Source organism: Alosa pseudoharengus, unplaced genomic scaffold, assembly GCF_046254945.1.
Source record: "Alosa pseudoharengus isolate Yale_2024_CS ecotype anadromous, Long Island Sound unplaced genomic scaffold, YU_APseudo_1.1 YU_APseudo_1.1_scf_10, whole genome shotgun sequence".
Classification (NCBI taxonomy): Eukaryota; Metazoa; Chordata; class Actinopteri; order Clupeiformes; family Clupeidae; genus Alosa; species Alosa pseudoharengus.
In genome coordinates, this window is record NW_027468565.1 from 17,824,220 (window position 1) to 17,945,364 (window position 121,145).

Genomic DNA, 121,145 nt, shown 5'->3' on the forward strand with positions numbered 1-121,145 from the left:
AAACGACGTAATGGTGGACATGGAGGTTTACCTCGAAATACGTAACAAACTTAAAATCTGGGAGAACCCTATATTTCAAGCAAACATTTATACACAAAATAAAGGATTGTAGCATATAATGAACAAAGCAGAAAATGCGCATGGATTCTGACGATTGATCAGACCACTCAAAAATCACAGAATATTTTGCAAATCAGACATGAATTGTCTTTGTCATGTGTTTTGTTTTGGCCGAGACTAAAGCGCTAATACCCTGATTTCACAAAAGAATGCATATTAAATTCGATATTTTTTGGAGATTAGTTAGACAGATTTAGTATCAACTCAATCCCTTATAGGCCTATAAGCTGGATATGGCTCATCCCATATCTTATTGTATATTATTTTCTCAATAACAAGAAGGAATCTGTCTTACATGGCCCCACGCCGCCGGACTCCGTGCAGACATTGATCTTAACGAAGGATAACATATTATAGGTTACTTAAAGGCCCTTGGACATAGCCTAGAAAAGAAAATTAATAATCGAATGCTTGCCATGATTCAGTGTCTTGCAAAATGTTTGTTTTCGCAAAGGCGCTGACACATTGAAAAAAAAGTTCAATAGAACGAACTAATGAATTAGGTAATAATGACAACGAATCTTTTGATTTTTGTTAGAGGATTGTGAAACATACTTTGATATTCTTGACTTCTGTTAATGGGTAGCCTAATCGATTATAATTTTTCTAGATCAGATAACCCACCGCAAATTGATAAGACCACCAACACGTAATAATGCATGATTTGGAGGACACTAGTTAGGCCTACTTGTTAGGGAGAATCCCAAACTGAACAGCATAAAAGAGAAAATATAAAGGTTAGGCTATACTGTGGACGTCCATGGTCACCTGATTCTGGCATAATTTGCATACTAGACTATGTAATCTGATGACCCAAATTTATGATCCAGAATCAGTTGGTCTAATCTGTGTCTCAGTGTGGTCAGACAAAAGCCTTATAACCGCGAAGGAGTTTTAAGAGCTTCTTTAAGATGCTCTGATGGACACCTCGCAAACTAATGTTCTCTAAAGATGACCTCCCCAACCATCGGGAAAGCGGTCATCAGGGATTAAGGGGATATTGTTTTTTAATTACTGGCTCTTGACCTATAGCTTTGGCCTATGGCCTGATACTCCCTTTCGGTTGTTTATAGCTCTTTGACCATCTGTTAAGAGAATGACCTCTCCTCCGTGATCCTCATGATCAGTCCTCCGTCATCATAGGAATTTGGATCAATTTATCTATTATCATATAGCCTATTTATTTGAATATACAGAAATTATTAGCCTATTATTCTTATTACTATTATGGTATTATAGCCTATTGTTGTATCTGTTGTTGCCAACATCCAACATCACAGTACCCAGTATACAGTGGGCATGTACCTTTTGATGTACTGAGAAATACATTGAAGGCCATTTTATAAAAAAAAAAAGGATTTTTTCAGTGTAGACCATTGGTATAATTGCTCTCTCTCTCTCCTTCTCTATTTTTTTTGCATACATCTCTATGCATATTCTGATTTCAAATGTGTTCTGTGTGGCATGGACAGAGGCCAAGTAACCCAATGTTAATGAACTTGGCTAACCAATCATAATCTTGTCATGAACAGACTCCTTTGGACCACCAAAGAATTGAATACCTTGACCTTCTGAACTCAATAGGGTTGTGACCATGATAGCCTAAACAAATGTGTTGCCTAATCCATTCGGTTATTCATTGAAAATCTTTTTTTTTTTTGCTCTTTGATTTTAAATCCAAGAAAAATGTCAACCTTCTGTGTTACAAACAAATAATTAGTCAATTTGTTATTATACTGTGATGCAGTTTATTTAATCTGGATTTTAACATCAACTCCCATTTAATCACTGACTAGAGTTTATTGGGCAATAAAGAAAAACTTTAATTTACAGTATATTACTTTTATTAGTTTGTGTCACATAAAGTAATAAAGTACATTTGTGTCACATAAAGTAATAACTACAACAGTTGTGAAATTTGCATTAAAATAACACATTCATACAACTGCATATGCAAGGACAGTAAACTGTCTCAAATTGAACTTATTCATAAAAGATAACATAAAACATGCTCAAATTATACAGTAACATAGAATTGTGTAATTGTATTGTATAGACGACAAACAACTGCTGGTTATTCGACAAAATACAGTTTCCTGATCCTTCACTGTAATTGTGGTGGCTGAGAGGGCAGCTGAGAACAGTCTTTGGTCTCATCTTGTCTGTTCACACACACACACACACACTCCTGTCATATCCATCTTTTCCATCATATCACAGGGCCAGCAAGTCACGTCCATCTTCAAAAGTCATGTCCATCAATCTAATGGAAAACACCTAAGGAAAAAAAATAGTGTAATGTAAGCATACCACAAATTGGTTTATTCTTTTTATTGATTAACAGTAGCACATTGTACAAAAAGGGTAGATGCAAATTGCGCAGATGGCTTTAGTCTTCGACCATTTTTTCTTGATCGTAAGGCTTTAAAAGTAAAATCAATCAATCTTTTCCTCCTGACATAGAGCCTGACAAACAAATGTGTCAGCTCTCTCAAAGTCTTTAAATTTACACTCAGTGGACAATATTGGCCTTTCTCTCTCTAGGGGAGCAGTTGTAAACTCATTGAATTTCCATCCAGTTCCACACGCAAAGTTTCCTTTTCTCCCTTTCAGGGAGCACAAAGCACATTTGTCTCTCCCACTTTGTTGTTCTCTGATATCTTTAGACTGCATGCAGCTTATGCAAATAGGCAGCCTTTTATTACACACACACACACAGAAAGAAAGAGAGGGAGGGAGAACTTTCTCTCTCTCTTTCACACACACACACACACACACACACACAAGTGAAAGAGAGAGGGAGAAAGAGAGAGAGAGAGAGAGCGAGAACATGCCAATTCATAACACCTATAAGTGACTTGTATATTATTTAATATCTAATTACGGCTGGTGCAAATGGGTGTGTGGGGCAGCTCTGCTGTCTGGCACTGGTCCACGAGGCTGTTCTCATGGAGAGAGTGCTGCTCGCAGGGCTGCAGAAGCCCATTAGCATCTCACAGCAGAACTTCTCTAAAAGGTGAGGTGCTTGCTGCTGTACACGCCTTTGTGTGGCCTGGATGAGTTTGGGATGGGAACTGTGTGGAGGTGGTGAGGGGTGCTATACGCCAGCATGAGGAGCGGCCAGACAGGCTCTCTGAGGGGGGATGGGGGTGAGGGTGGGGGTGGTGGTGGCGGCTAGACTGTGGGTGGGAATGAGAATGGAGTTTGCTGAGTCTAAAGTGCTCCCCCTGAGCTGAGGTTCCCACCAGCGGCGGGGGGCTGACGGTCCCTCCACACAACTCTGACAGCGCTGCCTTTTTACCCGCACATTACTGAGCCGGCTGGCCTCGCCAGCCTAGCAACCTCCTTGGGGGTCAAAGTTCAACACACCCTCTAAAGCGTCTGACAGCAGAAACTTCAGCAATGACAGACCCTGTCTAGACATGTCCACAGACATGAACTTGAACTTGACTGGAAATGTTGAAGTCCGAGCATTTCGACTGCATCCTGAAAGCACGACACATTGCAATACATCATTGAATCCCAAGTTCCTTGTTGGGATTCTTCTCCATTGCACAGCTTTGTCTTGCTCAATGCATGTTAACTTTGTGTGCATTCCAACTGCCCAAAATCAAACCACATTACATTTCACTCTCTCTCATGCTTTCCCACACATCATTTAGAGGTGCAATAGAATTTTCTCCTGCGTTCACACTATTTACTTCATGATTTCATCATGACACCATTCAGATTCAACGGTATTGGAACTTAACAGAGCAGAATAATATCTGCTTATTTATAAGTACAAATAATATTGAACACAGCACAGGTTGAAACAATGCATTGAATGTTGAGTGTATTGAGTGTTCATTCTGGAGCTGGTTTTAAGACAGAGATACTAAACCTCGCAGTTTAGTAAAATGAAGGCATTATATTCAACCCTTAGTGTGGGAAATCTGAAACAATACTACAGTAGGTACATGGATGGATCACACGACACTGAATTAGCTTAGGAATGGCCCCACTGAAATCTCCATGCAGCCCAGACACACATTATGAACGCAGGAGACTAATTAGCATGATCAGGTGGCACTCCGCATCGCTTATCCGTGTACATGCGCACACAAAGGGGCCCCTCGCACCCAACAGTCTCTTTGGCATGCGCGCGCGTCTGCTCGGCCTGGGTTTCCCACCCTGCCCCCTTAGCGCTGCGCCAGCGCTAGCGCTCACAATGGTGGGAACACAGAGCCCTGAGTGTGTGAGTGAGTGAGTGTGTGAGTGAGTGAGTGTGTGCATGGGGAGTGGGGTGGGGTGGGGTGGGGTGGGGGGGGGGGGGTACTATTGATGGGGAGCCGGCGCGAGTGGGGCAGAATAATAATGTGACACTGGGGCTCTGTTCATGGCAGCGCAGGGTGCAGCTGCACATGGCGTGCCTGAGTGCAGGCAGCCAGCCACTCACACGCTCGCTTTCAGAGGGGAGCTCGCGAGGAGACTGCCCGCCCGCCCGCCCACCTGGGGCACAGAGCACCCTTTCAGCCACGCCAGACCTCCGTCAGACACCAGCGACAGCACTGTCTACAAAACCCACCCCATCTCATCCCAGATGAGGTTAACAGGCTCGGATTTGGATTTTCATCTGTACATTCGTTACATTCACACGATTGGCATATGGTGGATGCACGTACATCCCTATCCACTTTGTGACTGCAGTCAAGCAGTATCTGATAATAGCCAAACGTTGTTGTATCACAGAGCTGGGTGCAGTTCACCCACTTATTTAAGATCATAACATTACAATACAGTGGTCTGACTGAAAATTAGCAGTTAATTTCCCTAATATCACATGCCGTAGAGTAAGGGCTGCAGGCAGCAGGTGTACTGGCCACCTTAAGAACAGAGGACTGGCCGCAGTGATAGCCACACAAGATTACCAGACATCCTGACACCCAGAATGAGAAACTTCCCACAAGCAAAAGGTGACCATGACCTGTCAGTGCAGTATGAATGTTTTTTAAAGGTGGTTTTGAAACAATTACAACACACACATCTTCAGAAATATAAAAACCCTGTGTCAATTAGATAGATAGATAGATAGATAGATAGATAGATAGATAGATAGATAGATAGATAGATACTTCATTGATTCCTAGGGGAAGTGCATATGTGAACAATGCTGTGTTCAATAAGGACAAACTACTGGTAATATGCTTATTTTTAGAAACTGTAATGAAAGAATAATATCTTCCTCAAACAATTGGTTTTGCACCAGTAACAAAAAACAGATTTCAAATTATTTATCTGAACGAAAGATATACACAACATATATTTTTCACTATGCTGTGCTTGCTGAACCTTTTGTATCTTCCTTCCACATGGATATATGTTGCCATTTTTTGATTGAGTCTGATTAGCTTACAAAAAACATGTTGATTATGAGCATGATATTACTGGATCTCTTATAGGCAAACACATCTCTTCCGGCCTTCCAATACGGCATTCTTGGTAAAATAAATGAAAAACAAAAAACAATGCAAATATGACTTTACATGCATATCTCTCTACTACTTAGTATCTGGAAGTAGTGACATCTTTGATCTTCACATGGAAGTCATACAAAGAGTACAGAGAGAGATATTTTTGAGCAGAACATAAATTAAAGGAACTATTGATATGTTTAACAGAGTGTATATACAGTTGAGAGTCCTTGTAAGTAATGCAATGTGATTTCTGTATGAAGCCAACCAAATAACAGTAAAGGACGCATAGACAAAGACAGGTATGACCCTGGAATAGACATCACTCTGACAATAATTGGAAGCTTTCATCACAACAAAAAGAAGTTGCATCATATTTACAATGCTTTTCATGTGGTCAATGTGCCAAATCATGTTGCATTAAGGAACTCTTTCAACTCTTATTTCTCTCAGAAGTGGTATGTGTCTATATTGAAATTCAGCACCAGTGAAAAGCTACCATGATCCTAACTGCTGCCACTAGCAGAGGATTTATTCTGCAAACAGAATTCTGGAATATTATTACATTCTAGAATATATCTGATTCTAAAGGGTAGCATTCCCTCTAGATCATGCCCGGCCAGCCAAACAAACAAAGATGGCTTCCTGTCTTCACTGTGATCTGAGCTCTTTCTATTACTTCTCGCTTCCGCAATGCCCTAACGGAGGACTCCTGAGATAATTAGCACCATGAGATAGGGAGGTAATTAAAACGACATATAATGTACTGTCGATTAAACTGACATCAGGAACAACCCCCAACAAACACACACACACACACACACACTTAGCGGAAAAGACTATGAAGCAACGCACCTCGGATGCCAGCTCAGCCATCTTAGACACTGCAGAGACGTTCCCAGATAAGATGGCCTCCTTGCCCGCACCCCTATGCCCGCAGACCGGGGGCTCCCACTGTGGCATTGCCATAGCTTCTCTCTTCTCAGATGGCACCCATGGTTTTGTGGGTAAGGAGCTGAGAGCCGAGGACAGACATGTGCTCCCTTCTATCTCTCCCAGCACAGCCAGGCTCTTCCTACGGTTAGCAGAGCTGTGAGACAGGGGAGAAGAAGCCAAAACATAACAAATACAGACATATCTTCATGTCATGACAACCTCTGTGATTGCTAAGTAGGTGCAAGTTAACACAGTATATTTATTGTAGCCTACTCTAGTCAGCTGACTGAATTACGTATAAGCATGGTGTAAACAAAGAAATGCAATGCTAAAATGGGTGCAAAAAGGTACACTCTTCAACCATATAGAGATAAATAAAATAACTGTTCTACACAACCAAAAATAAAAAAATATTCGACATTCTTCAACACATCAGTACAACATTTTATTTTATGGTGATGGAATCAACTCATATAGAAATATAAAGAAGTTTACATCAAAGACACAAGACATGTCTATTCTGATATGTTGTTATCAATGCCCACAAGAAATATTTGACTTTTATGCACCTAGACTACAGGTGCTGAATGACTTCTTTATGGTCTCAAATCCACAGTGGGCTCCCAGTTAATTCAGATAATTTCAACCATACCCTACATTAAACAATTATTTGAATACTTAGAAATGTAATGTGAGGTTTGTGGCATTGTAACCTGTAAATATGTGTTATTATGACCATTTGCAAATCCTATATTGCCACGTCATTCGCAAGTGATTTTTGATTGCCAAAAGAAATCTCTTCTTGCGTTGTATTTTTGCCATTTTTGCATTCGTTTCAACAACTGGAATGGTTTGGTCAGTTATGCTAAAGCTATCTTAAATGACTGATACAATGCTTTCTGGTTTGTTTGGCTTTGTTAGTTCAGGTGGTAGGCCTTTCGACAAAATTGTTCTGGATTTGTGAGATGGTTATTCTAATATATGTATATATCAAGGTAAAGATTCTAATGACTGAAACAACATCACTGGCCCATGTGAACAACGTGTTGCTGGGTCATGTAGTTATGCATCGAACATCTCTGGGATTTTTTGACCGACTTGGGTATAATAGACTCTGTATTTGATGAGAATTTGCATCATAAAATATCAATTTAGCCTACAGACGCAATGCATTTTAAAAGAACACTGCATAATATTTACGAGAATATATCTCTATATGCCTAAGTAATGATTTAGTTCCTAGGCCTCATGTTATAACAAGCATTCGGCCATAAAAAAAAGAACCATGAAGTATAGCCTAACATGATTCACAAAGCCTGTATCCGTTTAAAAAATGGTTTCGTCATTAAAGGCCGACTGACATTTGAAAGCCACCGTACCTTGGATGAGCCTTGAGCGCAGAAGATTTTCGTCAGCTGCATTTCCAGTAAAATAAAGCGACTATGAGAATCATTCCTACTTTCGGTTATCTAGCTTTATGAAAGGTTCTGTACACTCATACAGCTAGAAAACCAAAGATAGAAACCACTCTCTCGGTGCTCTGTGGTGCTGAGAGACAGACAAAGCTCTTGGCCATCTGAAAGAACAACATGAAGGCATTAATGAATGCAAAAAATGGGAACGTAAAGCCTTACTAATTCTTAAATATTATAAAGATATTGCACGGAGGAAAGGTCCCGTATAAACATGCCACCCTCGTTAACAATTAAAATTTGAACACCTTTTTTCGCACCTTTTTACGCACAATAACGCACTTTAAAGTTAACTCTCAAGTCGCTTCATGGCCAGATATCAAAATAGCATAACAGGCCTGCATAGTCCCATGGCTTTTAAGCCTAAATCTCGAAAATTCAGCAGCATTACCATTTATGTAAGAGAAGTATATGGGTCTTGCCTAGCTCTTGGTGACCACTGCCCAATTGACTTGACTATACCTATCACAGACTTCTGCTACAACAAATATCACCATTACTACTACTAGGCCTACTACTAATAATGATAATAATCATCATAGTAGGATAAAAATTCGATTTCGCTCCAGCTTGTCTATTGTAATAAGATAAAGTTGATTAGGATAGTTTCACTTCAAGCAGACTGCACTGAAGCTGGCTGTTTTTATGGCTGCAACTTTTGCAAATTATGTTTTGTTGTATGGCATACGAGAGGATCCGTTTTCAGTGGGATTTCATCATACTGTAGTCTACTATGATCCATAAGTATACATTTCCTAAAAACCACTATCACTATCAAATAGCCGACATGCATTCATTATTTTCTACGTCAATTTAGGCCTTCATTTAGATGTAGCAAAGTTTATTCTAGGCTACAAATAACTGTCTAAAACAATTACGAAACACAAAACGCACAGGCCCTTACTCACAGATTTGGGTAGGCTATATTAATTTTAGTTAAGCAATAAGGGAGATGAACCTGAAAGCTTTAGAAATGACAAAGCAGCACTGGGCAGATCCAACATTTCTCTTACATTCACATACTTTGTAATGTTATAAATACAATTTGGAAAATAACTGTATTCATAAGCCTATGTTTGCACTCGTGAGCTCCGATCAACCACCCGTGACTCGCTGTATAGGGTTAACATACATTGCCCATAGTAGCATATTCACATTTCCAGACTATATTTCTCCAAATTATATTTCCCATATTTTAATTTTAACGGCCATAAATGGACCTTCACTGCCCTTCAAACATGAATTATATGAAAGAACATTGTTTTGTGAGTGAGCTAGATGCTACAGAACATTTTCCATAATCTGATTAAATAAAACCTTCTGTAAAACGTACCAACTGTGCAGAAGGTTGTACATTCCTTGCAGTTATCCAGACAATAATGAAAATTGTCCGGTAACAGATGCGCTACTAGAATCCATTCGCGCCCAGCAGAATTGGTGTGTCTTCGGCAGCAGCACGTGGACCTGTCTTGTGAGGTGCAGTCCATCCTCTGTACCCAGGGTGCGTCTCTCCTTGTGGGATTAATGATTTCTATTTGTAATCTTTTCTGAAGAAAGGGAACGTATCCCCATTACAGGCATACACTTGCAACAGGTCTGGAGACACAGGCAGCACCCTCGCAGACCCTCTCCAGGGTCCTGTCACTCCACGTTCGTTTGCGTCTCTGCCTTTAGAGCTGCATGCTCATGGGCTCTTCTGCGAGCGACTCTAAAGCCTCCTCCTCTGATAGTTCTAGCCTGTAGTGACGTAATTTTAGTACAGAGGTTCTTTTTGGCCAATCAGAGTCGACAGAAATTCAAAGATTCTCAATTTAATATCATAGCCTACTCCACTAATGGTAGCCTACGAGTATAATTGTCAATGAGAAAATATCATATGGTTCACTAGTAGGTTTCTTCAATTTTATCAAACCAATCAAAGCCATCTGCTCTTCGTTTTAGTCTATGTATTATTTAGCTATTGCACACATAAAATCACAAGCGCTCAAAACCCATCCATTTCACGTAGCCTGGTCATAGCTTAAAGTTATGGGTGTGTGTAAGCTTACAACAAGCTGCTACAGTAGGCCTATCCTGCGCTTCTATGAGTCATTTAGAATTCCTGTCACATTATTTCTAAAAGCAACACAGACTGCTGTAAAAACAGACCGTTTTTACAGAGGTTGCTCGATATAAAACAGCCTTCTATCCAACTTGTTTCATATTTTAAAATAGCCCAATAACTTGTTTCTGTTCAGTAGGTCTAAGCAGGATGACTGTGCATAAAGACTTAGTCGATTATCCCCAAACAAAGAATATAAATTGAATTAATAGACTATTAGCATGTGTAGGCTTTAGCAGTTTTCTTCCATGTCTGATGCAGTGAGAATTCCTCAAAAACAGGCAAGCAAATGAGAAAGAAAGAAAGAAAAAAAGACATCTTTAATTATATTTTGAGAGATTATCTTAACCTTCTAACACTCTTCCGGTCAAAAATGACCGATTTACACATTCCCTGTACCATAAATATGGCATTTTTCATCAGATTGTGTCAAGATCTTATGATATCCTTTACAAAAGGCTTTTGAACACATATCATTTATTGTGACTACTTTCTTTGAATTTTGAGTGATTTATTCAACTTAGAAACACTTTTTTTGTTCACAGTCAAAAATGACCGCCATAGGATATAATTGGGAAGGAGTATAATTTTTATCCAGGAGATAAAAGACATCTTCTTACACACACTCCTGCAACTTACCACCAATGTTCCCACACACATGCATGCATGCATACACAGAAGCACACACACACTCAGTACATGTTGTCAGTTCATGTGGTCATGTTGCCATTTGTGTGTGTGAACCACCAATTTCGCACACATATGCATTCACGCACATACAGAAACACACCCACCCACACACACACAAACAGACACACACACACACACACACACACACACAAACACGTGTACACCCACTCACGCACACACACACATACACACACACACATACACACACACACACATACATACACACACACACACACACACACACACACACACACACACACACACACACACACAGTTCAGGTTTGTCAGTTCATGTTGCCACTTGTGCATGTGAATCACCAATGTTCACACACACATGCATGCACACACACACAGAAACACACCCACACACACACAAACAGACACATACACAAACATACACACACACACACACACACACACACACACACACACACACACACACACATACATACACAGTTCATGATGTCAGTTCATGTTGTCATGTTGCCACATGTGCATGTGAACCATCAATGTTTGCACACAAATGCATGTAGCCTACGCACACACAGAAACACTCACACCCACAGAAACACACACACAGACACACACACACACACACACACACACACACACACATACATACATACACAGTTCATGTTGTCAGTTCATGTTGTCATGTTGCCACATGTGCATGTGAACCATCAATGTTTGCACACAAATGCATGTAGCCTACGCACACACAGAAACACTCACACCCACAGAAACACACACACAGACACACACACACACACACACACACACACACACACACACACACACACACACACACACACACACACATTTACACCCTCTCTCTCCCTCTCTCTCACACACACACACACACACACACACACACAGTTCATATTGTCATGTTGCCACTTGTACATGTGAACCACCAGTGAGTGTTCGCACACATTCACGCACATACAGAAACATGTTGTAGATGGGCAATTCCATGGAAAATGGACTTTTTGTCACATCCATAATGCCAGTGAAATGCCTTGGCATTTGTATGATGTGAATGATAACATTAATTTTTTGTGCATTTTTTCTCATGTACATTCTTCAGCCAAAAATAGCAAATGCTCAAATTTCATGTAATCATCATACCATCACTTATTGGCCTTATGGATGTTACAAAAAACATAACTTTCCATGGAATTGCCCAGATGTTAATGTTCTAATAAGGTTCTGTTTACAATAAATGTTCTATTAAATAATATTTTTTGTCATGGTATTGGTATTTAAGAGCAGTTAAAACTGTCCGGTCAAACAGTAAATTAAGGGGGGTAGCAACGAATAGTGTTTAAAGGTTAAACTGGCTTGTAAGGCCCCTCATCAAATCTCTTACGTGCCAAGAAGATACAGCTTCCATAAATCGTAATGTTTTTGTTAATTGTGGTGTCTGATAAAGAAGTAGGCCTAGGCTATGCTTAGGCACATTCTACACGTGTGCGTGTAATTATGCTTATACTTTTGCCTTAACATTATGTGCAATCTGATGGTAAAGTAGGCTAAAACAGTTTCAAATCGTTTGTGACTACTCATAATGGATCTGGACTTTTGTGTCAGAAGATGTAGCCTAGGCTAACTGTAGCAACTGAGTCCATACCATCTTAGGCTACATATAAAATAGCATAAATAGAAAAAGAGAGGAAATAGCTTGCGCTCACGTTCACGTTTTTCAATAACTGGATGAAATCCACCGCAATACAAGACAATACCACCCCCTAGCGACGGACAACACAATTAAGGGCAATTAACTGTTTTCTCAAATGTTATTAATATAGCCTACCTGTGCGTGTAAGTTCCATTTTGCAGAATCAAAATCCATCTAAATAAAACTAATATTTTATAAAAGTTAACATTCTCAGAAATGCTATTCACTGCCTAGGCCTACTCCCAATTATGGAGATCTTTGTGGACCGGTTTCAGGTCCAAACAACCGTCATAAGGAACTTGGAGGACAAGCAAACGCATGAAAGAAAGACTCAAGGTGCTTGAAAATTGTTAACTTTTGGCAGAGAAAAGCAGACAAAATTTCCCCTGTGCGGTACAGGAGATATCTCATTTTTTTGTGATGTGTCAGTTCAAAGCTAAAAATGTTTAAAACGCCAATACAGGCCTAGGTATTAGACTATAGCCTACATTTGCATTATGAAGCGAGGTTATGCCACAAATGTTATCTTCATGCTCAAGAGGAAAAACTGAAATCATGTAGGATAAATAAAATAGTGACGTTAACATAGTGTTTTATCATATTCCTCAGCATATCATTTGAATAAGAGACTTATGATCCATGAGATGCTAACGTTATTTCACGCAAATGAGAGGCCTAAAATGCAGGGTAGCCTAAAGTTACAATTTACACTCCAATCATGTCAGTCATCAAGCAGGAAAACATACTAAGTTTATGTAGGCCTGTGTAATATAGGCCTACATAACATTACTCATAACACAGTTCTTTAACTTTACCAAAGATCCTTTATCAACCGTCTCTGACGTTACTTTTCGGCTATTATATTTGTCGAAGGCTCACTGCTTCAGTTCTGAAAGCAATTTACGTAATAACCAATAGGGGGCAATACGGTAATTGGTTTTTTAAAAATGCCGTAGGCTAGGCCTACTTGTTCAGATTTCAGATGGATTTACCTGGGGTTGTAGCCGAGACGAGTAGTTGTCATGCATACGTCTTGTAGGTTATGCAAACACCTAGCCTAGAAATCTACAAGACGATGTAGGCTATCTTGCGAATATAACTGGCGCCCGTATATGTAGGCAGATTGTAGGCCTACTTTCTTTCTCCTAGGCAGATTATTCCGTGGTCATCATTGGCACTCTACACAATGTTTCCCAGCAACACCTGCACAAATAGTTATGGTAAAATACTCGACCGCGGCAGGACTCGAACCTGCAATCTTCTGATCCGAAGTCAGACGCCTTATCCATTAGGCCACGCGGCCCAATGCACAGCATCCAAATCACACTTTTTTATTCATTAGTAAATATAATGTAGACTAATCCGTGACAAATGTGTGGATATTTAAAATTCACATTGGATTCGACTCCAAATATACCTCTGGATTAAGGTGAATATTCTACCCGGAAGACAATTGAACATGTTACAGTGTAAATAAAAAAAAAAAAAACATGTTACAGTGTAACAATTCTCTGAGACATCCGCGCCACAAGGTGTCACTATGCTACTTAAGGTTAGATCTACTCTGGATTCAGCGCGTTTGTTGACATAATGTCCAACGTGTTTGAGGAGTGGTAAACCTGTCTCTGCCCTGTCCTAGGTTGTTTTTGTGATAAACGTTATTCGAACGTGTCTACAGTTGGACACGATGGGGTCTTTTTGCGGATGAAATTCTGAAATTCACGTGCATCAGACAAAACTGATGTTGCGATTATTGTTACTCCGGTGTCGACCACGATGGTACCCTGCGCTGGAGCTGAGGAGGTGGCAAAGTTCCTCGACAGAGCCTCACCTGGAACAAGCGCACAACTGTCCTCAGAGGAGAGTGAACCCACTCAACATTCAGATGCTATCTACAAACCTACACGAACAGATATTCCGCGGAACGGAGCCAGTGTACGTGCAGGAGAACGTGGAGCGGAGTGTCAGGCACCTGCAGGAGCATCAACTTTGGGGCAAAGAAGCTGCGCTTCTTCCCGACGTTGAGCTGAAGTTGCCTCAGATGTATGGCAGCAATATTGACGAACACTTCCGGATTTTGGCTCAGAAGCAGAGTTTGCCTTACCTGGAGGCGGCTAGTTTGCTTCAGCTCACGCAGTTGCCCCCAATGCCTTGTACCTGGGTATGGGAAGTAGGATGGAGTCGCTATGGACCGGACGGGGAGTGCAGAAAAGTGGATTTTCCTGACGAGAAGGCCCTTGTTTTTGACGTGGAGGTGTGCATGGCAGAGGGTCACTGTCCCACACTTGCCGTAGCTGTGTCTCCCTGTGCTTGGTTGGTAACATTCGACTAGTTATCTGTCGTCGACAGTGTGCCTGTTTGTGATTGAACTACAATATATTTACAGCTATTAGACTAGTCATTTGTAACGGTTCTTTCTTTGTTCATCAGGTACTCATGGTGCAGTAAAAGGCTCGTTGAGGACAGGTACACTTGGTCTAATCAGCTCACACTAGCTGACCTTATTCCTTTGGAGACCACCGTCAACTCCAGCCGACCTCCAAGGGGTATGTGGCAGGAACGACTGGTAGTGGGTCACAATGTCAGCTTTGACCGTGCTCACATTAAGGAGCAGTACCTGTTAAAGGTAAGTCTGATTTTTGTGATCCCTGGTCACTCATACATGCCTACTAACCATTTTACCAACTTCCATGTGAAGTTCAGTGTGTTTTATCCCTGACTCATCCCCTGATTCAAGTGCATGAAAGATTTTGTTCAGATATTTTAAGGAACAACATTTTTAACTAATTCAGGGCTCCAAAGTCCGATTCTTGGACACCATGAGTCTCCACATGGCCATCTCTGGACTGACTGGGTTCCAGCGCTCCCTCTGGATGGCCAGCAAATATGGCAAGCGCAAAGGCCTGCAGGAAGTCAAGGAACATATGAAGAAAATAGGGAGGCGGACTGAGGGGCCAAAGGTTTATCCCCATGCATTTTGTTTTTTAATTACATACACACGGCACTTTGGACATCCTCTTCTCCTCCATTAACCCTTTGACAATTAGATCAATTTCTGTCTCATCTGCTTTCTATCTACAGCTCTTGAAATGCAGTTTGAATTAGAGTTATGTGCTTGTTCATACCTGCTTGCACTACATATAGTGCCATGCACGTACAGTCCAATCAAATACAGTATATCGCACAAATGCTGTAACAGAAAAGACAGCTCATTATGGTCTGTATGGATGGCTTTACCTTGTTCCTGTAGATTGGCTCCTGGGATTGGGTGGAGATCAGCAGTATCAATAATTTAGCTGATGTCCATGCTCTGTATGTCGGTGGGGAGCCCTTAAAGAAGGAGGCCCGGGAGATTTTTGTGAAGGGCAGCATGATTGACGTGCGGGAGAACTTTCAGGTAGGTGTTTACATACACATCTTAAAATGGCGAATCCCAGATATACAAAAAGAAGGTGCTCAGCTTAGACAGTTGATTTTTGTCCTCGGCAGGAGCTCATGCAGTACTGTGCCCTGGATGTGCTGGCGACACATGAGGTGTTCACCCAGCAGCTGCCCCTCTTCATGGAGAGGTCAGGCCATTTAAACAATACCCATATTCTTTGTCTATGGCATGTTCTCGCATCCTTGGGGTAGTATCCTTCCATGATTCTCATATTTGTATTAAATTATGTAAATACTACATAACTTCCCATTGAATCCCTTACTTCCTCTCTCTGCTCTCAGATGCCCTCATCCGGTCACATTCGCCGGGATGCTAGAGATGGGGGTGAGTTACTTGCCTGTCAATCAGAACTGGCAACGTTATTTAGAGGATGCCCAGGACACGTATGAGGAACTGCAGCTCGAGATGAAAAAGTCCCTGATGCGGCTGGCAGATGATGCATGTCAGCTTCTAGAAGGCCAGAGGTGAAAGCTGTTTGTTTTGCTCATGGAAAGTCTTTGAAACTTACTCATACTTATACTCATACTTGTACTTATTGCAGTTCTCCATAACATCCTGCTATTCCCTTGTTGAGTATGAGAAGTTACTATTTGATAACGTCTTATTCTTGCTAATCTGATATTCATGGTAGTACTTAATGTTCCTCGAAAAAACCTCATGGGTCTCTTTCATTTGATCCCATAAGATACAAAGACGACCCCTGGCTGTGGGACTTGGACTGGGAGGTTCAGGAATTTAAAAAGAAGAAGGTGCCTCAGAAAAAGAAAAAGGCAAATAAAGCAGAAGAGACAAAAGCACCTACCATTTCAGCAGTTGACTGGGACATGGGTAAGACATAGAAACAGAAAGAGAATAACATCAAATGCATTGTAGTGGTAACAGCTTCAGCTTTTTGTATATTGAGAACACACGTTACTACTCAGGATGCTAACTATTATTTTCTAAATGACACATACTGACACCTCATTTTCTTCAGGAGACATCTTGTGAGGGAGAGTGAAAATGTTCTTGTTTCTGTACTGGCAGACCCTGGCCCCCCGTCTGAGGAGGAGTTGAATGGTGTGGACCCCAGTAAAGAACTGCTGGACAAACTGAAGCAAACAGTGAGCTGTTTACCAAAGAGGAGACAACATCTGCCTGGTCATCCTAGGTGTGTCCTTACTATACACTATACACTATATAGTGCAAATGTCAATAGGAAAAGTAGAAGAAAAGATTTTCATTGATTTCCAATGAATAGATTTATTCTTAGCAGATATCCATATCTGGTGTCCCTAGTCTTCAATTCATAGGTAAACAATGAGATATTCACCTAGTGTCAACTGTCCTCTTCTCTTCACATAACTTAGCTGGTATCGTAAGCTGTGTGTAAAGCTGTCGGAGAGTGAGGACTGGTCACCGGGAGCAAGTCTGATCAGTCTGCAGATGCGGGTGACCCCCAAGCTGATGGGGATGACCTGGGATGGCTTCCCTCTGCACTACACGGACCAGCATGGCTGGGGCTACCTGGTGCCAGGCCGCAGGGACAACCTGGACTTGGACGAGGAGGAAGTTGGCCCAGTGTGTCCCCACAGGTGAACCATGGGGAAACATCATGATCTTCTCCACTGTGAGGATATGGCAGGGATGGTGGCCTTGGCATTTGGTAGCGTTGTGATTTTGACCTTGAAAATACATGCTTACTTACAGGGCCATCGAAAGCATCTACAGAGAGTACTGTGAGCAGAGGGGGGATGAGCAGCCGCAGTGTCTGGACACACCTCTGCCTGATGCCCTCATGCTGAGTGACAGCGCTGTGTGGCAGACTGTAAGCAATTTTGGACATAGAAACTGTCGTCTCTCTGTCAACTGTGAAATGGTTAAAAATACAATGTGTGTGTGTGTGTGTGTGTGTGTGTGTGTTTGAGCAGGCTGAGGAGTTGAGCCGTCTGGAGGATGTGGCTGAGGATGAGTTTGTAGTCAAGAGCAAGTCAAGGGTCAAGAAGGTCAAGGTACTTTAGCAGTCTAACATGACCTGTATTTAAATTAGGGATGGTAACGGTAGGCAACGGTACACTGTTCCCACGGTTCGTATGTATCATAGGATAAAAAAATCCTATCCATTAAACTTCCCAGTTTCCCTTTAAATACATTTGAAAGACGTGTCTTGGCAGCGAACAACGTTTATTTTGTATATTTTAATCGCAAATTGTTGTTGATAAGCGACAGTGAGAGAAACAGATTCTCGTTGCAGGCTACTAGCAACGAATCCGGCTGAGCGATAGTCTACATCACGTTAAACTTAAAAGCGCCTGCTCCGGTTACCTGCATTAGCAAAGCTTGTGGGCTGTAGGCCTAGCATGCTTTATTGGTTTAAACTTTACGGTCTTCAGTTTGTACTGAAATTCTAAATATTCCCTTATAGTGGATGACAGACGGCGGCACCTTTGCAAAATTAGTGTCTCTGTCTCTCGCTAAGCTCAGTCCATTCACGTTGGAGCAGTCAGCTGTTGTTTGTTGAACTAATTTGCATACAGAGTGCATCAACCTATCTGTGTTTTTCTACATGAGCAGGGTTCTCTGGAGGTGTTTTGTGAATGTCTAACTTTCGTGTAGTTTGCAGCACAATGATAAATGTTTGCAAATCATTAATGACAGATCCACCGATTCACGCGGTTCACGTCTGCCACCGAACCGTGGGGGCATATCGTTCGGTGCGATAATATACCGTATACCATTGCATCCCTAATTTAAATTATCTTTTTGTGTCTTTTCCATTCAGAAGCTTTTCATATTGTGTTTTAGGAATCCAGATTACCCGATGGTCCTCCAGAGGAAAGCCAGTGTCCTTATCACCATGGAAATGGTCCATATAATGATGTCAATATCCCAGGGTGCTGGTTTTTCAAACTTCCTCATAAGGTATATTGTTGATGAACTGTACTGGTACTGAGGAAGACTAAGTACACAATTCCTTTACTTAAGTTAAAGTATAGATACACATGTCAAATATTACTCCACAACAAGTGAAAACTGCTAAGTCACATTTTTACTAATGTATTGAAATGTAATGTTGTATACATCCTTTGGTCGGTCATAGGACTTCAAGAGACCTTTAGTTCCTTACATCCAACAAAAACATTTCACCTATTTTCATAACTTTGCAACTGTTCAAATGGATGCAATAATATAACTTAAATCATTATTCATTCTCTGTTCACAAATCTAAAACATTTTCACCCCCGAATACAAAACCAGAAAACTCAATAATGAATAGATTATTTATCGTTTAATAATGTAGCTCTGTGATGTCGATCTAGTAATGTGGTGAATGTCAGATGATTGTCTAATTTCATTCCAATTTCGCAATGATCGGAGGATAGCCTGGTTAACACCAGACCACTTTTCAAATCTCAATTCCTAACAGGTTCGTCTGGGTTCTCCCAGGCTACATGGAGGATGTTCTGATGAAGAATCTGTTGTCATTACCACAGTCAATTCAGCCAACTTCAAATTGAACTATTGAAAAAAATAACTTTAAGATGGTCTATCGCATTATTACATTTATAGAATCAAATGTGGTTAAAAGTATTTGTCTTTTGGAGTCAAAAGTATTTGTCTTTCAAATTTAGTTAAGTAAAAGTCACAAGTTTCCAAAAATATTAATACTCAAGTAAAGTACAGATACTCAAAAATCATACTTAATTACAGTAATCAAGTAAATGTACTTAGTTACTGTCCACCTCTGCTGGTGTGTACAATGACCCGGTACCAACAATGGTGTTCTAAGTAATATGCTCTCATTGTTTTACCTGTAACAGGATGGGAATGAGAACAATGTTGGCAGTCCTTTCTCCAAGGATTTCTTAAGTAAGATGGAGGATGGGACTCTTCAGGCAGGCAGAGGGGGCACAAATGCCACACGGGCCCTCGAGATTAATAAGATGATCTCATTCTGGAGAAATGCCCAGAACCGTATCAGGTACCGACCCGTCAGACGTTAGCCGCCCTCTTAAATAGATCCTGAGCACTTCATGGAAGAGGAAATTTAGACACTAATGCTCATGAATTTGTCTTAAATGATGTGATGGACATGAGACAGCCATCTTTTTTGTGTTAAATCGATGTCCTATCTCACTCTTGTAGTTCCCAGAAGGTGGTTTGGCTGCGGAAGGGAGATTTTCCTCTCACCGTGAGGAGGTCTGTCAGTAATATCCATCAGGACTTGGCAGTAACACAAGTTTAATGAAATAATGGTGTGCTGTTCTTCAACTCCGTGAATAATCCCACCCCAACCACCCCCTCCACAGACATAAAGAGTATGATGATGAAGGCCAGTATGGTGCCATCCTGCCACAGGTTGTCACTGCAGGAACGGTGACCCGTAGAGCTGTGGAACCAACATGGCTGACGGCTAGCAATGCTCGGGTAATGTCCAGAGCACTGCTGTAACATATAAATAATGCAGAGAACCATTACTTTTACATTTTCAATCAAAACCACCTTGACAATCTCTCCTACAATAGCCCCAGTTCTAATCCTACCCCATAACCTTACATTTAAGTATGATCATTAACTCATCTATTGTTATATCACTAGACATTTCATAGAGCAGCTACATTATAACAAGGGCTATGTAATATAAACGGTCACCATCAAAACTCTGAAGGCCATGTACAACCCAATAATGTAACTCCCAGATAAAGTGATAACTCCCAATAATGTAATACAAATCTCCTCTTAACTTCATCAAAAATGTAATAAGATCTGATAATGTAATAACTTCCCAATAATATAATAACATGTCTTTATATGTGCTGGCATCACATTTCTATAGCAACTATGCCCTACTAGGCAGTGTGGCCACCCCATCGCTGCTTGCATTCGTTAGGCACTAACATTTTAAACCTTTTAGTGAATTCCAAAATGGTGGTGCTGGAGCCCTCAAGGTGTACACATGATACTTGAACCGTTTTCAGACATGTCCTCTGCACTATATGCGGATCTTTGTCAAACGAATGTCTGACCCTTGGGGTGATTCAGATATGATGCTTATTGCTTACATGCGGACATTATGTGTGAATGACACCGACGCACATTAACAGAATTTCTATGTGGTTGAACGTGCACATGAACAGAATCTCCGCATGTTCTTCGCTTCAGACACAAGCTCATTTACATAGCTCGCTTACATACTGCCCGTCCGAAATACTAGGAAGGGAGTAGTGTAAGAGTCGGCTAAATTTGGAGTTCCAAATGTCCGGTTATGTTGTTCAGATATAAGGGCCAACCGCTTGATATCTGCAGAGCATGCGGACTTACATCTATGTCTAAAGCAGCTTTGGTGAAACTTAAGTACTATTTACCATACGTTTCTAGAGCCTGCCATAAAATCCGAAAAGGTGGCAACTTCTCTGCTTGACCCTCATGAATAAGGTAGACAAACAATGGATGGCCCCTAAATATTGATGGCATGCTACCAACACATTGACCAAGTTATTACAATTATCACATTGTTTTCTAAAACCAACATTTTAATACATTATTGGGAAATTATTATATGATCAGGTTTTATTACATGTTTGATGGAGTTCAGAGGAGATTTTTAGTACATTATTGGGAGTTATTACATTATTGGGAAATTGTTACAGTATTGGGTTCTACTGGCCATATCAAGGTACTGACTGGTAGCGTTTGGTGTCTTATGTTTGCCCATCAGCGTGACCGAGTGGGCAGCGAGCTGAAGGCCATGGTGCAGGTACCCCCAGGATATCACCTGGTGGGGGCTGACGTGGACTCCCAGGAGCTTTGGATCGCGGCAGTTTTAGGAGAGGCTCACTTTGCCACTATGCATGGTGAGATGCCGGAAGTGGACAGCACGTCATCTCCACAGATTACAGTCTGGCTTAGTTTGCCTTCATTAGTGTAAGTGAAATTAAACTGATTTTGCTCGCGTGCTTCCAGGCTGCACGGCATTCGGCTGGATGACCCTCCAGGGCAAGAAGAGCCAGGGCACAGACCTGCACAGCCGCACCGCCGATGCTGTGGGCATCAGCCGTGAGCACGCCAAGGTTTTCAACTACGGCCGAATCTATGGTGCCGGACGGCCTTTTGCAGAGCGCCTGCTCATGCAGTTCAACCACCGGCTCAGTCAGCCCGACGCCGCTGACAAGGCCAAGCACATGTATGCGCTGACCAAAGGATTACGCAGGTAGGATTTTACCTTGTTGTCTCAAGGTCCTAAAATGGGCCAATAAACTGTAACAAACCAATCTACAAAGGCTTAGATACTAGAAGAGCCATTTTTGTTATCTTGGGATAGTAAGCCAAATGATCGTCTTGAAATGGGGGGGGGGGGGGAATAATAGTTTGGCCCTTTCAGCCTTCCACTGTTTTCATAGATTGTTGACCCATTTCTGGGTCATGTCATAATAAATATAATAAGATCGTCTTATGTGCTTCATACATTCCTGGATGACCCTGTGCTCAGGTGCCATCTGAATGAGGAGGGGGAGTGGCTACTGCAGGAGCTGGGCGTGGATGTGCAGAAAGCCGAGGACGGGAGCGTCTCCATGCAGGACGTGCACAGGATCCAACGGACAGCAGCGCAGAGGTGAGCGGCCCAAATAGGACAAGATACTTGAGAGTCTGGTCTGGTCTTGACCCGACTGATGATTAGCAGGTGGTGCTCCCATGAGAATGATGGGCAGTTTTTCTTTGCTCTGCAGTTCCCGCAGGCGTAAGTGGGATATAGTTGGTAAGCGTGTTTGGGGAGGAGGCACGGAGTCCGAGATGTTCAACAAGCTGGAGAGCATCGCCCACTCCCCTCAGCCGTCCACCCCTGTGCTGGGGTGCCGCATCTCACGAGCCCTGGAGCCTTCCGCGGTGGGGGACGAGGTGAGATCAGTAACAATACCAACAAATTCCTCATTCTTTAATCTACAAGGCCTCTCTTCTATAATAGCTACCACCAGCAACAAAGCAAATATCCTACCAACTCACTTCTGTTCAACTCACTGTTTGTTCAACTGAACAAAAAACATTGCAGTCTTTCAGTGGCTGTAAGTACACTTTACTTACGGAAGATTAACAGGGTGCAAGCATGTTGCGTTCTCAGAGGCACCACCTTATGATTGAGTAAACATTGATAACAAAGCAATTTGCAGATGAGCAGTACACAGTCTTTCGTACCAAAGGCACACACAAAAGAGGAGGAAGGCACTGAGAGAGCATATATTTAGAATTGTCTAGATTGGTCCAGAATTTAATATTTTCGCAGTTTGATGCATCTTGACTTAATTGAGGTATTTGAGACTAAGGGCCCTATTTTAATGGTCTAAAACGGAAGTGTCTGCGCAAAACGCAATTCACTTTGTGGGCGGATCTCGGGCGCTGATGCTATTTTACCGGTGGGATATTTGACTGTTGCGCCCGACGCAAATCTAAAATGGGGTTGTCTGAAGTAGCTACATTAATCATGGGTGTGGTTTGGGCGTAACGTGCAATAAACCAATCAGAGCGTCATCTCACATTCCCTTTAACAACAGGCACGCTTGTTCCATAGCTGATTGCTATTATGGTGGCGTATTTGCCAGGCGCAGCCAGGAGCGTTCACAGCGCTATAATCACTGTTCAGTTGGGAGCAGTTAGCTATTGATTTTTCATCTTGACAAAATGTAATACAGAATTGTCACAAAGACATACTTTCCGATGTTTTGGGATCATTCTCACTGAATCACGAGGTTATGAATGCATGGTGATATATTTGCAATGTACAATGTAATCTAACATTACCTCTCTATAGACAATGCATATCTTCTGTCAGTTAATCTCTTCTCTCCCGTGCTGCCGCTGAGGCATTAGGGTTAAATGGCATCGGCATGCAGTTCAACATCACGTCTCCTTAAGTCCTCTAACATTTCCTAATTTATGTCATCAACACATCAGTGATTCGTGAAAATGTGTAGGCTACGCTAGATTTATGCCTATTTTTTCACATGGACACCACACTGATTTCCCTCGAGTGGTAATATTTTTCTTTGAAATTATGTATGATTTACAGAAATGGGAACTACACGTATAGATGAGAGGAGCTAAGTGTGCGTTGCGCAGAACAGGCGGCCAAGCAAGGGCTTCGTTTAAGTTGACCTAACTTTCAACTTTGCACAGTATCCCATTAACTGCGTGACAGTAGACTATTTACAATATTTTCTGTAAAGCAGAGTTTGTAAACACGTTATCATCAACTTAATTCACGCACAACATTTATGAGCAGGAGAGAGAATAACAATGAATGGATGCAGCAACTACAGAAATTGTACAGAAATTGTAACCATACTTGCTGCTTTCTTGTACTATCTGTTGCTGGTTAACAGCACATGAAAAGCTGATTTAAGCTAATTCACTAACTCAAGACTTCAAGGCCATCATGGATATAAAACGTTTTTTGAAAATAACGAAAGGATGGAGGGAACATAGCAAAGCTTGGAGTTATTTCAGATGGGCTAGAACAAGGTAGGCAAAATGATGGTGCTTAAAACCTTACACAACGGTAAATTGGAACAAAACTAAAAGTAACTTTAGCCTTTATAGGGCTGTAAAGTTGTCCAGATTAATAGGTCATAATTAGGCGTTGTTGTAAAGATATTGCATGTAGATGTTGTACTATATAGGCTACTAAATATTTAGGTCACCAATGCACGAACAAAACCGGGAAATGGACAAATATTATCAAGGCTTTGAATGTTTCCGTCTGTGCACGGGGGTGTCTGTAGATTGGTGTGCAACGCATTCATTCATGCATGCCTGTGGTCATGCATGCGCCCTTAAAATAGCATCTGCATTTTCGCCACAGACTTTAGACCAGGGAGTTCCTGGTCTGTGGCGGAATTGTTTTCTGAAACTGCTAAATATCAACAGTGAACGTTTGCGCCGGAACACGCCCCGTCTTTTCACTGAACCGCCCCCATGGGCGCAATCGAATTCCCAAATTTACAGGCATGTACCTGTGGAGGGAAAATTCCAATATGCGCTGACTGCAAAATAGGAAAGACAAACGCGCGAGTATACAAAGTCAATTGCGCCGGGACGGAAGATAGAGCCCTAAGTCTCAATGGCAACATTTGGCCCTTAGCATGGTAGACATTTACAAATCAATGGGTAAGACAAAAAGCACTCCAGGACATGTGGGGTTTTCTTGAATTTCCCCTTGGGGATCAATAAAGTATCTATCTATCTATATAAACCTGGCATGGTATGAGACATTACCACAGACAAGCTCATAATTTTGAGTTTTGTGTTTGACTTTATATAGAGTAGCATGGAAGTGAATAGTGAAAACTGATTTATTATGGATGAAATTGAAAATCTGAAAATGTCTAAAGAATGTTTAGCACATGACAAAAAAGATATGAATAATATAATGGGGGAAAAAACCCAGTTTTCGCTGCTTGGACCCCTAATGAATACATCATGTGTAAATAATGCCATTCCTTACACAGGTAAACTGTAGTCCAGTAAGTACAGAGTAGCCAAAGGTATGGCAGTAGTGTTATGAAAACTGCTTTTGTGCCATCAGTTCATTACCAGTCGAGTGAACTGGGTGGTCCAGAGCTCAGCCGTGGATTACCTGCACCTGATGCTGGTTGCCATGCGCTGGCTACTAGAGGAGTACGACATCGACGGCCGTTTCTGCATCAGCATCCACGATGAGGTGCGCTACCTGGTGTGTAGCGAGGACCGCTATCGAGCAGCCTTAGCCCTGCAGATCACCAACCTGCTGACCAGGTCAGAACCTGACCACTTAAAATATGCTCACAAGCCTTGTCCCACATGCGGGAGGAATGATTGACATTGTTGGACCATGTCTCACCACCATGTGAAGTGGATTTGTTCAGCCAGTGTTTCGATAATGTCATCCTTAAGCACTTTCTGAGAATTGCTGAGATTTGCTTGAGTTTCATCATCCTAAACTCAACCCACTCAAACCATAACCATCACCCCACTGTATTTTGTTCTGCCATAACCTCTTCATCAATCAAGTACTGAAGTCTGTGGTATCCCTTTTTGTAGATGCATGTTTGCCTATAAGCTGGACCTGCAGGACCTTCCCCAGTCTGTGGCCTTCTTCAGTGCTGTAGATGTGGACCAGTGTCTGCGGAAGGAGGTGACCATGGACTGCGTCACTCCATCCAACCCCACGGGCCTGGAGCGCAGATACGGCTTTGCCCAAGGTGAGCAGTATAGAGCACCCTACCCCGATCCCAAGTCCACTTCTAATGGAAAACACATGCATTTCTAGTTGATGAAAGCATAAGCTTGGGGAATTAACTCAGTCTCAGTAGGTTTTATTTTAACAATAACACCAAATAAGTCCTGCACACCAAATTCTTAAGAACTAGGATGTTTTTAATTAAGTTAAAAATGAAAATACATGAGAATTTTTTTTTTAATGACAATAAAATATTTTAAATGTTCTACAATGAAGATTTTTTAAAGTCAACAATCCATGAATGAAACACACAGACAAAACAATTAATATTGTGGTGCAAACTCTGCAGGTGAAGCCTTGGATATTTACCAGATCATGGAGATCACCAAGGGCTCACTGGAGAAGGCCAGATAGGAGGAGGAGCCGGGACCAGATCCTCCTGTAACTGAGGTGTAGTGCGGCGGATGGGTAAAGACGACGACATGAGCGTCCTCACACCTTCCTCTTCTTCTTCCTGGGCTGCTGACTCACTTCAGGGCTCTGGGTGACCGGTGTCTGGAGGAAGAGGTGCGTTAGTAAGGCAGCCGTCAAACCGCCTCTTCACATTCGTCATGAGGAAGAGGCCAAGGGAGGAAGCGGTTGTGAGGTCAGACCTGTGCACTTACCTGCTGACTGTCAGCTTCCTGCTGCTCCTGCAACATGGTGTCCAGGGCTGCTGCGTTGATGCGGAAGTCTCTGGAAGTACTCAGTTTCATATACTGCATCAGATTTACCTGCCGAAAAAGAACACCTCTGATGTGTACTTCTGACTCATATGCACACTGATGTTTAAATTAAGTGTGAGTGTCCTTTTATTGGGGAGACAATGTGTGATATTTTCTGTGTTTCAAGTTCACTGTTAAATACTGTAGACATGTGGTGAATTGAAAGGTGCCTGCCTACCTTTGACTTCTTGGAGAGGAGAATAAGGAACTTCTCGTACTGCTCGATGCTGAAGATGAGGTTGGGAATGGCTTTGGTCTGACGCAGGACCTTCACCTGAGAAGGGAGGGAAACAGACACAGCCAGAGAGGATGCAGAGAGAGACACACATTACAACCACTACTGGAGCAAGTTAGGACAGCCCTAATGAAAACAGAGAAGTGGAGATGGGATCCTTACAGAAGCTGCCATCATAGCATCCTCTTCTTTTTTCTTCTTTTTCTTCTCTCCTCCTCCATTCCCCTCACCGCTCTGGAAGAGACATTTATCATGCACATTTAAGTCAAAACCAATCTGTTGCATTTAAAGAAAAACAAAAAAACAAAAGTTTAAAGTTGCAGAAATTAAAGAACTATATATATTTTGACCTCTCCATTTTGGATGTCAGTATTTTGAGGAGTAGTATAGCACTTAAAATGTGCATATTTTCATGGTGTAAGAAAGCAAGTTAAAATATATTTTATTTATTCTTACATTTTGGCTGATGCATTAATCCAAAGGTGCAGGTGTCAATTCTTACCTGCACATAGGTGATGAAGGAGTAACACTGGGGAGTCAGATGAGACCCTGACAGTTTGACCTGTAGAAGAACACACACGCAGGTTCATTACACATCGTGGCTACCACAGGAAATGTACTTTCATTTCAGTTTCAGATGGGGGAGGGCTCCTTTTCCCAAATTCATGAACTGAACTCATGTATATCCATCAAACTTCACTCTCAATAGGGAAAAATAGGGTGGGCAAAATTGTGCATCATACCAGTTTCTCCAGGCGTGATGGAACCTGGCACAGCTGGATGTACTGCAAGAAAAGAAGCATAATCACGTGATGTGTGTAGACCACAGACCTATAACATTTCATCATAGATCAGTGAAAACCATATTTATTTGATAATGATCAGTAGGGACCGTTTTTACAGTTTTCTGACCATCTGTATTTAGTCTTATGTAAACTATGTTGTTCAGAGTTAAATGAAATGAATGGAACTGGATATTTTTCTTGAGATGATCCCCACATGTCTGAAGCCAGACTACCGGAATATAGGTTAAGAAATTTCAAATTAAGTACACACCAACTGTGCCACAACCATGGTTGTCTCAGTTTATGGATTTTACAGACATACACTGGACAGCATATTGGACATATTTGACCATGCATTACAGCTGGCAGCCTGAGGAGAAGACAGGTGTGTTACAGAGCTCTATAGACAGAGGAGGTGACTGACGTATTTGAGCAGGGCGGTGAGGAGGCCGTAGGTGCGGCTCAGGTCGCGCAGCAGTGTGTCGCTGCAGACACCAGGGGGCAGCGCTGTCTGCAGCAGCTCGTGCAGGGCGGTCAGCATCGTGCCCAGCTGTAGCGTCACCGCCTTCAGCACACGATCCTGCTGCCCCGGCGCCTGAGAGAGGTCTGTCACACACATACACACACAGAATAAAAATCCTACATACACACCTGTATCCAACTGTGAAATGAGTATGCATTTGCACACCTTTGCAATAAACTAAACTTTTCAGTGGGTGATACTAAATATTTTAGTATGATATTCACTATGTAGAAGAAAACCTCAATTAACGTTATTAACATCAGCACCCTGCCAAAAAACATCAGATTACATCCTTGCTCATATCACTCTGACAGAATAGAAAATATTTCCCTAAGCAAAGAGCTGTAAGATAGTCAGACTCACCTGCATTGCTCTTGTCCACAGCTGCCTGGCTTTTCTTCAGTGCAATGAGCCAGTCCACCTCATCCAGCAAACGGCCCACCTGCGCCAACACGAGCAGCTGCAAAAGAGCCATCACACAACGCCAATCAGAAATGGAAGAGATGGAGAGAGAGAGATTGAGTGTGTGTATCCAGAGATACTCATGCAGCAGTAATTCATGAGGCTATTCATCTAACTTAACACACATGAAAGTACATGTGTCGAGTATAAAGAACAAGGCCTCAGGTAATCCTGATTATGTAGAAGTGTGTGCTCACTGTTGTTGGGGCAGCAGTCTTCATGCAGACAATATTAAAATGAGACTGTTTCTCCAGCTCAACATCCTGGAAGACAAAAGACCACAATCAGTCCCAGTTACTGTGCAAAATAATCCATCCTCCTCATGTTTGCAACACACAGCGTGAACTGAAAACCACAGGTGCTAAGACTATCTCATGTAAAGTGTATGCGATCAGTGGAGCAAGTGGAACAGCCTACATCAATATCCAGACTAGAGTTCATGAAAGCATGTGACAGAGCGGTGAGGACGTGCAATAGTGTCTGTAATGTGTCCAACATGTGTCCAGTGAGTGGGCGGGAGAGCGGTCGCTCACCTGGTCGATGTCTCCCAGTTGGCTGTGGATGTCCTGGCAGAGTTCCCAGAGCTCCGCCACAGGGCTCCTCTGCAGCGCCAGCAGAGAGAAGAGCAGTGACAGCAGGCCCTTGGTCAGAGCCACGTCCTCTAAGGATGGAGCACAGCTTAAGTCTGTGCCGCTAACCCCAACTCTCAACAAGTTATACACAATGATAAGATCATTAAAGGTGCTCTAAGCGATGCTGGGTAACATCACTTCTGTTGACCTTCAAACAAAACAGAGAGCTAGGTCGCTACTTCCTCCCCCTCCCTCCCATTCTGCTCCCGTGCAATTGAAACTCTCCTAAACGCGCATCTTGTCTGTGATTTGCTGGAACAGTTTGTTAAGTTTTTATGGGCTAAGTTTACCCAGGTTATTTTTGTTGCCGTTTTTGGAGCCTGGGCTATCCACAGAGATTGCGATTTTGTTTGCTTTTTTGTTTACAGTGTATTCAGGACACAGACAGCTAACGGATGGTTAGGTGATGTTTGCAGTAAGCAGTGGCGATTCTAGACATTTTTAACAAGGGTAGCACTGGTGAGGCACTGATTAATTCAAGGGTGGCATGAGGCAAAACATCCAGATAAACAGAAACAGGCTCAAGATGTGAAATTAGCACAAAATACATTAGGGAAACCAGACACAAACACCATACTCATAAATTGAAAGGAAAAAAAAAAACACAAATACCTTACTCTCACATAAAATTTCTTTGTATTTGAAGAAAATAATACAAACATATTAAAGTTAAATATCTAAGTTGTCTGTTCCTGGGCTATGCTGTGCTAAAACAAATTCCATCATGGGGACATTAAAATATAATCCATTTTATTCTATTCTATTAAATGAAGATATACAAATATACTCATCCAAGACATTTTCCCCCATATTAACATATCTATGCGCATCTATTTTTGTAGCTGTTAAAATAATTTGACCTGCTTTTTTGTCTATTTGTTTATTTTTTTTTAAGTTCTTGAGGGTGGTATGAAGGAGTGTATTGTGTATGTGAGCAATTTCATCTTCCTAAATCTCAATATTATGATCACAACAATTGTGGGCAAATTATTAATTACATTTTCACGTGGGGTAACTTGTTGCAGGGCAACCACATAATAGGTTCCATGTCTAATGATCAGTTTTCAAGAAACTTGAGGTTGGTATGAGGGAGTGTATTGTGTGTGTGAGCAACCTACATGTTACTTATCTGCCTGAACCTCAATATTCTGATCACAACAACTCTGGGCAAATTACTTTTACCAGTGCTGCATTCATTGTTTTGCACTTTTATAAATCACATCACCAAAAGTAGGTTATTGGTTTTACCAAAAGTATTTGGCAGTATTTTTAAACTACAAACCTATAAAGTATTTTGATACAAAATATAATGTCATTTTTTTCCAACTAAATAAAATACAAATTTGTATTTTAAATACATGTATCAGACATGCCTATCCCTGGCTGTTGGCTGCAGCAACTCAAACTAGGTAGTACTGATTGTTTTGTGTTTGTTTTGTGTTTATGTTATGTTTTGATCCAATTTGACAGCTTTGCCATGTTGCCCACTCAAAATTTCTACAAGCCCACCCAAATATAGTAGCCTAGCTTAGGTTAGAACCAGCCCTGCCCTGCATGGAGACATATTTTACGATAATAATGGAGAAAATGTTGGCAAAACTTAAGGTTTTTGTTAACTAAATCTCCCTCCCTCATTCATCTACAGTATTTGTGCAACAGCTCACATTCTGCGTTCAATCCAGCGAGACAAGTGAAATAAATGTTATTATTACGATATTTAGGCTACCTCTGTTAGGCCTACAAAAAGTTGCGAATTAAGGAGTATTTCCTGATCGGGGAAACCTTTCGGTCCGCGGTTCTATAATATCATTCAATTGTGCCGCAAATAGGGATGTGACGCTCAAAGCTGACGTTTCGAAACAGTGTCGAGCTTCCGAAACGAAAGTGTTTCGAAGTGTAGTTCAAAACGCCCATGTCACGTGACCATGGCTAAGTGAGGCTTCGTGGTGTTTCAATTTGGTTTGGACAGATGGCACACTTACCGCACGAGCCAATTACCCGAGTAAACACCTGTTTGATCTAAATTACAAAGTCCCAGAATGCTTAAAAGTCATTCAAACACATCCTATCTTTGTGGGTTTTTTGTGAGGAGATTGAGAGATATAGCGACATATAGCAATTGATAGTGCATTCTTGTGATTGATAGGTTAGTGATATAGATTAATTGACAGGCTAGAGACCGACAGTGAGCGATAGTTTAGATAGATATAGTCTAGTGACCCTTTGAAATACTGGCAGGAGAGGAGAGTGGTTTATCCAAACCTAAGTATGATGGCAAATGCCAAGACGGCAGAACAATTGTTATTCCTAAATAAAAATGTATGTTGACATAAATCATTCATGTATCCTTTATTTCCCTACAACATGTTCCCAAAAAAAACCCTGGGCCATAAGCATAGCCTACATTTTAAAACCATTGTAGCATTTTCCTCTCCAGCATATTCCAAAGGATAATGTAGGCCTACTATGAAACTGAAATAACAAAACATCTGTAACTGGCAGATATAAAAATTTTCTAGTTACTGAAGGCATATACTAGTCTGAATTTTTTAAGCACCAGCAGGGAGTCGAACACCGGCCTCTCCGGCCGAATGCAAGTGTGTTAACCACTGAACCACGTGGTTGTGGACGTAATCTTGCGTTCCATGTTGGCTATTTATATTCTTCGTCTGAAGCAGTTGTGCTTCACGGACAAAATGTGATGTTAGCAAAACTGGCCCCTAGATGTCACCATGGAGTTACGTGTGTCGGATTGTTTCGAAGCCTCGACACAATTCCGGCGCAATTGCTTCGAACGTTTCGTTGTTTCACAAAGCCTCGTTCTGCCCATCGCTAGCCACAAATAACAGACAGAAGTGGGGCGTAATTTAAATTCATGGCTCCGTAGACCAGCAATCTACTTGTCGAGGAGGCTCATAATTTGAGAAACGCTGCAGATCATAGACAGAAAAAGCTCTGGGAACAGAACGCAGGCATATGATTTTGTTGTCACGCGCTACTATGGAAAATTAACTTTATAAAGACCGACTCGGCCAAAAAAAGAAAAAAGTAAGCCAGATGGCCAGTCCAGCCCTGCTTTCAGGAATTATTTAAGCAAAAGTGGAACGTGCGCAATGTTTCATTTATCCCTCCTGATTGGGACGAATAAAACAGGCATGGGGGACGAAAGAAACATACAGTTTAGCCTAAGCTATGTAAACTTCCCATAATTTCAATATTTTACAACAAATGCTTGACTGGTTGAATGGTCATACATGTCATCAGAATATCGCTACCTGTAGCCTAGATGCGACGAGTGTTTAGTGAGTAGGCCTAAGCTTGATGAACCATAAATTAAAAGTTTTCTTAACATTACATTAGGACATTATTGCCATTAAACACTTTTACAAAAGTATAGGCCTAGCCTACAGTTAACACTTAATGACCTATCAAATGGCGGCGACTTAAGTGTGTGATTAGATAAATAGGCACTGGCAGATGCAATAGGTAAATAGATATCTTTGCGTGTTCGCACAAGCAGTAGCCTGTAGGCCAATAAAGGCAAGCGTGTTTGCCGCTTACATTTCTGACGTCTGATACTTCAAACTGCTGCAAGTGCATCATGAAAGGTCCTGCCTTAGACCTTGTTAATGGCCAATCGTAGACTAAGATTTGGGGGTGGCCAATCGAATCTCAAGGGTGGCCTGTGCCACCCGGAGCCACCCCTCTGGCTCCGCCCCTGGCAGTAAGTGACAAAATGTTTTAGCCTAAAAAACGCGTGGCATCTCTTAGAGTACCTTTAAGCATACATAAGACGTTTTTTGTCATTTGATTTTAAATTATTTTAAATAACGTCAGCCAATTCTGGTTAAGGTTGGTGAGAAATTACCAAAGCTGGTCTCCTTGCAGATTTTAAGTGTCCAGGTAATCATCTGGTCCAACTGAGAACAAAAAACACATTAGGAGACCCATCTTCAGCATTCAGAAGAGTTGTGATGGTTAGAATATGTTGGTTAAGAACATTTTTGGAATGGGGCATGGCTGTAGCAATCAGCAGACCTGCCCACAGCATTTGAAAGTAGAGTATACCGGCCATTTATTTCATGATTCTGAAACCTAATTCAATACTTGGCAATGTTTTTATTAATTTGTCTGGATGGTTAATGACCCTTTTCTGTGATGTGAGTGACTCAGAAAGACATTTATTTTTAGTTTACAGGGTCTTTAACATCATATTTGTAAGGAGATGAGGTGACTGGGTCAAATAAGAGATGACTGTGATCTATGATGAGACTTTTAATAGGTTAACTGTATCATTCAGTACCTGTGGGGATCCGGGCTCTAGCCGGGATGCGAGCGCGGCCAGTACGCCCACCAGCAGCTGGGCCTCCCGACTACTGAAGTCCTCCTCACCTCCACTCAGCTGGGTCAGCAAGGAGCGCTGATGGAGGCCAGACAAAACACAACTCACACTCGAGACACTCACGCACAAGCACACTATTTTTATATATTGTATTAAGTGTCAGTTAGTATAATTTGTATTTAGTATATTTAGCATATTCTTTATCTTGTACTGTCCTTATTATATTGCTTAGTTGTGTTTTTTTATTATATACTTTAATTACTCTTTCTGCTGTTAGAGAATGTGTTTGTGTTGTATGTATGCTGCTGAGACCTTGAATTTCCCCTGGGGATCAATAAAGTATCTATCTATCTATCTACCTCAGCTTCAAAACCTGAGGTGTGCTCAAATTCGGCAGTGGGAACGTTTGTGGCGTAAAGCACTGCCTCGAGTTCTCCACGAACGTTTGGGAACTAACAGAGTGTTTTCAAACGTTCACCTATGTTTGCGAATTTGAACACACCTGTCAGACGGTGTGAACCATGACCTCACCTGAAACTGGCGCAAGTAGAAAGACAGCTTCTCGGTTAGGCCCTCGCCTGGCTCGCCCTCCTCCTCCAAAGCATCTGATGGGGAGAAAGGTAAATGTATGTCACAGAAACGTCCATGGGCAGCATTATAGTCAGGAGGATCGGATGTACTGGGAGGACCTGTTTATTGATGCTGCACTGGAATTATATTCAGTCATGCCAACTAAGAGGGGTGGGGACAAAAATATTTAGGGTTTAAAGGTTGTATCAGTGATTTCAGGCCCAAAAAAGGCCCAAACATAAATGATCACATTCATCTAATCTTTCCTAACGATCTGCTAGCTGCCTGCCTCACAAGCAGGCCATCAAAAAACACGTCTCTGTAGGCAGCCTAGGCTCCGAGATCTGTACACAAAAACAATTGCTACCAACAAGGGTTGGCAACCCCTCAAAGGCAAAATAAAGTGTACTGGCTCTGAAGAAAACAGTAGTCGCAACGCGTCAGCCCATCATATTAAAGGCTTTTTAATTATATCAAGCAGTGTGCCTTTGGGATCTTTGGCAAGACTTTAACCACAGTCACTACTGAAGTTGAGTTTAGCCATATCTTAAAGTGACTTTTTCCTTGAGCCGAAGTGCACCTGTTTGGCAGAAAAAGTGAAGTAGCACTCCTTGACGACCAGCAGAGTTGTTTTTTTCGTATCTGAGCAAAATAAAGCGTTTTCAACCAATAACCGACGAGATGCACGTTTAGGAGAGTTTTAATTGCATGGGAGGGAGGGGGAGGGAGTAGCGAGCTAGCTCTCTGTTTTGTTTGAACATCAACAGAAGTGACGTATGTATCCCCGCTATCGCTGATACAACCTTTAAGTTGACGGTGAGTTACAATGTTATATTGAGTGTGAGCCTATGGAGATGCCAAGGTGTGAGAAGATTGGCGGCCTCTCTGACCAATGGTGCCCAGCAGCTCTGCCAGTCTGGCGGGGTGGCGCTGCTGCACGGTGGTGAAGACCCTCAGGAGCCCCTCCAGGCACAGCACAGACACACTGCGGCTGCCAGCCTTCTTCCCAGCATCTTCCACGGCAGGCGGGACGTTGGTGTACCTCCACATCAGCACACTACACCCAGGGCAAAGAGAGACAGCCAATAGCTCAACTATTTCTAATAGTTTACCCAGTCTGACGTTGTGGTTTTGGCTTGTCAGTCTACCCGTGATGTTGAACTGGCCATTTTTTTTAATGGGCAACTACAATCCTAAACAATCTAGTGCATAACATTGAAGAAAAAAACTAAAACAGAGACAATATATTTCAAAACCATAGAGACCATAAATATTTGTTTTGTCTTGTATGCTTTTTTTGTCTTGTTTGCCCATGTTTGTATGTGTCTATGATATGTGTGTATGTTTGCGGATGTGAGTGAGACCTAGTGATGTCACAGAGGTGGTGGAATGTCTTGTCCGCGTGGTGTCCATCTGGGCCGTCTGTGTGCCCAGTCTCCTCCAGCTGCTGGATCTTATTCACAGCCACACCCACTGCATGGCGCATGAAGTCCGCACTACCCCGCAGCACGGACAGACTCTCCTCTCGGCTTTGAGTGCTGTCCCTGTACCCCACACACACACACACAATTTCAGTTGACAGTCTAAATGTATAACATTACAACACATACTGAACATATACATGCGTACGCCTGCAAGGCTATATACAGTAACTACATAGAAATACATACTACAAGTAGGGATGTAACAATTACGGGTATAATGGTAAACCGCAATGAAAATGTTGACGATAACAATTACCGTTTTCTTTTTAAATATCATAATTATCACGGTTGATTACTGCGGTGTGGAAACAGTGTGTTTAATCCTTCCCAGCTTCATCCGAGCCTGCTTTTGACATAGTAGGCCTGGTAAAATGAAATAAAACTGGAACCCTACTGATTCTGTTGCCTAATTGATGGTTTTAACTATTAACATTTTCACCGCAAAATGTGCACTGTATCATGTAGCCACTCTGCGTCTTTTTATGTTTGCGTCCACATTAAATCCATTCCACTCACGTTATCAGGAGAATACAGTAGCCTAAAGTTTTATTTTGAACGCTAACTTTGATCTCATTGGATCCAAATAACAGAAATAGCAAACTCCAAGTTATGGTAGGGTAAGTTAAGCTATAAGCACATAGCTAATTAAACATGAAGAAAAAAGTGAACGGGACACGTTTTGAAACTATTTCAGATTGTGTAGGCCTATCAGTGCTTTCTTAACATATTGAACACACTTTTAGGAATACCGTGATAATATTGAAAACCGTGATAATTTTGGTCACTATAACCGTGAGGTTAAATTTTCATACCGTTACATCCCTAACTAGGGACAGCCGTGGCCTACTGGTTAGCGCTTCGGACTTGTAACCGGAGGGTTGCCGGTTCGAACCCCGACCAGTAGGCACGGCTGAAGTGCCCTTGAGCAAGGCACCTAACCCCCCTGTTGTTGCAGGCAGCTCACTGCGCCGAGATTAGTGTGTGCTTCCCCTCACTGTGTGTTCACTGTGTGCTGAGTTTGTTTCACTAATTCACGGATTGGGATAAATGCAGAGACCAAATTTCCCTCACAGGATCAAAAGAGTATATATACTTATACTATACTTAACTCAGGCATGCAAACTGGTCAGGGGTGAAAAAGGTGAGAAGGGCAAGCGAAGTGACAATAGTGCATAGCTTCCACGGAGTATGAAATGGCCCAAAACCAGAGATTTACAAAGAAAACAAACTATAAAATCACTAAAAAATGTGTTGTGGCAAAAAATATCATATGTATGATACAAATAAGTGAATATAAAAAAAGTGTCTTCTTCTCCTATTTCTCCTTAAGTGTGAGGGGCCCGTTGCACTTTGGCAGCATGCTTCAGCATGGCCCTCCTCTCCTCCTAAGCAATCTACATGAGTTTTCTTTCTTTCTTTTTTCTCTGTGCCTGAAGTTCAGACATTTCTGAAGATTTCAGGCCTATTGGACATGAAGACATAGTAGGCATAGTATTAGAATAAAGATGATAAGTTTGAATATTTGTTGAACCAAACCAGGTGAAACTTGCTTGAGACACACACTATTTCAGACTAACATTATATAAAATAGGGTAGACTAGACTAATTTGTAAAATCGATTTGAAATGTTTTAACTTCCTATGGAATGGGCATTTTTGTGTCTAGACCAGGTCTTGTGAAGCCGTGTGCAAAAGTAGATCAAAATAAAATGAAAAATGAGTCATTTAGACCAGTGTTTTTCAACCACTGTGCCGGGGCACACTAGTGTGCCGTGAGAGATCATCAGGTGTGCCGCAGAAAATTACCCAAATGTCACTTACTGGTCCAGAAAAGCAACAGTTGCATCAAAGAATTTATAACCACATGCTCTCATTGATTGTATGATTGCACTATTTGTGGTATGCAGGCATTGTACAACGGGGGCCCCATATCCAGTATTCATAGAATCATCACATATCTAGTTCATAACAACAATTAAATTAGATATAGTCACCTACAAATGAAACAGAGGGCGCTTGTTTTATTGAGCAGGTCTTGCATAGAAGCCATAATAAGGCCATATCTGTGTATTATTTGAAATTTTAGGCTATGGTATGTTTATTTTTTCTTCACATAGGATGTTAGTGTGCCGTGGGACATTTTAAGTGTCAAAAGTGTGCCGTGGCACAAAACAGGTTGAAAAACACTGATTTAGACCATTATTTGCTAAGGTATGCTCATGCGTTTTGTAAAATGCCCAATGGAAACTCCCCATAGGACTTTTGGTTACTCAAAATGCATACTGCATATACAATAAAAGCCTTACTGTGTGGTTTCTGGACTATTTGGATTGTTTGTCAGAGGTTCTGATGGAAGGACTACACTATGGAATAATTACAGAAATGTCTTTGCATTTTCTTTGTTGGTTCAATGGGTGTGGGTAAGATGGATTATACATCTGCACAACAAATATTGGATAAAACAATGGATAAAAATATTGACTATTTCAATACCCAATTTGCTGCATCTATCTTATTGATAAGGATACACACTGCAGCTAGAAGGTAGGGAAGCACCGGAGGGGGAGGAGGGCAATTTGATACAATTTAATTGAGACATAGTAAGATTAATCTGACAATGTAAAGCACTATACAGATTGTACATGAAAAAGGTTGTCATATATGGATTCCCAAGTGTCCAAGGTTTCAAATGGTGTATAACATTACTATGCTACATAGCAATATGGTGCAATTGATTTATAATGTTGGTGGAGAGGGGGGTGGGTGTGTTGTGGAGGCACACGGTTTCATAACAAGTGTTATCCTGCAGCCTAGGTTACTTACAGATTGTGGCATTGTGCTAGTTAGTTTGTTTAACCAACCAATAAAGTTGTGTTGTGTGAATAGTGTTCACACTACATGTTAAACTGTAGCCTACCCTATAGGCACAGGCTACTTCAGATCAGGTCACTGAACGTTTCTTAAAGACATGTCAATCAACACTGATTTTGTCTCTGAGCAAGATCAGTATAGCAAAGATCAGTATAGCAAAGGCTAATGTGAATAATTAAAGAGTTAAATGTGAATAATTAAAGAGTTAAACGTTTTGCACAGCCCAGTTTAGGAGACATTTAACTCTTTAGGTTATTCACATTAGCCTTTGCTATACTGATAAGGTCTGTGTATTTGCTTCACCTTTTGCCGATCTAGACCAAGTACAGCACGTAACCTATTCATCAAATTAACTCGTTGTGTCTATATTTCTGTCTCATATCGCTAACTTTAACAACATTAAAACAAAACTGCCAATGCTACGTTGCTACACTAATCTCAACGTCTTTTGCTAACAGAAGTTGAAAGTTTCAACTAGCCCACCTGTGACATCTCTAGGCACCTCTCCTCGCCGTGCTCACATTCCAGCTGACATTTCAGATGCATCTAGGCCTATCTGCGCTCACAAAAGGAGGCTATACCTGCGCGAGCGTTCTGTTCACGTTGCCTCTGCAGAAACAAGCGTCCACTGATGTTTAGTAAACGCACATAGCCTAACATTCGTTGCTGAAATTTTTAATGGCGCTCTGGCAACACCAAGATGTGTTTGCGTCTGCACAATAGTAAACTCAGCTCACGTTGACCCCCCCCCCCCCCTAAATATTTTCTCATCGGTTCTGCAGTGCACAAACCACGTAAGTCAGTCATTTTGGATTCAAAACGGCGAATTTCGCCGAAAGGTGAGGAGTTTGCATGCCTGTTAACTACAAGTCTGGTGGTGCTGGCACATGCATACACTCATGCAAACTAACGTACCAGATTCTAACTTTGCCAGCTTTCACCCGTGCAAGCAGAGGCAGACAGTATAATGTAGTCAGTGGTGATATGAAGGCAGACAATAGTAACGGAGGCTGGTACCTGAAGAGAGCATAGAGCAGTGAGGAGATGAAGCCCAGGGACAGCAGGCTGCGTGGGGCTTTGCTGGACGCCCTGCCCTTTCCCGCCTTCTCCTTCACGATCTCACACAGCTTCTGGTACCGGCTGAAGAGCTGCAGGAGCTCCTCAAAGCAGTTCTTGCTGCTCAGGAGAACACACAGAGCAAACAATAATCAGTATCATCATCATCTTCCTCCTTATCATCATCACCACTATGTTGAAACTAGCTAATCATGAAGAGGGGGGGGGTTACTTGTAGTTGGCGGTAGTGAAGTTGTACTCGATGAGAACCTCATAGAGGCCCATCAGCAGCGTAGCGAAGATGCTGTTCCTGACGCCCACACTGGAGGCCATGGAGAACTCAGCTGACTTGTCCTGCACACAGACCATCACGTTCCACTGAGTAAAGCTGGGCACATTCAACACTTATTCTAACTTCAACTGACCACCTCATGCATCTTTGAAGACCATCTCTACACACCAGTTCAAAGTCCTCCAGCTCGCTCTTCACCATGCGTCTGGTCATGCTCTCCAGCATCGTCTGCAGCTCTGCCTGAAACCCTCCTTCATCATCATCATCGTCGTCCTCTTCCTCGTCTTCTATTAAAGGTTTTCTTGCCTGCAGCCCCTGGTGCCAGAGCAAGCAGTGGACTGTGCAGGAGAGCAGGTGGGCCTGACAGACAGAAAGACAGAAAGTCATTGGCCTGGCAGTCAGAGTGGACCAAAGTGGACTGCATTACAGTTTAAGCAATGAGGGGATTTAAAGAAGTGGCCTGGCACAAGCTGCACACATATACAGACAGACGTGGTCAATGCAAATATGAGACTTGGTGGCTATAGATTACCAGAGGTTCTTGGAGGAACACCTGGTCTCCTTGTGCACTAATACAGGGCTCCAGTTTCATTGGAGGAAGCAAGTCCTGCTCTGGCTCATAGTAGCGTCTCAACTGAAACACAGTCAATATTAAGGAGATCAACATGCTGTCCTGTCCTTGACATACACAACAGCTATTTGAATACCCCCCCCCCTCCAACTGAAGAGCTCACACACATGGGAGAGAAGGGTCTGCATGATGGAGCTGGCCAGCTGGGAGTTGCGTCGCAGAACATCATGGAAACCCTGAGAAGGACACCTGATGTTAATGTACTGATCTTAATGACTCCAGAATAGGAAGTGAATTGAATTGGATTGGATTGAATATTGGATGTAAAATAAGTAATTTGATAAGACATTTGAAAATAAAAATGAATCCTATTTGAACTGTCAAGTTGTCCTGGTGTTGCAATCAGTTCAGCTCTGCCCAAACTTGAAAACGGCTTGCTCAACACATGAAGGATGCAAAGGGACAACTCAATTCCTTTTTGCTGTATTTTTCTTCCAGATGGTTTTGATGCCATTGGTAATATGCTGAAAAAGTTGAATTGTTGAATAGAGTTGAATGAATTGAATGACATAGGATTAGGGACTACGGACTAGGGAATAGGTTGATAACCAATTGCGTCTTTAGGGTTGAACAATGAGCTGTGTTTCTTGTTTTCAGGTTGAGGAATCCAAGCAAAAGGGTGGCTAAGCTAACCCCAAACATTGTATACCCACGCTTATCTGGCAGGTGCGCAGGTAAAAGCAGTCCTTCCAGCAGTGCTGGCTAAATCATTAGGTCCACTCATGCATTTGGGTTCTCTGCCCTCTTCAGGCCTGGAGTTGGAAAAGCTGCGGTTGTGCTCATGCTTAGCGTGTTCTGTTCTTTGACGAAACATGAACAGATCTGTATGATGACACTTCCACTGAAACCCCAATAGGCTGTGCCAACTACAGTCTTGTAGATTTACCTGCCAGGAATATCGGCAGAAATATTCGTATTTGCAGATGCCAACAATTCTGAAACTGTTATCTGCTAATACCGATATCGTACATAACATGCGTCCCTAGTAAATAAGGGGGTACAGGATTTGGACTGTATAAAATAGATAGTGACCTCATACAGCATGATGCGCACGTCGGCCTGCTGGCTGAGACAGCGACGGAGGCTGCTGAGGATCTCCAGGCAGAAGGCCTCGTTGGCCGCTGCATTGTAGCGTGAGTGGACGTCTGCCTGGACCTGAGAGAAAACACATTTAAAAACACACCAAGTAAAACTGGAGTCAAGGTAACAGGAGCATAGCAAGAGCTCCAGCAGAGCCACCATGGCCTACCTGGCTGGATGTGATAGCCTGGCTGGCCTGGCTTGAGGCTATGCTGCCCAGGACCCGGAAGTTCTTCAGCAGCAAGAGGAAACCCATCACAGCAGACTTCCTCCCATCCAGCTGACTACAGAGGCCAATAGCGGAACATTTAGAGAAAGTAAAGAAGACAAATTATAAAAAGACACAGTACGCAGCTGATTAATATATGGTTGAGATGCACATATAGCTGCAGCATGACAAAATGACAGAAGCAGTTCAGTACCTAGAGAACATGGCTTTCCTGAGCACAATGATCAAGGAGTCCTTCAACGCCATGCTAACTTTCAGAAGTGGCTGGGAGAAGGGAGAAAACAACCACATTAATTAAGTAAGGAATTGCATTGTATTTATATAGCGATTGTAAAACCAAAGAGCTTTACAATAAATGAGAAACCACACCACACTCAAACACACAGTATTTCAGACACATTGGAGGCCTGTCAGACACATTGAAGATTCGCAAGATTAAGAGGTAAATACTGTTGTAGACATCTGCATAATAATTCAATGAAATGTTGTGTACACAAACACAATAGCAGCTGATGCAGAAGAGGAATGGGAAAAAAGTCCTGTGTTTGATATAAGATTTGGGGGGCAGCCGTGGCCTACTGGTTAGCGCTTCGGACTTGTGACCGGAGGGTTGCCAGTTCGAACTCGGACCAGTAGGCACGACTGAAGTGCCCTTGAGCAAGGCACCTAACCCCTCACTGCTCCCCAGGCAGCTCACTGCACCAGGATTAGTGTGTGCTTCACCTCACTGTGTTCACTGTGTGCTGAGTCTGTTTCACTAATTCACGGATTGGGATACATGCAGACCAAAATTTCCCTCACGGGATCAAAAGAGTATATATACTTATACTTATACTTAAACCAGTTCAGAGACAAACTTTTGATTCCAACAGTGTTGACCACGATGTACTCATTGAACATTTGAAACAGTGTCAAATGCAGCTTTCAAGTCCAGCAAGACCAAGATAGAACAATCACCAAAATTAGCACTACATAAAATATCATTTGTTACTTTTAACAGAACAAATTCTGTGAAATGCCCTGAAACCTAATTAACACAACTTTCATTGCTGACCAACCTGGTCATGCAGTTACATTTTTCCAGATAAAATCCTTTAACCTTCTCCAAAGGCATGAAGTAAATGTCAAGATGGAGGATGTGCTCTCACCTGGACAGCCTTCAGGAGCCCCTCCACGGTGCTGAGTGGAAGGTAAGACAGCTGGTCGAAAGTCTCCAACACCTTGGAGGAGGACTCCAGGAGGATCATGGGAGCAGAAGTGACCATGCTGGAGAGAAGATCTAGGATGGGGGTCAATGGGTGAGCAATAAGGGTGACAGTAGTGTACTGAAGGCTACAATCTATTTCTCTATTTTTATTTATTTATTACAACACCACTTTCACTGTTCCTAAGTATTTATTCATTCTTGTTTTTATCCCAAATGCACTTTATCAGATGTAGCAAAACAAATTTTGTTGTACAAGCAACTGTACAATGACAATAAAGGCTATCTATCTATCATGACAGTGGACCTAAACATGGCACAACATTTTTTTTTGCTTTCCCCTCTCAGTTTTTTAAATGGACACTGTACAATCTAAAACAAAAAAACAGATGCACATCCAATTGTAGAGGTAGAAGATAACCTCACCGATAAAATGAGTTACTGGAGATGCTGTTTTTGTGACCAGCCGATTCAGGACCTGCTCAAGAATCTCTCCTCTGATTTGCTCATGCATCTACAAACACACAACAACAATTTCACACCTAAAAATACAATAACTAACTTGCAGCTTACTTTTTTCATTATTGTAAATCTGCCTATCCCACAAGTTCTGTAGAGTATGTATTTTTTTAAACATGCCATATGTAAAAATAAAGTCCTTGTAACTGCTCAAGATGTTATTGACTCAAAATGCTAAATGAGTTTTTAATGCGTACAAAGATTTAAGTGAAGAAGTGTGGTTCTGTAGTATTACACTGGAGTATTACCTTGAAGCCCTCCAAGAGGACCTGGCCACCAAGCTGACAGGCCAGTTGAGTTGGGCTCCTGGCTAAGGAGTTGGGGACTTCTGTAGTCTTTCCAAAGGGCCCAGGCTTGGGCCCAAATGAGTCCATGAGGATGAAGCCTAATTGCACCAGTCCCTGGGTAACATGGTCCCAACCAAACACACTGAAAACATCAAGAGATCTGACTCGTCACACCTTCCTACACAGTAATATAGAAATCTACATACATAAATACACTCAGTAAAATTAGCATCAATTAATCAATCCAATGATTTGAAGCCTCGTGACAATCATTAAACATTTAATTACACATTAAATTACCCCACAACTACTGGCTTTCAAAATATCACTCTGACCTGTTTTTCACAGTCTCGAGGATCATGCTGGACACGCTACAGGGTGGAGCCACCAGATCCTGCAAGAACTTGGAGCCCTGCTGCACCTGCTCATCCTTGAAGCACTTTGTAATGGCCCCCTTTAGGAAGTCAAACACCTGCCCAGGGAAAGACCCGCACAGCTTATCAGACATTATCATGTCACACTCATGCTGGAGTGCTGGCAGCAATGCACTACACAGCACAGAAGCCAGTGGCAGGAATGGAATCAGTACCTGTTCCTCTAGACGCTGAATCCGAGACAAGGAAAGCAGCAGGGCAATGCTGAAGGAGCAGAGCACTCGTGACGGCTCACCCAGAGCTGCCTGCAAACATCAGAGATTTAACACTATGTGACCACGGATCCCTTTGAGCCCATATGAACAGAACAAGGAGCTGCCAGTCTGCTGGTTCAGCAGATATAACAACAATGAACGCAACCTTGATGGTTTTGAGGAATTCCTTGCCGAGCTCATAATCAAGCCGGACAGCAAACACGATGTGCAAGATGGCCGTTCCCTCCACGTGCCGCAGCTGGTCCTGAGGGATGGACTGCACCTCGACATCCAGATTCCTGTAACACATGAGCCTAGTGTGAACTCACAGATTTTCCTGTAATGAAAAACCTCCACCTAACAGTAGGGACACGAACGGATATCCAACTGGTGCCAATACAACAATAACTTAATACTAGAAGGTTCATGAACAGCATAGACATACAGGTACCATAAAGATTATTTACTGTAATTTAACTGAAATGGTATGTGACTTAAAGGACATCAGCTGTCCTTAAAGTTTAGAATCCATCCAGAACTCTCACTGTATTCACAAGTCAACAGCACGAGTGACAGCTTTCAAGAGCTTCACACAGAATAAGTAAGAGCTCCCAGAGCAATACTCACTCCCCCTCCATCTGCTCTGATTTCTGCTGTTCATCCTGGTGCTTAAAATATTGTACAATTCCCTCCAGAATCTGTTTTTTACAACCCTGAAACAGAGAAGAGCAAAAGACTGACTTTTCAAAGACTGAAAGAGAGAGAGAAAATTGTTTTGGTTGTATTACATGCTAAAAATAAATAGCATATACACACCGTGCATATAGAACTTATCTCAGTCACAATAATTTCCTAACCTTGGACGACAGCAGCAAGAGCTGATAGATCAGAGGGGGGATTTCCTGGAGCTCCATCTTCTGGAACATTCTCAGCACCTTCTCTACAACGAACTGCAGCTCCTCTGGAGACAAGGGCACATCCCTGGTCACAGGAAAAGTCACCATTGAATTAGGATTCACAACACAAAAATGATGTTTATGACAACAACACTTTTTGAATAGCCCCCGTTTGCCAGTTCATTGTGTTGATTCAAGCAGTATTGGAGAATGAAATCATATGACCTTAGGCTCTTACCTAAACATGGTAGTCAAGTGTATGACACACTGTGGATCCCACCTATATGTGACACAACCAAGATATGAAGATGAATTATGCATATTCTATTAACCTATAGTGTTCTAACACAGTATTTGAAATGGGGCTGTGCTCACCTGCTAGAACAGAGAGTGTTGATGAGCTGCTTCTTATACTCCTCCCCACTCAGTTCTCCTACAGACAGAGATGACAAAAGAAGCCCCATTTTTACAAGATCCATGTAAAAATCAGCCAGATTTCTCCTTTAAAGGGGACTTGGCAACTATTTCAACTTAATAAACCCGCTTAGAAATCATTTGGATGGTCAAATGACCTGTTCCAATGAAAATGACTTTCCCAGCTCCCCCTAGCGTCCCCAGGCGGAAAACCAACCTTGCAACATTGGGACTACCGTCCCGGTAAGAGAAGTGAGAAACAAGAAACTCGTTTTAAATAGTGTTTCTTACCTTCGTAACATCCACATTATTCTGCCGAACTTATGCTAACTGTTTCGCTTGCTTGTAAATCCATGTGCTTTATCGTTACCTTTTTCCACAGTTTGAAATAGCATAATGCACAACTTCTCCAGCAGAGGGGGAAATATAGTTAATCCTGCCAAGTTTCCCTTAAACCTGAACCCTATTTCTAGCCTGACAAGCCAGACCCACATCAAGATGTAGGGTCTGGGAACTTAACACAGGCACAGCTCAACCCGAGGGATGGGATAGACGGTTGTCTTGTCATGAGTCCCTTGCATTTTCCCACCAGCGGAGCTAGTTGGCTAGTTCATCAAACTTTTACCAATTTGAAAAAAAGCTTAACTCAAGTCACAATTCAAAGACCGCTGTTCGCCAGCAGCAGCATCCATCGTCTTTGTTTTCAAGTAGCAGGAAATTCACAAGGAAATTCACCGTCGCCGACTCCATAAACGATGCGATTGGCCTGTTTCATTTTTCCAGCTCGCAAGCCAACAGAGTTGCTAGACTACCCTGGCTTCAAATTATATTTGCTGCTGCTAGGGTGCATCTAGATTTCTAGGCTATCCTATTTCATTTTCTCCCTCCAAAACTGTCAAATGTAATGTTATGAAATTGCTGCTCTCTGGTTTCGAATGAATGGAATAAAAATGCGGAGTGATTACTAGCAGAAACCAGTTGAAGTGGGGATGAGATATTGCCACCTCAGTGGAATCAGTTAATAGTTTGACTGGAACTAACAGCACATTGCCATTTCAAAGCATTTATCAGTAACTGAAATGGGGGGAAATGTAAATAACTGTGTTGCAGGTCAGTTTAAATTTCTGCTTGTTCTCCTAAAATTTTGTCTGAAGTAATTGTTGCACTCTCACCTTTGCCATAGGCGAGGGCCTCGGTTCCTGCAAGTGCGGTTAAAATGGTTGGAAAAAGCTCCAATGACTTTCCATTTCCCATCATCCCTGCCTTGATGGAATCTACATACAGAGAAGCCAGCTGGGCCAGGGAAGGCCCAGGGAGGCTGTGTGTCTAGGAAACAGAGGCAGAGTCTGTAAACTTCAATCAATCAACCAACCAATCAATCAATCAATCAATCAATGTGATCAAGGTGAATATGCAAACAACTCCATCAAACACTTACCTCCAACATCAGCAAGCCCATGATATCGGAGGCCACCTCAGTCTGCAAGTCCCCTGAGTCGCACAGAGAGATGCAGTGCTGGTACAGCAGGGCCCGCCTCGACACCCCATCAGCAACACTGGGTGGAGAGCCTAAGTAAAACAGTGTTGGGTATTTTCACAAATGCATAATAATCCACTGCAATTGTAAAATATTTAGTGCTGTTGTATTACCTTTAAAGGTGGCTTTGATGAGGGCCCCAATATCTTTGCCTTTAAGTGCAGTGTTTGTAATCAATGTAGTGAGCTGAAAATTATGGTGAGTAGAGGATATTTTTCAGTGTGCTTCAAATGAATGCATGCATGCAAGGTTAGCAACTTTTGACCACAGTATGGGACACCCACCTGCTCAGCCGTCACAGAGCTTAAGTATTTCTGTAGCTCATGTGTACTGTCCCTCTCCGACAGGCTGGTGATCTTTTCAATGTCAACATCCATGCTGAATTTCTATAGGTCTATTTTTCTTTGCACTGCTTTGATTTTATGGTTCATCCGTGCGTACTTGAGACGTACGTGCTGCAACTGAGAATGAAAATGCTAACGTTAACGTACAATTACCGTTTAATAAAATGAACTAACTTACGTGTTAACGTTAGTTTAGGGTGACCAGACGTCCCGGTTTAACCGGAACAGTCCCGATTTTGAGATGCGTGTCCCGAGTCCCGACAAAAGCCTGTCGGGATGCTAAAATGTCCCGGTTTACACCAACCACTATTAAAATGTCCCGGTTTTTCAGAGATTACATAGCCGGCATGATCTTATTATAGCCCGATCATTAACTAAACCCATGTAGAAAGACTAGCGGCGTATGATTTCGATAATGTGTGCGTGCGTGCGTGTGTCAGTCAATAGCAGTCTGCATAATCTTTGCAACCAACGTTACAATGTATCCGTAAACATTGCTGCATGCCTCTTCATTTCTGCCTCGTTTTAACGTTTAGGCTACGCTACGACAATGTTGAAGAGAAAGTCATCATTCTCAAAATGACTGTGAGTTAAATGTTTTCATGCATGTCTGGCACTCGTTAGGCATACAGTAGGCCTACAGGACCTTTTTCTCTGACTGAAAGTGCGCAGAACTTGTGTGTTCGCGTACAATATTTCATACATTTTCTCGGGGGTGATACCCCCGAACCCCGTATACCATTTGGGCTTAAAGAAAAAATATCTCTCTTCACGTTAAACGCGGTCACGCACTAAGTGTCCCGGTTTTAGTTCCGACAAATCTGGTCACCCTACGTTAGTTTCTACTTTTATAGACTGCTACATAGATAATGTCATCTAAAACGTTATGTGGGTGGGCAAGAGTTAAATAACGTTCCTGTTAGTTCTAGTGATAGATAAGACAGCAGGCTAGCAGGTTGAGCTAACGTTAATAAAGTTGAACAGTCAAGTTGAAGCAACTATCGCCAAGTTAGCGAACTCGCCAGGGTAGCCAAATCAGCAACAACCCTGTACCATAGCATTAACGGATGTGACAATATAGAGTTTAGAAATTATTTGTGAATTCGTCATTGATATCATTTGTATATAGATTAAGATAATTTACCAAATCTCCAATATCTTCTGTAAACCAACCCACTTCAAACTCCCGCCAGCAGCAGGAGCACTTCAAGTGAACACAAACACAGCTTTCCTTTTCCGGTATGTGTGCCATTGGCTACGATTCTCTAATTTAATGTTAACGTATTAACACCGAATGGGATTTAAATGGTATCAACAACGATATGAATAATGTTGTAACAATGTATTTGTGTTATGTGAAGTGCTGTCATTTCAAAGCGATTTACCACTTATAGTGAATCATTGCTGATGCTAAATGCTAATGCTATGTTCAAGCCCATCATCGGGCCAGTGGCGCAATGGATAACGCGTCTGACTACGGATCAGAAGATTCTAGGTTCGACTCCTGGCTGGCTCGAAAACTTTTTGAGTTCATATTAAATCTGAGGAAGAAAAATCTGAAAAACTGGTTTGTTTTACAATGAAAGAAGTCACACAGAAGGTCTATGGTATCACCAATTGAATTCAGCGCCACCTATCTGTCAGTTACACATTAGTCCGCCAGCTACCACTGCCAGCTAAACGATCAAGTATGACTACGACTGAAATAGAGACCTGAAATTGCCCTTTTTCACAGCAGCCATGTTTTACATTAAATATATGGCAGGCCCAGGTGTTACTCATTCTCATGAATTACAGTTCTGATTCTGCTACACTTCTATTGAACAGATCTTCCTTAACATTAAGCTAATTATATCTGTGCTTGCCCTAACATGGCTGCTATTAAGTTAGTCGCTTTGGATAGAAGTGTATGTTAAATTAAATTAAATGTAAATGCTGTTATAAAGGCAATTGCCTAGCCTGTTTATCTTTTGAGGTGTCTTCGGTAAGCTTGAGCTGTCTAGGCTAGGAAGCTGTTAGCGACCCACTTGTTGGTAGGGGGTAGGGAACGACTACTCGCGCCCCTCATGGGGTAGACACGGGCTTGAAACCATTTTATTAAGTAGTAGGCTATATTAAATAATGATCTGCAGTAATTAAATATAATACCAACAATATTTTGAGAGTAGCCAGTGTAATTTGCTTTGTGTTGACAGAGCGATTCCTAGCATCGACATAGTTGACCTAGCACATTAAGCAATACAGAGGTAGCCTACATACCTCAAATGATGAACAGGCTCGTGTGCGACAGAACCACCCTTGGTAATGCCAAGTCTGAAAATAGCTCACACCCATGTCACAATTATGAGAAAGACATGTATAGCTCCTTACCCTGCAATAACAGATAAACAGAAAACTATCAGTCATCCCTGAGGATAGCATAAGGGCAGCAGATTGTCGAACAGCGCATTCGTGGTTATCGGAGGCCAACCACATTCGAAGAACTTCATGAGCATGTGAGAGAGCCGCCCTCAACCAAGAATCACTAGCCTACTGTGAATTAGGAATGAGAGAATTTCACCTGGAGCATCTGGATCATACCTAAGGGGACATGACATGAGCTAAAAAAAAAAGTTTAGTTTCATGTGGTCACATGAAATTTTCAGGTGCTCAGCCTCACGCAAAACTTTTGTGTGAGCACATGAAAGCCTGCTGTAGTCCTATATTGGAGACAGCGACAGCTATGGAACGACTAGCCTACAGTATAGGCTACAGTAGTTGTAGGCTAGCTACTAGGTATAAGTATAAGTATATATACTCTTTTGATCCCTTGAGGGAAATTTGGTCTCTGCATTATTCCCAATCCGTCAATTAGTGCACTGTGTGCACAGTGTACACACAGTGAGGTGAAGCACACACTAATCCCGGCGCTCGGGGAGCAGTGAGGGGTTGGTGCCTTGCTCAAGGGCACTTCAGCCGTGCCTACTGTTACAGGTCCGAAGTGCTAACCAGTAGGCCACGGTCCACGGGCCTGCACGGACCAGGTGCTGGTCATATCCTAATTAGAATATCATGAAAAAGTTGATTTATTTCATTAATTCCATTCAAAAAGTGAGACTTGTTCCACACAGACTGATATAAGTGTTTATTATGACCGCCGCTAGCGAAGCGGTCATATAGGGAATTTTTTTTTTTTTTTTTTTTTTTTTCCCTCATCTACTTCCTGAATTTTTGGTCAACGATACCCGGGACACCGAACCACCGGGGCACATGAAATTTGGTGGGTATGTAGCCCCACTAGACTTTTACGGAAACATTTCATTTGGTCCCCGGGGGCCACTCCCCCCCGCACTGGGCCCCCCGAAACCCCAAAAATGCCATTTTTCCTAAATAACTACCTGAACCGTGGCACCGAGGATGAATACATTTTTATGGTATGTTGGTCTCAAGGGCCCACATCAACCTAGCCCATAATCACTCATTTGTGATTTGCACCCCCCCCCCCCCCCCCAGTAAAAAATGAAAATCCAATTCTGCTTTAATCGCCCCTCTCTTCAGTTAATGTTCAGAACTGCACCAAATGTTATGTGTATGATTAACCTGACATTCTCTGGGGGTATATAAGTTTTTTAGAATTTCATCCATGGGGGGGTCTAAAACAATTAAGTTATGTGTACATGTATTGACTGTACACTCATTGGCCTGTAGATGGTGGTGCACACATATACACACACACACACACACAGGCACGCACATACTATCAGTATCGGCAATTAGAACGGCCGATACATAATTACAAATTCAGTAGGATTAAAGGAAAACCAAATATTCATCATAATTTGACTGCATTTCCAGTATTGGCGTTACGTAGTCGTTTGTCCACCAGATGGCGCATCGTTGCAGTGAGACGTAATTTTGTTGGAAGTTAATCTAAAGTGGGTTGGAAAGATAATAGACGCTTCCTACAAGGACAACACTGTAGTTTACCGCAGAGAATGCGTGTATGATTTCTGCGTGACATGTAATTCCCATTTCTTCTTGAAGCCGAAATAAATCTGAGAATGTTTATCGGACATGATTGGTTTTTACTGTAGGTAGGCTACGTTAATCTTATACAAGTTATAATAATAATATATAATAATACGCTTTATTTGTATAGCACCTTTCATACACAGAATGCAGCTCAAAGTGCTTTACATTTGAAGCATGTAACACAATAATAGTCAGTCAGTCATTATCAATCACTTTTCTTCATTGCTGGGGCCGTTTATGATCCACTCAGCAACATATCAAAAATATAGAAAATGACATGTAATAAGACTGGCAGCCTTAACCCTCTTACCCCCCACAAGCACGCCATATGGCAACTGTGGCAAGGAAAAACTCCCATATTCCAGGAAGAAACCTTGAGCAGAACCTGACTTAATAGGGGGAGCCCATCTGCTTCTGGCTGGCTGCGCCCACCAATAGCAGCAGATGTAGAATAATCTGAAAAAGTAGTCTATAGGATAAGATGAGTTAACTAAAAGCTTTCCTGTACAGGTATGTTTTCAGATCTTTTTAAAAAATATTTACTGAACTCACCTGCTTGATGTACAGAGGCAGGGTGTTCCATAGTTTGGGGGCATAATGGATAAAAGCAGCTTCTCCACTTTGTTTGTGGAGCACTTTGGGTACGATTAAAAGATTAGAATTGGATGATCTAAGTTTCCTTTGTGGTTGATAAGATATTAAAAGCACAGAGATATATGAAGGTGCTATGCCATTCAGAGGTTTGTAAGTAATTAACATAACCTTAAAATCAATTCTATAGGAAATAGGGAGCCAGTGCAGTTCAGCCAACACAGGGGTGATGTGTTCTCTCTTCTTAGTCTTAGTTAAAAGTCTAGCCGCAGAGTTCTGTATGAGTGCCAATTTCTTTAGATGTTTTTTGGGAAGACCAGTGAAAAGTGCATTGCAGTAATCTAACCTGCTAGTGATAAAGGCGTGAATTAGTTTTTCTGCATCTTGTTGATTTAAAAAGGGCCGCACTTTGGCAATGTTTCTCAAGTGGAAATAGGCTGTCTGAGTAACTTTACTGATATGGGGCTTAAAACTTAACTCTGCATCTAAGATGACACCGAGGCTTGTTACTTTTGGTTTGACCTGGTGCGCCAAGTTCCCCAGATTACTAAGAACAATATCTCGCTTTAGTTTTGGTCCAACCAAAAGTACCTCTGTTTTGTCATCATTTTTTCAAAAATGTTTTGCTGATCCACTGATTAATGGAGGTTAGGCATGCAGTGAGGGAGCAAAGGCCATCTGGGTTAGTTGTCTCCACAGAAATATACAATTGGGTATCATCTGTGTAGCTGTGGAAGTTTACATTATGCTGACTTATGACGTTTCCCAATGGAAGCATATATAGGGAAAATAGCAGGGGACCAAAGCAGCTCCCCTGGGCCACACCAAAAGGCAAGTCATTTTTTTCAGATACATGATCTCCTAGACTGATATAAAAATCTCTGCCAGTAATGTAGGTTTGAAACCAGTTTAGAGCATTATCAGAGAGACCCACCCACTTCGCAAGGCGGAGAAAGACTATGATCAATGGTGTCAAATGCCGCACTCAAATCCAGAAGAATAAGGATTGATACTTTGTTTGAGTCAGTAGCCAGTCTGAGATCATTGACTATTTATCTCAAGTTATAGCCTAGGACGTAGGCTAGGTAAAATAATGTTACCGTTAGCATTGGTTGAGTGATGGAGGCCAATTTGATTATTGATGTATTTGTAGAAAACCATAAATGCGGTATAGGCTACCAAGCAAATTGATAACCGCACTAATTGTATCTTTCGACTGTCATCTCATTCTCTTCTGACCATAACCTAGGCTACTAACAGGAGCTAAGTGAGCAGTGTTGGGAGTAATGCATTAAAAAAGTAATGTAATTACAGTAATGCATTGCTTTTTGCTGTAATGCAGTAATGTAAGGCATTACCAATACAATTTCAGTAATATTTTACTCGGTACAATTCTCAGTAACTGAAGTTACTTTGCTTTTTAATCCAAAATTGAGAAATGCTCAATTGGCACCAGAGAAGATTATCCAAGAATTAAAAAAAGTCATCTATGCTGGTCCTGGAATTTGATTGCCTTGTTTAGATGACTGTAGAAAGGGAATTTGAGTTATCTCTGCCATTCATGCAACAGATCTAACATGGTTAGGCTATACTTCTCATTTCAAGCAGTGAGACTAACTAAAATGTTTCTTTTACAGACAAAGATCATAGCCATTATTCTCAAACTATTTGCATTAAGTCTACACCACTGTAAGTGGAAGGAAAGGCAACCAGCAATGATGAGAACCATTTAAAGTCAACATACAATTTCACTATGGCTATTTTACCATGGCTATATTTTACTATATTAAGTTGTGAGTGACCTTTGGCCTTTGGGGCCTACATTGTCCCATGAGCCATAACTGCAACCATTATATTGTTCTTTTGTTAGCCTTAAGCCTAGCTCAGTCATTATGCCATACCACATCACCTCCTGCCGTGTAATGAGCTGCATTGAACACATGAAGATCTATTGAGAACACCAAATCCATATTTCCTCTTATTTTGGTGAAAGTAATGTAAACGTAGTGTAATGCCTTACAATTCAAAGACAGTAATATTGTAATGTAACAAATTACTTTTAGATGACAGTAACAAGTAATAAATAATGCATTACGCTTTTGAAGTAACTTGCCCAACACTGTAAGTGAGTTAGCCACAACACGTTCGCTACGTGATGGTTTTCTAATGGAAAATATATAGGCTACCTGAAAGATAACCTGTCTATGATGCATCCTAAACACCGGGCTGGGACATTTCTGCTCAAAGTCTCAAAAATCATCTGAGTCAACTTTCATTCCCAAACACCCACTAGACTACTTTTCGGAAGCTTTGTCCTAGAGTGCCAGCAATCTAGACCATTGTTGATGATTTTTGTACAGCCACAGCATATTCTGTGTTATGAAAACATACAATGGCTCGTTTAAAAGGTGAGACTTCAAGCTCTCAGTGGGTGCAAACCGTGTATTTCTACACGCCTCTGTTCCTGAGAAATCCCAAGCTAAACAGTGGCTAGTTTTCATCAAAATCGCTGTTTTTTTTTCTAGAAATGGAGATATAACATCTTTCATGAAATATGAAATATGAAATATATATGTTGCCTGTAAACTTTCCAAGAAGTGATCAGCGAGACCTGGCGAGACTGCCACCTAGTGATAGACCCACGAAAATGGCCTGGTTTTGACCTGACGTGAATGCGTCACTGATTCGACCCAAAGCGGCAACCGAGTTATGATAAAATGTCCAGATAAAATGTCCAGATTGTGCGTTTTCATGAGTTTCACTATCGTCATATATTTCATTTCCATTCATCACAGAGTTCCCAAAATCACATATAAGGTGTGTTAGAGTGTCTAGTTTCGTAATTAAAAAAAAAAGCTAAAAACGTAATATTACGTTTTTGGCACTCAATGAGTTAAAAGAAATAAACATTTGATATATATCAGTCTGTGTGTAATGAATGAATATAATATACAAGTTTCACTTTTTGAATACTGACATGACATCAACTTTTTGATGATATTGTAATTATATGACCAGCACCTGTATATTTTAATAATGACTTCTGATTTTGCTTCTGCAAGTCGTTACCATTATATTGTTTGCATATGACATTAAAACGAATTTTGAAGTCTTGTATTAAACATAAGGAATTCTAGAAGAACTAGAACCAAGGGGTGTTGAACTTAGGGAGGAGAAATGTTTATGAACAATGTTATGAGAGACTTTGTGCCACATAATTATAATTAATAATTAATAATAAAGTCTCTCATAGCATTGTTTATAAACACAGACAGCCGCCATCCTTTCTAATTCTTTCACACAAATTCGCGTCACATAGTGCAAACAATCGGATTTTTGGTTCCTTACTATGTGATCTCAATGGCAATGCAGTGTTTGTTTGCACCTCCAAAAGCATGGCTTACTTGGTTACCTCCCAAAAACGCTGTTAAACGCCCACAAATACCCATATGTTTGTGTAAAAGAATGAACCGGTGTGCAAGTTTGGCTGGTGATCATGTTAAGTGCATAAAATCTGTGAATATTCAACAAGGCCCTGCCTAATTGTTAACAGCACTTTGTTCTGCCTCCACCCCTCCAGTGCTGGAGGTTCACATTTTCACAAAGCCAACAGTAAGCGACAGAATATAAGGAAAGAACGCGGACCACCAGTTCATGTATAATGCATGTCCACTTAAGCATTATCCACACAAAATGCTGTGCAAACAAGAAAGTGTCAAAGTAAAACAACAAAGTACAAACAAAACAACATTAGTCTCGCCGAGGCAAAAACGTTCTTTGTAGGAAGCACTAATACCACTACACCACAGAGAGCAGACATCAGTCATTCATTAGTCTATCTTAAGTAGCCTACATGTCCTGATGTCCATTGCGGATTATTTTGCCTCACATACAAAAACAGTAACTGGGGTTCAGATGCAAAAGCCTCTAAATGCCACCTACGTCAAAAATGAGATAAAGATGGTGAGTGGATGCTCTCCACACATAGTATACGTTAATCAAACAATTTAACTTCAAAACCCACTAAATACCACTCTCTTCCTGGTCTGAAATATCGACTGATAGGCAAAAACCTAGGAGCCTGATTTTAAATGCTCATTTAAAAGAAAAGTGGTCAGACGGATTTAGAGGGTTTTGCATCTGAACTCTTCAGTTACAACAAACTGGCATGACCCCATAATCTGGCATGATCAGATACTCTGATGAATAAGTATGAAAGAGCTGGGGACACCGACCACATGCTTCACCCTCTGAACTGAGCTCTGACTGGACACAATCAGAATGCGGACAGATAAGACGCACACGTCACAGCTTCCATGGCATCCACACAGGAACAGTGGCTGGCCAAAGTGCTCCAGTGCAGGCATGCCTTGCGTGCCATGCATGGTACTTATCTGTGTTGGCTGAGGTGGATACCACCACATTTTGTTCACCATGTTCAGCTTTGGTTGACCAATGCATGACCATTGATAGAGGGCTTGAGAAATTCAGCGCTGGTCAACTTCTGGCAAGGCGGGCATCAATCCAGCTGCAAGCACATTCGGCTCTCTATTGAACATGAGAGAGAGACACACACACAGACAGACAGACAAACGGTGTGATCGTGTTTGCTGTGTGTCTTTGTCTCCCCCATCACTGCGTATGTTTTAATAATAAAGGGAACAAAAATACAGACATGCAACGCCTGACTCCAGCTAATGAGCCGCCAGGAACAATTCCTTGTCACCCATCCAATAGGTTCAATCTCCATTCTGTACAGCTGTAGAGCAGGGGATCCAGTAATCTGAGTACCCAGAAGCTTGCATCATGCTGAACAAACTTCTGGGCCAAAACCTTCACAACCGGAAAACAGCTACTTTCAGAGACGCCCACTGATCTCACTTCCATTGTGTTCATAGGGAAAAGTTACTACTGAAACCAGTGCGAAATGGCTGCCCATACATACAGCAGGGAAAATAAGTATTGAACACGTCAACATTTTTTTCAGTAAGTATACTTCCAGAGAGGCTATTCGCATGAAATGTTTACCTGACATTAGTATTAACTTGGTAATCCACACATATATAAAAATCCAAACATTAATGTCTAAAAGTAGAGTTAGAGTAAAAAAGTGGAATGGCACAGGGAAAAAGTATTGAACACGCTAAGAAAAATCAGTACACAAAGGCCAGGAATGGCAAGGAACAAACTGGAATCTACTGTATAAGTATTTAAGAGAAATTATCCCTCCTATCTGTGCAAATTGATATAAACTGGGTTAGTACATACTGGTGGGCTATAAAAAGGTTTTTTGTTACCAAGGTGTCACACAAGAAACATTTTATAATGGGTAAAAGCAAAGAGCCCTCCCAAGACCTTTGCAACCTGCAAAACATATCAATGGAACTGGTTACAGATGCACTTCAAAACTTCTGAATTATCCAGCAAGCAGTATTGGAGCCATTATCTGCAAGTGGAAGGAACATCACTGCATCAACAACTGGCCATGCACAGGATCTCCTTGCAAGATTTCTGACCAGGAAGTCAGAAGGATAGTCAGAAGAGTAGCCCAAGATCCAAGGACCACTCAGAGAAAGCTCCAGAAAGACTTGGAGGCAGCAGGTACAATTGTTACAGAGAAAATCATAGGTAATGCACTCCACCGCCATGGCCTCTATGCATGCTCATCCCGCATGACTCTATTGCTGAAGAAAAACATGTCAAACCTCGTTGAAAGTTTGCTACACAACATTTGGACAATCCTATGAAATACTGAGAGAATGTATTCTGGTGGCATCATGGTGGGGGCTGTTTGTCATCTCATGGTACTAGCATACTTTATACAGTTGAAGGAATGATGAATGGAGTCATTTTGTTCCAGGAGAATCTTTACATCCACCAGGATGATGAGGATGAGACGTGGCTAGACCTTCCAGCAGGACAATGATCCAAACCATTCAGCAAGGAAACTATCAATTGGTTTCACATAAAGGAAATCAAGGCCCTGACTTCAATCCAATTGAACAGTTTTGGAAGTTAACTAAAGATCAGGATTCACAAGAGGGACCCCTGGAATATTCAATATTAAAGGACTATCTGTTTAAAAGAATGGGCCAAAATCACACCAGAATACTAGGATCTACTAGGTAATAGGATCTCCACCAATAATAATAATCTCTGGCTTCCTTTGTAGGCTGACATGGCCATCCCTCCTCCTCCTGAAATTAGGATCCATTCTGTAATGTGGGAACAAAAAGAAGCTTATTCACAAAGAATTTTAAGGCTAAAATTAGCCTAACTGCCGAATTTAGGAGAAACACCTACAAATAATGGCCGTATTGAACAGAGACAAAGCTTATTATAACACAAGTGCTTGCACTGTTGCACGGTAGTTTGTTCATCTTTTGAGTTGTGTTCGGAGCTTGCAATCTAAACCATCCAGGGGAGCTATGTTGGCCTACGTGTTAGCGATAGGGAACTAGGACCCCCCCCCCCCCCCCCAATAATGATGAGATAGACACTGCCTTAGCCATTTTATTAAGTCATAGGCTATATTCAATAATTATCTCATCTTCTCATTGATGGCAGAACTTTGATGGAAATTTGCCTAGTGATGTTGTTTGCCAACACATTTCAGCCCTCTAGGTCACTTGATATGACTTAGAAACACAACTGAGCCCTAGCATCAGGTCTTGTGAAGCTGTGTGCAAAAGTAGATCAATATAGAATAAAAAACTACTTTAGACCATTATTTGCCCAGGTATGCTCATGCGTTATGTAAAATGCCCTATGGAAACTCCCTATAGGACCTTTGGTTATCCAAAATGCATACTGACAATCAAATGCTGCATATGATACTGCACAAAGTATGAACCCCTTTGTGTAGAAGCATAATCTTGGTCTCAAATGAAGTTTCATGCTTGTATTTGGATTATACTTCAGGGGTTCTGATATATGACTACACTAAATATGTAATAATTACAAAAAAAAGTATACATCTTTACAATTTCTATTTCAATTCAATCGGTGGACTACATCTGCATAATATTGAATTATTGAAATATTGAATCTTGAATTTCCCCTAGGGATCAATAAAGTATCTATCTATCTATCTATCTATCTATCTATCTATTGGATCAAATGACATTCAATTTCAATGGATTCTTGTGAATATTTCAAGACCTAATATGTATATATTTAGCATATTGCTAATCACAGCAAACATGTGCAATCAAGTTATTATTATTATTATCATTATTATCATCATCGTTAAAGATAAAAGACGTAATGCATATTTCAACAACACAGGACGAAACTAGTTCTCACTACCGCTCTGGTTCTCACGTATTTCTTCGTGACGTTTACAAAACGTCTTTGCGTCATGAAAACACGCCCAGGCACGCAGACCAGAGCTATCGAAACCGAAGCAGAAGACTGCAGCCTTGACAGCTGTCGTGGTGATGTAATGTTGCTCCTTTGGTGACTACGGATGGCGGTGTGTGCCAGGCTCTGCGGAGTGGGGCAGTCACGGAGGTGTCGGAGACGACAGAGGCCAAGTCACCAGGATCAAAGTGACTCTGATTTGGATATGGACGAGGAAGAAGAGGAAAGAATCGTCGGTAAACTGAAAGCCGAAGCAGGGAATGGCTGCCAGGAGAGCCAGGGTGCTGCTGCAAGGCCTATGGATCTAGACGCCACAACTGCGCTGTGCAGCGCAAATGTCAACAGACTTGGATATGGGGAAGCAAATTCTGCTGGTCGACTCAAGCCACAATCATTATTGGATCTTCCTCCAGAGCTTCTCGTTGAAATCTTCTCCTCTTTACCCGGCACTGCGCTACCAAATCTTGCTCTTGTATGCAAGAAATTTAGGCAAATACTCAACACGGAGACCATTTGGAGAAGGAGATGCACGAAGGGTAAATTAGACTGAGCGAATAGGCTAGTTCACATTTTCTAATCTAATTGGAAACATAAATCTACTATTAGACGAATTTCTAAGACGAAGGCTAGGACCCAGCCTTTTGGTGAAATATGCCGTGGGGAGGGATGTGCGGGTGCAAGGGCGCATTTGACCTTTGTATTTTGCAGTTATCGATGACCAAACACCATCTTTTTATCTTATATCTTAAATTGTATACCTTAAAATGGTGTCTCGGGGAACAGCGTGGAATCATTCCACCGAAATTAACGTTAGGCTATCTAGCAAGTCTTGGCATGTGATCAGAGACGGATCGGACTTGTAGGCTACAACACTGGCTGGGCTGTGACATCTCAAATGCATTTGGAACAAATTTGTGTTTTAGATGGCAAGTTATTCGTAAAATTAACTTGCATGTTGTAAACCCACATACAATGTGCTATAGGCCTAGCCTAGTACCAGCTGCTTCTGTACAGGGTTGAGCCTAGATTTAGATGACCTCGAGGAAAAATGATTTTGACACCCCATTCTCTGTAAAAGGCACAGATGGTGGAGTGTGTACAGCTGTCCAGTGTGTATGTATTGTGGACAAAGGTGATACTGTTAAATTAAAGGGTTGTCCAGTAATTAGACTAATCTAGTTCTGGCCTGACTTGGCATAATGTAACAAATGTAAGATAGGAACCTTAGGAACACAATGCTATGAATAGTTTGGCGTTTGGTTTGAAAATATGCATATGACAAGATTCATTTCAATACTTCAGATTATGGTGAATGTAGTATTATGCCAATATTAGATATTTGTAGTTGACTTATTGTTTCTTCTGCATGCAGAGTTTGGAATGAAGGAGGACCTACGCAAGATGGAGCTGGTGGGTGTGTCCAGCCGTGAGCTTTATGTCAAGCGTAAGTACACTTATGGCAGGCAGCCAACACATTTGCACTGAACTGTTAACAGGTAGTGAGCATCGTGCACTTGTTCTCTCTTTTACAATTGAGATGGTATATTTTTGTTGTTTAAATTAATATAGGTAGTTAGTGGTTTTAACCATCCAGACAAGCTGATAAAGGCTAACTCACTCTTGTGTTGTTCATGCTTGTTTGAGCTACACACTAGAGAAATTATGAGAATAACAGTGCAGTGGGTAGGCCATGTGGGGTAGGTTTTAGTCATTTGCTTTTTCATTTGCTAATGGGAGGTCGTAGGTTGATCAGTTGTAGTCTGTTCAGCAGCAGGTTTGAAACAAGCAATACAAATCAGTTTGTTACGGACAATGGGAGCACCAGTCAGTAAGTTCATTTTAGTGGGAAGATTGGGCAGTGTAGTCATTTTTTTTGTTACTACATGATCAGGTTGTTCATCTTATTAGTCATAAAACTGTTGTTACAGCAATCAATTCCTTTTGTCACACTCAGAAAATGGCTGTCCTGTAGTATTCAGTATTACGACTGAGCAGGTCTGTTCACTGTCCTTTCCTTTGATCTTCTCTCAGTTCTCCCTCTGTCACCATTTAGCATTTGGGCTCACTCACATCACACCAAACTCTCCCCTGCCCTGCCCCATCCCCTGCCCCTAGTGACCAGTGCACCAGTGTCCTCTCCTTCTGTGGTGCGCTCACCCTGTGTGCCTATGCAGGTGTGTCGCCACGTGTGAAGTCCGGCCGGTTTATGAAGCTGCTCCCCGATTACGAGCACATGGACTATCGGGATGTTTACGCACGCTGTATGTACAGCACACGCCACAGTGCGATGCATGGGTGTGACTTTCTCAAGCTTTTCTTCGCACACTGAAGACAAGTTGGCCTCTGTTGGCCTCTCTCTCTTTTCAGTCTCTTAAATTATGCATTATAATGACTTGTTTATGAAAATATTGTGTTATGGACTTCTTTATCGTGTTTTATCTAGTATTGAGTGACTGTGCTGTGGGAAAGTTTTTTGACTGCTTGCTGTCCTGTATCAACTAATTCCTCTGCTCTGATTTGTTGTTAACTCAACTGTTGTCATACAAGTATTTCAATTCAAATTAATTCTTTGCCATGCAACCATGAATAGCTAAACACCTTAGCCATTAGTCCTATTTAGTCGATTAAAGGCGGTCTTCAGTAACATATTTATTGATATCAGTACAAGCCATTCACCACCAAAACTCTTGGTTTCTGCAATGACAATGACAGGAGATTTGGTCCTGGCTTTAGAAAGCTTACAGAACCTAATTACTACAAGAGGTCACTCTGAGGATTGTTAAAAAACCATTAACTGACTTACATCCCCTGCTTGATATACCTACCATTGCAGCAAACAGCTCAATTTGTCCCATTATGAAGAATTCTTGGCATAGGTTAGTCTAGAAAACATAAAAAAAAAAAAACTATTCAGAAACACTCTTTAATTGGGTCTGCATGAACATACCATGTTTTTTTGTTTGTTTTTGTTTTAATAATTAACCATACATTACAGGAGTCATTTATGTTACCAGGATTTTACAGGAATCATTAACAGCAGTTGAACTCAATGAAACTGCCCAAGTGTGTCACTCACTTAATCAAATGGCCTTATGACCAAATAAGCCAAATAGATTTAGAAATGCCTTATTCACAATGTCTTCCTTCCCCTTTTTCTTTTGTTCTATCTTGTTCTGCAGTGCTGTACCCATACAGACACATCCTAGGGCTTTGGCAGCCAGACATTGGCCCGTACGGTGGACTGCTCAACGTAGTGGTATGTTAATGCAACCAGTTATGAATCAGTGCATGAATAAGGCTTGACGTTTATTGGGGCATTTTTTCGGGGGCTCATCATTACTCCCTTCTCTGCCTTTCCCAGGTGGATGGGCTTTTTATCATCGGATGGATGTACCTGCCCCCTCACGACCCTCGCGTTGAGGACCCCATGAGACGAAGGCCCCTGTTCCGCATCCACATGTGGGAGAGCAGCAGGGCTAGTGTGGAGTGCATGTACGGCCACAAGGGGCCACACAAAGGGGACATACAGGTGGGTGGCAATGGAGCGGTGGTAGGATAGTGGCTCCACCATGCACATTGACGCGCGTTGAAGACGTGTGTCATTTATGTCACATAAGTTGGGAGGCACACAAAAAAGAAAAATTAGCATGTCAGAAATATATTACATCTCTATCCCCTGGCCATTTTATGAAATAGTTTTTGACAAAAATTCTCGTTTAAAGAAAAACTTTATCAGCCAAGAGATCATGGTTGTCCACTCATCACTCATAATATACTTGCACTTGTATGCTCATGCCTGTGTTGTAACTTAGTAATATCAGTCATCGCTGCATTTGTTACAGAACTGTGGTCTTTTAGACATCAAATGTTTACTATGTACAACAAGTTTGAAGACACTCTGACCCTTCAGGCTTTGTGTATGTGTTTTTGTTTTCAGATTGTGAAAAAAGATGAGTTTTCCACTAAATGCAATCAGACTGATCACCATCGCATGCCTGGAGGACGCCAAGAGGTGAGAATATATCCTATTTTTATGAGATTACAGACATTTGAGCACAAGAATGAATTACAGTTATGAATGAAAGAGAAGAATTGTTAAAAACTCAAATTTTAACAGAAAATGTCTTTTATTATCTCCAAAGCTATTCAGCGCAGAACATAAAATTAGCTGGTAACCAGATCTGACGTTGAAAAATTAATAGAACATAGGTGGTCTACACATTTGGAGGGATCTGATTCATTCAACCAACTCTTATATTTTAAGTGTATTTATGAAAGAAACCATCTCACCAATCATGACTTGACCAATCATGACTAATAATCATTATTTGAACCTGATAATGAATGATGATGAAAATACATGACTAACCCAGAGCAACTACATAGCCCAGAACCAAAAGCAGTAAGCCCTGAGACCCCCAGAGAAGGTATAGTGTGAACAGGAAGAAAACTGAGGCCCCATTAGAGTGTAAGTGCACCAGAAAGAGGTCTGAGTCGCAATGTGAATACAAAATGAACCGAGTTCCTATTGTTTTGGTCTACTTTCGATTTCGAGTTTGATTCTTTTAAAAAGGACTACAGTATATGGGTGTTTTTAGTTTGACAGAGATAATAGCCTAGCAGATGGTGATTGTGAAACATGGTGAGCAATGTAATCCAAAGTTCACTGGTTTCTACGTGGTTAGTTACCAATAGCTTGGATTAAAAGATATTCTAACGTTAGAACACACTTGTTTGGCTATACTAGTCAAATTACAAATGTCAGTAGGCCTATCACGATCCTAATGATAATAATTTATGTTAACATAAATCACTACATAGGGAAACACCCAGAAAAAATGGGCTCTGCCATTTTATCAGCATGTGTTTAAATTCCCTTGATAAATAACTGTTTGAAGTTATCTGGGATAATATTGTTCTTGAACTTTCCAAAATGTACTGCAATATACCCAAAACCAGAGGTTATTTTAGCTAAGGTGATTAATATCCAAGGTGTACTTTCTCCTATGCCATTTGTACAGGGAAAGTACTGTCAATCTCAACGGTTAAACTCAGCTGTGTATACTATGTGTATACGTGTCTGTGTATGCATGTGAATGTTTGGGTACATATACCTAATCAAACCCACAGGAGTTTAGGACCTGGCTGGAGGAGGAGTGGGGGCGGACGCTGGAGGATATCTTTCATGAGCACATGCAAGAGCTGATTCTCATGAAGTTCATCTACACCAGCCAGTACGAGTGAGTGAACTAGATGTAGCAGTGTCTGCCAGTCAACACCAGTGGGTTAGCCAGATGTTTTCCAGAAAAGAAAATAATCCAATATTGCCACCAGCAGATTTGGAAAAAAAAACAAAAAACAATACCTCCAAAAAGTATTCAGCTGGAAATATGTGCAGTCTAATGACCAGTGTAAAGATCCGTCTATACTTTACTCATGTTATGATAAGGGGATGGTTTTTCGTGAACATAATTTGTCTTGTCTTTTTTTTAGTAATTGCCTAACATACCGGCGCATATACCTGCCTCCACACCTTTCGTCAGACCTGCTGCCTCCTGGCCTCTTCAAGGGCACTTACGGCAGCCATGGGCTGGAGATCATCATGCTGAGTTTCCACGGGACCTGCGCCAAAGCCACCAAACTCACAGTGAGCCATGTTCCTCTCTCCTATGCTAATCCAGTATGCCTCAGCAGTGTAACACATAGTCAAGTCAGTTTTATTTTTAAAGCACATTTAACATGCGCAGAGTGCAACCCAAAGCGCTCCACAAACAAGACACATAACAACAAGACAAAATATAAGTATAAGTATATATACTCTTTTGATCCCGTGAGGGAAATTTGGTCTCTGCATTTATCCCAATCCGTGAATTAGTGAAACACACTCAGCACACAATGAACACACAGTGAGGTGAAGCACACACTAATCCCGGGGCAGTGAGCTGCCTGCAACAACAGCGGCACTCGGGGAGCAGTGAGTGGTTGGGTGCCTTGCTCAAGGGCACTTCAGCCGTGCCTACTGGTCGGGGTTCGAACCGGCAACTCTCCGGTTACAAGTCCGGAGCGCTAACCAGTAGGCCACGGCTGCCCCCAAAAAGATGCCGGATGGAGCGGCATAGTCACCAGCGTGCCCATGACATCAAGACATGACAAATACATTTTTAAAAAAAATAACAAATGCAAAAAACTTGAAAACTGCGCACAGAGCTGTGTCTTCACAACCGATGCAACATGCCAGAGGATTGATGTGGTGTGTTGCCATCTGGGTCAGATTATAGCTGAGTGTGTTTGAGGGATTACAGCAGGTTATAATTAGAGATGCCAGGCAGTTTTTTTCCCCAGGCTCTCGGTCAAGTCGTCTTATATTACCCTGGTCCCTGACTTATACTTTGCCGGTGGCTAGTGGTCAATGATGAATGATGCCTGTGTCATAGGGGGACCCCAATGTGCCTGCGGGCCAACTGACCTTGGTGGTGCACCTGAACCGGCCAGTGCGTCTGCCCGACCTGGAGCAGCAGTGCAGTGGGGATGAGATCTCGCGGCTGGTGCTGGGCCTCCATGAGGAGGTGCAGCAGGAGGCGCAGGGCGAGGAGGCCCCGGTGGACGGGCCCGAGGAGAGCCCTGCTGCGGGGGCCCAAGGAGACGAGGCAATGGCAGTGACCGTGACTGCAGATGCACCCGGTGCGGAGGCCGCCTCCTCCTCCTCCTCCTCGACCTCAGGTGCCAGCAGAGCTGCTGCGGAGGCTCAGCCCTTCGTTTTGCCGCTTGGCGTGATCGCCCGCAATGAGGAATACCCCAGGTCCTGCCGAATGTGGTGAGGCTCGTCCTCCAAGCACTTTCACATATACATTCAAGTTGTCTGGTGAGAGTTTGTTCCCAGGGACAATCCTAATTCATTTGTGTGTTTGTGTCCTTTGTGTAGTTTTTACGGGACAGGCCTCATAGCAGGACACGGCTTCACCAGTCCGGAGCGCACACCCGGCCTGTTCGTCCTGTTCGATGACAACCGCTTCGGCTTTATCTGGCTGGAGCTGAAGTCCTTTAGTTTGTATAGCCGCTTGACCGACCCACTGGCTCAGGCTGTGGCCCCAAGCATGGAGCGTTTTGAAGCCATGCTTCAAAACATGCAGTCCTGGACATCCTAATGGCTACACTCTCCTCAGACACTCTTCCGGGCTTCTATCCCAACAGAACACATGGCCAACACACTTACACTTGCCTTTACTGCTATCATATTCTGACATACACACATATACATTCAAACACAGACACACACAACACACACATACATCCACACAACCTGAAACCTCCCAGTAGGCACAGCAACACCCACGCACTTCACAAAGGATATCTCTATAGCAGCATGGCCACACAGGATGTACTATACCAAGGCTTTCTTATCAGCTTTTTATTAATTTATTTTTGTAAACTGGAGACAATGATGGTGACATCACATCCATGGACTCTGGAGAATAAAGACTATGTGTGCCTCTAATTCATGTTATAATTATATTCAACTCAAGGAAGTAGTTAGGTCCATGGATAAATAATGCTGTTGAAACCGTCCTGTTCTGCACAGAATATTGTTGGGAGTCTGAGTTCAATTAATCAAAATATGTTTAATCTAAATTCACTTATTACAAGTTCTTTGGCAGTATAATAAATTAACTAAGACTCTCTTACTTCTGTATGTTATGCTTAACTTAAGTTTTTACTCTTCCCTCTTCCACTACTCTGTTTGTCTGATGTCATTATATCACATATTCTTTCTTTCACTTGGTATGAGTTGTTACACTGAAGACTGAAGACTAGTGCCCTCTTCCACTGGAACAGTCCGCAGCAGCTGTGTTCACAGTATGCTGTACCGCAATGCGGATCATCTTGACTTGAAACTTGTGAAATATTCACCTGCTCTGACCTCAGATAAATTAAGCTAAAACACATGGGACGGCTGGGATACAATTTAACCTTTTGGAAAAGTACTAAAGTTGAAGCAAAAGTGAGTTTTTTTTCCCCATGAAACTTAACTCATTTACCTATTTGTGTTAGGTTTTTCACATCCACCAGTTTTGAAACCCATATTTTGCCTTCAAAACATACAGATTGTGTTACTATTTAAATTATTGACCCCACAAGCACTCCGTCGCTGAAGTCAGCCTGCTCAATATGAATCTCATGTATGGCAAAGCATTTCAGTAGCTGTTGTTAACTTCCTATAATCTGACAACAATAGCAATGCATGAATATTACCATGTTTTTTCTGAGGAATTATACTTGACATGTTATGTAGAACATTTCAAGGTATTTTGATTATTGAGATGACTTGGAAGAAAATGTTTGCGCTTATTTTTGATTAAAGCTGCTTTATGTGATGTAGTAATAATTCTGGCCACTTTAGCTGTGGGCGTGAACCTATGATGCAACTTTAATGCAATATTAAATCCCCAACACCACATTCTAAACCACATTGAAGAGTCTGGCAAGTAATCCATCCTAGAGGGTCTGAAGGCAGGGAGACCACCGGACATCACAGACAGGGGGTAAATGGGCACCACCTACTGGTGAGATGGTTACATAAAACAAGTTAGCCACAGTAGGAGCACCGGAATAGTTCTGGGTAGTGATTTCTAGTCTCACACATACACACAGTATACATGCTGTACCCCCCCCCCCCCCCCACACACACACACACACACACACACTCATGTGAATAGATGAACATGTGCAGAGACAAACCTGGGATCCTTAGCTTTTTCCAGATCATGCTGAGTGTCCTATGCCTACTGTATGTGTAGCCAATTGGGTTTACTCTGCATCATCTGAAAGACTTCCCCACAGTGATTTAGCACTTTATCTAATGTGATAATATGTGATGGAAGAGAGACACATAAAAAAAAATTTTGAGAATATGGTATCCTTTAAATGTTACTTGACATTTGTCTTTGGAATTAATTTCTTTCGAATATGTATGTCTAAAACACCCTTCTGGTGAGGGTCGGAAACAATATATATTTACAATTATTTGCAAGCAGACTCAAAGACAAGGTCATGAGCAGCTCTGGGGTGCACTGTTTCCACTCTGATTAATACTACAGTCTGCCTTCTGTGAAATGATTGAATTAAGCTGTTTGTGCTTTAGCCTTTTATTTATAATCCAGTTTTCAACTGCAGTTGATTTCTGGGTTGATGTTCTTTATTATATTGTTCATATGATTAATTCATATTACATTTATACTATTGTACTTCTTGATGCATGTTATTTATCCATTTATATTAGACGTTTATGTTGTGTACTAATCTGCACATTGCCTTAAAAAATAAATGCCCATACAGTTTAAACTCTTTGTGGTCACCAGTCCAAGCGGAAGCCAATGAGGAGACAGCTAAAAAATGTCTCCGTTAAAAAACGGCAAAGTACTTATTAACAGCTAGTTGACAGCATTGTACAGTTATTTTACCATGTCACTGCTAGAGATAAATAGATAGATAGATAGATACTTTATTGATCCCTAGGGGAAATTTAAGGTCACAGTAGCATACAGACAACATACACACACACATTCACTAACAGCAGAAAAAGTAATTAAAAGTATATAATATAAAAAACACAACTAAGCAATAAGGACTGTAGAAGATAAAGAATATACTAAATATACTAAAATACAAATTATACTAGATAAAACTTAATCTAAATCAATTCTAAAAAACAGTATCCACATAGTGGGTGATTAATCAATCAGGTGCGCTTGCAATGACTGAAGCAGGGACTGAGCCTGTGGGCCTCTGTGCATAAGGTAAGGTAAGGTGCTCTTTGTGAATGAGTGTCATGGTGATGGTGCAAATGAGTAAGTCAAACAGTGCAACAGAGCAAAAAAATAAGTTTATCTATCTATATATAAATAACTATATTAAGAAAGGTATAAGTCACAATTTCGGCTGTGGCATGGAGGGAGGGGTTGTGCATATGTGCTAATAAAGCACGCAAACAGTGAGGCAGAAGACAATGGTAAAGTGGCTAGTGGACAGACAGTTCCAGACATGGAGGTGGTGAAGAGGCGGACAGACTATGCGGAGAAGTCTATTTCTCCTCTTCCCTTAAGTGATGCATTGAACAGTTCAATGGCCCTGGGGATGAATGACTTCCTCAGTCTGTCTGTTGTGCAAGGCAGTGAGCGAAGTCTCCAGCTGATCAGGCTCTTCTGCTTAACAATAGTGCTGTGGAGTGGATGACACTCATTGTCCAAGATGTTGATCAGTTTGTTCAGGGTCCTTTTGTCAAATACTGAAGTGATCACTCCAGTTCAGCTCCCACTACAGAGCCAGCTTTCCTTACCAGCCTGTCAAGTCGCCCCGCATCCTTCTTCTTTGTGCTTCCTCCCCAACATACCACTGCATAGAAGAGGACGCTGGCAACAACAGACTGGTAGAACATCCTGAGGACCTTGCTGCACACATTGAAGGAGCGCAGCCTCCTCAGGAAGTACAGCCTGCTCTGCCCTTTCTTGTAGAGTGCGTCAGTGTTGGCTGACCAGTCCAGTTTATTGTCCAGGTGGAGACCCAGGTACTTGTAGGTGCTTATCACCTCGACATTGACCCCATCAATGGAGACTGGTAGCAGAGTGGGCTTAGACCTGCGGAAATCCACCACCATCTCCTTGGTCTTTGAAGTGTTGAGTTGGAGATGATTGAGTTTGCACCATTGCACAAAGTCCTCCACCAGGCTCCTATACTCCTCCTCCTGCCCGTTCCTGATACACCCCACAATTGCAGTATCATCAGAAAACTTCTGCATGTGGCATGACTCAGTGTTGTAGCAGAAGTCAGATGTGTACAAGGTGAACAGGACTGGAGAGAGCACAGTACCCTGTGGCGCTCCGGTGCTGCTGATCACAGTGTCAGAGAGACAGTTCTTCAGTCTGACGAACTGTGGTCGCTCCGTCAGGTAATCTGTAATCCAGGTTACCAGGTGAGCGTCCACACCCATTTGCAAGAGCTCGTCTCCCAGTCTGAGGGGTTGGATGGTGTTAAAAGCACTTGAGAAATCAAAGAACATGACTCTCACAGCACTTTTCCCCTTGTCCAGGTGAGAAAGTGTCCTGTGTAGAAGATAAGTGATGGCATCGTCCACGCCCACTTTCTCCTGGTATGCAAACTGTAGCGGGTCTAGTGCATGGCGTACCTGGGGTCTGAGCATACCTAAGACGAGTCACTCCATTGTCTTCTTCACATGTGATGTTAGAGCGACAGGTCTGTAGTCATTAAGCTCACTAGGATGTGGCTTTTTAGGGACAGGGGTGAGACATGATGTCTTCCACAGTGTTGGAACTTGTCCAAGGCGTAGACTTAGATTGAAGATGTGCTTCAGTGGCTCAGCCAGCTCAGCAGCACAGGCCATGAGTAGCCTTGGACACAGTCTGTCAGGCCCCTCTGCCTTACTTGTGTTCAGTTTCTTTAGTTTAGCGCTCACTTGTTTTCCTGTGATGATGGGGGGTGTAAGGGGAGGGGAGGGGTGCATCTGGGATCTGTGTGTCTGATGGCTGTTGACTGAGGTGCACTGGTATTGAGGGGGTGTGGGTGTGGGGGCTTGGGGATGACCACCTCCTTGATGTCCCTGTCAAGGCTGCCAGAGTCGTGGACGCCTTAGCAGGCACAGGCAAGGAGGCGTCAGGCGGGGGCAGGGTGTGAGGTGGTGATGGTTTAGGTCGTTGGGCGTGAGGTGGTGATGGTTTAGGTCGTTGGGGGTCACCAGGATGCAGAGCTGGAGAAACTGGGAGGCTGGGAGGTGGGGGTAGGGCAGGCACGCAAACAAGAGCAGTGCCTGAGTCTGCAGGGGGTGGTGGACAGACCACTCCCATTGGAGCTGGAGCAGGGCAGTCAAACCTGTTGTAGAAGTGGTTCAACTGGTTCGCCCTGTCCAGGTCCCCCTCCACAGAGCTGCTGCTCTTCTTCAGGCCAGTTATAATTTTCATGCCGTCCCATGACTCCTTCATGTTGTTTTCCTGCAACTTCTGTTCCACCTTCCTTCTGTAGTCCTCCTTAGCCTCCTTCAGCTTGACTTTGAGTTCCCCTTGCACACGCCTCAGCTCTGCCATGTCCCCCTCTCTGTACGCCATCTTTGTCCTATTAAGAAGGGTCTTGACATTGCTGGTTATCCAAGGCTTGTTACTGAGAAAGCAGCGTACAGTTCTGGTGGGAACAACAATGTCCATACAGAAATTCAGGTAGTCAGTTGTGCACTGTGACCTCCTCTAAGTCCTCTCCATTCTGTAACACACTCCAGTCAGTGCACTCAAAGCAGTCTCTCAGAGCCTCATCCGCTTCAGGTGTCCACTTTCTGAAGGTGCGTGTGGCAGCTGGTAGCCTCTGTACTTTGGGCTTGTACATTGGCTGGAGATGAATGAGGTTGTAGTCTGACTTTCCCAGAGGGGGAAGGGGGTTTGCACTGTATGCATCCCTCACGTTTGCATACATGAGGTCTATTGTCCTGTTTTTCCTTGTAGGGCAGTCAACAAACTGGTAGAAATTGGTGGAGAGTGTGGAATCCAGTGTTATGTGATTGAAGTCAACAGAGATCACAAAAAAGGCATCACTGTGTTGGGTTTGAAGCCTTGCGATTGTGGAGTGGATGACGTCACATGCTGTATCCGGGAGAGCTCGAGGTGGAACGTAAACACAGACAGCAATTGCGTGCGAGAACTCCCTCGGCATGTAGTACGGACGGAGACTAACCGCTAATAACTCCTTGCAGCATACAGTTTCCTTCACTGTAACATGTCCGGGGTTTTTGCCAGAAAGTTTACAGTCTGTCCAAACGAGCTACCTGAAGCCGGGCAGCTCAACGTTAGAAGTGGGGATATGGCTTGTTAGCCACGTCTCCGTAAAGCATAGCAAACTACATTCCCTGTATAGTCTCTGGTTTCTTACCAGGGCAGCCAGTTCGTCAGTCTTGTTAGCCAGCGAGTTCACGTTTCCCATCACAATCGATGGAACTGAGGGCTTGTATCTCCACTTCTTCTCCCGACGCCTCGTCTTCATTTTTACTCCTGCTCTGCAACCCCGAAAGCACCACAGTTCCTCTGGGATGTTGTCGCGAACACAGCCAGCATTCCGTCGTAGTGCGATAAGCTGATTCCTTGTGTACACAAGTTTGCTGCCGCTGGAGCGTTGTAATATGTCCGTATCCATAGGATAGAATAAAAACACTCCTCAAAATGTGTAAAAATCCAAAAAGTTGCTAAGTAAAAAGTAAGCAAAAAATGTAGAAAAAAACACAAAGACACAGAGCTACTTGACGGGCTACCACTCTCGCCGGCGCCGGCGCCGGAACCGCAGAGCAGTGCAGTAACTGTTAGGCCTACTCTTGACTGGTTGAACATGCAAAATGCTGCAAAATAGCAGAAAAGAGGGTGAGACGACAACAATAATTTATTAATTAATAACACAAAACATTTATTTTCACTGAATAGTCTAAATAAATAAATGAATGACTATCAATAATGATTAGAAATGATCAAAGGGAATTCCCATACTTGCTCAAGGGAAGCCCTCTGTGTTTCTATGTCAACATTTCTCTTTAGAGACAAAGGCAGCTTTCCTTGGGTGAGGAGGCTTGAAATGATCCATGGCCAATGTTTAGTAATACCAAAGAAGAAAAGGCTGCACTTTGCATACAAACATGTTTATTGCACAGACGCGTTTCGGCTTAGCGCCTTCCTCAGTGTGCTGAAGTAAATGAACATTGCAGCCTCACTTATATAGGCCTACCCACACCCATACACCCACACAATCAACCAATGATGATAGTGTCATCTCATTCAATAATTCAATTAAAAACAGTCTATCACTTCTAAGTTTCAACACATGTTACAAACAGAATTAGGCCTAGGCTACATCACAGGTCAAGTAAACCAATGACAGTTTTACAAAAAACAAGTCAAAGACAGGTCTTCATTCATACCATTAGGTGTACATGTGTTTAAATTAAATATGTACCAAGCCTCCCTCTGTAGAAGGCAGTTCTCACGGTCTCCTCCTCTATTAGGCCGACTGACCGTTTCCAGGCCCATAAACCTGAGTGAATTGGCATCATATCCTGTGTTGATGAAGTGTCTTGCTACTGGCGACCTCGTCATTCTTTCTAATGCTACGTATGTTCGCAAATTATAGTTTTTAATTGACGTTTTGTTTTGCCCACATAAGTAACCCACACGGACACTATACAACAATACAACAAAGCAGGTAATTCTGCCTTTTACTCTGAACGTTGTGTGCTTGGATGTGTAAAGGATTTCAGCATGGAATTGCATAAAGCACTTAAAGTTACCATCTGGGATTTTGAAAGAAAGACGTAGCGGACTTGGTGCAGGCAGATATGATCGCACCAGGCGGTCTCTCAAATTGGATGCTCTTTTATAGCAGACTTGCGGGGGATCTTGAAAAGCATGACCAATTGTTGGGTTGCTGCTTAAAACATGCCAGTGACGTTGAACGATATGTTTCAATGAATGGGATATGTGTCCATAAGTCGACACAAAAGTGATTGGGGTGTTTGTATTCCGCCTTGCATTCTCCACATTTTCAGCAAATTTCTCATGTACCACATCAGTATTTTGTTCAGTAAATCTTTTGTAAATTGCTTTAAAATTACCGTCGGGCCCTCGTTGGCAGCCTACGTTATCGCCTGGCTTGCCTCAGCATGCAGCCATTTACTCCTTCCTCTGCATGTTCTTTTAAAACGCACATATTTTTCTCTCTCGTTCTTGGAATTTGCTCTGCTGTGAGCTTGTGCCTCCATGTTGCCCAAAATGTTATTTAGTGAATCTTCTGTAAATTGCTTTACAATACCGTTGGGCCCTCATTGGCAGCTGGCTTGCCTCAGCTTGCCAATGCCACCATTCACTCCTTCGTCTTCATTAACATTCTCAGTAGAATTCCCAATATTTTTGGCCTCTATGTGTCCAGTTACATAGTCTGTCTGTTCTTGGTCTTGAACTTTGTGAAATAAATTTCGACTTATAGTCTGGTGCGACTATGTTTTTCCTCTTCATTACACATTTTTTGACTGATGCGACTTTAGTGCCATTAACACACCAACATAGATAGCGTTAAAGTTAGCTGATGTTTCGCCATGCAAGACTAGACAACAGCATGCTAGTCATTGTGGCAACTGGCAAGATTTAAGATTAATACTGTTAAACAAAACTTACTGTGATATGTTTGTTCGGAACAAAATCCTTTTGGTTGATGTTCACAATCCACTTCTGACGAACAGCTTGGTCTTCGGCTCGCCCTGGGAATCTGTGTAGTGCTTATGTATGGTGTTACACAGGGGCAGGCTGTGTAATAACGGCGGGTGAACTTATATATTTTTGTTTCATATCTGTATTTTCCTACTGCTGTTGTAACAGCCGAACACACAACAGGTTCTTCCCGATATCGTAAGCCAAAAAACGAAGGGAAAAAAAGACGATTAGTTCAACTCCACAGGTAGCTATCACAAACGTTAGCGCCGACTTGTCAACTACGAGCTGCGGTGCCTAACCCGCAGTAATGACACTGCCCCCGCCGGATTCGTCTCAGCGCATGCGCAGTCTTGATCTCGATCTATGTTTCTTTTCTCAACAAGTAATGCCTGTGAATGCAGCGATGACGTATTTTGACAGTTGAGTCACTTGTGCGATCGTATTCATACCAAAGAAAGCCAACTGTAAAGTTTGATTTCGTACTTGTAATTTTTGAATTCATATTTTTTTTCATCCTTATTCTGATGGATATAATACACACAATATATTTTATGCACAACTGCTTATCTTATTCACAAATATTTATTTTATGCACAACTACAGACAAATACGCACGTGTATCAAATCTATGTACACGAAAATTTGACAGCTATCTCCTTCCATAGGAAAATACCTTATCAGTCCTATGTAAGAGTGAGGGAAGGAGGGAGAGGGTCAGAGGGATGCGCAGATTGTGGCCTTTTCATGACATGCTGGCTGAACTGAAAGAAAAGACAGATCTGTCTAGTTTACAGAGACATTGGGCCCCATCTTCGTGATCCAAAAAGCAGCCCAAGGCATATTCTTATCACATAGCAAAGCTATTCCTATCTTACACTTTTTTTCGTCATGCGCTTCTCTTTTACGAAAGGCAATTAACGACCTAAGGTGTGGTCTAGCTCATTATCTAAAAATCGCTATCTTACACGATAGCCGTCAACATTGAGTATTAAAACGTCAAAATTTGTCCCCCAACATTGGAAGGGTCAGGGGCGCCTGCAGGAATTAATGCTATGGTACGCACACCCATCACCACCGCCCCACGAAAAAAAAAAATCACGCGTGGATAATATTTGTCCGTTTCCCGGTTTTAGCCCCGTGCATTGGTCAGCAAAATAATAGCCTACATAGCATAACAACATGCAATAATACAACAACAACGTCTACAATGACCTATTCATTTGGACAACTTGATACAGGCCTATACAGGCTAAAGTTACCTTTAGTTTTGTTCTATCTAGCGTACCGTGACGTCTGGCTTTAAACAGCTGTAGCCTAATGCAGTTTAACGTTCTGACAAGCACACCAATTGCCTACCTCGTTCTTGCCCATCTGGAATAACTCCTCTAGCTTTGCTGCCTCCATACTTTCTGTTTTCGTTGTTTAAACTTGTGATATCCATGATGAGTATTACGTTAGTGAATTAGCTCAACATTGTGTGCTGATAACCATATATAGATAGCCGAGTAAAAAAAAAAAAAACAAGTAGCCTTGTTGCGTGCCTGCGTGCGTATTCTGTCTCCTGCTCAAACAAAATGTGTGCGCGTTAATTTTGATAACGTGTTCACTAAGTTACGTAATAGAAAATTGTAAATAGCCTGATGGTATGCAGCTAATGGATACTGTGCATAGTTGGGAAGGTATGGTGGGCCAATTTGGTGTGAATACACATTACACACACACAAGGGAAATTTTCTCTCATTGTTGAGTAGCCTGATGGTACGCACAGTGCGTACGGACGTATACCTGCAGGCGCGCCTGGGAAGGGTTGCAGTATTCATACGTTTTGCGCAATTGCAAGTTAATGCATTGGTCAGCTAATAATGTAGCCAACAAAGTAGCCTACTTAGTTAGTTACTTAGTTCACGCCTAACAGCCTATATTAATTTGGTCAACTTTATTGCTGCTCCCCAGCACTGTCATTCTCTCCTGCGCAAACTAAGTGTGTGCGTTCCAAGTAGCCTAGTGTTCTTCTTCATAAAGTTGAACAAATGCATTTGGATATTTTAGAGAAACATATACTGTACAAATAGCCTGTCATACAGGTTATGGGCTACAGTGCAGAGTTATGAAGTTACGGTAGGCCAACTTGGAGTGAATACAAACGGGGAATTCTTTACTCATAGCTGAGTAGCCTGATGGTAGGCAGCACAGTGCATGATACGGCCATACATGGCCATACGGCGATGGTAGGGCTAATGTTATGAGATTGTTAAAATACACAGGCTATTTCAAGGGAAATATTAACGTACCAGTGCAGAGGAAGCTCCAAGTAGCCTACGTGCAAGAAAGAAGGGAAAAGTGCCTAGAGAGAGATAAAATCCCTTTTATAGCCCGACCTCAATACAGGTGCACAAGTTAATTAGCCTGACCAGGCCCAGCCCTGCCCATGCACTGACAGACCAGGGGGTCGTTTCTAGAAAGCATCGTTTGCTAACTTGCATCGCAATCTTGGTAGTACGCTCCATCGTTCTTGGATTTGGTGTTTCTAGAAAGGGTAGTTCGAACTCTCAATCGCAAACAAGGACGCAAAGTTTGGTCGTTTGAACTACTGCCCCTAGGCAGTCGCACTTGTGTCGTTCCTTGGTAGTTCCTGTTGGTGTCCGGAGCGCCTAACCAAAAATCACAACCGCCTAACCAAAATTTGCGAAGTGGATGTTTATCTCGTGACTTAATGATTGATCTATCCTGTAGCTTAATTTTGATTAAGACACTGATTCCCCTACTTGGGTCATTCTTGCTATTTATGTTAATTTAAGTATTGCCTTGCTTTTAGTATTGTAATCTTCACAGACCCTTACATCAGCAGTGCTAAATGGTGTAGTGGCTAAAGTAGATGACTTATTATCCCAACGTTGTAGGTTCGATTTTCTTATGATGTGAGATTGTCCTCTTGCTTCTCGCTACCTGCAGGTGAACTAGTGTGACACGTAGATTCAATTGTTTTTGACTGATGTATTGTACCTATGGTCTCTCGATGTAGAGTAACTATACATAAATATGTATGGTCAAAACCTATTGTGTCTCGTAGACCTACTCTTACTCAGAGATGAAAACAAGAGATAGGATGCGAACTCGGGCTGAGCGCGCAGTGCACCGACGCGCTCCCGTTAAGCCACGAGACAGTTGACAAGCTATGGGATATCCAGACATTTGTCCAGGCTATATATTTTTTCCAACATAGATATTTAACACAAATAATGACTAATATTGGTCTTCTTAAGTTAACTGTTTTATATGCTTGCAATAGGTTTAGGTTTTGGCTGGTGGCAATGACAATGCCAGCATTAATCACTCGGTTTAGATTAGAAAAATGTCGACATAGGCCGTGACAGAACATTTCTAGGGGGTGGGGTATTACTCGTTGCCACTGTTTCCACCAATGATATGTATCGCTGCATCATCAACAACGTTGTTGGAACTACGGTGTTCGAACGACGGAGGTAGCGAATTGCGACACAGGTACGATGCTTTCTGGAAACAGGTGTAACAGTGTCGTTGTTTGGTCGCAAGTTGAGTCGTACCATGGTGGTTGAGCAACGTCGTTGCTAACTTTTCTAGAAACGACCCCCAGGACCGAAGGTCGTAACAGCATTGTGAGGCTTTGATTCACATAATTGCAGCGAACAGAAGGCCTATTTGGCCTCTTTAAAGAAAGGCTGCAGTACCTGTATGGCCTGCAAGGGTAGATAAAAAAAAATAGGACAGCAGCCTTTCCATTTATGGTTTGACATGAAAAAGATTGGCCATGCCAAATAGAGCAAAGATAAACTTATCTGGAGGCGTGGCGTGGCGCGCTGGGTGTGTTGAGAGGTGAACGGTAGCCTAGATTTCAGCGCATTCAGAAGAACTTCAAGAACTTGCACACGATCTGGGCTACTCTTTCAGGATTCAAACTCATTCTGAACATAATGAAGCCTGTTTTTAACCTCGTACTCATTGCATGCGTTTTACATTTGACTTTATCGAACGTACATAATGGTAAGTAGTACAGAAGTGTGAAAGAAAGAAGACCTACTGAAATGTCAACAGATTGCAATTGACAATGACTGCCGACGACGGATATATTGCACCAGAACGTGTTGTTTGGTAGTCATTGTTTCAGAAACGTGAGCATTTGAACACAGAGCTGCTCAACATGATACTCACGCTTCTGCTCCTCCAGTTTCCTCCTTATGTAGACTAATCAGTGTTTCACGTGTCGGGACCCAAAAGTTAGTTGCGGACGTTCTGGGTCGGTCGTGGGGCTTGTGGTAAAAACAACTGGCTCTTTAAAATGCCATCCTATCAAATCTAATGTCAGACCTTTACTTTGATAGACTTTATTCGTATGCCAGTCGTTGCCATGGACATAGACAATGTTTATGTGACCGGTCATGTTTAGACATCGTTTCAGCATGGGAAAATATGACAAAACGACCCTGATATTTGAAGAATATTCACTTGTGTTGAGGAGCAGTGAATTACTGGCACATGACAGCATGAAACCATCAAAACTAAAATGCCACATGGAAACAAAGCACCCTAGGCCTATTATCAAAAACAAACATGTAGAGTAGGGTAGGCCTACTTTGAAAGGCGACACAGGAGTTGAGGACTTTGCAAATGTGCATCAGCATGTTCCAAACAAGTAGGCAGGCACTTTGTGCGTCTTACCACACCTTGAACGCTAAAATATGGGTCTTGACTTAATGACCATGGAAAATGAGGGTCCCAAGGTCAGACCAAGAAACACGGGGCTGGCCCCAGCCGTGGCGCAACTGGCTGGGGCACCTGCACCGTACGCCGGCGACCCGGTTCGATTCCCGCCCCGTGGTCCTTTCCGGATCCCACCCCGATTCTCTCTCCCACTCACTTCCTGTCAAACTCCACTGTCCTGTCTAATTAAAGGCATAAAAAGGCCAAAAATATATACTTAAAAAAAAAAAAAGAAACACTGGGCTAAATCATGTAGCCTACGCACGGGAGAAAATAGCATAGGCTACTCAATCTCACAACGACAGCACAAGAGCGAACACAGTGATTTTGTCAACAATAACAATGGTCAGTTTGACAAATGTGTTGTTGACATGTAATATCAGTAACTATAAGTTACATAAATGAAAACTAACTGAATTATTTCTCCACGTTGATGATCTAAGGACCTGTACTCCACACCAAACTGGGAGTCCTTAGGGGGGACTACATGCGTGTTCGCGGAAAGACAACAGTGGTTCATGCCTACCTGGGTGTGCCTTTTGCCAAACCACCAGTGGGAAACCTAAGGCTGGCTCCACCACAACCTTTGCAAGAATGGGAGGGCGTCAGAGATGCCACCCAATTGCCTCCCATGTAAGTGTTTTGGGCACACTCAAATTATGCATCAAGATTCTGAGCTGCTAAACAATTGCTGTACACATTTGATGCACTTCTGTTTATTTATTTGTGAATTAATTAAAAACTGAGAAAGGGAAAACGTGTCAGTACAATGATATGGAATAAAACTAAGATAGGCCTATATCAAGCCAAGGAAGTAAGACAACCTTCTTAGAGTTCTCCTTAGAAACAAGGCAACACTGTCAACAGGTTGACAATTAAGCAATAAGACTATGCATTTAAAGGGATATTCCACCATTTGGGGAAATACACTTGTTTTCCACCTCCCCTTGAGTAAAACTGTTGAGTTTTACCTTTCCCCAGTTCATCCAGCCGTTCTCTGAGTCGGACTGTAGCCTAGCACTTTTAGCTCCAGCTCATTGAATCCGATTAGACCGTTAGCATCTCTCCTATAAGTACGGTCTAATCGGATTCAATGAGCTGGAGCTAAAAGTGTTACTGTCAGACTCAGAGAACGGCTGGATGAACTGGGGAAAGGTAAAACTAAATTGTTGGAAGTGGAAAACCAGTGCATTTCCCCAAATGGTGGAATATCCCTTTAAAATCTGTGTCCTCTTAAGGTGTGTACAAGACAAAAGTCTATCTGATTACCTGATGGAGATGGCTGGCATGGTCATGGATATACCTGAGGTGTCTGAGGACTGCTTATATGTCAATGTCTACACTCCTGCTCAGCCTGCCAAAGATGCAAAGTTACCTGTAAGTTAAATTATAAAACAGCTCAGGCTATGCTATAAATTGTTGCCAATGATTTGGTTGTACACAGTGAGTTATGAGTGTCTTACTGTGCTAATGTGTATGTCACAGGTGATGGTGTGGATACATGGAGGAGGGTTTAGTATGGGATGTGCCTCCACTTATGATGGATCTGTCCTGGCAGCGTATCAGAATGTGGTTGTAGTTACCATTCAGTACAGACTGGGCATGCTGGGATTTTTCAGGTGAGTGAGCTTTTTCTGCTGTTATTGTGATTAAGAGAGTACAGTTTGAGTCAGTACCGTTGAGTCAGAGTTGCTGTATGCGTATGCTACTCTGTGGCCATGTTGACCGGCACATTTTTTAACAATGTAAATAAACTTCACTCATTGGATCATGTTTATACAGAGCCCACAAGGAGGTCATGGTGGGATTTTTTTTAGGTGGAATTCCTTTTTTCTAGCTCATATTGCGTTCCCTTGCAACAGTTTTGCATTCCCTCACAATAACTTTTGCTTTTTCTCTCAATAATTTTGTATTCCCTCACAAAATCAAAAGTATTGCGAGGGAACGCAAAACTATTGCGAGGGAATGCAAAACTAAAAGGATCTCTAAAAATAATTCCCACCATGGCCCTTCCCGGGCTCTGTATGTTTCCCCCTCATTCAAACACCTGAAAATAAATTATTGACAGGAATGTAATGCGCATTCAATTGTTTTCTAAAGTTCCAGTGTTTGAGTATCATCGCACACCTTAGATTTAGGCTCACACACCCACAACTGTTTGGTTTCCTACACACAGCACAGGGGATGAGAACGCCCCGGGAAACCTGGGCCTTTTGGACCAGGTAGCGACACTGCAGTGGGTCCAAAAGAACATCCACAGCTTTGGGGGAGACCCGTCCTCCGTCACAATATTTGGAGAGTCCGCAGGGGGTGTTAGCGTGTCATTGCTGGTAATAGACATTTACATGCATTAGTGACAGCCATAAACAATCTTTTATTCTTCCTTTAAATTGTCTTTAGTATTTTAATTCATTTAACACACTGGGCCATATCTTGCACCTGGCACAAAGTGGCACAAACCGCAACCAAGTCTTATTCATATCATATACCCAAGTCACTGATTATTTTTCGCCTTGCGCCCCACTTCAATTAAACATTGCACCCAGAAAGAACAAAGATATCCAAGATATCCATGAAAGAACAAAGATATCCAAGCATATAATCCAAAAATAGCTATCTTACACCCACTAAAAATCATTACACCATTGACCAAGGAAAACCTGGTCTATAGAGAAAAGCGCATATAAGGCACAGCAGTGAAGACACAGTATCACGAGATTTAAGCAGAAATCAGTCTTTCGAACATTGTTGAGGCAAGTTTTGCTTTTTTTCAGGCTATGTTTTCGATTGTAACCCCTTGTCAGTCAATAGTGAAAGTGAATAACTTAGAACTGTTTTGTCATTGCCTATGAGACCCGGTGAAGTAAGTTCAAATAATAGGTGAGTGCAGATACATGTATGCTATACTCTGCTAGTGACACACAGGTTTTAATAAAGCAAGTATTAGTGAAATCCTGCAAGCAGATTCCTCCCTCACAGGATCAAAAAAGTATTATACTTCGGATGCACTGTCAAAATACAGACGCGCTGTTTGATGTTGCGTTACTGGCTCTTAAAGGGAATGGCATATATCATTCTCATTGGTTTAAAGGATGTTATGCCCAAAAAACACCCATGACTGATTAAGAAACATAAGAACAACCCTTTTGCGCCAAGCGCCCAACGTTTGATAACAAAACCACCCCTAAATGAATTTAAGCTTTTCGCCTCTGACCATTTTCGAATGTGGACTGGACACACCTTAAATGTTTTTAAACTTTACGTCTCTGACCAAGCGTTTCAGAACGCTTGTCAAAGCACTGCAGTGTCGAAATCACTATTACAAAAACTATTAATGTAAATGTAAAAAAGAAAATGTGTTGCATTCTGTGTATGTATGCACTGATGAATGCTGTTGGTCTTTGCAAAAGGTTCTTTCCCCGCTAAGCACCGGTCTTTTCCACCGTGCCATAGCAGAGAGTGGCACAGCAGCCATGGTTGCCATCATCAGCACTGATCCTGTGACCACAGCAAAGGTTATCATCAGCCCATCTTCACCATGTTTTTTACTATGCGATGCAGCCTGTATTAAAAAGTTGTCTACATCCCCAGATTGTGGCCAATGCAACAAACTGTGAGGGCACCAAACCAGACCAGATTGTGGATCGTGTGATGCGGATGTCAGCCGAGGACATCGTGAAGTTTCAACAGGAGGTAAAAGACAACAGTTTTCATTTAAAGTGAATGTATCTTAGACGTAAGGCAGAGATAAAAAGCTGTGACATATTTCACAATAAGGGTAATGAAAAAAAGAGTAATTTCATACTTCCTCTTTCAACATTTTCCATTTTTTACAGCATCCAGAGGTGCGCTTTGAAGTGGTGAATGATGGCTATTTCCTACCAAAGGCAGTACCAGACCTTCTTAAGTCTCATGAGTTCAAAAAGGTGCCATTAATTAATGGTGTTAACAACCATGAATGTGGCTGGATGCTACCTGGTGTAAGTAAACTCCGTTTTACAAATTCATACATCCTTACATTTAAGAATGTTGTAAAGCTCACAGTGCTATATAATCAATCACCAGTAAGAATACATTAGTAATGTGCAATGTTTTTGGTAGGTGTTAAAGCAAAACTCTCACCAAAATGCAACCTAGGGTCTTTTTGTAAATGTACCCGAGTCAAACTTTCATTTAAAAGCATAATTAAAGCAACACCAAAGAACTTTCCCTCTGTCGCACGCATGCTATTTGTTTATCCAGCACAGGCTTTGCAAATAACGATGTCCACAGACAAGGTAGAATATTTTGCATGACTTATAAAAGTACGATGTATTGCGACATCAGATGCAAGTCAAATTTGTAGTTTCTTATGGCTCATTCCATCGAACTACAGATCCGCTACCCGATCTGGCAAACTTACATAGTGCGGTTATAGCCGATAGAGGGCCGCGAAGCGAATGCAGAATTGCCTTTCACCCTGTTACGAGTTGATGAACCACTGAAACGATTTTGGAAACATTATTTTAAGGTATAAAAAACTCTTTGGTGTTGCTTTAAGCCACTTTTAAGACTGACCGTATTTTCGTTTTCAGGTCAAATGGCCTTTTAAATGACCTTTTTGGGAGTGCTAGGGGCACTACTATGATCACATCAAAATCGCTATTTTTAAAAAACACTAAGAAGGTCCGACACAACATGAAACTTTGCTCGAAGTATCACCAGGGTCTCTACACATTAACACGAGCATTGAGAACATTGTTTGTCTACACAGAGTTTACTAAAAGGAAAGGTTTTGAACAACTCACTTCTTGACTGGCAAGATGGCGGCCAACTGCTAAAGGGAGTTGTTCAAAACCTTTCTTTGAAAATACTGGTCAAGAAATGAAAACACGGTCAATCTTAAAAGTGGCGCTTACGCCGTAGTTATGCTTTTTCAAATGAAAGTTTGACTCGGGTACATTCACAAAAAGACCCTAGGTTGCATTTTGGTGCGAGTTTTGCTTTAAGATATGAAATATGCATATATTTTCAGTTTATGGCATCACCTGACTGGGTAGACGGGATGGATTGTGACTCAATCAAACCCTTTGTCGACCTCTTCTACCCTAATGTAAGAATATAGACTAAAATGATGCTAAACATCATGGAAAGTGAATTTATTACATTTATTATGAATTAACGGATAATTCGGTATTTAGCACTTTGAGTCCCTTTTCTGGTTTGTTTTGGATAAACTAGTGGTGGACACGGACATTTTGACGATGGGTCCTGTCTCGACTTTCTGATTAGTTTTGAATGGCCTCTGACTGTTTCAGAGTGGCTGGCTATGGGCATGCACAAACATGTCCTTAAAACAACCCTTAACGTTCGTTTTCAAAACTGTGCAACTCACCGAGTGGTTAGTGGCGTTCGTTGATTATTAAAAACAAATATATCGGCGCAATATATGATTTCAATCCGTGTTATTTGCCATTGTGGAACTATTTTTTCAGATACCAACCTTGTATAAACTTCCACTCAATAATTGAGTCTGAAGCTTAGACAGTAAAAGAAGGTCTCGTGGGGGAAAGACTACAATAAACAGCCCCCCTTTCCGTTAGCGCAGTATCAACATGCAATGAGTCTTCCAACAGAAATCAATGGGATTTTACAAAATGCCAAATAAAACGCAACAGAAACTGTATTTCGCTACGCTACTTGTTTTGGAACATCAACGAACATCACTAACCACTCGGTGAGTTGCACTGTTTTGAAAACGAACGTTGAGGGTTGTTTTAAGGACATGTTTGTGTATGCCCATAACCAGCCACTCTAAACCGTCAGAGGCGATTCAAAACGAGTCAGAAAGTCGAGACAGGACCCATCGTCAAAATTTCCGTGTCCACCACTCTAGTTCATCCAAAACAAACCAGAAAAGGGACTCAAAGTGCTAAATACCGGAATTATCCTTTAAATACAGTATCTCTCTACAATCTTAGAGATATTTCTGGAATGTCATATGAGACCCAACTCTGATTCTCTTTGAATGCTTTTTATTGAGGTGATGTTAACCTTTCTATTTCAGCCAGACAGCAAAATTAGCACTACCTTGATTATGAACGAGTACCTAGGAAATGGAGAAGACCGTATCAAAAACAGAGATGGTTTTACAGAGTTCTGTGGAGACATTGTGTTCACCATCCCTGCTATCACCATATCAAATGCTCACAGAGGTTTGAGATTTACCTACTATTTGTAGCACCTTGCTCAAAAGCTTTCATGGGAAGAAGAACCATGTGAAATTGCAGTATAATGAAGGAGAATTCCATAAATCTCTGTTTCTCGAGGTCACCGAGCACTGTCTCTACAAAAAAAAAACCTGAAAACACACTGTTAATTCGAGTTGCTACAGCCAACAGCTAGAGCTACCAGGCAGCTACAGTGCTACACTTTGGGGGCATGAATGGGGGGGGGGGGGCTCATGAACATTGCCGGAATTCTCCTTTAAGTATAATAATTTCTTCTTATAGCATTTAAAAGTATCATGAAGTGACACAGGAACCATATAGTACATTACATGTATAAATAAACAAGAAGAAACACATACACAGAAAGAGAGAGAGAGACAAAGAGAGAGAGAAAGCTCTAGTTTTAAATTTCTTCCCACAGATGCAGGAGCACCAGTTTTTGCCTATGAGTTCCAGCACCCGCCAAGCATGCTTGTGAAGAAACGTCCCAGCTTTGTCAGAGCAGACCACGGAGATGAGATTGCCTTTGTATTTGGAGGCTGCTTTTTTTATAACGGCCTCCTCAAACTGAATGGTAAAGCTCCCATGGTGTTCTCTACAAACAGAGAATTAGAATCATACATAATTCATCTGTTCATCACCTATTTCATTGCAGGTGTGTTGAACTGTAATAAATATGGTTACATTGAAAAAAAAAATCTAATCATGTGTCTGCTTTCTGTAAGGCTCTTTTACCGAGGAGGAAGATGAGCTGTGTAGAACGATGATGGCATACTGGGGAAACTTTGCACGCACTGGGTAATTCCACTCCACAAGTATTGCAAGCCTCAAGACTGTAAAAGGGTTCATCAGTTTGGAAGTTCCACTTATCTTGATCTGAAATAACAATGCTTGTCGTGTCTTTTGTGTGTGTGCGTGTACGTATTTGTGTGTGTGTGTGTGCATGTACTGTGTGTGCTTTCTCTACTTAGATCCCCCAACGGGCCTAGTTTAACCCATTGGCCAGCATACGGTGCCGGGGAGGAGTATCTGGGCATTGGGCTGAGGCAGCAGGTGGGACACCGCCTGAAGGCTGACCGCTACGCCTTCATGACCCGAACACTGCCAGAGAAGATCCAGGAGATGAAACAGAGCCAACAGCGCACTGAGCTCTAGAGGGACCAACTACCCATCTGCCTCGCATTGATCCAATCAAGTGTGTGTGTGTGTGCGGGGAGAAAAAGAAAAGTGTTGTCGTGCAAAGACTGACAAGCGCAGGCTCAGGCTATCTTTGTTTCTATGTTCATAAGCCTAATTGCTTGGTGGAAAAAACTGTTCTGGAGTCTGGTGGTCTGAGCCTTAAGACTCTGATATCGCCTTTCTGATGCATCTCCTGTTGCATAAGTCCTGGATGGAGGGCAGATCACATCCACAGATCACACTCATTTCAGCCACACCACTTGTTGCAGCAGATCCAGTGTCTGTGGCATTCCAGAAGCACTTGGAAAAGTGGAAAGTAATGGACTCGAAAAATGTGAATTCAATAAAAAGAAATCTTTATCTATGAAAATTGTAAATCCAGTTTCCAGAATCAAAAGCAATAAATAAAGGTTTCATAATGTCACAATTTCCATGTCTCTACTGAGCACGCAAGCAAGGTCAAACTGTTTCTCTGTGCTTCTCTGATCCTTCTAACGGTTCTCTTCCTATAATAAAGAAATACAGACATTAATATTAATACAGAAATCACTAAAGCCTTTAGTGCTGAAGAAGGGGGACGACTACCCAAGCATTTTACAACCCCAAATCAGAAAAAGTTGTGATGTTGTGTAAAATGCAAATAAAAACAGAATGTGATAATATACAATTCTCATAAACCCATATTTAGCAGCAAAGGACATAGACATAGAGATTATTTCTTGGAAAATATATTATATGTTAATTTTGAATTTGATGCCAGCAAAATGTTTCAAAAAAAGTTGGGGCAGGGCATGTTTACCACTGTGCTGCTTCAGCACCTTCATGTAACAACATTCTGTAAATGTTTAAGAAGTTGCTAGAGTTTTGAGAATGAAATGTCCCATTCTCCATATGGGATTGCAGTTTTAGTATATATAAGTATATATACTTTTTTGATCCCGTGAGGGAAATTTGGTCTCTGCATTTATCCCAATCCGTGAATTAGTGAAACACACAGTGAGGTGAAGCACACACTAATCCCGGCGCAGTGAGCTGCCTGCATCAACAGCGGCGCTCGGGGAGCAGTGAGGGGTTAGGTGCCTTGCTCAAGGGCACTTCAGCCGTGCCTACTGGTCGGGGTTCGAACCGGCAACCCTCCGGTTACAGGTCCGAAGTGCTAACCAGTAGGCCACGTCTGCCCCAATTTTTCATTCCATGATGCCATTCCATGACCTAATTTGACAGGTCTGGACTGCAGACAGGCCATTTTAGCACCTGGACTCTTCCTCTATGGAGAAATACTGTTTAAAGATGTGCAGAATTCATTTTGCCATTTTTTTCCTGAAATATTCAATGTCTTCCCTGGAAAAGACATTGCTTAGCTGGCAGTATATGTTGCTCTAAACCTGTATAATTCATTCAGAATTGATTGTGCCTTGCCAGATGTGCAAGATGCCTATGCTGTAGGCACTAATGTACCTCCACACCATAGATGTTGGTTTTCAAACTGAGCACTAAAACAAATTGGATAGGTTGGATACTTGGATAGGCCCTCTCCTCTTTAGCCCATTGGAGCCCATGATTTCCAAAAAGAATTGCACATTTTGATTGGTCTAACCACAAGACCTTTTCCACGTTACCTCAGTCCGTTTTATACAAGCTCAGGGCCAGATAAGACAGTGGTATTTTCTGTATCATGTCTAAATACAATTTTGGCTGTTGCATGGTAAAGTTTACAGCATTTCTGAGTATCAAACTGTGCACATAGACAATCGTTATCAGAGGCTTTCCTGAGCCCATACAATGATTTAATTTACAGAAAAAGGGTCTGAGTTTGATTAAGTGCCATCTGAGGTCCAAAAGACCACGGCCATCCAATATTGTTTTTCAGCTCTATCCCTTGTTTGCAAAGATTTCTCTGGATTCTCTGAATATTTTAATTAAGAAGCATTAAAATTACATTGTTTCATCATTTGTGCATACAGGTTTACACAGAGTGATACCCCTACATCTTTACTTCTAAGAGACCCTGCCTCTTTGGGATGCTCTTTTTCCTACCCAATCGTGTTGCCAGTTACCCTAATTAGTTGTGAAACATTCCTCCTTTTGTTTTTCTTTATCACAACTTTTCAAGCATTTTGTTTTGTTATTTTGTTTGTATGTTTAGTCGTATCCAAACCTTTGACTGCTAGTATGTCAAAAGGTCTAAATACTCACACCTTGTATGAAGTTGAAAATAAAGGTAGGATTTGCTTCTGAGAAAGGATACAGACTTCAACTCTAGTATCTCTGATAAAATATAAAACAAAGTGCTATCACATTAGAGTGTTGGTTTAGATTAATGACAGAGGCAAAAATATATTTGTGCATATTATTTCCGGGCCCTAAATTGTTGTTCTGTAAAGTTTTCTAAAACAATAGCATTGATTTGAAAAGTAGAAGTGATAAAGCTTGATAAAGATTATTCCTCCCTTTTTAACTAAATACCATGTTGCACTGCTGAGAGGCCTTTTGCACATTAGCAAACATCACGATGGCATATAGAACTTTCATCAGATTGTTTGGCCTGTGTTGATGAGTTGGAAAGTGTTCATTGTTGGGGTAGTTTCAAGGTCCGTGTAACGCTTTGCAGTGCTATGTTCTATTTGCAGAATTCACATGAAAAAATATAAAAAATAGGCTTAAAAATCCGTTATCCATTCTTTAGGACGGCACAGTAAATGGGTTATTGTTGCTTATTTTAAATGATGCTTCAATTTTCTAATTTTCCTTTTTTGCGCTTGTGGTAGGACTGAAAGACGAGCACCGGGGGGAGAACACCATAGCTGGGCCAGGTTAGATGGAAGAGAGCGCCGCCTGAAGTTGTTTGTGATTTTGACTCATTACTTTACAGTATATTTGAATACCATGGCCATGCCATAGCAAATAATTCCCCAAAGCAGAATGCTTTGCCATCAACGTCAGACTTGGCTATACCGGATACAGGCTACCCCAAGCACTGTTTGACATGCCATTTTTACTTATTTAACGCTTTACGCTAGACTAGGTTTCATTAGGCTAAACGAAGACACAACAGTGAGCCTAATTTATCAGTTTATCCATTTATTAATTTCAACAGCAAATTATAGCCTACATTGGCCTGTAGGTGGCTCAAGTCTATTGGTAATGCTCATGTAGGTCTTCAAAGCCCAGAACATGAGTAGGCTAGAACACGTAGGCCTACTCATAAGTGTCAGGACGCAGCAATGTCTCCCTCTGCATCTGAAGTTCTGATCTCAAGCTGACATTATCAATCGCTTGGCACCTTGATGCAAGCTGAACTGTGTTTGATAGCCCTCCACCTCTACATCCGCTGATAATGTGATCACTAACACCGCGCCAATATATCAGGTCACCCCCCCCCCCCCACGCGTGGTTCAGCCCAACAAAAACAGTAAAAAAGGCAAAAATCCAATATTAACGGAATTTTACTTTAGTTCCCAATCCAGTTTCTGTTTTCTTTATCTTGCGTGACTAATGACACATTTAGAAAATAGCAGCAATTACCTATTTGCTGACCAGTTAAAAAATGTGAAAATTGGATTATTGAACACATTTTTTATTTGGATCAGATGGATGGAGCAAATAGAACAAAGCACTGCAAAGCGTTACACGGACCGTTTCAAGTCACAGTTTTGTTTAATCTCATCTCATTTCAGCATGTTGGACCACCTCTACAGATGTAGTTGAAAAACACAATGAGATCGCTTCACAACTTCTGGAGGAAAGTCCAGTATTACTTTTCTGTCTGAGCTCTCAGTGAGCATATCTTTACATGTGGTAAGGCCAAAAGACAATCCATAACCATAAGTGCCACCTGCAAGGACTAGCTCTGTGTGATTTCCTTTGCCATCATTCCACCACTAGATGGAGGCCAACCGAGGTGAACTGCCACTAACATCTTGTGTCAGTGAGTGGAAAGGTATAGCCTGCAAATTATTACAATGAATTATCACAGGCTTGTTAATCTCTCCAGCGTTTAATCTGTGAAAAAGGTGTGAATCTTTCCTTTGCCAAAGAGAAATTTGCATGTTGATCAATTTCTGTGATTGGTGGTGTGCTTGAGGGAGGGGTTGTGAATTACCTGGATATGATATGGCCACCAAGTATGCTTAAAAACTGTGCAGAAGAAATATTTCTCCATGTAAAGGAGAATTTCGGCTTTTTTTCACATAGATCTGGTTCTTGAGGTCACCGAGTACTGGCAGTACATTTTTTTGTAAAACAAGTGGTTCTAGCTCGAGTTGCTGCCGCCAACAGCTAGGATTGCCAGGCAGCTACAGTTGTACACTCACCAGCCCCTATGTTCATGACCCCAGAGTATAGGACTGTGGCCGATACAGCATCTTTTCATGGGGTGGATTGCTGATCCACAGGACCCACCACAGGAGCCTGAGGAGTAGCAATCCCTTGCTGCAGCATCTCCATCTCTTGTGTCCGGGTCCGCTTATTGGACCTGAACAACAAGAAATATAAAAAACAAGATTTATTTCCATGAATAGAGTTGTTCTTACTACCTATCTATATTGTATAGATATACAGACATTAAAGGTGCTCTAAGCCAGTGTTTCCCAAACTTTTTTTCTGGGGACCCACTTTTTAAAAATGACAGACCATCGCGACCCATTTCACTTCAGATCTAACCTGCATGCAACCACCAATATTGTTTTAGGCCACAGGTTATCAAACATTTCTTCGGGATATTCTTGCATGCTACGCATTCGTCGTCACTCTTCAGCATAGTAAACTGTTCCTTTATTTCTAAAGAGAGATGTTGTAGGCTGCATTGCAGACAAATGGATCCATAACACCGTCAATCCCTATGTAAACATGTAGCAAATAACTAGCAAGTAGCAAATAAGTCGTTATATTGTAGCCTAATTGTGGAGGTTTCTTTATTTGGAAAGTTGAATCCGCATTTCCCTCTGGAGTTAAAACGTTTGTTTGTAGGCCGCTGTGTATTGATGTAGTGACAAGCTATGTTGTAAGAATGTGAAATGAATACATATCAGAACAATGGCTTTTGCGCGATAGTCAAAAGATATTACTGCCTAGTAGAGTTTGCGAGGTGGAAAACGAGAGGAAATAATAGCGTTTAAAATGTCAATTTAAATTGTAGCCTACCTAATATAATGCACTGTTGAGTGTTTTAAATCCGAAATAATAAGGAATGTGATGAGGTTGCTATTAACTTTAAAGATTGCATCTACAATCGAAACTATCTACAGCCTATGACGCAAATTGACGGTATACGGATGTCTGCTTTAGTTGACTAGATTTTAATCGGTGAAGTTGAAGAGCTGGTGTCCGTTAATGTTCGTGCAAATAGGCTGATTCATGTCCCTTGCATTTTGCAACTGCGAGGTCCATGGCAGGCGCCCCACAGAAATGTTTCATTTTGCGAGTGAGATCCACGCTGTCCCCTCTGCGACGCGTTCGCCCCCCAATTTCAGAGCTATTATAAATGCAAAACTGCACAGAGGACCGTGACTGTGGTAAACAAACTATATCCTAATAGAAAACTGATAGCTTTCCTGGCTAAATTGTATAAGTTAGGCCTATTGGACAACATAAATTGTGCTGGCGACCCAAATAAAATCTCCTGCGACCCACCCGTGGGTCGCGACCCAGTCTTTGGGAAACACTGCTCTAAGCGATGCTGGGTAATATCACTTCTGTTGACTTTCAAACAAAACAGAGAGCTAGCTCGCTCACGTTAATGTGAAACGTTAAGCCAGCATCAAGGGCTGCAAATAATACCGGGCCAAGGAAACACTATCTGGAAGAAGAAAGCATCAAATTCCTTCTAGCGTCTCTCAAAACTAGTGACTCAATATAAAAGTGAGTTTTTCTCAGATTACTTACCCGCTACCTGTGTTCGAGTTATCAAGGAACTGCACGATATCGTTGTTGCTAGCCACCTAGCAAACAAACGTTTAAAAGAAAGTTGACACCGACGAGCCGTCGCCGCGACACGATGCCTCCCCTCAGCTGTGCACCAGGCTGCGACTCATGTGTCCTTCTCAGCGAAAAGATAGTGGAACTCGAAGCCAGAATAGCAACCCTCTATCAGATTGAGAAGGATGAACAGTTCCTCAACACCATTCTCTCCGTAAGTACCTCTCTTACACACACTAATGCCAGATGCCCTGATTTCACTCTGCCCTCCAATACTTTAACCATGCCATGCACTAATGCAACTTCTCTCCCTGTTGCCTCTCCCCGGCCTCTGCTGAGAACCAAGCCTGCTCTGCTGGCCAGCTCCACTCCACACCAGCCTGAGCCATGGCGTAGAAGCAAGCATCACAAGCACGGCAGTCGGTCCGGACAGCAGGCCCAGCCCAACCTATACGACTGGAAAATCGCTACGCCATTCTGACCGAGGATGAGGAGCCCCTCCTGCCCCGAGACAACCATCCTGGTCCCTCCTCAAAGTCGGCGCCCCCCCGACCCTCTCCTCCCCGGACCTCATCAACCTCCACCCTGGTCATCGGCAGTTCCATGGTTAGAGACCTCTGCATTCCCCCATCATGTAGCGGCCCCTCCAAGGTCTACTGCTTCCCTGGTGCCAAGGTCCTTGACATCCAGCAGAAACTCCCAAGCATCCTGGCCTGCCACACCAAGGTCAACAACATCATCGTACACGTGGGCACAAATGACATCAGAGATAAGCAGTCAGTAGCACTGCAGGAAAACTACAAAACTCTCATCACCACTCTGGGCCTCTCCCTACCTACAGAAAAGGTGCTGAGAGATGGTCCAGACTGTTCGATCTCCACACCTGGCTCAAATGCTACTGCACCTCCCTAAGCATCCCCTATGTCAACAACTGGGGCTTGTTCTGGGAGAGGCCCAGTATGCTGAAGCGTGATGGTCTCCACCCAAACCAACATGGAGCCAGGCTACTCTCTGACAACATAGCGTCCACACTGAGGCATTGACATTCTGTAGAAAATATTAAAGATTCACGCCCCCCAGGTATTGATTCGAATGGCATTATACATGTGGATGGGTCTGAGAATGTTTTCTGCAGGGTAACATACAATACTACTACCATAGATCAAGCTGCTTCATGCAATAGCATGACTTATGCTTATAGTTCTATTCCAACGTTGATTTCTACCCAACGTATAGTAAAAAGAAAAGACAAATTTAAAACTAGAAACCTAACAAATATTCTTTCCATACCTCAGCATATTCCTCAAAAGCCAGAGGCATTTTCAGCTAACATGGGCTTACTAAATATAGTTGCACTTACTACCAAAACCTTTGCAATCAATGATTTTATTAGTGAAAAAAAATTGGATTTTCTGTTTCTTGTTGAAACCTGCCTGACTTCAGACAGCGAAGCTGTTCTTGTTGAAACCTGTCCCCCAAATTATAATTTCTTCCACTCAATTAGACAAGGCAAACGAGGTGGTGGAATTGCCTCCATTCTCTCAAACAAATATAGCTGCACTAGGGTTGGGCGATGTCGCCTAAATTGGCATTTGACGATGTGTACAGTAAAACATCGTGATGGACGATGATATCGTCGGGGGGGGGGGGGGGGGGGGGTTCGTTTAGTAAACAGCCTATAGGTATGTCTGTACAGAAATACATTTATAATGTTCTACATAAAAATAAAAAAAATGCTATTATATAGGCTATACGGCCTGATGAAAGTGGACAGCTAAGAGAGACATACTGACCAGGCTACCGAAGTTGTGTGGAAGATCTAATCCAAGAAAATTGTTGTGAAAGACGGATAGACAATCAATCTGAACACTTGCGTGTGCACCAACCAGCGGAATATTACACATTGACAGACTTCGCTGGACCCAGCAAAAAAGCTACTTAAGACTACTATCGTGGTCACTCATTTAAAATATTAGTACTATGCAGCATCCCACGTTATCAGGCTACCGTCTATGCTGACTATAAGGGCGGCGGGAAGTGAAAGTAAAGGGCTGCAATCGCGCAGTCCAGGCTATAGGAGGGCGAAGTAAAAACACTTTTACAAATAACGAATCCCGATTACCACTCCGCTGCTGTCTGGGACTTTTGCTAAATGCATGAAATACAAGCCTTACAGTGAAAGACGGATAGGCTACCTTCTGATCCTATAATTAACGAAAGATATGGTTTATTTTAACACAGAGAAGAAGGACGCATTTGGCGCTCGCTGTAGCCTCGCAAAAATATTTGAGCGCTAGAATGTCCTAGTCATAGCCTAACAATAATAAATCTATATTTTCTGCTAAAACATTAGGCTACATATTACGTCCAATGTAGGCTATAGGCCTGCGAGACATGTAGGCTACTAAAGGACAATTAGGCTACACATTCCCGTCACAGTCAGGAATTATTTGAATAAGAGGGTAAGTCTTTTATTTTACAAGACGGTAGACTAATACGTGATAACTGTTTGGCTGACAGCCTTTAAAGTAGGCTCAATTTCATTTTCAGGGAAAGGTTTTTTTATGTTTTAGCCTGTTACAGCAAGAATTAGTGACTGGCATGTGGGGGCGTGGCATCACGATGGTTGCTTTCCATCGTGATGCCTGTCAACCATCACGATGGACGATGATATCGTCCTTCGGCACAACCCTAAGCTGCACTAGAGTCAACTTTGGCGGATTCGCTTCCTTTGAGTATATTGCCCTCACTCTGAAGGCTGACCCAGCTGTACTTCTATTAACCTTATACCGCCCTCCTAAACTATGGACTGGCTTTCTCGATCAGTTTTCTGAACTTATGTCGCTCATCATCACTAGCTATGATCGGATAATTGTAAATGGCGACTTTAATATTCATGTCAATAAGACAACTGATGCTAAAGCCAGTAAGTTCCTTAATGTTTTGGACAGTTTAGAGCTAAAGCAGCATGTTACAGGACCCACCCACAACACCCTCGATCTAGACATTTCTAGAGGGATAGAAGTCACAGACTTATCAGTAAATAATATAAATATGTCTAAACATTATTGTGTATCTTTTAATATAATACTACATACTCCAAAAATTCATCCCGAAATTGCAATCAAATCGCGACTCTTGGACATTAGAGCAGAACAGCAGTTCATAGCTCTTATAGACTCCATAAATTTAGATATTTTACATCATCCCATTGATCAAATGGTAGAGGCTCTCAATCGTGAATTAGGCGCTCTGCTTGACAGAGTGGCACCCTTAAAGACTAAAAAAAGGCCCTGTAGCAAACTGACACCTTGGATGAACGAAAATATCCATGATCTAAAAAGATCATGTAGAAAAGCCGAGAGAACATGGAGAAAAACTAAGTTACAGGTTCACCGTGCCATTCTAAAAGAAAAAATAGCAAATTATAATAGAGCTATTCGGAATGAGAGAAGGAACCACTTCTCTAAGGTAATTGCTGAAAACAGTGGAAACTCTAGGGTGTTGTTCTCCACCATTGATAGGCTATTGCATCAAACACCTTTTGATACACTCAGTCAGGCATCCTCTCTAAGATGCTAAGAATTAGCAGACTTCTTCAAAATCAAAGTCATTTCTATAAGGGAGGCTATTGGTAACACAAGTAATATGTTTGATAGTACACCAAAAAACAGCCTCCCAAAATTAAGGTTCTTTAGCACTATTACTCAATCTGAGCTTGGTAAAATGATAACTCAAACCGGCTCCTCAACATGTGTTTTGGATCCAATCCCTACTAGATTCCTCAAAAATGTATATGATAGCTTAGCTCCCTTTATTCTCAAGGTAATAAATACCTCATTAGAAACAGGTATATTTCCAACTGCTTTTAAAACCGCTGTTGTGAAACCTTTACTTAAAAAGTAAACTGACTCTGACTCAAACAAAGTCTCAATTCTTATTCTTCTGGATTTGAGTGCGGCATTTGACACCATTGATCATAGCATCCTAATTCACCGCCTTGCGAAGTGGGTGGGTCTCTCTGATAATGCTCTAAACTGGTTTCAAACCTACATTACTGGCAGAGATTTTTATATCAGTCTAGGAGATCATGTGTCTGAAAAACATGACTTGCCTTTTGGTGTGGCCCAGGGGAGCTGCCTTGGTCCCCTGCTATTTTCCCTATATATGCTTCCGTTGGGAAACGTCATAAGTCAGCATAATGTAAACTTCCACAGCTACGCAGATGATACCCAATTGTATATTTCTGTGGAGCCAACTAACCCAGATGGCCTTTGCTCCCTCACTGCATTCCTAACCTCCATTAATCAGTGGATGAGCAAAACATTTTTGAAACTAAATGATGACAAAACAGAGGTACTTTTAGTTGGACCAAAACTAAAGCGAGACATTGTTCTTAGTAATCTGGGGAACTTGGCACACCAGGTCAAACCAAAAGTAACAAGCCCTGGTGTCATCTTAGATGCAGAGTTAAGTTTTAAGCCCCATATCAGTAAAGTTACTCAGACAGCCTATTTCCACCTGAGAAACATTGCCAAAGTTTTTAACTCAACAAGATGCAGAAAAACTAATTCACGCCTTTATCACTAGCAGGTTAGACTACTGCAATGCACTTTTCACTGGTCTTCCCAAAAAACATCTAAAGAAATTGGCACTCATACAGAACTCTGCGGCTAGACTTTTAACTAAGACCAAGAAGAGAAAACACATCACCCCTGTGTTGGCTGAACTGCACTGGCTCCCTATTTCCTATAGAATTGATTTTAAGGTTATGTGAATTACTTACAAAGCTCTGAATGGCATAGCACCTTCATATATCTCTGAGCTTTTAATATCTTATCAACCACAAAGGAAACTTAGATCATCCAATTCTAATCTTTTAATCGTACCCAAAGTGCTCCACAAACAAAGTGGAGAAGCTGCTTTTATCCATTATGCCCCAAAACTATGGAACACCCTGCCTCTGAACATCAAGCAGGCGATATTTTTAAAAAAGATCTGAAAACATACCTGTACAGGAAAGCTTTTAGTTAACTCATCTTATCCTGTAGACTACTTTTTCAGATTATTCTACATCTGCTGCCATAGGAAGGCGCAGCCAGCCAGAAGCAGATGGGCTCCCTCTATTAAGTCAGGTTCTGCTCAAGGTTTCTTCCTGGAATATGGGAGTTTTTCCTTGCCACAGTTGCCATATGGCGTGCTTGTGGGGGGTAAAGGGTTAAGCCTGCAAGTCTTATGACATGTTATTTTCTATATTTTTGATATGTTGCTGAGTGGATCATAAACGGCCCCAGCAATGAAGAAAAGTGATTGATAATGACTGACTGACTATTATTGTGTTACATGCTTCAAATGTAAAGCACTTTGAGCTGCATTCTGTGTATGAAAGGTGCTATACAAATAAAGCTTATATACTTCCTCCCCCTCCCTCCCATGCTGCTCCCGTGCAATTGAAACTCTCCTAAATGTGCATCTCGTCTGTGATTTGCTGGAACAGTTTGTTATGTTTTTATGGGCTAGGTTTGCCCAGGTTGTTTTTGTTGCTGTTTTTGGAGCCTGGGCTGTCCACAGAGATTGCGTTTTTTACAGTGTATTCAGGACAGGTGACCGTGATTTGTTCAAGTAAGAGTTGTTCCTGGACCAACATTCTAAAGACGGTCCTGGACCAACAACTCTTTAGCCAATCACAGCCTTGTGATGTCATCAATGTGAGCCTTCTGCTTCTGCCATTGCCATTTTGTAATTTCCCTCCAGAAACAACCAGGGGGCAGGCGAACGTTCGGAGAGCGTAGACACTATGGCGGATCTGAGGCTAAATAGTAGACCAGTTTCACCTAGTCATCCCATTGAACCCCATTCAATTTGGCGCCACTTTGACATCAAATAACGTGTTTTAAGCCTTTATATGAACTTTTTCTATTTTCGGAGTAATTGTGTGATTGGCGTCATAACCTCGTAACTGATTTACCGGCTGAGTAATAAACTTTTTTCCGAAATCAATGCTAACGTGACGTAATTTACGTAATGAGCATGTGACCAGAGCGAGTGAAAGCGTCGCACAGGAGCAAAATAGCCGTATTCTCTGGATAAGAACGAAAGCATCGGAGCACAACATTTCGGCATAGTTTTGATGGATTGACAGTAGGCTATGAATGTGGCGAGTGCTGTTTATATGAAATCACATTTATCTACGAACAACTAGGACATTTAAGAAAAGTATTGTAGACGTGGTGGTAACGAAGTAAGGGGCTACATACCCAATCTCTTGGTGCAGCTATCACAACAGTTACACGAGTCAGACTACGTGCCTACGCTACATCTACGTCCCCTGAGCCTGCACAGAAAGCCTCGTCGACCAACAGGAAACGGTTGAAATTTGCTTCACCCGCCTCGACTTACGTCTACGTGATGACTCTCCTAGCGTTCATGGGCTTCGGAAAAAAATGTCTCCGAGTGAAAACATCATCATTCCGCGTCATTCACGTCACTTAATGTGTGAGTCAGAGGTCGGAAACTGGGGCTAGATTTTGCTAACAGAGTTGCCCAGTTAGGGGCTCGTCATCACTTTTGTCGTCACGTTGTAGTTCGATTGTAGTCCATGTGGCCTTTCATGTCCAACAGTTTTAATGTGAACTTGGGAATTTGCCCTTTTTATCACTTGAAAGCTGCATATCTTTCTTTCACGAGCGTCTTATACTATATTTTAAGCAAATACAGTTGTTTGTTTAGGATTAGTGAGTGTATGTTTTAACCTTTGTTGTGGCATCCGTGGGACTGGACACTGCGGAGATTGAGGTCCCGATTATAATACTTACATTTGTCACACATTCAGATGGCAAAGCACATGAACACTTGCTGTCGTAAAAACAAAGTAGCCATGGGGGCGGTCCTTGTCATTCTGAGGTGCTCTGAATGCACCATCTGTCCATATCTTTTACTGTCGGAAACAACCAGTGGTCACCATATCTCAATACGGCAGTGGCGATTGCTGCTCTTTGGAACAGGGGAAGCTCTGATAAAAATGGTAAATTATTAAATTAATATTATTAAGGTGCTATATTGTTCTTTGAGGGCAAAAAGTATCCCAAACAGTAGGCTATTGAGTTGGCATGGCAGACATGGCATAATGTAGCCTACACCGTTATATAGCGTGCTACCTAATTTAGCCTAAATACACAAATGGAACAAAAGCAAGTCACAAACTCTGTAACTCCACATTACAGTTTTATTTACAAAGACAAATTATGAGAATTTGAGCTGCAACTTGCCTTGTCTCTCGACTTCATCTGCTAACACTAACGTTAACGCATCCCTGCCTTGAACTTGAACCACTTCCTGTCAGATCGTGACATATGCTGTCAATCAAAAAGAGTCCAGCCTCTATGACGGTTCCTCCAATCATCATACAGAAGCTCGGCGTCCGGGCCATCCAGAGCCCGTCTACGGAGAGCCTTGCCACTCCGTATTAAGTCCCATTGTACCGAATTTTGGATGCAGTTCCACCAGAGTTCCACTGGGGGCGATCGCCATGAGTGCAGAATGAATGGGAGTCAAAGGAACTAGACAGCTAAATTGGTCTCTTTCACCTGATTGTCGTTGACAAATCTCAGATTTGATTGTAGTTTGTATAACTTCAACATGGGTTATAGGTCAAAAGTTGAATGAACGAGTACTTATGTCCTTTTGATTTCTTACAGGTTGGGTCGTTGTTGCACATAACACGCTAGCATTGTGCTAATGAATGACATCATTGACACATTTGAAAGGCTTTTTAGAACAATTAAGTGACTTTAAAAAATATAATACTCAACCAAGTGTATTTTCTTTGCCGCCCCTTTCGAATGCAATACTCAAATTACTTGAAAAAAAAATGATATCCCAAGAAAAGTGGATTTTGAGGGGTACAGCTCCATAGACCTCCATGCATTCTGCACTCGTGGACGAGCGCCCTCATGTGGAACCACAGAAGGAACTGCAACCAGTTCAGAAACCGGAAGTTTTCCGAGAGTGGCAGTTCTCCCCTTATTAGACATTCTCTGGGCCATCCCACTGTCCCAGAGACGCCGGGCTTCCCTGGAAATGACGATTTTGTGGCGCTTGTCCAATAAACGTGTAGCTTTTCTGCACTGAGATCAGCCCACTCTGTAGTGCCATTGAAAGTCCAGTGAAGCCGAGCGTCTATGGGTTTTTTGCATGTTTTTTTTTTTATGGATCGCGTCGTCACAGCAATGTATTACGGGTGCGAAATCACGATAAATGACCGGCAAAACCTTATTGCTGAACAAACTAGCCATCTAGTTGGAATAGTAGGCTAGAAGCTAATGTAATAGTGTTATTTGATGCGATTTTCCGTGATATTTTAGAGGAGGCTGAGCTTTCCCTGTAGTCTTAGAGCAATCGCCTCTGCATCCTTGCATATTTGTGTGTAAAATAAAATAATTCTGAGTGGAATCTGAACATATGCACCTTGGATTTGATTTAGTTTATATAGTATATTTAGTATTTTAGTATCATGCTTATCTTCTACTCTATTGTAGGCCTACAGTGGAGTTGTTTTATGTTGTGTGTGATGTCTGTATGCTACTGAGACCTTGAATTTCCCCTTGGGGATCAATAAAGTATCTATCTATCTATCTATTTATATATCTATCTATCTATCTATCTCTATCTAGATTTTTTTTTTTTTTCGTTTTAGCTGACTTGGGTTCATGTTTGTCTAATGTTAGCTGCTAGGCTAGGGACCATACGTTTACTGTAACACATTAGCTTCCTAATAGGTAATTCAGTGGCTATGCATCTTTTAAATAACTTATTTCGAAGGGATACAGTAGTTGAAGTAGCTTCAAGCTCATTTAGGAATATTGGTGCCGCTGTTATTCTTGCTAATGTAGCTAGGGAACATACACTTACGCTACCAAATTAGCTTGCTAATAGGCGCAGCATGCAACTATGTGAAGTGCCAAGCCGGTGTTATGTTAGTTCAGGAGCACAATTTTGGACTACTAATGTAGTTTGGTAATAGGCTAAAGCAGTAGTTTTTGTTTGTACATGGTCCTGGAGTGACGTTGCCATGTTGGTCCAAGACCATTAGAATGTTGTTCCAGGACCGTCATTACAATGTTTGTCCAGGGCTGTCATTGCAATGTTGGTCCAGGACTGTTTTTACAATGTTGGTCCAGGACTGTTATTGCAATGTTGGTCCAGGACCGTCTTTACAATGTCGATCCAGGACCCACATTGTCATGTTTGTCCAGGACCATCATTACAATGTTGGTCCAGGACCGACTTTACAATGTTGGTACAGGACCGTCTTTACAATATTGGTCCAGGCCCATCTTTAGAATGTTGGTCCATCACCGTCTTTACAATGTTAATCCTGGACCAACATTGCCATGTTGATCCTGAACCAACATTGTAAAGACCGTACCGACCTGGACCAACTTCCCTGTGATGGACCTGGACTAGCTTCACTGTGATGTACCTGGACAAACTTCCCTATAATGGACCTGGAATTACGGAGCCCAGGAGGTGTCATTGCAAGATATATTTGTGTATCGAGAGAACGTGCGCTCATTTTACTAAATCGTGCACACGTTTTACTAAATTGTGCTCTCAATTTGTAAATCGTGCACACGATTTAGTAAATTGTGCGCACATTTTATTATATTGTGCGCACGTTTTACTAAATTGTGCTCTCAATTTACAACAATTAAAATGAGAGCACAATTTAGTAAAATGAGCGCACTATTTAGTAAAACGTGCACACAATTTACTAAATCGTGTGCACGTTTTACTAAATTGAGAGCACAATTTAGTAAAATGAGTGCACAATTTAGTAAAATGAGCCCACGCTTTCTGGATATATACCAAAAAATACCTTGCAATGACCCCTCTAGGGCTCCGTATGGAATAAACAAAGCAGACAAAAATATTTTGCAGCTTATTGTATAAAGGTTTAAACATGGCAAGTGTCTTAGAAATGTAGCAAAAAAAAAAACAGTCTAACAACAACCGACAGATTTGTATTGCTATTAGCAAGCTACTTTTTTGTATCCTAGTTGTAATGATGGTCCTGGACAAACATGACAATGTGGGTCCTGGACCACATTGTAATGACAGTCCTGGATAAACATGACAATTTGGGTCCTGGACCAACTTTGTAAAGACGGTCCTGGACCAACATTGTAATGGCGGTCCTGGACAAACATGACAATGTGGGTCCTGGACCACCATATGATGGTCCTGGATAAACATGACAATGTGGGTCCAGGACCAACATTGTAAAGATGGTCCTGGATAAACATGACAATGTGGGTCCTGGACTAGAGTGTGGCTACCCGACGGGACCCGCTTCCAGTTTTATCGCGATTTTCAGACTAATATCTGAAAAACTAAACTGAACGACGATTACAGCAATACACCACAACTTTGTCACTAGAAATGTTATCAAAACATATTTTTATGCTCAAACGATCTTAGTTTATAAAAGTTTGCTCTTAGAACAGCCTGGACGAAGTCAGCCATGTTTTCTAGGTTTCTGAGTACTAAATTGGCCAATCAAAATCCTTGTTCCGCCTTCTTCATTTGCATGCAAGTGCGACATTGCGCACTAGTTAACTAGTGGCCAATGTTACGTCCCACTAGTGGCACAAAATGCCAGCCGTTTGTGTATTTATTCAAATTCCAGGGGGCATTTTTCTCCTGCTAGTTCACTATGGACAGTGTTTTGTCCTCACTAGCTAACATGTAAGGCTCAAAATGCCCTCTATAAGCCAGTGAAAGGCATTATAATGCAGATATGCTCACTAGTTAACTAGTGAGCATGTCCTGTTCCATTACTAGTAAACTAGTACGGCCAAACATGTCAACTAGTTAAAGGAACCATATGTAAGAAAAATATTTTAATTAATCATAAAATGGCCCTGATATGTCACTAGACATTAAGAAATCATGTTCATTTCAAATACTTATATCACTGACAATAGTAGTCCGGCCAGGATATTGTCATTTAAAAAGTTGCAGCCCTCAACTGATGTTGATGTTGTGTTTTGTCATGTCATGTTGTGTTTTGGCCTGATGTGCCACCCTCCACCTATCTACTAATCACAAAGTCAGTAGTGTTTCGCCATCAGGGTTGGCAACCTCGAGTCAGGGGGGAGGGGGAGGGGATACACCGCTCTTCAGTATTTTGAAAGTGATTGCAGTACCAGTTTTGGCCACAATCTTACATATGGTTCCTTTAACTAGTGAAGGCCAAATTGTCACTAGTTAACTAGTAAGAGTACATTTTTGCATTACAAGTGAACTAGATAGCTCCAAAAACAGCCACTAGTGTGTGTCTTGTGCACACTAGTTAACTGCCACACATGCAAACTAGTGAGACTTCAATTGTTCCACTAGTTAACTAGTGGACAAAAATGATCTTTGAGCTTTTAATTACTTGTGAAACTATGTGCAGTTAATGTGTACAATCTTTTTTTTTTCAGTTATTAATCAGAAAAGCGTGACTGAATGGATACATTTATGTCTGTGGTTGCCTAGCAACAATAAACAAAGAATAGGCCTAATATTAAAATCGATCCCTTGAATCTTTGGTGTGGATCAATAAGAGCTCACTTGTTAAAGCATGGGGTTTCCCTGTTATTATTAAAAACCATTTTGACAGAATATGAGATACTGCATACTATGGAAAGCCGATTGAGCATTTATTCTGATATCTTGATATCAGGCATAATTGTCATGTACATGTAAGCCATTTTTGTCAACTAGTTAACTAGTGAGCCATGTTTCTGTGAACTCGTTAACTAGTGACAGCCAAAATGCTCACTAGTTAACTAGTAAGGCCCAAATTCTCTCTAGTTAACTAGTTCATATGTTTCATATCTTACTAGTTAACCCACTTGTTAAATTCCCACTTGTTAACTTCTATGTAATTTGGCCAGCCGCTTGAGCATTTATTCTGATATCTTGATATAAGGCCAACATGCAAGCCATTTTTGTCAACTAGTTAGTTGTTAACTAGTGAGCCATGTTTGTGCACACTAGTTAACTAGTGACAGCATAAATGCCCACTAGTTAACTAGTGAACACATTCCAGCTTCACTAGTTAACTACTGAGAGCCAGAAATGTCCACTAGTTAACTAGTAAAGGCCAAAATGCATACCAGTCAGCTAGTTGAAGGCTTTTGGGTCTCACTAGTTAACTAGTGACTGCCACAAATGTGCACATGTTTACTAGTGAAGGCAAAACACCTCACTAGTTAACTAGTTGCAGTAGGTCAATGTCACTAGTTAACTAGTGAACCATAAATGGCTTACTAGCTAGCTAGGTGATGGCAGTAGTCTCACTAGTTAACTAGTTGATGCATCCTTTGTCCAAACTAGTTAACTAGTGAGGTCATAAATGTATACTAGTAAACTAGTTCAAGACAAAATTCACACTAGTCAACTAGTGGCGCAGAATTCAAATTAGGAGGCGGAGAATTCTGGAAATTGAGGCTTTCTATTGGCTCCCTATGTCCAAATAGAAGATGACAACCAATCACAGCGCAGAATTTCACAAAATCCCACCCACAACATTTGCATGTGGCACACAAGTTAACATGCTGGCCAAAGGAACTTTAACTAGTAAACTAGTGGCTTCAGTGTGACACTTACATGTAAACTAGTGAAGGCAGAACTGCTCACTAGTTAACTAGTGAAGACACAAATGCCCACTAGTTAACTAGTGAGGTCTAAAAAGTGTCACTAGTTTACTAGTGTGCACCAAAACACCCACTAGTGAACTAGTGATGGCAATTTCAGCCCCACTAGTTAACTAGTGAGATGCCAAAATGGTCACTTGTTAACATGTAAATGTGGGCAATGGGACTTCATTACCCAGAGTCACGTAGTATAAAATGACATCCGCTGGAGTGGAATGCGCATTGGAATCAGCTGTCAGGCAGGGGGAGTGGACAAGAGTGGAAACGCGATTTTCAGCGAGTACATGCTGGGTTAGTGCACAGGCGTGCAGTGATTTTGGAGAGTGGCCCGAAACAGCGGCAACTTGCAAACCCAACGCCGGCTTTATCAATGGTATGTATTCCTGCCAAGTGCTTTGATGTGATGTGAGCCTCGTAAAAGGGGATTATGTGATTTGACCACAAGCTATTTTGTAGAACTTAACTGGCGACTGAGCAGAAGCAATTCAAACGATTCTCGCTGAGACCGCCAACCACTAAGGTGCGTATAACTTAAGTGTTTTGAAATGGTAGCCCCGGTCAGCCGGATTGGGATACTTATGTTTATTGCCCTTAAACAGATCAACTTTGGCGTTGCATCGCGAATGCTAAACTGGCTTGTGTGCTTGGGCGGATCTCCTCGTAAAAGTAGGTAGGCTACCCATTGGTTTACTAAGCTGTCACCAGATTCTAGTTTGGTAATGACTTAAATGCGCGTTTATTGTGTGTAGCCCGTGATTTCTCTGGGTCTGGCTTCAGTGACGGAGCCGCGCACATTAGAAGCCCTTTGGCCTCGAGGCCCGTTGATTGTGAGTGTTTGGTTTATTACTGGTGAGTATTAAGTGTGAGTGATAGTATCCTGTAATATCGCATAATGGGAGTGAAGGAGTTATGACTGCACGACTGATAAATGTGTGTTTTAATTTCTCTTGTAGGATTGCGGATTTTGTAGGACGTCGCAGCCACTGTTTTCCCATACCGTGAATTATCATGTGTTTTAGCTTTTGTATCATGCCGTGCTTATGAAATTATTAGTGTCGGGACAGAAGTGGAATTCCTCCTTTTACAAGGGCATTTGTAAAGGGTTTCCCTTCTTTTTGGGGATTGGGCATTGCGCAATTTGGCGAGGTAATCAGCAACGAAACCTACTCCTGCTTGTTATGTGGAACATTAATTTATTTGTATAGTGTGTAAATTCTAGCCTATCCGTTGATTCGGGATCTGAGGTGGACAGCGGGCACTTCTCGGATGTGATAAGGTGACCACTTGGCTGCTGTGATTCTTATTGGAAATGCTGTGAGTTGTAGTGGGGATAAACACAAGTTAATGCTGTGCTGTCACGTTTGCTGTGGAAATTGTAGCCTCTTGGACTTATAAAATAAATTGTTTGTTTAACATGTGAGCGTTTTGGCTGCAATGGCCTTCACTAGTTAACTAGTGGACATTTTGGGGCACACTAGTAAACTAGTGACACTTTTTGCACCTCACTAGTTAACTAGTCGAATGGAAATTGCCATGACTAGTTCACTAGTGGGTGTTTTGGTGCACACTAGTAAACTAGTGACACTTTTTAGACCTCACTAGTTAACTAGTGGGCATTTGTGTCTTCACTAGTTAACTAGTGAGCAGTTCTGCCTTCACTAGTTTACATGTAAGTGTCACACTGAAGCCACTAGTTTACTAGCTAGAGTTCCTTTGGCCAGCATGTTAACTTGTGTGCCAAATGCAAATGTTGTGGGTGGGATTTCATGAAATTCAGCACTGTGATTGGTTGTCATGTTCTATTTGGACATAGGGAGCCAATAGAAAGCCTCAATTTCCAGAATTCTCCACCTCCTAATTTGAATTCTGCGCCACTAGTTGACTAGTGTGAATTTTGTCTTGAACTAGTTTACTAGTATACATTTATGACCTCACTAGTTAACTAGTTTGGACAAATGATGCATCAACTAGTTAACTAGTGAGCCTGCTGCCATCACCTAGCTAGCTAGTAAGCCATTTATGGTTCACTAGTTAACTAGTGACATTGACCTACTGCAACTAGTTAACTAGTGAGGTGTTTTGCCTTCACTAGTAAACATGTGCAAATTTTTGGCTGTCACTAGTTAACTAGTGAGACCCAAAAGCCTTCAACTAGCTGACTGGTATGCATTTTGGCCTTTACTAGTTAACTAGTAGACATTTCTGGCTTTCACTAGTTAACTAGTGAAGCTAAATGTGTTCACTAGTTAACTAGTGTGCATATTTTGGCCCTCACTAGTTAACTAGTTCACACAAACATGGCTCACTAGTTAACTAGTTGACAAAAATGGCTTACATGTACATGACAATTATGCCTTATATGCCTGATAGAAGTCTTTAAACTAGTTAACTAGTGCACATTTCAGTGTCCACTAGTTAACTAGTGAACATGCTGAGCATTACTAGTTAACTAGTAAGATATGAAACATATGAACTAGTTAACTAGAGAGAATTGGGGCCTTACTAGTTAACTAGTGAGCATTTTGGCTGTCACTAGTTAACTAGTTCACACAGAAATGGCTCACTAGTTAACTAGTGGACAGAAATGGCTTGCATGTACATGACAATTATGCCTGATATCAAGATATCTGAATAAATGCTCAATCGGCTTGCCATATAAAAATGAAAATGCTTGTCGGGTCGGGTTCGGACGCAACTCTGTCGGACGCGGGCCGGGTTCGGACAGAAATTTGCGGCCCGAACCGAACCGCACTCTATCGTGGACCAACATTGTAAAGACGGTCCTGGACTAATGTAGAATGTTATATCTGCATTGCATTGATGAGCTTTGATTGGCCCAATGAGCCACGTAGTCACGTGAGCAGGAGACCCCTGTTGGTTGGTTGGCTAGCGATGTTGGAACTGATAACATGTACTAGCTGTGCAATGAGAAATAAAACTTCATAAGAAAGCCTCCGTCTGAGCTATTCTACATGGTGTCAGAAGTAAAACGTCTACGTCGTACTACAAGTGGTTAGTGGAACGTTTGAATTGGACCGTATATATATTTGATGTTGAGTCAGACTTTTCTGTGAGCCCGAAAGTAGAAGACATATGGCTGATGGATTTCGGCGTCAAGATCCGCTGGTATTCGATGACAAAATCGCGGATAACTGGCGGGTATTCGAACAGGAATATGACATCTGCAGCTCACGGTGACAAGCCAGATCGGACGAAAGCCTACATACTCCTCAATCTAGCGGGAAGCAAGGCTATCGAGAGAGAACGCACTTTCACCTATGCTGTGGCTCAGCTAGACGATGATGGCGACGTAGTCCGCCCAGCTGAATCGCGGGAGAATCCAGAGTGTTTGAAACGAAAGTTCAGGGACATCTGCAATCCACAAACGAACATCACGATGGAGAGACATTCTTTCAACACAAGGAACTAAAAACCTGGTGAGACAGTAGAGTCATATCTAAGTGCACTTAGAAATAAAGCAAAAACGTGTGATTTTGGAGCACTGCAGGATGAACTAATTAGAGACAGGCTAGTCTGTGGCATCAACTCTGATAGCGTGAGGAAGATACTGCTACGAGAGTGTGAGCTAACGTTGGCAAAAGCTATCAGAATATGCCAGATTAACGAGCTGACCGAACAGCATACCAGAACACTAGCGGCTACTCCGCGCACCTCAGCAATGAGCGTGGATGCGGTGCACCGAGACAAGAGAGGATACAGGCCTGGCCATAAGCAACAGAGAGATCAAGGTGCATCAGAAAACATAATAAGCTGCAGGAACTGTGGCCATGAACACCCAGCGAAAAAATAACTTTGCCTCGCATATGGTAAGCAATGCCATCACTGCAACAAATTGAACCATTTCCGAAGCCACTGCAGATCTGCATTTAAAAGCAAACAGCACAAGTCTGTGCACCAAGTTGCTCAAACCAACTCAGATAGCTGCAGTGAGGACTCTGAGTCATTTGACATTGATGGACTGTCACTCGTAGATAGCAGCGAAATAAATGCTTTAAATGAAAATAACAGGAATATCAAAGAAGAATTGAACTGCTGCGTAACCGTCAATGGAAAAAAACTCAAACTGAAAGTCGATACTGTCATCTCATTGGATACACTCAAGCAGGTCAGAAATGGAGAAAAAGTTGACAATAATAGGAGGGTGAAGCTGGTGGCATATGGAGGTACAGTGATAAACACTGAAGGGACTGTGCTGCTAAAATGTCGACTGAGCAACCATAGATTCTACAGCCTACAATTCCATGTGGTAAACAGAAATGTCCAGACACTACTAGGGCTTCTGGTTTGTCTAGAAATGAATCTGATGACTCTGAAAGATGAAGTTTTTCATGTAGATCTGAAAGAAAGACAAAACTCACCGCACAGGTGGTTTCATGACTATGCCGACCTGTTCAGTGATGAAGTGGGCTCCCTTCCAGTCACATACCACATGAAGTTGGATCCAAATGTCACTCCTGTCATCCGGCCGCCTCGTCGCATTCCAGTAGCAATGATGGACAAGGTGAAGACAGAGTTGCAGACCATGGTGAAATCGGGAGTCATCACACCCATCTCCGAGCCCACAGAATGAGTATCCTCAATGGTAGCCACACACAAAAAAGACACTGACAAGATACGGTTGTGCATTGACCCAAGGGACCTAAATGAAGCAATAATGCGCCCACACCATCCAATGCACGGTCGAGGAAGTGGCTGCCAAAATGTCGGGTGCAACAGTGTTTTCAGTGCTCGATGCCAAGAGTTCATTCTGGCAAATCAAACTAGATAGAAATTCCTCTTTTCTCACCACTTTTGCCACTCCATTTGGGCGTTTTCGCTATCTACGGATGCCATATGGCATCAGTGCCGCCTCAGAGGTTTTTCAGAGATCTATGGAGCAGATATTTGTGGGCCTCCCGTATGCCATAATTGTCGATGACATCATCGTTGGTGGAAGAGACCTCAAAGAGCATGACGAGAATGTGCGGAAAGTGCTAGACAGGGCACGTAAGGTCCGGCTGAGGCTGAATCCAGAAAAATTTCAGCTGAAGGAGGTCAGCTACGTTGGACGTGTCTTCACCGAACAGGGGCTCAAGCCTGACCCAGCAAAGATTCAGGCGATCGCTGACATCCCGCCACCTGAGGATAAAGCTGCACTACAACGTTTCCTTGGAATGATGAACTATCTTGGAAAGTTTATTCCTAACCACAGCAACATTACAGCACCCCTACATCAGCTCCTGCACAAGGACATAGCATGGTGTTGGTCAGAGCAACAACAAAAGGCATTCGACACACTGAAGCAGTGTGTGATATCACCACCTGTGCTGTCATACTACAATGTGCACAAACTGTGGCCTATGCCTCTCGTACCCTCACAGAAACGGAGCAAAGGTACGCACAAATAGAAAAAGAACTGCTTGCCGTGGTGTTTGCCTGTTTTAAATTTTATGATTGCATATATGGTAAACCAGTTATCGTTGAGACAGACCATCAACCCTTGGTCTCAATCCTGAAAAAGCCTCTCCACACAGCACCAGCACGCCTAGAACGAATGATTTTGAAGCTCCACAAGTTCAATCTGACATTGATCTACAAGAAAGGCAAAGAGCTCTACCTGGCAGACACGCTGTCACGTGCACCAAGAGAGACCACAGCACAACACCTCACAGAGCAAGAAGACTTCGAGGTGATGGCAGTACAGCGCATCTCATCCTCTCGCCAAGATGAGCTACGCAACCACACAATGGAAGATGTGTCTTTACAAACCCTGACCAACATCATCAGACATGGATGGCCAGAACGTCTGAGCAGTGTACCAGCTATAGTGAAGCAGTTCTTCCCATTCCGAGATGAGCTTTCCGTGGAAGATGGAATAATAATGAAAGGGACAAGAGCAGTCATTCCACAAATGCTGCACAAAGAATACCTCACACTTCTACACAAAGGCCATCCTGGTGCAGAGGCCACCAAGCGACGAGCACGCAATGTGGTGTTTTGGACGACCATGACAAAAGACATTGATAACTTTGTACAGTCATGTAGTACATGCAATGCCTTGAAACCTCATCAGCCAAAGGAGCCATTGCAACTACATGCAGTCCCAGGGCTCCCCTGGTCAACAGTGGCAACAGATCTATTTGAATGGAACAGCCATCACTACCTCGTCCTAGTTGACTCATATTCAGGATGGTTTGAGATGGACCAACTAAAGAACATCACGTCACAGTGTGTGATTAACAAGCTGAAACGGCATTTCTCTGTTCATGGAATTCCCCACAAGCTATTATCTGACTGTGGCACACAGTTCACGAGTCAGACCTTTTGTGACTTTGCCAAAGACTGGGATTTCACTCACGTCACTAGCAGTCCAGAATACCATCAAGCAAATGGACTGGCAGAGCGAGCAGTGCGAAGCGCAAAGTGCCTGTTGGAAACATCTAAAAGAGATGGGACCGACCTGCTACTGAATCTGCTAAGTGTCAGAAATGTGCCAAGAGATAGCACCCTAGGCTCCCCTGCGCAAAGATTGATGTCCAGGGTGACCCGCACAAACCTACCAGTCAGCAAACACCTGTTGAAGCCAAAGCCATTGAACACTGGAAAAGTCCACAATCATCTGTCAAAGAAGAGAGAGAACCAGAAAAAATTCTACAATCGTGGCAGCCAGCCTCTCACTCCACTCCACAACTCCCAGGTGGTCCGACTGCAAACAGAGAAAGGACATGACAAAATAGGCATTGTAAAAAGGGCTGCCGCTGAACCAAGATCTTACCTGGTTGAGTCGGAGGGTAGAGAGTACCGCAGGAATCGACGCGATCTGCTGCCTGTAGCAGAACAACACCCTCAGGCTGTAGAGATTGATCCATCTTCATCAGCAGATCCAGCATCCGACAATGAAAACATCTGGAGTCCACCCAGTGTCCCATTGTCCCCAGAGACACAGCCCCCCACGCACAATGAGCACTCACCTGGCCACTCCGGTGAGACCCTCATCCAAACACCTACCGAGTGCTCAACCCCTTGTTCCAGATATGGCAGACCCTTGAAGCCCAACCCCAAGTACAACACTTAATCTAACAGCAGTGTTCTGCCACTGATGTGTTTAGTTCAAAAAAAAAAAAGAAAAAAAAAAAAACATGTTACCATGCATTGTATGTGATATGTGAATGTTTATGCTGTTTCTTAGCACATGTTCACAATGACTTTTCTGGTGTGTGTTACTTGAAGAGTTATTGAAGAGTGATTTCTACAGGTAACTCTGAGATTCTTTTAATGCATGTTTCCTGTTATTGGAGGTGTTATACTAAAGAAGGGGGATGTAGAATGTTATATCTGCATTGCATTGATGAGCTTTGATTGGCCCAATGAGCCACGTAGTCACGTGAGCAGGAGACCCCTGTTGGTTGGTTGGCTAGCGATGTTGGAACTGATAACATGTACTAGCTGTGCAATGTGAAATAAAACTTCATAACAAAAGCCTCCGTCTGAGCTATTCTACAACTAACATTCTAAAGGCGGTCCTGAAACAACATTCTAATGGCGGTCCAGGACGATGTACAAACAAAACCGACTGCTTTAGCCTATTACCAAGCTACATTAGTAGTCCAAAAGTGTGCTTCTTAGCCAGTGAACTAACATTACACTGGCTTGGCACTTCATAGTTGCATGCTGCGCCTACCTATTAGCTAATTTGGTAGCATAAATGTAACACCTACATAAACTATTCATTACAGATTTCTTCCTATCTATATTTTGTGTTTGATTAAGGAGGAGTTATGTTGATATATTTTCAATAGCCTGATATTTTCTACATTTTATACCAAAAAACATCTGACTCTAGTATTTTCTAATTTATGGGATGATAGAGAAACATAGCCACAGTCCCTTATTGAATTTTGTCTTTCTGTAGCCTATTGTCTCAACACAATGAAACAATACATTTTTAATGTGGCTTCATCCCATTTTCAGATTGTGTGTTTTGCAATATATGCAAATTATGGTACATATTATGAATAAATGCCTAGTTTGCATATATAAACATAAAATCTCAATACATTTTTTCTTTGGTATGATGTCACTAATCAACTGGAGAATTTTCATAGTGCTAGCTATTAATTGAGAATGTTCCCCTATTCTACTCAATTTACAGAGTGTTGGGCACAACTTTGGCCTTTAATCTAAAAAAAAAAAAATGTTCCACTCTATCTACATATTTTTTTGAGATTAAAGGGGCAAGTTAGCTGGGCTAGCAAAAATCAAAGTGTGCCGCCTTCACATACCGGAGATCACAGTATCCACTCGAAGGCAGAGGACAAAAGTGTGTAGAGCAAAACGTTTGCATTTCCGATTTCTTCATCCTTGCGAGAGTTTAACAAGTGTGATAATTCCAAATCCCCATGTTATTTTCCCATAGGAAAAATCTCGAGATACCGGATCTCCTTATTTGGACAAAGATAGTAGCTTTTTTGTAGGCGAACTTCAGAGGTCTATTGTGAGGCTTTGATTCACATATTTGCAACGAACAGAAGGCAAAGTACGGAGCACCTCTGGCCTCTTTAAAACGTGTACAAGGGCAAGGGTAAATAAAAAAATAATAGGACTGCAGCCTTTCCACTTATGGTTTGACATGAAAAAGATTGGCCATGCATGCCAATTAGAGCAAAGAACATTATCTGGAGGCGTGGCTCACCGCTGTCACGTCATCCGGAGAAATAATCTTTGGTCGCATTTATTCGAGGCCACATCTATTCCAATCATTATAATGGGTGTTAAATATTCCATAACCACTAGATGGCAGCATGACACAGCACATAAAGTACGCCTATGTGTCGCTGCGACCTGTGGGATGGCGTGGTTGAATATCCAGAGACTTCTTGGAGGACTTCTTGTGAACTTCGGGCCTAATAGCGAGTGCATTGTATGACCACCAGAAGACGCCATTTCACTGCACCTCTGGCCTAATAGTTGCTGTTTGTCTGGGTCTGCGACAGTGAAAAAGCTTCAATGATATTAATTGTGAAGTCGCCAATTAATAGCTTGAATGTCATCAGCTTATTTTCAAAAAGTCATCTGAGAAAACCACTAGTAGCCTAGGCTACGTGGACATAGTCTTAAAGAGAGTTGGATAAACTCAACCAGAATGTGTGGGTCTTGCTCCAAGGTCACACTGTTGATTTCTTGTGATTTATCTTTTGTAGATTGTGGTCACATCAGGCAAAAATGTGGGGCTGGGCCGTATGCCTTGTTTGTTCTTATGTGTATTGCATAGGCTTAAGCCTATGCGCGTGCAATAACATGATTTCAGCCTTTTTATTATGCAATGGCGTGTTGGTTTGTCGCTTTGGACAGCTGATAGCAATGATTTTCGTATGCTTACCTTAAACTAATTCCTGTTACACTCATTATAACTGATGGTTTTTGGAAGAACAAAGAACAATTGTGTGCAAAGTTGTCCGAAGTAAACGGTGAAGAATATGATGCATGGTGCTAGCATGACAAATACTCAAAACAGCAATTATGGGTGCCATTGTATTGTTTTGGGATGTTGAACTCATGCAAGTATCATACATTGGTAGGCAAATGGAAAACATATTACCATGTAATAACATTTCATTCCAATGCCTGGATGTAAGGATTCAGGAAACACAATAGGCTACCAGCTGTTTAGTATGGTAAATGGCAGAACAGATAGGCGTAGGCCTACATCACTGATCTGGAGATCTAACAAGACTAATGATACAATAGCTTTTGTCCACATTATATTAAAATGTCACTATACAATAGGCCTTCTCAGTGCTACACAGTGTGTTGGTATAGGCCTAGTGTCTGTTCTGTTGTTATGGAAGTTCCACCTCCTTACATAAATAGCCTTCCAACAGGTTGAAGCAGAGCTTTGCTACCAACGTTATCGAGTGGGTTAATGTCGCATTGAATCAACGCTCATACCACCACTTAATTGTATGCCTCTATGTTTGATGACACCACATTAGCAAGTATATCCTCCTGATTGCAGAAACGTTTGTTTTCTGTTTTAGTCAGTGGTTTTCTGTATTGCTCTCTCTCTCTCTCTCTCTCTCTCTCTCTCTATATATATATATATATATATATATATTAGGGCTGTCAAAATAACTGATTAAAGTGATTTGAGAAAAAATAACTGATTAAAACAAACAGATTAATCGATACCTTTGGCCCCGAGACATTCTAGTCAGTAACAATTAGACTGTAAAATGAAGCAGAGAGAAGAAAATGTGCTGTCTAGATCAATTTAAAAAAAATAAAGTGTTGATTAAAATAAAGTCCTCTGCAATGTCTGCAGCAAGGAATTTGCATATCACCGGAGTTCGTCAACTCTAAAGTCGCACATTAATGTAAAGAAATAGTGTTGAGGGGAGTGTTTATTTCCTCAGCATAGGTCATATCATATATTATTATGGCCATTATTTGAACAGTGGAAATAATAATACAAGTTTTTGAACTTTAATGTCAAATGATTTTAACAATAATTTATTAAAAGATTTGTCGACAATGGAGTCACCAGAAAAAAAAGTATTTTATTAGTCTGTGAGGAGTGCATGTTCGTCTGCTACAGCTTGACAGGCAAATTGTCAGTGTCATCGCGTATTTGCAATCAACACTGCCCCCTGGCAGTAGAAAATGGCAATACTTAAGGTGGAATTGAAACTTAAAGGGACACCAGGCAAGCCTGATGCTTTTTCTCTACGAAACCCCCCCTCGCTCGGTCTGAAGCTCTTTTCCTTTTCTTTGCGTCTTCCGTTAAGGGTTTTCGCTGCTTCTTCGCCGGCTCTGCCATTATACACACGTTTGCAACAATCTCTAGCGTTTCGTTAGCCTGCCTCTGTCCTGTAAACTGATCCTGCTCCAGTCGGCGGGTAGGATACACCGAACTTGCAAGTGGGATATTCTTCCTACAGGCAGTAGGGGCGGGTGAGAGAGCCTTCATTCGCCCCGTAATGAGTAATTTAACCATATACCGACTTACGAAGATGATTAATTAACACGAAAACGTTGCCTGGTGTCCCTTTAACTACACCGCACTCTGAATGTGCGGCCAACTTCAGCTTCGTCAAGCAAGCCTCCCCCAGGTTCAACAGCAGCACTGCTTGCTCGCAATTTCAGTCAGGAAACGTCTGCATTCAATTACTTCAGAGAAATTGCTTTACCGTGTTCGGCTTGATTAAATATTCATTATGTTAAACAAGGCACTTTGTATATAAATCCATACAAAATGTGTCTGTCTAGCAGCCCTGGGGAGAGCCGTAGAGAGGACATCCCAGTGTGAGGCCACGGCTGTTGAGCTCTCTGTAGGAAACATATTTCTGGATGACTGCATTGTTTTATGATTACTATTGCCTGGTGTTTAAGGGAGCGGGCAGGTGGTGGCTGGGCTGTCCAGCCTTCTGAATATGGATGCCTGGGCGTCCACCTGCGTTTTCTTCTGTTTATCTATGTGTATGTATGTGTGTGTGTGTGTGTGTGGATGCATTTAAGTCTGTCTCTGTGTACTTGGTGCTGTCAGCGTGTGTGTTTGCGTGTGTGTGTGTGTGTGTACATCAGGGTGAGTAAATTCATCAGTGGGGGGGCTTTACCCAATCTCGCCGACCCAAGCACAGATCACCCAGACAGATGGGGGCACAGGGGGGAGAATTCCTCTTCAAATGAGGCCGGCTTCTTCAACAATATTTACGCAATATTTGCACTTCCTCCCCAGGCTTATCTTTTGATTGAAAAGATTGGTCACCGGACCCCAGAGTCGTTTTCATTTTAAAAACTGGATCCTCTGGCCTAACTTCCCTCAGATCCCCGGCGCGCAGCGGCACGGCAGCGGCACGGCAGCGGCACGGCAGGGGGGACAGAGGTAGCTTTCGCATGTGTCATTGTTTTCATGGCAAATTCTTTCACCGTGAGCAGAGGGGGGAAACTGCGAACAAGGCAGGTGCGTCATGTTCTGAGTGCGAATAGCTCCATGGTGGAGCAGTTTTTTTCCACTTTGGAAAAACTTTGGTGAAACTCGTCTTACATCACCAGATGAGCATGTGGTGGTGAGGTTCTGTTTTATCGCCGCTCACACGTGTAGCACAGACAGAGACAGGAGGGGCTCTTCTCTCCCTCTCTCTCTCTCTGTCTCGAAGCTTCTGGCTACAGAAAAGTTTGTGCTGTATGAAGGGCCTCCTTGATGGAGTCTGGTCCATAATGAGTATATGGAGGTGTAGATCAGTACTGTGGAGTCTGGTCTATAATGAGTGTCTATGGAGGTGTAGATCAGTACGGTGGTTGGGGGCTCTGGGATCCTCTCAGAGTTGATGCCCAGGTTCAGCTTGGTCTGGAGGGGATCCACAGATCAGTTTCATTACCTGGGCCTCCCCAGGGATCAGTCCTCCTCTACATCTCCAAAGAGGGTCCTCGGGAAAAACACCAGCACACACCAGCACCCCCCCCCCCCCAGAGTTCTTTAAGTTTCTCATTCCTCTTTATCTCCCTCCCTTTTTCTCCTTTCCTCACCTCTCTCTCTCTGCATCTTTCTCTCCATCATTCTCCCTCTCTCTCTTCCCTCTCTCCATCACTCTCTCTGCCTCTCTTTCTCAGCTGTAACAGTGGAGAGCTCATCTGCTGTGTCTCCTCTGGCTCCATTTCAATTTGCTCTCGCTGGAGAGTGACTAACTGCGCGACGAGGCGGCCCCTCGTGAGTGGGGTCAGGGGCTGCCAGCTCGATGGTGCTCATCGCGCTGGTATTAAACTCACTCGTGGCCTGCAACGCCGCGGAGAGCCGCGCTGCCTGGCCGTGTCAAGCTGATGAGCCACGCGATGATATAATCACTGGGCCCCGGCCCGCCAAGAGGCCTCAACGAGCCACGGAGAGCACAATCTGATGCGCTGTGAAACACTATCTCTTTCGCTCTCTCTCTCTTTCTCTGGACGACCAGAGGATGAGATTGGGTGAAGGAGAAAAAAAAATGGAGAGAGAGAGTGTGTGTGTGTGTGGAGAATCGGTTCCCATTGCCATTTGACTCCAGTGACTGGAACATTCTGGAATGTGATGTGCTTCCTTTTATCACCTCACTTCTACTCCCCTCTCTCTAAGGGCATTGGTGTGCTTCTGCTTCCCAGTGAGTAGAACTGCTTTGGATTTATTGTGAGTCATTTATTTGAGTGTGGTAATCATATTAAACACAAAGAGGATTCCTCTGCTGATGTCTTCTTCCTAAGAACACATTTAGAAAGACTTTTCATACAGTGCATATTCTAAGCCTATGTCATATTTCATATTTCAGTTTCTGTCCTATACTCACAATTAAGCAGTAGAGATTACCACCCCTCTGCAACTTAAAGGCCGAAGGAAATTAATGCTGCACTAAGTGCCAGTTTCAGTTGCAGTATCACTAAATAAGGCTGGCATATACTAGACTGTGCAGCAGACAAATGTTTTATTTATTTATTTCCCTTTTATTGAGGCGGATATTATGCCAGTAGTTGAGCCTTTAACCTGCAGACTGCACATCAATGCAATTATACTCGTTTGGAAGGAATACAAAGTTTCCGCTTGACTTGGCGTTGTTAATTAGTCCGTCTAGCTTTTTTGGGAATGAATGATCATGGTGGTTTATCTGCTGCTTGGCTGAGTGATTCTCATGGAGACTTTTCTCTCTGCTGGCTTCTATCTGCTCGGTGCGAGAGGGATGGACTTGAAATGTAATTTCGAGTCAAGTGAGCTTCTAATGAACTCCAGCGAACAACAGCAGCGCTCTGTGCTGGCCTGCTTTACATGCTAATCCTTCTGTGTTTCTGCTGCGCGTTGCAATCAGAGCACATAGGCCTGATACACATGCACACACACACGCGCACACATAGACACCACACACACACCACAGCCTGAACTCTCCTCAAGTCTCTCTCTCTCAGGCCTACTTTACTTCAGTCTCTTTCCATCAATTCACATCAACCGTTCCATATCACCCATGCAGCACAGGAGGAGGAAGAGGAGAAAAAACGTAAACAAAATAAATCATTCCAGTCAATTGCGCGTTGACTTTTGATCCATATCTAATCTGATGCGAGAAGCGGGGAATGCTTGAGCTTCACAGCGCCTGTCAGGTCACGTCAGTGCGAGCGTATCTCCGTTGGGCTGCTAGCTGCCGCTTAGCTGCTTCTCTGGCTCCTCGTCCTCATCCGCCATCGTGGCTTGTCTATATTTGGCGTCTGCCGTGACTTCTGTATCCACTCCGTGGCGTATGCGCCGCTTGTTGACTGCATGTGTTTGGCCGTGTGTGGCCAAGCGTGCCGCTGACGCTCCGTAAACACCTCCTTCCCCCCTTCAAGACCTCACAGATCTGTTTCCGTGGCGATCCAGCTCAGTTGACTGTTCAGGGCCAGACCCTGTGTCAGAGAGGGCCGACTGCCAAGCTTTCAAAGCTGCTGGGTTGTAAGCAATGGAGAGAGGCAGAGATGGTATTATTAGCAAAGAGGACAGATAGACAGAGACTCAGGGAGAAACAGAGACAGTATGTAATATAAACAATGATGATGAAGAGAGAGAGATTGAGTGAGAGGGAGACAGAGATGGATAGATAGATGGATATAATTTATAATTCATAATATAAACAATGAAGAGACACACACAGAGACATCTATAGATAGATAGATAAACAGATAGATAGAGAGTTGAGAGAAGGAGAGAGAGAAAGTGAGGGTTAAAGAGCAAAGTTGCCTAGTTTTTCTGCCTGTCGTGCCCACAGTGCGTGGTGTCCCTGCAGTATGTTGAGTCTCTAGGGGGCCATGTTGACGTTCCAAGCCTTTCTGGCTCACCCCGTTCTGGGCGTCTGCCCTTTCGAAGGCCCTTACACCTCAGCCAGTGTGCCCGGAGGAGCAGTCGCTGACATTAAAACTCAATTAGCCAGCCTGCCTGGGTAAATACTGCAGCAGCGCGGCAGCAGCGCTAGGAGTGCTAGGCTAATGAAGGCCTTAAGCCACCATGCTCTCCCCTCTGCTCCAATCTGCACTGTGCAATGTGTGTCTTGGTCATATGTCAGGACCAAGGCTGCCTGCGAGCTGCCAATGTCACTTGCTTACACACACACACACACACACACACACACACACATACCCTTTGAATGCAGATGAGTGTTGACAGCCGGACCAAATTGTCATTCAGCATGTCTCGTCTCGTCTCGTCCGCTCCCTAGGGTCTTATCTTACGTTTCTTTTTTTCCTTTCTGCTTTTTGGCCACTGCACTCTGTTTCTCTCTCTCTTTCTCTCTCTCTCTCATGCTCATGCATACCAAGATGCGGAGCAGGTATTGCACCGGGGT

At 42.2% G+C, this 121,145-nt stretch overlaps 4 protein-coding genes, 1 long non-coding RNA gene and 2 other non-coding genes across 9 annotated transcripts; 5 read left to right on the forward strand and 2 right to left on the reverse strand.

Annotated features, from left to right (window-relative positions):
• Positions 1-13,680: 13,680 nt before the first annotated feature.
• Positions 13,681-13,753, reverse strand: trnar-ucg (transfer RNA arginine (anticodon UCG)). Its single transcript has one exon. It is a non-coding gene; the product is annotated as a tRNA-Arg (tRNA).
• Positions 13,754-14,036: 283 nt separating this feature from the next.
• polg (polymerase (DNA directed), gamma) lies at positions 14,037-26,560 on the forward strand. The gene is made up of 22 exons (XM_076266343.1): positions 14,037-14,763; positions 14,881-15,076; positions 15,243-15,410; positions 15,701-15,847; positions 15,940-16,019; positions 16,174-16,356; positions 16,578-16,720; positions 16,919-17,042; positions 17,242-17,466; positions 17,582-17,699; positions 17,803-17,883; positions 18,677-18,793; positions 19,693-19,853; positions 20,018-20,071; positions 20,182-20,299; positions 21,591-21,726; positions 21,836-22,082; positions 22,362-22,484; positions 22,600-22,768; positions 25,449-25,657; positions 25,943-26,103; positions 26,431-26,560. The coding sequence occupies exons 1-22, from the start codon at positions 14,192-14,194 to the stop codon at positions 26,493-26,495; spliced, it is 3,597 nt and encodes a 1,198-aa protein (XP_076122458.1). The 5' UTR covers positions 14,037-14,191; the 3' UTR covers positions 26,496-26,560.
• Positions 26,540-49,076, reverse strand: fanci (FA complementation group I). The gene is made up of 38 exons (XM_076266331.1): positions 49,010-49,076; positions 47,806-47,982; positions 47,635-47,707; positions 47,423-47,553; positions 47,157-47,310; positions 45,946-46,003; positions 45,809-45,850; positions 45,532-45,655; positions 45,302-45,387; positions 44,841-44,973; positions 44,636-44,725; positions 44,382-44,518; positions 44,008-44,188; positions 43,667-43,754; positions 43,185-43,315; positions 42,230-42,300; positions 41,977-42,091; positions 41,760-41,882; positions 40,835-40,903; positions 40,629-40,730; positions 40,265-40,456; positions 40,037-40,158; positions 39,766-39,924; positions 35,759-35,938; positions 35,285-35,451; positions 34,356-34,429; positions 33,786-33,902; positions 33,351-33,402; positions 29,384-29,511; positions 29,048-29,113; positions 28,752-28,848; positions 28,290-28,471; positions 27,824-27,865; positions 27,583-27,642; positions 27,243-27,314; positions 27,024-27,119; positions 26,747-26,854; positions 26,540-26,636 (listed from the first exon to the last, which is right to left on the reverse strand). The coding sequence occupies exons 2-38, from the start codon at positions 47,896-47,898 to the stop codon at positions 26,574-26,576; spliced, it is 3,978 nt and encodes a 1,325-aa protein (XP_076122446.1). The 5' UTR covers positions 47,899-47,982; positions 49,010-49,076; the 3' UTR covers positions 26,540-26,573.
• Positions 49,077-49,308: 232 nt separating this feature from the next.
• On the forward strand, positions 49,309-49,381 carry trnar-acg (transfer RNA arginine (anticodon ACG)). The gene has a single exon. It is a non-coding gene; the product is annotated as a tRNA-Arg (tRNA).
• A 10,500-nt stretch (positions 49,382-59,881) lies between these two features.
• On the forward strand, positions 59,882-67,511 carry fbxo31 (F-box protein 31). 2 transcript variants are annotated; one of them, XM_076266363.1, is made up of 10 exons: positions 59,882-60,365; positions 61,202-61,273; positions 62,004-62,090; positions 63,009-63,085; positions 63,191-63,358; positions 63,767-63,841; positions 64,960-65,069; positions 65,323-65,476; positions 66,264-66,643; positions 66,752-67,511. In XM_076266363.1, exons 1-10 carry the CDS (start codon positions 59,936-59,938, stop codon positions 66,972-66,974), a joined length of 1,776 nt encoding a protein of 591 aa, XP_076122478.1. In that variant the 5' UTR covers positions 59,882-59,935; the 3' UTR covers positions 66,975-67,511. The 2 variants fall into 2 exon arrangements, with proteins under 2 accessions (XP_076122478.1, XP_076122468.1); XM_076266353.1 differs by lacking the exon at positions 62,004-62,090.
• Positions 67,512-78,931: 11,420 nt separating this feature from the next.
• On the forward strand, positions 78,932-87,596 carry LOC143140067 (fatty acyl-CoA hydrolase precursor, medium chain-like). 2 transcript variants are annotated; one of them, XM_076300892.1, is made up of 13 exons: positions 78,932-79,091; positions 80,252-80,441; positions 81,047-81,185; positions 81,294-81,427; positions 81,985-82,138; positions 83,219-83,323; positions 83,400-83,501; positions 83,645-83,788; positions 84,823-84,900; positions 85,855-86,002; positions 86,439-86,591; positions 86,743-86,815; positions 86,989-87,596. In XM_076300892.1, exons 1-13 carry the CDS (start codon positions 79,022-79,024, stop codon positions 87,170-87,172), a joined length of 1,674 nt encoding a protein of 557 aa, XP_076157007.1. In that variant the 5' UTR covers positions 78,932-79,021; the 3' UTR covers positions 87,173-87,596. The 2 variants fall into 2 exon arrangements, with proteins under 2 accessions (XP_076157007.1, XP_076157015.1); XM_076300900.1 differs by lacking the exon at positions 86,439-86,591.
• Positions 87,597-106,122: 18,526 nt separating this feature from the next.
• LOC143140080 (uncharacterized) lies at positions 106,123-106,647 on the forward strand. Its single transcript, XR_012990538.1, has 3 exons — positions 106,123-106,336; positions 106,416-106,482; positions 106,566-106,647. It is a non-coding gene; the product is annotated as an uncharacterized LOC143140080 (long non-coding RNA).
• The last annotated feature ends 14,498 nt before the right edge of the window (positions 106,648-121,145 follow it).

Coding starts and splice junctions, on each gene's coding strand:
- polg (XM_076266343.1), top strand. CDS start 14,192: ATGTTGCGATTATTGTTACTCCGGTGTCGACCACGATGGTACCCTGCG. Junction 15,077..15,242: donor AGGAGCAGTACCTGTTAAAG/GTAAGTCTGATT, acceptor TAACTAATTCAG/GGCTCCAAAGTCCGATTCTT. Junction 20,072..20,181: donor TTTCCTCTCACCGTGAGGAG/GTCTGTCAGTAA, acceptor CCCCCTCCACAG/ACATAAAGAGTATGATGATG.
- fanci (XM_076266331.1), bottom strand. CDS start 47,898: ATGGATGTTGACATTGAAAAGATCACCAGCCTGTCGGAGAGGGACAGT. Junction 45,656..45,808: donor CACTTGACTACCATGTTTAG/GTAAGAGCCTAA, acceptor TCCTGTGACCAG/GGATGTGCCCTTGTCTCCAG. Junction 43,316..43,666: donor TCCAGTAACTCATTTTATCG/GTGAGGTTATCT, acceptor CCCCCATCCTAG/ATCTTCTCTCCAGCATGGTC.
- fbxo31 (XM_076266363.1), top strand. CDS start 59,936: ATGGCGGTGTGTGCCAGGCTCTGCGGAGTGGGGCAGTCACGGAGGTGT. Junction 62,091..63,008: donor TCGGGATGTTTACGCACGCT/GTATGTACAGCA, acceptor CTTGTTCTGCAG/TGCTGTACCCATACAGACAC. Junction 65,477..66,263: donor CCAAAGCCACCAAACTCACA/GTGAGCCATGTT, acceptor CCTGTGTCATAG/GGGGACCCCAATGTGCCTGC.
- LOC143140067 (XM_076300892.1), top strand. CDS start 79,022: ATGAAGCCTGTTTTTAACCTCGTACTCATTGCATGCGTTTTACATTTG. Junction 79,092..80,251: donor TTTATCGAACGTACATAATG/GTAAGTAGTACA, acceptor TGATGATCTAAG/GACCTGTACTCCACACCAAA. Junction 81,186..81,293: donor CCAAAGATGCAAAGTTACCT/GTAAGTTAAATT, acceptor TGTATGTCACAG/GTGATGGTGTGGATACATGG.